We start from the raw sequence: 144,179 nt of genomic DNA on the forward strand, positions 1-144,179 counted from the left end.
GTACTCTATTTATACAAAGAATAGTGATGGCTGAAACTCCAAGAAAATTTAAGATGCCAGTATTACCCAACTTCAATCGATTTGGAGACCTAGTATCTCATGTGAATAAATACGAGATACAAATGGACATCCAGAAGGTGCCAGATGACGCGCGATGCAGATTTTTTTTTTACCACCTTATCTGAACTGCTTAGGAGTGGTTTTTCAAATTCCCTCCTGCTAGCATAGTGTCTTGGGAAATGCTCGTGAAAGAGTTTTACTGGCAGTTTTATGCTGGTCGAGTACATCCGACCGAAGCCAACCAACTGGTCAAGATACACCAGAAGGAGGGAGAAACCTTGAAGGCATATGTCCAGCATTTTATGCGAGCTACTGTTGGGGCTAAGACAGTTGGTGATGAGGGTAAGATGATGGCATTTACTGCTAGAGTACGACGCCATTCATCCCTCTAGAACAGTTTAAGGAAGAATGGGGTAAAGAGTACCCAAGAATTCCTGGACCGAAAAAACCAGTACATCAAGCTCGAAGAGGCAATTGCCAAAAAAGGGAGGGCGCCCGCAGATGACCAGGGTCCGAAAGAAGATCCCACTAAAGCTACCAATGGGTCTGGGAAACCCAATGGCAACAACAAAAGTAACAGGAAAAAGGGCGAATCATGAGCCGTCAACGTCTGAGAACAAGCGCCCTAAAAGTAACAGATATAAGCCAAGGTTCACCAATTACACAGCCCTAGTCAAAAGCATAGCAGAAGTGTACCATGCTACTAGCACCACTGTTCCTTTCAAGCGACCAACTTTAATCAGGAAAGATATATCCAGGAGAGATACAACCAAGTTTTGAGATTGAATTCCTTATTAGACAAGGACACCTGAGGAGATATGTGCGAGCCCCTGGAGGTTCTCAGCAAAAGGCTCAAGGGGGCAACGAGCAAGCACCTGTATGCCAACGCTCGCCCCCTTTACAGCCAGCTCCAGTTGCTAGTGCATTGTTGACCATCTGTGGCGACCCACACCTGGCAGGTGATAGTGAGAAGGCAAGGGAACGATACGCCCGAACCTTATGACACGACCAGGATATTTAAATTTTGAACGTAGAGGAGCAAACTCCCAAAAAAATTTGAACAGAGGAAGAACTAATCACTTTCTCTGAGCTTGACGCTCAGCATGTCCGGTTTCCCCATTCAGATCCCCTGGTTGTCGACGTCCAGATCGCTAATATGATGGTTAAGCGGATGTTAGTGGATACAGGGAGCTTAGTAAACATTCTGTAAAAATCTTCGCTGGAGAGGATGAAGTTATCACTGTAGGATTTGGAGTCATGCAACCGAACCATTTATGGTTTTTCTAGCAAAGGGCTCACGCCAACCGATTCGATCAGGCTTCCAGTCACAGCAGGGATTGCACCTGCGAGCAGGACATTACTCACTATGTTTATAGTAGTTGATTGTCCTTCTGCATATAATGTTGTGATTGGAAGACCTATTCTAGTCGACCTGTGAGCCGTGACCTCGGTCTGGCACCTAGAAATGAAGTTTCCAATTGACGCAAGGGTAGCATGCGTGTTGGGAAACTAGCGAGAAATTCGAGAATGTTATAATTCCTCAATTACCAAGGCAAAAAGGGGCAGATCGGGAGAAAAAGCTGAGAAAAGGTTATTGTTGGCGAATAAACAAAAAGCCCAATCAGGTGAGCAAGTCACCAAATAGGGTGTTGCCCAAAGTGAGGATAGGGATTTAGATCCTTGCTTTGGGGATTTTGAAGAAGATGTAGGACTAGTGGAGGACCTCGACGAGGTCTAACTTGGTGAGGCAAATCCGACCAGGGTTGTGAAATTCGGTAAAAACTTAGCGACAACAACAGAGCAAAAACTGGTGGAATTTTTGATGAAGAATTAGGAGGTGTTTGTCTAGTCGCAAAAGAATATGGTTGGGATCGACCCAGCAGTTATCAGCCATGTCTTGAATATAGATAAAAAATTTCCACCAGTACAACAAAAGAAGAGGCTACTCGACAAAGATAGATCAAAGGCGTTAAAAGAGGAAGTCGATAAGCTAAAGGAGAACGAATTCATCAGGGTGGTGTTTTATCCATCTTTGGTCTCTAATCCTGTACTGGTTCCCAAGCCAAATTGCAAGTGGAGGACGTGCCTGGATTTCACAGACCTCAATAAAGCCTACCCAAAATATTGTTTCCCACTCCCAAGGATCGACCAGCTGGTCGATGCCACCTGAGGGCATGATATCTTATCATTCATGGATGCATACTCTGGGTACAATCAGATCAGTATGCACCCACCTGATGAGGATCACACTAGCTTCTAAATCAATACAAGGCTTTACTGTTACAAAGTAATGCCTTTCGCTTTGAAAAACCCTAGTGCAACTTACCAGCGACTAGTCAGTCACATGTTCAAAGAGATGATCGGTGTTAACATTGAAGTATATGTTGATGACATGCTAGTTAAGTCAAAGAACGCAGAAGAACACATCGGGGACCTGCAAGAGTGCTTCAACATCTTGAACAAATATCAAATGAAGTTGAATCCCCTTAAGTGTTCCTTCGGGGTTGGATCGGGAAAATTTTTGGGGTCCATTGTGAACTCGCGTGGTATCGAAGCTAATCCCGAAAAGATCAAGGCCCTGATCAAGATGAAGTCACCTGCCAAAATTAAATATGTTCAAAGCCTAACCAGGAGGATTGTCGCTTTGAGTCGATTCATTTCCAAATCAACGGACAAATGCGGGCTTGCTTTCTAGGCTCTAAAGTCTCATATGTCGCAACCACTGATTTTGCCCAAGCCGGTCGAGAAGGAAATGTTGTTCATCTATTTTGCAGTCAGCAAGTATGTTGCTAGCGCTGTCCTAATCAGAGAGGATGAACATGTTCAAAAGTTGTGTATTATATAAGCAAGAGGCTAGTAGGAGCAGAGTTGCGATATCCGCCCATTGAGAAATTAGCCTATTGCTTAATTTTGGCCTCCAAAAAGCTATGACCATACTTCCAATCTTACCCCATCATAGTACTCACCGACCAGCCACTAGGCCAAGTCCTGCAGAAACTAGAAGCCGCCAATCGATTGTTGAAATGGGTAGTTGAACTTGGACAGATCGATATTTCTTACTCACCATGAGCAGCAATGAAGGGACAGGCTCTAGCAGACTTTGTCGCAGAACTTACTGGGCTCCAGGATACTAAGTCGATAGAAGAGCCTGAATTCCAAAACCAAACTCCTTCCTAGAAGTTGTTCGTAGATGGCTCTTCCAACAAGCACAATGCTGGAGCAGGTTTGATCTTAGTCACTGTTGACTGTGTTTTTAGCCAACGACGTGAGAACGTCAATAACGACAAGCCTTCAAGAGAATGTAAACGACAATTAACAGTTTAATCAATGAAAGTAAATAACACAAGAGATTTTATAGTGGTTCAGCCCCGATCCATCGGTAATAGCCTAATCCACTTAGAGATTTTATTACTTTATTCACACTCAAGATTAGATGAACCAGTGTCAACTGAGTTTCTTCAGTGTAAATATTCAAGAATACAAAAAGGGTTCTCTCGAAAATGCACTTTCTCTCTCTAGAACTCAGACCAATTATCAAATTGCCAAAAAGTCCTTTTACGATCCCATCAACCCTTTATTTATAGGCTTGGGATTCTCAAATGATATCCCCTTCAAATAGGGATATTTTATTATTCATATTATATTTAAATTACAAGAAATATTTAAAATACAATAGATTCCTCAATTGAGTGAGGAATGAGAGATTCCCGTGGTGCCTAGACCGATTCTTACTGAAGTAGTTTCCGGGAATTTGACGTAGTCTAGTTTGTTTGTTGATGATTATCGTCTTCTGACCAAGGTCCGAGCCACATGCATTGGCTCCCCTCGGACATGGTCCGAGCCAACCTCTTTGAGCATTCCTGGGACTAGGGTCCGATCCAAGTCATTTGGCTCCTCGGACTAGGGTGTGATCAGACCTATTTTTTCCTTCTCCTCGGACTAGGGTCCGAGGCAATCACCCTTGCCTCTCCTCGGACTTGGTCCGAGCCAACGATCTTGGCAGCTCACCTCAGACATGTCCGAGCCAAACATTTGGGAGGCTTTCCTCGGACATGGTCCGAGCCATTTACCTAAGGCTCTCCTCGGACATGGTCCGAGCCAACCACCTAGGAGGCTCCCCTCGGACATGGTCCGAGCCAAGCACTTAGTTCCTTCAACTAAGGTCTGATCGGACCTTTTGTGGCCTCTCCTTGGCCAAGGTCTAAGTCCATCTCTTGCCATAAATGGGACCTCTCCTCGGACTTGGTCCGAGCCAACCACCTAGGAAGCCCACCTCGGACATGGTCCGAGCCAATCACCTAAGAGGTTGTCCTCAGACATGGTCCGAGCCAAGCATCTAGGGGCTCCTCAAACTAAGGTCTGATCGAACCTGCTGCGACTTTCCCTCGAGCCAAAGTCCATACCCATCTCTTAAGCTCCTTGGACTTGGGTTTGGACCAAACACTTGGGCTCCTCGGACTAGGGTCCGAGCCAAGCACACCTTAGCCCAAGTATTCTCCTCGAGTGTATTTGGTTTGACTATGGCATCTCTCAAGCAGTCCAAATTCTTCACTGATGCATTGGGCTACTGCTAAGCCAGATCACCCAACTAATCCATGCCACGTGTCAATTTTACTGCCACATCATCCTTTTCAAATTTTGGGATAACAGGTGGTAAAGCGCAGCCACACTCGTGCTGCAACTCCTTCAGAAGAACCTTCCTGGTTCATTGCTGAAGCTTCAAAGCTTAATCCTGTGTTGTTCCACAAACACATCGAGGCTTTGGGTTTGAGCGAGGCGAATGTGATATGCCCGGGCCCTCATCAAAAAACCAATAGGCCTGGTGGAGCATACTGTGCCTGGTCGAGGCATCATGTGCACGCCGGAGCGACACTTCCGTTACACACCTATTTCCGGTCTGTAGCGGATTACTTCAATGTCTCCCCATTTCAAATTGCACCGAATGGGATCCAGGCATTGTCTGCATTATACATTCTCTACTTCCTGCATGGTTGGGACGAGCCAACCCCTCACGAGGTGCACTACTTATTTGACCTTAGGACCATTCCTTCCCACAACAACACGGGCTTCTTCCACTTCTACCACAGGCAAAGGGGGACTACATACCTCAGTGGTATTTCTCACAAATCGAACCCCGGGAAGTATCACAAAGAATATTTCCTTACATCGGACATTAAGGCCAACAACTTGGCCTTTACACGTGCGGGTCCATTTGAGCGACCATTGCCTACTAAGGGGATGTTTGAGCGAGCAGAGAAGTTGGCTAGCATGAGACCAGGGGAGAAGGATGTGAAAAAATTGGTCACTGTGGACCTCCTTCAGATGGTGGGCCTGGTGCCGTGTGACCAAGATATGGCGGTGGAAAGTACCACTGGGGAGAACAACACAACTGATCAGTCCAATGCGAGCACGGAGCTAGTGACTGACCAGCTTTCTCCTGGACCTTCTCCGCTCTCTCGCAGACCTGGTGACCTTGTCATTAGGGAGCCTGAGCCTCAGCGCCGAACCACCATTCCCGCTCGGTCCGGGAAAGGAAAGGCTATCCAGGTTGAGAGAGAACTCAGCTCATCCTCGAACGACGAGGATGAGTTTGTCGATCAGATTCTCAACGTAGGTAACACATGTCTAGTGATCAAAGGAATATTTTTAATAACTTGGTGATTTTGGAGTAACAAAATTGTAGTATATACTCATGTACATTTTATTATGTTTATATTTCTAACAACTTTGTGTTTTCCTCTTTTGCAAACCCAGACATGTTCAGGCAGTGAATTGCTTCTGCTCCAAAGAGGAAAGCTGGCAATGGAAGTGGCTCCATGCCCCCGAGGAAGATTCCGAAGGTAGTGCCGCCTAGCCAAGGGAAACACCCCGAGGGGCCGACTACACTCTCGCCGCTAACTCCCTCTTCGCTTCCTCCCTTTACGAGCTTAACTCCAACCCGCCTAGCTAGCTCGAGTGAGGTCCTCCGCGCTGCTAGTGACCTAGGAAAAGGACTACCCGAGGAGATTGACCATGATGCTTCAATGCTCCAAAGCATCGAATCCTTCCCTCGGCTTAGCGTTGAAGTCGTCTTAAGAACAGGGCTTGCTCAATTGATGAAGGTAGGTATTTTTTCTTAAGACAATTTGTTATTAATATTTTTGCTTGTAATAACCTCTCGTCTTTCATGCAGTCACTTGTTACCATCAGTCATGCTCAGCTCCGGGCGGTTGATTACAAGGAGTTGATCAAGGTACTAAATGATCAACTGGTGGAGGCCCAAGCTAAAGTAGAGACTTTAACGGCTTCAGAAAAAGACTCCAAATCCAAGTAGGAGAAGGTAGAGAAAACCGTAGCTGAACGGGATGAGTCTCTTAGGAAACTTTCTGATGAGAATCAGCAGAAGGTTCAAAACAACAATTCCTTGACAGCCCAACTGGAGAAGCTGTCCCTCGAGAACAAGGAGTTAGCTCGGGATAATGAGAGACTAATAAGCGAAAAATGAAGAGTTGAAACAAGAAAAGGAGTTTGATTTAATTCGCTATGAGGAGGCTAGCTTTGACTGCTTTTATCAGGTCTGGAAGCTGAATAAACCTCTCAAGCTCGATTTTTTCACCAAGGAGGTCCAGGCAAAGGAGCTTGCTAGATGTGAAGCAAGGGCTGCTGAGGAAGCTACCAATCCTCCTGGACCTGCACCCGCCTCCTCTACCATATCATTCCGAGCAAGAGGAGCAGCTGAAGCCGAGGAGGGGGTTGATCAACCCACCAGAGAAGCAAGCTAGTGACTCCTTATCCTGCTAGAGCACATCTGCATGACTAGTTGTAACCTTACTAGTTTTTATCATAGTTTGCTTTATTTTGTATACTCTTGCTCGGATGAGTGAGCTATCTTGACACTTAGCACTTTACTTCTTTCTTTTTTGACTAACTCTAAACTTTTAAGTCTTTATTGTGAATAGTAAAGTTCCTAGATGCCTTAAATTTCACATGAGTATTTAGTTTTCTAACTTAGAAATTCTGAACATTTCATAAGTCCATACCAAATATACTTTCTCATACTCTTATTGCTCTAACTTTTTATGAGCATAAATTTTATCATTACACGAATATCTGTTTCTAACTTAAAATTTTAAAAATTCTAAGTTACTTAAGCTTTGTTAAACAAGTTAGCTTAATGGCCTTTTTAAACTTCCAAACTTACAAGTCAGCCCAAAAACAGATATATTTGCTCGTGCCCTTATTGCCTGTGTTGAAGTACAAACCAGTATACCCTATGTGCCCCCCAAGTGATTGAGGGTTAATAAATCCTTGATCACTTGCTACTTGACCGAATTTGTCCAAGTAGTTACTACTCGTGAAACACATAAAATATACGAACATATTTCAGTAGTTGACCACTACAAAAACATTATTTAAACGTTGTTCATTCATATCATGGTACCGACCAGTTGAACACTGTCCGGTATATATTTACACTTAGTTTTTAGAAGACCTGTTTTGTTTAAATCATTATGACAGTTGAACACTGCCAAGCAAGAAAGATCAACACATATGCAAAATTTGTAGCAAGATTCGACCACGCTGCGCGTGGTCTCTTTTATTACTCGTAATAATAAGTGAGAAAACGTGTCTAACAACGAGTTCCAAACAAAATAACATTGTTCAAAATAATGTGACTGGGTAGCAAATAACAAATTCACAAACAAAAAACTTAAATAACAAGTTAAGGACTTGATACAAAGCTACTACTCTGCAAGCAGTATTTATTGATAATATTTTCTCAAGTGCTCGCCATTCCAGTAGTTCCTGATCAGCTCTCCATTTAACCGAGCAAGCTTGTAGGTGCCGGGTCGCAAGACTTGCTCAATTTGATACGGTCCTTCCCTGTTTGGTCCTAGCACACCAGCTGCTGGGTCTCTTACAAAAACCTTTCTGAGGACCAAATCTCCGACCAGGAACTTTCGATCTCGCACTCTGGAATTGAAGCAGCACGCCACTTTTTGCTGATGAGCATCAACTCTGAGGTTTGCCTCCTCTCTTCTCTCCTCGAGGAAGTCCAAGGATTCTGCTAACAACTAATGATTCTCCTCTTGGTTGTACATAGTCCTTCTATGAGATGGTGGGTCTATCTCCACAGGTAACATGGCCTCATACCCATATGCCAAAGAAAATGGGATATGTCCAGTTGTCGTCCGAGCAGTAGTCCTATATGACTAAAGGACCTCTGGTAACTCTTCTGCCCAAGCACCCTTAGCTTGCTCCAGGAACTTTTTTAGAGTGTCCTTCAGTGTCTTGTTTACCACTTCAACCTGCCCATTGGCTTGAGGATGGGCTACCGAGGAGAACCTTTTGGTGATGCCATGCCGAGTGCAAAAATCGGTAAATATGTCGCTGTCAAATTGGGTGCCATTGTCAGACACTATCTTTTTAGGCAGACCATAGCGACATATTATGTTCTTAACCACAAATTCCAATACTTTCTTTGATGTGATCGTGGCTAATGGTTCGGCCTCAGTCCACTTAGTAAAATAATCTACCGCGACCACTGCAAACTGCACTCCTCCTTTTCCTTTGGGCAACTTCCCGATCAGATCAATACCCCACATTGCGAAAGGCCATGGACTTTGCATTTTCTTCAAGACATTTAGGGGCGCTCTGGGCACTTTGGAAAATCTTTGGCATTTGTCACACCTCCTCACGTATTCCATAGAGTCCTCGTTCATGGTAAGCCAGAAAAATCCTTGCCTTAAGATCTTTTTAGAAAGACTCTGCTCCTCAGCATGGTCTCCACAAAACCCTTCATGCACCTCAGCTAATAAGTTCTTTGACTGGTTGGGTGTTATGCACCTGAGTAGAGGTAGGGAATACCCTCTCCTATATAACACTCCATCCACCATGGTGTATCTAGCAACTTGCCTCATAACCTTCCTTGCTTCATTACGACCATCTGGGAGGGTCCCTTGCACAAGGTAAACAATGATGGGAGTGATCCAGGTGTCGGCTATCGTGATCGGCATGGCCTCTTGTTTATCAATGCTCGGCTCCGCCAAGTATTCTACCGGTACTATATTCAGAGTTTCGGAGTCTTTTGCACTAGCAAGCTTTGCTAGAGCATCTGCATTAGAGTTCTGCTCCCGTGGTACTAGCTTGATGGTATACTCCTCGAACTGGGCTAGCAGATCTTTGGTCTTGTTTAAGTATGCCACCATGCGTAGGCCCCTTGCCTGGTATTCCCCCAATACTTGATAGACCACCAATTGGGAATCACTATTTATTTCCACCGACCGGGCGCGTACATCTCTAGCCAGTCGCAAGCCTGCTAGGAGGGCCTCATACTCTGCCTCATTGTTAGAAGCATTAAATCTGAATCTCAGTGCACAATGAATTCGGTGCTTCTCTGGTGTGACCAATATAATTCCAGCTCCTGAATGGTGCTCATTTGACGACCCATCAACAAAAATTTGCCAAGTAGGAATTTCTTCTTTCTGCCCAGTAACACTCTCTTGCGGGTCGGGAACATCAGCGATTTCGGTACATTCAGCGATGAAATCTGCCAAAGCTTGGCCTTTAATAGCAATCCTCAGCTGGTACTTGATTTTAAATTGGCCCAGCTCAACTACCCATTTAAGTAGCCGACCAGACGACTCCGGCTTTTGTAAGACTTGGCGTAGAGGCTGGTCAGTAAGGACCTTAATGGGGTGTGCTTGGAAGTATGGCCGCAATTTTCGTGATGCAAGTACCAAGTAGTAAGCCAACTTCTCGATCATGGGATACCGGGACTCCGCTCCTATCAATCGCTTGCTAACATAATATACTGGGTGCTGCACTTTATCCTCCTCACGCACTAAGGCAGCACTAACAGCGTGCTCTGTGACTGCTAGGTACAGAAATAGATCTTCTCCATCAACTGGCTTGGAAAGAACAGGAGGTTGGGCCAAATGCTCCTTTATAGCCTGGAAAGCTTGTTCATACTTTGCGGTCCACTCAAACTTCTTGCCTCCCTTAAGCAGGTTAAAAAACGGGACGCACTTGTCCGTTGATTTCGAAACGAACCTGCTTAGAGCCGCAATCCGCCCAGTCAAGCTTTGCACATCTTTTATTCTTGTTGGAGACTTCATCTCTATGAGAGCCTTGAACTTCTCTGGGTTTTCCTCTTTTCCTCGGGAGTTAACAATAAACCCAAGGAATTTTCCAGAACCCACTCCAAATGAACACTTGAGGGGGTTTAACTTCATGTTATACTTCCTCAATATTACAAAGCACTCCTCTAAGTCTCCCACGTGCCCCTCAGCTTCCTTTGACTTCACCACCATATCGTCTACATATACCTCATGCTCTTGCCGATTAAGTCTCGAAACATACCATTCACCAAACGTTGATAGGTAGCTCCTGCATTCTTCAATCCGAAGGGCATCACTCTATAGCAGTACAGCCCTATATCTGTTCGGAAGCTGGTATGTTCTTCATCAGGAGGATGCATGCTGCTCTGGTTGTACCCCGAATACGCATCCATGAAGGACAAGGTCTCGTGACCAGAGGTTGCATCTACCAACTGGTCTATTCTCGGTAAAGGAAAACAATCCTTCGGACATGCTTTGTTCAGATCAGTAAAATCTACACAAGTCCTCCACTTTCCATTGGGTTTGGGAACCAACACTAGGTTTGAAACCCAAGCTGGGCAGTATGCCTCTCTGATAAACCCATTCTCCTTCAATCGCTCTACCTCCTCCTTAAGAGCCTTTGCTCGATCCTTGTCAAGCAATCTCCTCTTCTGCTGCACTGCTGGATATCTTTCATCCACGTTGAGCACGTGGCTGATCACAGTTGGTGAGATACCCACCGTATCCTTGTGAGACCAGGCGAAGACATCTTGATTCCTTCGCAAGAATTCTATCAGCTGTGCTCTTACCTCAGCTTTCAACTTCTTTCCAATCTTGACCCCTCTCGTCGGGTCATTCTCATCTATAGGGACCTTCTCTAACTCCTCGGACGGTCCCACATCACTCTCATAATCCCCAAAGCGAGGATCAAAATCTCTTCCCTCGCTTTGGGCAACGCCCTATTTGGTGACTTCATCACCGGATGGGGTCTTCTGCTCTTTCAAACTAGGAGTGCTCTCCTGGCCACACTCCTCTAACATCTCTTCATCGTTTACTACTACAAGACTCTGGTCTACATCCATCTCATCCACCTCCTCTCTCTCAACACATACAATCATGTTGTTCTCCTTGGCACCTTTCTTCGCCTTAGCTACTGAGGCATTATAGCACTCCCTAGCCTCCCTTTGGTCTCCTTGGACACAGCCTATGCCAGCGCTGGTCGGGAACTTCATGGATAGGTGCCAAATTAAAACTACCGCATGCTAGTTGGTGAGTAGTGGTCGACCAATAACCACATTGTAGGCGGACGGGCAGTCAACAATCAAAAACTTAGTCATTACGGTTTCATGCTTGGGGGCTTCCCCCGTCGTGACTGGTAACTTGATTGTCCCAGCTGGTGACAATCCTTCTCCAGTAAACCCATAAATGACGTGAGAGCATGGCTTCAAGTCATTGATAGATAGCTTCATTTTTTCAAAAGAGGACTTATAAATAATGTTTACGGAGCTTCCTGTATCGACCAGACATCTTTTCACCTTCATATTAGCTATTTGGACTTTCACAACAAGAGGGTCATGTGAGGATACCTCACGTGTTTAGCATCTTCCTTAGTGAAAGTGAGGGACTCACTTTCATACCTTGGGTTCTTTGGTGGTCGCTCCTCCACCGTCATAACCTCGGAGGTGGATGCCGCACCCAACTCATGACGAAGGGTGCGAGCATACCTCTCCCTCGCCTTGTTGCTATCTCCAGCAAGATGTGGTCCTCCACATATAGTATCTAATGTGAAGTCCACAGGTTCAGGTTGTAAAGGTGGGGACCGTTGCTGCTTGAACCCAGGATTATTGTTGCTCCCCTCTCCTTGGGTCTTCTCTGCTCGGTTCTTTTTTAGCTTCTCCGACCGAAGTAGAAAATCTATCTCATCTTTAAGGTGATTACACTCATTCGTGTCGTGACCATAGTCTCCATGGAAACGACAGAACTTGTTCATATCCCTCTTACTCATCTCCTTCTTGATTGGTGGGGGTTTCCTGTAAGGGACCTCCTGATGACTGGCTAGATAGATCTCCGCCCGGGTTGTTGAAAGAGTGGTGTAGTTGGTGAATCGAGGTTCATACTTCGTTGGCTTGTCGTTTGATCCCAACTTAGCCTTTTTCTCATTGCGGTGGTCAAACCCGTTATTCCCACGTTTCTTACTACCACCTTGATCATTTCCTCCATCCTTGGGGGTATCACCTAATCCACTTGGTTTGTTCAACCCATTCTCTCCCTTCTCAATAGCATCATCCAACTTCATGTACTTGTCTGCCCGGTCTAAAAACTGTTGTAAAGTTGAAATTGGATGGCGATGGATGCTGTCCCACAAAGGATTTCGATAGATAATACCGGAAGAGATCGCCACCATCTTCCCCTCATCTCCAACCGCGGTAGCTCGGTTAGCTTCTCTCATGAACCTTTGAATGTAATTCTTGAGAGACTCATCTTTACCCTGCGTAATATCCACCAAGTGGTTGGCATAAACAGGAGGGGTTCGGGCAATACTGAACTGCCTGCAGAACTCCTTCCTAAAGCTCTCCCAAGAGGTGATGGAGTCTGGTTTGAACTTCCAGTACCACTCCTGGGCAGTGTCTGACAATGTGGTGGGGAAGACTCTGCAGCGGTAGTCATCACTCACCCCAAGCAGCTCCATCTGATCTTCAAACTTGCCAACGTGTCTTACCGGGTCTGCCTTTTCTATATAAACTGGCAATACCGGTGCTTTGTATTTCTTTGGTGGTTGAGCTGCTCTAATTCGAGCATAAAAAGGGCTGCCTCTCCTGTGGTCTACCGGATCAATAGCTGGTTGTTTTGACAAACTCTGGACTGCCGCTGTCAAGGCATCAAGCTGGGCTTGGATGCCTGGGGCCACTGCTGGGGACTCACTCTCGGGACCGCCTGGTCGAGCACTCCTATCCGGCACACCATCGTCGAGTATTTCTACTCGACTGGTAGGACGGATTGGCTCCTACCCTTCAACCGGGACGGTCCTCCTTCTATCATCAATGACGTCCCTCAGGTCCTTCTGAGCAATGTTCTTTCCCAACCGGTCGAACACCGTACTCCGAGTCTTCTCGGAAGATCTGCCAGGTGGAGCATGCTCCTTGCCATTACGTTGGTTGGGATGCCATGGTGGCTTTCCTGTTTGAGCTGGTTGATCCTCTCCTCCTCGTTGGTTATTATTCTTCTCCTTCAACTGGTTGGTGTGGTGACTGTCAGCTTCATCACGCCCATGCCCATCTTTGAAGTGGGAAGTCTCTTTGCCACGAGGAGCTCTATTGTGCTCCTTCTCAGAAGGTGTTTTCTTACTGCCTGACCTATGACTCCCTGACCTGGAAGTCTCTGATCGGTGGCTCCTTGAGGGGGTCTTAGAGTTCCCCCTTTGGGTTGAGGCAGTGCGCGATCAGACTCCTTCCTCCTCATGACCAGGTGGATTACCACCACCCCTGCCTGGTCTATCAGTTTTCTTATGACCAGCTTCTGTGGTCCTTGCCTCTGGGGTGGGTGCCACTCCAGGTGCAGCCTGAGCATTGGCTCGGGTCAGTTGCGTAGCTGCCTCCAGAGCAAGTGCAGCTTCGCGATGTCTCCTGTCGGCCTCCTCCTGTTGTCGACGGATCTCCTCGCTCCTAGCGTCCATCTCCCATTTCTACTTGGCCATTTCCTCAGTAAACGCCTCCTGCCTAGCATTGAACTGAGCCAGTTCCTCCTGGAATGCGCTCATGGTCTCCTGGAGCTCTTCAACTTCTGGAGCTACATCCTCGAGCACGACTCTAGGCTCAGTCTCACGATCTTGAACGCTGGGACCCTCTGATCTAGCATGCTCCTTAGAGGTGCTTGCCCTCTTGGAGGCCGCATTAGTGTTCTTAGGCGCCATATAGCTTCAGGGACTGTCTGTCCTTCTCTTCAGGCTCTCAATGAAAGCACCAAAATGTTGACTGTGTTTTTAGCCAACGACGTGAGAACGTCAATAATGAAAAGCCTTCAAGAGAATGTAAACGACAAGAGACAGTTTAATCAATGAAAGTAAATAACCCAAGAGATTTTATAGTGGTTCAGCCTCGATCCATCGGTAATAGCCTAATCCACTTAGAGATTTTATTACTTTATTCACACTCAAGATTAGATGAACCAGTGTCAACTGAGTTTCTTCAGTGTAAATATTCAAGAATACAAAAATGATTCTCTCGAAAACGCACTTTCTCTCTCTAGAACTCAGACCAATTATCAAATTGCCAAAAAGTCCTTTTACGATCCCATCAACCCTCTATTTATAGGCTTGGGATCCTCAACTGATATCCCCTTCAGATTGGGATATTTTATTATTCATATTATATTTAAATTACAAGAAATATTTAAAATACAACAGATTCCTCAATTTGAGTGTGGAATGAGAGATTCTCGCGGTGCCTAGACCGATTCTTACTGAAGTAGTTTCTGGGAATTTGACGTAGTCTAGTTTGTTTGTTGATGATTATCGTCTTCTGACCAAGGTCTGAGCCACATGCATTGGCTCCCCTCGGACATGGTCCGAGCCAACCTCTTTGAGCATTCCTCGGACTAGGGTCCGAGCCAAGTCATTTGGCTCCTCGGACTAGGGTCCGATCGGACCTATTTTTGCCTTCTCCTCGGACTAGGGTCCGAGGCAATCACCCTTGCCTCTCCTCGGACTTGGTCCGAGCCAATGATCTTGGAAACTCACCTTGGACATGTCCGGGCAAAACATTTGGGAGGCTCTCCTCGGACATGGTCCGAACCAACCACCTAGGAGGCTCCCCTCGGACATGGTCCGAGCCAAGCACTTGGTTCCTCCAACTAAGGTCCGATCGGACCTTTTGTGGCCTCTCCTTGGCCAAGGTCTAAGTCCATCTCTTGGCATGCATGGGACCTCTCCTCGGACATGGTCCGAGCCAACCACCTAGGAAGCCCACCTCGGACATGGTCTGAGCCAATCACCTAAGAGGTTCTCCTCGGACATGGTCCGAGCCAAGCATCTAGGGGCTCCTCAAACTAAGGTCCGATCGGACCTGCTGCGACTTTCCCTCGAGCCAAAGTCCAAACCCATCTTTTAAGCTCCTTGGACTTGGGTTTGGACCAAACACTTGGGCTCCTCGAACTAGGGTCCGAGCCAAGCACACCTTAGCCCAAGTATTCTCCTCGGGTGTATTTGGTTTGACTATGGCATCTCTCAAGCAGTCCAAATTCTTCACTGATGCATTGGGCTACTGCTAAGCCAGATCACCCAACTAATCCATGCCACATGTCAATTTTACTACCACACCATCCTTTTCAAATTTTGGGATAACAGTCACGCCTGAAGGACATCGATTCCACTGTCCAATTAGATTCGACTTCACAGCGTCCAATAACGAAGCCGAATACGAAGCTCTGCTCATAGGATTAAGATTAGCCAAGGACATGTATATAAAGTCACTTGATATCTACAGTGACTCCCAATTAGTGGTTAATCAATTTATTGGAGAATATCAAGCCTAAGTCTTAAGATCGTTGCTTATTTGAACAAAGCAAAGGACTTATTGGCCCAGTTCAAAAAATATACTCTCTAGCAAGTACCTCATGACCAGAACTTAAACAATGATGCTTTGGCCAAGTTAGCAAGCGCAAAGGATGCTGACACCTTGAATATAGTACCTGTTGAACATTTGTCCACACCGAGTATTCAAGCAAAAGAGTCTTCCCTGGTAATCCAAGCGACAGACAAGTGGATGAAGCCCTTCATTGAATACTTAGAACATGGAGTGTTGCCGATGGACAGAAACAAAGTAAGAACCCTCCAGAGACAATCGACTCGATTCATTCTGGTCAATGGAGTTTTGTACAGGAGACGATACTCAATGCCACTTCTAAGGAGTATTTCAAAGGAAAAGGCCAAGGAATTAATGCGAGAAGTCCATGAAGGTTTCTGTGAAGATCATGTTGGGGGCAGAGTTTATCAAAAAAGATCCTAAGGCAAGGATACTTCTAGCCAACGATGAATGAAGACTCTGTGGATTTTTTTCGGAAGTGTGACAAGTGCCAAAGGTTCTCCAAGATACAGTGAGCAGCCCCTAATGAGCTAAAACAGATGCAAAGCATGTGGACATTCACAGTATGGAGGATAGATTTGATTGGGTCTTTACTTACGGGAAAAGGCAACGTCAAGCATGATGTAGTTGTTGTTGACTAATTCATAAAGTGGGCCGAAGTTGAGCCACTTGCAACAATAACGACCAAGAAGGTGCTAGATTTTGTGGTCAAAAATATCGTGTGTCGCTATCGGTTGCCAAGAAAGATTGTCTCAGATAGTGTCACACAATTTGACATCGATCTATTCGCAGATTTTTGCAAAAGGCATGGGATTATCAAGAGTTTGTCTTCAGTAGATCATCTATAGGAAAACGGATAGGTTGAAGCTGTCAACAAGACACTGAAGGATACCCTGAAGAAAAGGCTTGAAGAAGCGAAGGGGGCATGGCCAAAATAGTTACCTGAAGTCCTTTGGTCATATAGAACGTCCCATCAAACAGCAAGGGGCATACTCCATTTTCTTTGGCCTATGGATATGAAGCCATGTTTCCTATTAAATTAGATCCACCATCGCATAGAAGGCTGGCATACGATCAAAGTATTAATAATCAATCATTGATGGAATCTTTGGATTTGGTCAATGAAAGGCGCAAGCAATCTCAACTTCGAGTAGCAGCTTACCAGCAAAAGGTCGCTCAGCATTTCAACTATAAAGTACGCGAAAGAAAATTTAACGTGGGAGATTTGGTACTTATAAGAGTTTTTCTTAACACCTGCGATCAAGTTGCTGGAGTACTTGGACCTAACTGGGAAGGTCTGTATTAAATTGAAGTCCTCCAACCAGGCACCTATAAACTTGCTCACTTAAATGGAGATCTCATTCCTCGCTATTGGAATGGAGAACACCTGCGCAAGTATTATCAATAGAACAGTTCTTTTTAAAGAATAGGCTTGTATTAATTTCACTTTTTACAAGTTTATGAACAAAGGTTAGTCAGCCATATGACTAGTCGCTTATAAGTGTAAGATCAATTTTTTGATCACTCGTACAGACATGATTGTCCATTTATTATGAGAAATAAAAAGAACTGTGCGCAGCTAGTTATTCTTGCCAATTATTGTATTTATTACAAGTATTTTCTCATTACGTGTGTTGTTTTGCTATATATTTATTTTTTATAAGTCTCTATTACGAGCAGTAATGCGCGAGCAAGTCTTGGTCATGGCAATTGACCAAGGACCTTAAGCTCCTCAATCACTTGGGGGCATATAAGGTACTAAGCAAGCAAAGCATATCAACAGGCCTATGTAAACACACGAGCAAAATAAGGGAAAGCATACTACGGTACTTAGAGTATTTTTCAATAATTTGTTTAAATTTTGTTAAATCAAAACAAAGTGTTATCCTAAGTTCGGTTATGCGAACAAATGTTATAATAAATTCCAAATATTATAATATCAAAGTAAAATGTTTTGCACCACGAGCATTTGATGCTCGGATGTAATTGCTAATTAAATTAAAAAGCTGCCCTACGCAGCAAAATATTGTCTTGACATCACGAATCATGGTTCGTGTGTTTTAGTTACAAATTAAAATAAAATTATGAAGCAGTAGGAGCTGCTTGAGGATTTTGCTAAGGTTTCTGGTCGACTGTGGTATCAGCACCCTCGTCGATTCCTTCAATACCTGTGGCCAAAGAAATCTCAGGGGATCCCTGAGCTGTCTCCTCTTCCTCCAGGCGAGCAACGCACTTAGCCAGCTCAACCTGCTTTATATGTTCTGGAAAATAATCATAGTTTGCCTCAGGATTTCTTTTCCAAAACATATAAAAGCAGTTGAATACGGGTTCCTTGAACCTCTCCAAGTCACTAGCATTGGTCTCTTCGAGCAATTTGACTCGCTCTTCCAGTTCAGCAGATTCTTTCCTGCTGATAGCCAGTTTGTCTTGGAGTTTGGAGGCCTCTTTGAAATGAATCACCGAAGCCTCCCTGTACTTCTCTTTGGACTCAGTGATTTTGGCAAAGGATTCCTTATGTTGCTTCAGCTCCTCACCCAGTTTGACAATTTTCTCCTCAGCTGCTCTTAGCTCCTCGCCCAGTTGGGTGTGTCTATCCTCGGTCGCCTTGAGCTGCTCGGCAAGTCTTCCCTCAACAGCCTTAATTTCTTCAACATGCTTGCCAGACGTCTCCTCCGAGCGCTCCAACCGGTACTCAGGGTCAAAACTCACTGCGATCAGAGAAAAAAGCAAAGTTGTTGGTATAAATAAAAAGGGCGAGATAGACAACTAAGGCACATCAAAAAATAGCAACTTACATTGAGTATTTCATTCAGTGAGTGACTAATAATCTACTCGACCTTCATGGAGGAGACATTACTGAAGGCTTTCTGACTGCACTAATATCTTGATAGCTTCTTCAGTTTGTCATTGGCTGAGTTGTAGGCTGAGTTTTTCCTGACTGGTCAGGAGGCGTTGGGTTGACAGGAGCTGGAGGAGTCAGTTCGACAGGAGCTGTGGGAGTCGGATCGACGGGAGCTGGAGGAAGAGTAGTTTCCTTGGAAGGTACAGGTGCAGGAGGGTTCTCAGTCCGTGCCCTTTTCTTGGAAGGTTCGCTGCTACTTTCCCCAGGGTGCCGCCTGCTTTCTTTCTTCGTGCTCGCAGAAGTCTTGGCTTTGGGTTTGCTAGACAAATCGAACGCCTCTCCAGAAGTCATGACTACAGGATAGAAATAAACGATCAGACAATATAAATTAAGTTTCCTAAAAAAGCAAGGAAATAAGAGCAAGAAAAATTCTAAGTAGTATACCCGAGCAACTATTACTAGTTGATACAATATTTATGGTACTACTACTACACTTACTCTCTGCTTCGAAGAAGTCTGAATTTAAACTACTAATCGCATATTTAAAGTTTTCGTCCCCGTTGAATAAATGACAGGGAAAGGGCAAACTATCTAAGAGTGAGAAGTTAGTGTCGTTCTCATCAGAAGACTCGAGTATGGGTTTGGTGTATTCTGGAAGTTTCTACTTGCCCATCCCGGGTTGGGCCGGAACAGCAGCAGCCCGTGGGATGTTGGAAGGTTCCCTGATGGTCACTACTGTTGCCCGCCTTCTGAGAGGTTGTGACACATCCTGGTGCTGCTGAATGATCTCTCCTCTAGTAGCACTTCCTGCTGTAGACTCCCTCACATCCTAGTGAGGTGCCAGAAGGCCAACCAGCCTTAAGTTGCTCTCAGTGACCAGCTCTTTGACGCTCTTCTCCATGTTCATTATTCTGGCCAAGGCCCTTATCTCCATCTCTGGAGTAAGGTCTGGTCAGTACCATGGACCAAAAATACACCAAAGTTCTAAAGATGGTATAGAGAAGCTAAAAGAAAATAAGCGACCAATGAGTAAAATATTTACCTCCTCAGGTGAAGGCCAAGTTATCGGCGACCAGGTCCGTTGTAAGAAAGTACTCCTGGATGTACTTTCCTACATTGGATTTGTAGGTTATGTTGCTCAGGAAGGTACGAGAGGACTCTTGGTGGTAGAAGTGAAAGAACCTCGTGTAGTTGTGGTTGGGGTTAGACTTGAGATCGAACAAGTAGTTGATCTCATGTGGCGTACATACAGGCCATTTCTTATGGTTATATAGGATATAGAGCACAGATAATACTCTATATCTGTTGGGAGTGATTTGGAAGGGGGCGACCTCAAAATAATTGGCCACCCCTTGGAAGAAATCGTGTAGAGGCAAGATTGCCCTGGCCTCGATATGGTACCTCGACCAGGTGCTGAAGGCCCCCCTAGGCACATTTGCCCTCTATTCGGGTGAAGGTCTGATAAGGGTTATCCCAGGAAGACCGTACTTCTTGAGATAGTTAGCTACCATCCTAGCAGATACGATTCTAGGAGGCGCAATGTACCATTCGACCTCTGGCCTAAGGCCGTCACGAGGTCGGGCTTTAGTTTGGATTTCAGGTGGTACAGTATTTACCAGTCATATCAACATTAGAAATTTACCATTCATATCACAAAATATCACCATACATAACATTCTTATCCATATAGTGCAATCTTACCAAACATAGAAAATCAACCAAAATTTCTATCTAACTTCCATACATCAGGTCCAAGCAAAGCAAAAATGACAACTTCACAACGAGCTTATACCATAACCAAATAACATTCTTTAGCATCACATAAAACTCTATTTTGCCCACTCATATAACTCATGTGTGCAAGGGTCATGCACACATGGTGAAAACTACTCACAACATTCAAACTAGGCACAATTTCACATAAAGTCATCAAAAGAATAATTCAAACTATACTTATTTTACATGCATGGTTTTTCTATAAAAATCATATGGTTGCATATAAGGCATATTTTTTAACGAAAAAGTGCATTTGCATGCGACATGCATACGTGGAAACGTTGTTAAAAAGCGGCGTTAAAAACGATAATTCCTACACGCTTATTTCTATCGTTTTGAAAATAATGAATTAGTAGCATGCTTTGACCACCATTATTTATCTTCTTAAAATAATTAAGTTGATTAAACCTCTTAAGACAATATTTTATTTCATAAAATAATTTATTTAACCCTTTAAAAATATAATAATTCCATTAGTTACTTTTAAATTCCATAAAATAAATAAGGACTAAAAGAAAAAGTGTAAAAATATTTATAATTTAACATGTTTTTCTTAAAATAACATTATAATCCAATTAACAAATTTACAAACTTAATGTGAGAAAAAGTACAATTTTTAGATGTGGAAGAATACATTTTCACTTGTATTATTTTTAAGACTTAATTTTAAATAGAATTAATTCATAAGTGATAATTTAATAACTATTTTAAAAATATTTTAATAAACATTCAGCCGCTATTTGATCAACTTAAAAATTCACAAGTAAATTAAATTCACCATTTTTCTTAATTAAAACAAAGAAAAATCATAACTATTATAGTGAACACTCATAGTTATATTAAAAATACTACTTTTAATATTTTCATAGTTTAGGGCATTAATTTATTTCAACATACACATCAAATTCATTTTATTTAAAAATACAACTTCACATTTTTACTAAAATTCTAGCAACCAAATATATCCTTAAAACCACCATTTTTATTTTTAAAAACTCATATTTTCTCAAAAATATAACAAAAAAACTGTATGTAATTATTTGCACAAAAATATCATTTCAAGGCACTTTAAAATCCCCCATTAACTTCTTAAATCACCAAAGCACTTGCAAGATATACTTTAACATTCAAAAACATTTTTCTCATCATTTTGACACCTTTCATACACAAAAAAAATCAGCAAATACAATAATCATGAAATTCATTCTTTTCATCATATTTCACAAAATTCATACATATTAATTAAACAATATTCCAACACATACCCTAGCATGTTTCTACACCCTTTTTAATTATTTTCATGTTGCCATTAGCATACAATAATTCATCAACCACCTTGAAACATATTCACAAATCATAAACCATTAATTATATTTAATCTTTGTCTTGAATATAACTATTGTCACATTACCATTATGCAAGTATTCCAAAGAAACAAATCCAACATATATTCATTTAAAATCTTACAACAACCTATCATGTTTCTAAGATTTAAATTGATATAAAACATAAAACAAAAAAAAAACCATCATGCTTTGAATATCACCCTTAGGCCGAAATCCCCATAGCCCAAAATAATCAAATCATTTCATGTTATATTTTAAAAGAAAAGATTCATCATATTGTTTTTAAAGATCACAATTTAAAACCTTTGCATATTTTCACATAGAGTCTTTAAGCCAAAACATACCCATCATCAAATCATATAAGATCTTTAAACAACATATCATAAACCCCACATATCAACAATCAACTCCATGCACATACTATGAATATACATCTAATAATTACAACCATAAGAACTCAAACAACAAGAATACTCATGCCACGCCTAGGTCAATTCCCACATGCATCATCATATTTAAAATATAACCATCAATCCATGAATCCAAGAAACATCATAACATTAGGGTTAGAGATCCATTACATCTCTTGATTGTAAAATCAAGAACACCCAAAGTGACCAAAACTCAAACTATATCACCCCGTTGTTCAAGCCTAGGATTTTCGAAAACCAACATGAGGAGAAGGAGAGATTCAACAACAACACAACAAAACTATAGTAAAAAATACTTGAATCAATAGAAGAGAATTAAACAAGCATAAACATAAAAGGCATACCCTAGAATTGGTTCTCTCTTCTCCTTCTTCTTCCTTTCTTTCTTCTTCTCCTTCTCTCTCTAGCTCACGTCCCTTTCTCTCTCTCTTCTTCTCTCTAGCTTTCGGCAGCCAAGAGCATAATGGCTCTCTTCTATTTTCCTTCCCTCTTTATTTTAATTTGCTCATAATACCCCAATAAAAATAATTGGTAAGTTCCCCTTATTATTTATTCTAATTAAGCCTAAAAATCAATTATAATAAAAAGACTTAACTAAAAGAGAATGTCAACAATTCCCCTACCCAAAATAGCTTTAGTCATCTTAATTTTAATTTATTTGATAGAGAAAATAAATGGAATAAAGCCCTCTTCCTTTCCCACTCTATGCCGCCCACCACTCTCCATTTCCTTCTCTTTTTTTATTTCTATTTTTGTAATTAATTTAATAAATAATCTAATAAAAGGAAACTACAAAGTGTGTAGAACATTCTACACATGTGCAGCATGCAACCATGCACATGCACACACTCAATAACTAGGGTGCATCACTACCTACCATGCACCTTAGTGCATTTAACCAAAACTCTAATAATCAAATTTTTAAAAATAAAATAAATAAATAATATTTAACAATTAAATTCACAAAATTCTACAAAACAATTCTAACAAATAAATTTAAACAAACAAATAATTAAATAATATAACTCACAACACTTAACAATTAAATAAAAATAAAACACAAAATTTAATAACTAAAAAAAAATTTTGGTGCACTACAATATACCCTCCTTAAAAGGAATTTCGTCCTGAAATTCTTTCTTACCAAATAATTCAGGGTATCTTTCTTTCATGTCTTCCTCAAGCTCCCATGTTGCTTCACGTTCCGTACTATTCTTCCACAGGACCTTAACTAGTGGAATCCTTTTGGATCTCAGTTTCTTGATTCCCTTTTCAATAACGCGCTCAGGCTGTTCATAATAACTCAAGTCCTGCTTCAGCTGTAATGACTCGTAACTCAAAACACGAGAGGGGTCTAACACGTACTTACGCAACATCGAGATGTGAAAGACGTTATGCGTTTTGGCTAATGCTGGGGGTAGTACCAAACGGTAAGCAACTTGCCCGACTCTATCCAAAATCTCAAATGGACCAATATATCTAAGGCTTAACTTCCATTTCTTTCCACATTTGTCAAAGTATGATGGAGATGGGGATTTGTCTGATCATCTAGGGATGTTCAACACCATAATGATGGCTCACAACGCCGGACCCAAGCTTAGGTGCCTTATATTCCCCTCGACTCTGATTGGGTCAGCCAGGCAATTGTTCAAACAATACAAGAGGCATTCAATCAGCTCGTTGAAGAGTTTTTCCACTGATTTTAAGAGAACATTCAGGGCTTCCTAGGCAGCTCAGATTAAGGCGGACTCTTTGGCTAATGTAAAGCAGCAGCCCGGTGAACCGTTAAAAGCATATCTAAGTAGGTTTGCCAATGTCGTTGAACGAGCTAGAGATGCTGATGAAAGCTCCAATCTCATGGCAATGAGGATGGGAATTCTTGTTGGAGGCGACCTGTGGCAAGAGCTACAAAGGAAATGAGTTAATATTGTGGACGAGTTCTTGAAACGAGCTCAAAGGTTGGTTAACCTGGAAGAGGCGCGAGCTTCTGTCGCAGGAACCAACCAAGTCCTTGTCCAGCCCATTGGAGCGATAATGGATGTTGCAGCTACAGCTCAAAATGTTACCCAAAATAACCAAGGGGAAATAATAAGAGGAAGGGAAATGGTGAGGGCACCAGAGTGGAACAAAGAAAAACAAGCCCGTGGAGAAATTTATACCGGTCTACACAACATATACCAATCTCACTGATACTAGAGAGCACATCTTCTTAGGTAATTCTACTCGCCTTCCATGGAAGAAGCCAGAACCGCTAAAAAACCAAAGAGTGAAGAGAGATCCTTCCAAGTTTTGTCGATTCCATAATGATATCGGTCATAATACTGATGAATGTAGACAGTTGAAGGATGAGATCGAGACCCTCATCAGGGCGGGACCTTTGGCCCAATATGCTCGGAATCGATCGACTCCTAGTCAGCCCGCTGGACAAAATCCTCCGTCAGCTCCTGAGGCTCCAATGATTAAAGCCGGAGTCCAAGCAAATCAGGACACCCCTCCTCCGATAATAGGAGGAGATATAGCAACCATTTCAGGAGGACCTCATTTGGCAAGCACAAGCAGAGGGGCCCAGAAGAGGTACATCAACGAACTGAAGTCCCATAACGGAGTGGAGTTCATCCTGGAACAACAGTTATCAAAGCAGCAACGATTGGAAAAACAACCAATCATTTTTTCGGAGGAAGATGCCAGCGATGTCCAGTTCCCACATAACGATCCTTTAGTCATAATTGTTCATTTCGCCAACCAGAGAGTTCGGAGGACACTAGTAGACAATGGGAGTTCTGTGAATCTACTTTTTAGGTCAACCTTAGAAAAAATGGGATTGTCTGTAACTGAGCTGAAGGCAACCTCGATGATTCTATATGGGTTTTCTAGTGAAGGGTCGACTGCCATCGGAATGATTGAATTAGTGGTAACATTGGGAGAAGGTCCACGAACTATCCCCAAGCTGCTTGAGTTCGTGGTTATAGATTGTCCAGTCGCGTACAATGTGATTTTGGGCCGACCTGCATTGATGGCTTTTGAAGCCATAACCTCTATCTGCCACCTAGCAATCAAATTCCCCTCATCGACAGGAATATGCACCATCAGAGGCGATCAGCTCACTGCTAGGGAATGCTATAACATTTCTATGAAGGGAAAATCACAACCCAGGCAACAAGCAATGGCCATAAGTGACAAAGGTGAGGAGTTCTAAGAAGTGGAAGTTGATTGTGGGACGGAAGAACCTCAAGAAACAAAGGATAGTGACGTCACTCCAAGTGATGATATTAACCCACGAATGGGCGAGGACAGATCAGAGCTCCAAGTTATTGAGGAGCTCGAGGAAATAAACATAGATCCCAAAGACGCTTCAAGATTCATTAAGATTGGGAAAAATCTTAGTGATGAAAGGAAAAAAAAAAGGCTGGTTAAGTTTTTACAAGGGAATCTAGATGTTTTCGCCTGGTCGCATGAAGACATGGTGGGAATAAGCCCAAGTGTGATCATGCACACTCTAAACTTGGACAAAAGTGTGCCTACAAAATCCCAAAAACAGAGATGTTTGGGAACAGTCCGAGCTGAAGCATTAGAAGAAGAAGTAGCTCGGCTATTAAAGTGTGGGTTTATTCATGAAGCAAAATACCTGATCTAGGTCGCGAATCCTGTTCTGGTCCCAAAGCCAAACGAAAAGTGGAGGACCTGCATCGATTTCTCTGACCTGAACAAAGCTTCTCCTAAAGATTGATTTCCACTGCCGAGGATTGATCAGTTGGTAGATGCCACCGCAGGACACGAGCTCATATCCTTCATGGATGCATATTCTGGATATAACCAGATCGTGATGAAGCCTGTAGAACAAAAGCATACTAGCTCCAATTATTGTATATTGTTATAAAGTTATGCTCTTTGGGCTGAAGAATGCCGGATCTACCTACCAACGGTTAGTCAACAAAATGTTTATTGGTTAGATCGAGAAAAAATATGGAAGTGTATGTCGACGATATGCTAGTCAAATCCAAGACTGCCGATAACAATGTATCTGATCTAAATGAATGCTTTGAGATCTTAAGGAGGTATAATATGAGGCTGAATCCCCAGAAATGTACTTTCGGAGTGGCATCGGGAAAATTTCTTGGATTCATAGTCAATATAGGGGGGATAGAGGCAAACCCAGATAAAATCATATCATTGTTGGAAATGCCTTCACCTAGCTCACGTAATGAAGTTTAGAGTCTGACTGTAAAGGTGGCAGCCCTAAACCATTTTATTTCAAAATCCACTAACAAGTGCTTGCCGCTCTTCAACTTGCTCAGAGGAAACAAGAATTTTGAATGGACTGAGGAGTGCGAGCAGGAATTCCTTGACCAAAACACGCACTTGGTCGAGCCCCCAGTATTGTCTAAGCCTATGTCTGGAGAACCTCTGTTCCTTTATTTGGTTGTGACCGAAAATGCAGTCAATGTTGTGTTAGTTCGAGAAGAAGACCGTGCTCAAAAATCGGTGTATTATATAAGCAAGAGACTTCTCGGAGCTGAATCACGATATCCACTGATAGAAAAGATGGCGTTCTGCCTGATATTGGCTTCCAGGAAGCTCCGACCATATTTCCAATCCCATTCAATCCACGTCATGACCGACCAACCTTTAAGACAGGTATTGCAAAAACTTGAAACGTCGGGATGTCTTTTAAAATGGGAGGTTGAACTCATCCAGTTTGACATACTGTACATACCACGGACCTCAATCAAAAGCCAGACCCTTGCTGATTTTTTGGTTGAATGCACCGGATTTCAAGAGGATTTTTTGAAGGAACCGGTGCAGGAATTGTGGAAAATATTCGTAGATGGGTCATCGAACGAGAACAGATCCAGAGCTGGGATCATATTAATCTCTCCAGAAAGGCATCGATTCCATACAACTCTGAGATTCAGATTCGAAGCATCTAACAACAAAGCCGAATATGAAGCCTTGCTAGCTAGACTTAAAGTGGCGAAGGAGCTCAAAGCGAAGGCCGTACAGTGTTATAACAATTCCCAGCTCGTGGTCAATCAGGTGTTGGGGGAGTATAAAGCTAGTGGTACCAAGATGGCGGCTTAACTGGCTAAGGTGAAGGGGGAGCAATCAAAATTTTAGTACAATATTGTTGAATAGATACCTCGTGAGCAGAACTCTAATGCTGACGCTTTGGCAAGACTTGCCACCACCAAGGAAGCTGAGACTTTGAATGTAATGCCAGTGGAGTTTTTGGAGAGTCCGAGCAAAATTGTAAAAAATGGTAGAGGTCGAGATGATTGACACAAGGTCGACCTGGATGACCCCCATAGTGGAATACCTTACGACAAGAAGGCTACCTAAGGAAAGAAAGGACGCAAGAAAAATACTCTATCAAGCTCCAAGGTATGTGATAGGGGATGGTACATTATACCGATGTGGCCATTCATTGCCTCTCCTACGGTGTGTTCTTCCTGAGGAGGCTAAAACCATTCTGCAAGAAGTACATGAAGGCTTTTGTGGAGATCACGCTGGGGGGGGGGAGCAAAACCGAGCATTGAAAATACTAAGGCAGGGCTATTTTTGGTCCACTTTAATGAAAGACTACATCTCCCATGTTCATAAATGCGACAAATGCCAGCGCTTCGCCGCAGTAGCCCGAGCTACTCCAGTTGAGCTAACTATGATCTCATCCCCGTGGCCGTTTGCAATGCGGGGAATCGACTTGATAGGGTCCGTACCAATGGGCAAGGGAGGAGTTCGTTATGCAGTGGTGGAAATCGACTACTTCACAAAATGGGTAGAAGTTGAGCCTTTGGCAACCATCACATCGAAGAAAGTCCTGGACTTTGTGGTAAAAAACATTGTATGCTAGTTTAGGCATCCTAAAAGGATCGTGTCAGACAATGGGACCCAATTCGACAGTGATATTTTCACCAACTTCTGTGAAAAGTATGACGTTATTAAGAGTTTTTCCTCGGTAGCATATCCACAGGCCAATGGATAGGTTGAGGTTGTGAATAAGACCCTAAAGGCGAGCCTTAAGCAGAGGTTAGATGAGGCCAAATGAGTCTGGCTTGAGTAGCTCCCACAAGTACTTTGGGCATACAGAACTTCCCATAGGACCTCCACAGGGCACACTCATTTCTCCTTAACTTTTGGAAGCGAGGCCATCCTTCCAGTCGAAACTAGGGTGGCTACTCACAGGCAAAAGATGTTTAGCCAAGAATGGAATGATGAATTACTTAGCGCATCACTTGACCTGACTGATGAGAAACGAGAGGATTCGCAGTTATAGCTCGCCCATTATCAACAAAATATCACTCATAACTTTAATTCTAAGGTCAAGAGACGTAGTTTTTGATTGGGCGACCTGGTTCTCCAAAGGGTCTTTTCGCAAACATGGATCCCCAAGACGACATTTTAGGCCCGAACTGGGAAGGACCATATCAGATCATGGAAGTTTTGCGTGAAGGAACTTTCAAGTTAGCCCAGCTTAGTGGAGAAACAGTCCCACAGACCTGGAACGTCATGCATCTAAAAAAGTATTATCAGTAGTACAATCGTCCATGTAAGGTTTAATTATAAAAGCCATTTAATTAAATAACAAGGGATTATTGTGTAATTTTTCTTGTTAAAGTGGTTTTAAATAATTTATCTTCATAAGGTTGTATTAGCTCGTGTATTGATGGTTGTAAAAGCAACCAAGAAAGTCTCTACATTCTGGTTACTTGGGGGCATATAACCCGAGGTGGATCAGAATAAGATCGCTGGATGAGTATAAATAATTTAAAATCATGGATACAACCAGGTACAAAACTATCCTAGATACAACCAGTTCAAAAACATAGAAGCTTGGAAAATTGATTATTCGAAGTGTTTCTAAGAGATCGAGATGTCAAAAAACCTAGCGTACTAAGTTTAAATCACTTAAAACCCTGGATACAACCAGGTCCAAAACTTTAAAAGTTGGAAAATTTGTTTAAATCAAGGGCTTTTAAAGCTCGAGTTATCAATAAACCTAACACAAACTAAGTTTAAAATATTTAAAATCCTGGATATAACCGAGTCCAAGGTCTGATTCTTTACAGATATGATATAAATCAACACAAAGTTTGGAAATAACTGAACTCAAAATATCTATCCCGATCTAAAAACGGATTCCTAAAATCTCGAATGTACAAGTCTAAGAAGTCATAAACATGAGAGATAATCAAGGAAAGATAAATAGATTAAATGATAGATATATAAATTGAAATTAAATTTTTCCTGATGACAAAAACCTCGAACTGAGCCCAAGGGCAATTTTCTACAAACAAACAAAAAAAACAATAAATACTATCATTGAGCCCCTCCAGGATGCTCTGTGGACGTGACCTCCTCGCCTGCTGCAGAAGCATCCCCCATTTCTGGCGGCTCTTGCAAGATCCGGGCCTTGAATTTTTCAAGGTATGGATCCCACAACGCGGGAGCCATGAAAGAAAAGTTGCCATCCTGGTTAAAAGCCAAACAATGGTACAACATATCTTCCATGGAAGACAGTGAGGCCGCCTTCTCTTCTTTAACTGCATCCTCGACCTGGAGTTGTTTAAGAAGTCATAGCTGTTTTGCTTTGGCTTTAGTAACCTCGACCTAGAGCTGGGCAATTTGGGTTTGGAGAGCAGCCAAGGAAATCTTTGCAGCCTGCTCGCTTTCCTGAGATGAGGCGAGGGCAAACTTGGCATCATACTCGCTCTTTTGAGCAACTGCAAAGGCAGCTTCGGCAGCCTGCTCACCTTCTTGAGCATCGGTCAAGGCGGTCTTGGCGGCATTGATCTCGTCCTGGAGCTCATCGTTTCAGGCCCTAGCCCAGGCTATGCTGCGGTCTTGAGCCAAGGCAGACTGCAAAATAACAAGGCAAGTTAGATGTTTCCTTTGAAAAAATAAAGAGAAAAATGTCACCAATGAATGATAACTTACTATGAGGGTCATCCCCAAGGCTGACTCCAGGACGTTCTTTGGGCTCTACTCCTCGATCATCCTCAAGTCCCTCGAGCTGGCTTTGTAAGCATGCCCCACCATGTGGCTCGTCATCTCGTAGAGGATTCCCCGAAAGGCTTCAAGAATCTTCTCCCGATCCTGGGGATCAACTGGTATGCGGACAGTAGCAGCTAAGGTAGGAGGAGCTGGGGAATCAGCTTGTATTACATGATCCCGACAAGGGGCGAACCGAGGTGGAGGTAGAGAAGGAGGAATCCTCTTCTGGGTAATGGAAGACACCAGAGCTATCGAGCTCATGCCTTTCCCCTTAGTAGGGGATTTTGAGACATTCCCCTTGCCAGAGGAGCCTTCTTTGTAAATCTGGGCCTCTTCACGACAGGGCCTGAGCCGGATTTCCCGCCCTGGAAAGCCGTACGGAGGTCAAGAGTTCTGGGTTGTTCCATCTCATCGCCTGAATAGAACAAAAAAGGGATTAGTTCACAAGTAAAGTCAAAAACATACATAAAGAAAATAAATAAAGATCCTACCCTCTGGCTAGGGGAGGAGTCTATTATCACGACCTCCAGCCTCGGGATTACTGGAGGAGAAGGAGAATCTAAGTCTAATATTTCTTGGACCCTAGGAGGTTCAGGCTCAGGTTCTTCTTCGGGGCTGGACTCATCTACATACTGCCTAAATCTAGGGGCAAAGGCACCCTAGAGAAGAGAAGGCCAGCTCCTACGATTGGTCCCATACTCCTCAAAGATGGTGGACCTAAGATTTAAGGTGTTATCTACAACAACGATGCCCTTGGGGTAACTGTTGTCATGACGCAACACTAAGTGGTCCACACACTGGAGCAAGGTGGCATTACATTCTGGATTGTTAGGGTGACGGTGGATGAGCTGATTGGGGTTAAATCTAACTAACCTAAATCGATAACATCCCTATCTAATGCCCTATGGGGGTATGGGTTACCTTGGCCGAAGGGGCCGGCTGCTGCCCCTTACGCAGCTCATTCTATATTGGGTTCCTGATCTGCTTGGGGAACCCGCCTCTTCCGCATAAGAGGAACCCCGTCCTCTTCCTGCTCCTCGCCTTCGGTGGCCAGTGAGTCCTCTTCGTCAGAGGGCGGAAGCTCGTGGATTACCGGGAGAGTAGTCCGGATCCTTCTTAAGTCCAACATCTGGCCTTGGCTAATCAAATTGCATGCCATCATCGTGACATCATTCACAAGCTGGCGGTAATCCTTCTTGCTGGGTGGGAGTCCAGACAAAGTTTTATATTGACCCCTGAGGGTCACTGACTTCCCCGTCCTCGTAAATATGGCTACACAAAAAAATAAACTCAGTTAGCACATGCGCAAGGAAAATGTCTTGAAAAGAGTAAAATCTTACGAGCTGAGATCAAAAACTAAAAAAAACTTACAAGGACGGTTGAAGTACCGGTGCTCGCAGTTTCGAAATTCGTTCGACATAAAAAACTGGTCTTTGTAGTCATTTGGGTGGCTTGGGAGATCGATGACCGGTAGAGTTTGGGAACCTGGTGAGGTAGTAGAACTCGTCACCTCGACCCTTTTATTCCGAGCTAGCTTTGAGGCAGAAAAAATACAGTATATCTGCCGAAGTGGGGACCTCCCACTCTTGCTTCAAAAATAAGTATTTCAGCCCCGCCAAAAGCCTATAAGAATTTTGGGGGAGCTGAAAAGGTTCCAACTTCACATAATTTAGGAAGTCGGCAAAATATTGATTCAGGGGAAGGAAGGCCCCTGCCTTCAAATGTTCATCAGTCCAGGCCGCGAAGTCATCCTGGAGAGGGGAACAGCTCTGTTCCCCTTCGAAAGGTGGTTGGTCAATAAGGAATCCTGTCCCGGCCTCGATGTTGTGGCTCAGCATGATTTTTTTTACCCTTCCTTGGGTCATAATCTTGGAAGCGATTGTCTCCGCTTTGAAGAAAGCGTTGGGGTCAACCACAACTTCCCTCTCCACCACTGGGCCGAAGTGAGGAATGGGAGATTCTGAGGCGATCTCTTTCCCTTTGTTTGTTTGTTGAGAGGACGAGCTGGGAGCGTTCTTCTTGGGTGCGTTCTTCTTGGGATCCATCAGATTGTCTAACAAATAGAACGACCTAATTAGTAGATGACCTATGAGGATTTAAAGGTTACGACACGGAATTACGGAGGGGGAATGTTTTATTTTTGATACACGATTTGAATTAGCCTCAGCTGCGTCGCGTGATGCCACACGCTACACACCTCATTTTCTCAACAGACCCCTAATATTTAGGGATCCGTGTGTCAGAAAATCAGGCCACTACTCTCCTTGGGAGGCAGTTTAGTACAAAACCACCCAAGAAGCATGACCCCTAAGCAACCTGGTTTGGACCCTAAAAAATTTTCATCTTCTATATCCCGAATGGGTATTTTCTAAATTCGCCATAAATTACCCAGATATACCGAGAAATTACCCAGTTTTATGAATATCATATTTCTAGAGATATTTTAAGACTTACTCAGTAAACCTAAGTTGAAGACTATGTGCCAAAAACATTTGGAGAACAACCTAACAAGGATTGCGGTGAAGTGCGAATGGGCATAAAAAAAAAAGGAGTTTCTTTGAAATCAACAGATAAGATACTTACAGTGTATTCTTCAACAGAAAGGAAGAAAGCTTTGCAAGGAAAAGTTCTTGGAAGACCTCTGAATAACTGGGTAGACCCCCAGACAGCTAAACGCAATGAATAGTTTCTAGGTTTTCTGAGAAAGAAGAGGGATAGAAAATGAAGAAGAAAAAGTGGAAGAATTTCAAATGAAAGGTTGTGGAACTTGAAAATTGCTTACCCTATTTATACATAAACGACATAAATTAACTTGGGCCATCCAATTTGGTTAGTACAAGATCCAAGGGCTATGGTTAAAAAGACAAAACAGTGGCAAAAACGTGACAAGACAATTATTGTAGTCCTCGAAACCCGAACAAATGTCAATGGTAGTATCCCACGTGTCTAGTACTTGAGTAGTGGGCAGACATGGTTTAATGAAGCAGAAGTCTAAAAGTCCCTACAGTGTAGGTCAGAAGGTGACGTCATGAACCACAAGCAGGGACTTAGGGGGCAAATGTGTACCCTAATTTCAGCACGAGTCTTTCACTCAGCTCGGGTACAATTGGCAAATAAATATATGGAAGAAATAACCAAGAAATCCTTTTATTATCCATGTGGACGGATCAGTTTTCATGATGGTTATACGAGCTAGGGATGCATAGGTTGTGAGGCGTGAGCTTATGATATTCATACAGCACGACCTCTATAGTACAAGCTAAGAGACATATCCAGTTCGTGGTAACTCGAATATATGGTGTCTCAACGGATCCCCAAAGACCCGAATATTTTATACGATCATTTATGGCCAGCCTGTAATATTCAATGTCCCATATATTAGGAGACCATTTATTTTGTGATCAGATCATATCTTAGTATAAATGAGAATATTTTGTATTAAATGTAATAACACTACTACAAAAAAGACTTTTTAGGACTCGCGGGGCGCGAGACCTCTATTTGAGAGCCTTAAAAAACTGGGGTTTTTTAGGACTCGCATTGCGAGTCCTAAAAACAATGCGAGTCCTAAAAAGTTTTATTTTTTATTTTTAAAAAATTAATTTGTGGGTTTTGAATCCGGCGGCGGGGCTCCAGCGACGGTGGCGCCGCCACCATTAAAAGGTGGTGGTTCGGAAAACAAACTATTGGGTTATAAAGCCCAAGAAGCAAGGAGTATGGTGGTGGTGGTGGTTTAGCTCGTGGTGGCTCAAGGTGGTCGGAATATGCTCGGAAAGTTTGGGAAAAACCCATGAACGACCGAACTTCAAGTGCTCCATTGAGGGCCTTAGGCCGCGCGTGAGGTCGCCATCTCCGGGGGTCAGGAGTTTCGGGGGACGGCGCTTCCATTGGTCCGGCGCGTGGCGGTGACCGGAGGTGGGACGGCAGCGTTCGGTGGTGGCACTTCGGGAGAGAGGGAGAGAGAGAAGGAACTTTGGGAGAGAGAGAGAGTGAAAATGTGGGCTGTGTGATTTTTTTGTTTTTTTTTAATATATAATAATAAAACTTTTGTTAAAAAAAATTGGAGGGAATTCGAAATTTTTCAAAATTCAAAATTTTATGATACACATAAGTTTTTAGGACTCGTGAAAGTTTAGGAGGTGTTTGTTTAAAAAAAAAACTCAAACTTTTAGGACACACATAGTTTTTAGGACTTGCGGAAAACAAATTTTTTAAGGACTCGCAACGCGAGTCCTAAAAGGTCCAGGAGACTTTTTTAGGACTCGCATTTATGTGAGTGTCCTAAAAAGGTGTTTTTGTAGTAGTGTAAATATCTAAATTTGTGATTGACTCACGCGGTTACCCAAACCTGTCCATGGAATTTCTCTATAAATACTGGGAATATTGGACAGAAAAATGGACGATTATTCTGTAATATTGAAACTCTGCCAAAATAGAGAGAGAGAAACAGTAATAATATAGACTCGTGGACTATGTGGATTTTAACCATTGAACTACATAAAAAGATCTGTCTTTGAGAGTTCATTTCTTATTTTGGTTTATTATCAAGCACTAATCAACCTTGTTATTTTCTTAATTCACTGTTGGCGAAAAACCGCGTCAACAATTATCATCCGATAAAGAAATACCAACAATTCTCTATAAAGATAATGATCCATGTACTGCTCAACTAAAAGGATAATACCTTAAAGAGATATATTTAAATACATTTCACCACAATTCTCCTTCACACATGATCTTCAAAAGGGTGGTGATTTGACGTTCATCAAATTCGATCAAGCGACAATCTTGCAGACTTATTTACAAAGTCATTACCAACATCAACGTTCAAGAAGATGGTACATAAGATCATAATGCGTTGATTAAAGAATCTTCAAGAGCGTCGAAATGAGGAGAAGTAAATAAACACTGCACTCTTTTCCTCTTGGCTGAGTTTTTGTCCTACTGAGTTTTTCTAGCAAGGTTTTTAATGAGACAGTTTTCATAGACATCTAAGGGGGAGTGTTATAAAATATTATATATATGTATATATATGTCCATAATAATGAAGAATCACTATATCAACATTAATTATTGATTGTATTTAGAGTAGTAACTCGATTTCCTTAGGACTTATTTATTTATATAAATAGGGGTCATTCCCCAATTGAAATAAAACATACAAAAGTTTAACTCTCTCTTTTCATCTCTCTATTTCTCTGTCAATTTTTTTTTTATACTTTACATTTCAGTATTATTAATAGTTTTATAACATAATATATATTAATAAAAAAACAAAAAATTAAATATAATGAAACTAAAACATGTTACAAAACTGTAATTGAAAAAAAAAATTCGGTAGGCATTGCATTAAAAAATTTGACACAAAAACTTTAGCATATGTATGCCAGTTTGACAATAAAAATGCATTAATTGTAGGTAACAATTTAACATTAATTATGAATAAAATAATATTATGTTTACAAACTTTAAAATCTCTATTGATAGCTTTTTACTCTAATATGGGTATATTACATTTATTAAAATATATATTTAGCAAATTTTGACTGTTAGGTAACAATTTAGTCAAATTGGGGTAATTAAATACAATCATTACACTAAAAATTTTGACAAAAAAATAGCATATATAAGCCAAGTTTGACACAAATGCAGTAAAATGGAGGATTTTTTTTTATACAAAATTATAGCATTGACATATGGATTTACCACTCTATTGCAATTTTTTCATAACATTTTTATGATATTCGAAATTTATAAAATATAAATATATATTTGTAATACTTTCAATGGTTACTCATGAATGGTTACCATAAATTACTAAACAAGTTTTTGATGAGCAGTGATTATAATGATGATGAAAATAAATAAATAAAATATATAAAATCAATAATTTCAAATTTTGTAGATTAATTAGACAATAAACATTAATTAGAAAGATAATGTTCACATTAATTATTCTTACTAATTTCAAAATTATTATTTTTCTCATGGAATGGATAAAAGGAATGAATCAATAATGAAGAAGGAATGGAGAATAAATATTAAATAAGATTTTTTTTATTTTTTAATTAATAAATATGTGACCGCCATACCATCAAGTAGCCCTTCCAAAAGTTTAAAAAAATCCAAATTTATTTTTAGAAATGTTAATTAACAATTATAAATATGGATCATTGATCTTAATCCAATGGTTAATATTAAAGTAATCATCCATCGGCAGTAACCATTAAAATGACCACATATATATTTTTCTTTTATAAAAAAATAGACATATTTCAAATTTTATATTTATGTTTGATGTTTGTTAGTAAATAATGTGTTGCATGATTGTAAAGTAACAACTTTTTTTATTATTATTATTAACTTTTTTACAACTATATTCTACCATATCAAATATATATCCTGTATTGAATAAATCTTCTTCCTATTTAGATTGACTTTTCACATAAATATAGTTTATTTATCCTTTATACACATTCTAAATCCACAAGAAAATTTGTCTTTGATCAATGACTAGTTACAAAAATTATGTGCAAAATGAAGAAAAAGATATTGAAAATGCATTGTCTGAACATGAAGTAGAAATTGATGTGGAGGGAATGCATGTCGAAGGTACTAAATATGATGATGTTCATGTACATGAAGAATGGGTCCAACCTGAAGTTGCACATTGGAGAAGCTTACTTCAATTTTTGAGGATAGACAAAGAACCAGAAGATATAGAAGAGTCGGATTTCAATTGATAAGAGATTATAAGTATGGAACAAGCTGAATCTTTCTATTTTCTATATTCTAAGCTAATAGGATATAGTGTGAGAAAAAAAAATAAGTAGGGAAACCAAAGGTGTTGTAGTCATTATAAGTTAGGTGTGTTTGAATGAAGGTTTTAGATGACAAAAATATATTAATCTAAAAGATAAGTGTTGTGACCATCGTTATGTAACAAGAACGGGTTGTTAAGCAAAGTTTAGAATTAATTTGAAACTAAAAATGGTCCTAGACCAAATTTCTTCTACAAGTATGATGTGGACAATGAAAATTGATTGACAAATTTATTCTAGTCCAACTCTTCTTGCAAAGTGGATTACCAATTATTTGGTGATTGTTTGGCTTTTGATTCTACTTACAAAACTAATAGGTTCGTTGTTTATTGAGGACTATATTTCATTAATTTTTTTATTAAAAAAATATTTATTTTATTTTCTTTACAGGTATGGCAGGCCATTAGTAAACTACGTGGATCAAATAACCATGACACACTACTTGTGAACGAGACTTCAGAAACATATGGCTTATTTGGCATTGTTTTAGTTTTTTGTTTTTAAAGTTGTGTTCTAAAAAATGAGAATAGAAAACAATTTTTCTAGTTTTCAAAAAAATAAAAGGTGTTTGGTTAATGTTTTCTAAAAGCCATTTTTTTTGTTTTATTTTTTTTAAATCTTAAATAAAAAATTAACAAATATATTTACAAAGAGAAAAATCTTTTAAAAGTTTGTAATAAATAATGAGATAAAAAAATTTGAAAGAAAAAATGATGAAAAATAAGGAGTGGGAAAGTAAGGAGAGAAAATTTGAATAAATAGAAATTGAGAAGAGAGAAATTGATCCAAGAAAAAATGAGAGAAAATGTGATGAGAAATAAAGTGAGTAGAGAAAAAGTGATGAGAGAGAAAATGACGAGAGAGAAAAAATGATGAGATAGAAAATAAGGATATATTAAGTGATGAGAGAGAAAGTGAGGATATAGTAAGTGATGAAAGAGAAAATGATGACATAATAAGTGATGCAAGAAAAAATAAGGAGATAGAAAATGATGAAAGAGAAAATGAAAAGATAGAAAGTAAGTAAGAAGAGAGAAAATAGTGAGAGAGAAAGTGGATAGAGAAAGGGTAAGGAGATAGAAAGTGATAAGAGTGAGAGAGAAAGTGAAGAGAGATAAACTAATAAGAGAGAAAATAAAGTAACAATAAATGATGTTAGATAATAATAATTAAAAAAGTGATGTGAGAAAAAAATGACAAAAAAAATTTGATAATAACAGAAAAAAAAAAATTTGTTAACAAAATTTTCTGTTTTTTATAACTCTGTTTTTAAAAATTATTTTATGAAAACAACGTCAAACACCCCAATTTTTTTTCAAAAAACTATTTTTTAGTTAATGAGTCAAGCACCCTCATTTTGAAATTTTTTGGCAGTGTATGGATGGTAAGATGCATTCAACTGTGTTGACTGATAATTGTAAGTTCATGGAAAATGCACTCGAAATTGTCATGCCCGATGTTGTCCACCGTATGGGCTCATGGCATATATTGAAGAACAAAATGCATCATATACACACTGGGATCCATTGTTTTTAATTGATTAATATATTCGAAATTAATGTGTGCTCTTATAAAATAAATATTGCTTGTGAAAATTGAAAAAAAAAAATTAGGGCTATTTAAATATTCTTAAGGATGCAGAATTTTAATTACAAAATTTAAATTTAAACTGTTCAACTACTCCAAACTTTTAATCATGTTGTACTTTAGAAAATTTAATTAAAATAAGGTGTTTTAACTTCCTTCATACAACTTGATTCAAAATTATAATTTAAAATAATAAATATAGTACTATTTCAATAAAAAAAATAATAAGTGCAAAACATGTAATCTCAGACTTTTTGCATTAATTCTCTTCCAATTTCGTTGTAGTTTGAACTTGCAAGTCACGTAGTTATGTAACACCTCTCTTCATTAGAGTTTAAACAAAACAAAAAAAAACAAGGTCGAGTGTACTCTTTTAAAAACATAATAAAAAATCATCTTACAAAGAGGACTAGCCATGAAAGACCTTGAATCAAGCTTATAACCATGAATCATAAACAATATGACGAAGACTCCACGATCGTATAAATTTATTTGTTTAGAGACATCAGTCGCACGAATACAATACAGAAGGTAGCAAAATTGAAATTACAAGGAGATTTTTTTTATTTGATTCTCCAAGCTCAAATCTAGATTGCGTAACTGCATTAGGAATCAATTTTTAGAATAAATAAAATTGAATTTTTTCCCAAATCAACCAATAAAATCTTACAATCGTATAAGAGACTTTTCATGAGCAAGTGAGTCTCAAACTTCTACTTTTTTTTCTTTTATAATTACCTGAGCAAGCATGTAGTGTTTTATGATGAAAATGAGAATATATTCATATCTACAATTATAATTAAAGTTAGAAATTTCATAATAATTAATAATAAATAAAAAAAGTAGGTTCTACATATAACATTATACTTAATTGCAATGGTCAAGGGAGCTCATAAATATTTCGTAGTAATGCATTCTCTTCCAACTTTGATATAATGATAAATGTGAGTCGGGCAATAAGTTTTTCTATTATACAAAAAAAAAAAAAAAATTCTCCAAACATGAATTGTAACTTAACAAAAATAACAATTAAAAAGACTCACCATTATTCTCACGGGAAAATACCAAATTTTACACTCTTTCTCATTCTTCAACCTCTCATCTTCAGTCAACAATGAAGATATCATAGTAATAATCTATATTTGCAAATAAAAAAAAATCACATTCATATTGTTAGTGTAAAAAAATAAAAATAAAAAGACATATTACCTCTGCCTCTAATTCAATTTTAGGTACAATGTAATGAAAGTCGCACCACAATAAACTATAATAGCCTTATATTTAAAAAAAACATATGTAGGACATAAAAATAATAGTTTAAACAATTACAAAAAAATATATAAACATAAAGATAGAAAACTTACAATTGATTGGAGTTTGAGAAAACAAACTCTAATACCACTCTATCTTTTAGTCTGAAAGTATTGTCGAGTTTAAAATGTTCAAACATCACAATTTGATCTAGACTAATAACTTGCTTTTCAAGAGATAGTGATGGTGAAGATTCTTTTTTATTTCTTCATTTGTTAATTTTATTTTTTTCTCATATCTGCCTTTGCATATTTTCTTGTTTCATAAATGCATTTTCAGAGACTCTAATTCATTTCTCATCTCTTTGAACTCGCAATCGATTCATTTCCTCCATTCGATGTCAGATTCCATCAAGAATTTCTATTAGAAAGAAGAAGAAGAAGATTATCACTTATAAAAAAAAAATTATAAATATGTTAGAAATTTTTTTAACAAATAAAACATTTCCAATTATATAAGAAAAAAAAAAGAAACAATAAAAAATGATTGAATATCTTATGTGAAACACTTTGAAATTGAAGCTTCTTCACCTAGACACTTTGAAAAAAAATTGGACATTTTTTGCTGAATAAGTTTTTGACGAGGAATTACTATAAAGATGATGAAAATAAATAAAAAATATAAATAAAATCAATAATTTTGAATTTTCTAGTATAGTGTCAATTAATTTCGAAATCTTGATATATATTTATATATAAAATAATAAAAAAAAATGGCACTAAATGGGCAAGTTATAAAGATAATAAAAAATAATAAAAAAATTAGTGTACAACAGTAACCATAAGCTTAAATACGTTATACCTCCAAAAGCATTAAATTTTTTAACAGAATAATTGAAAGAACAAGAATATTTGCATGGAAACTAACATTGTATCTTATATTGCTAGTCAATATATAATTCATAAAAGAATGAATTTACTAAGAAAATTTTCTTGTATTGATGCTCAACTGTTGCTTTTACTAATTAATAAAGCACAAATATATACAATACATAAAAAAACATATGATTGACTAGTACATAAATCGTTGGCAAGTGTCATTCATTTGTGAGCTGTCAAGGCCTCTTTTTCTAACATATAGCAATAAAGAGACATTGAATAGAAGAAGAAAAGTCTCAATGAATATGATTATAAAAAATAAAATTAAGTAGTGAGATCACCAAGAATTACATACACCATTGAATCAATTTAATCATATATATATTTATTAAGAACGTACAAAGTAGAAAAATATATGCGTATTATAACATAAAATCCACACTAGTGTGATACACTATCACATCATAGAATAAATTGATGAATTGGCTTGGCATTTGAAAACATATAGGCATATTATATATTAAAAAAATTGTGCAGAAACATAAATCTTACAAAGCTCGTGATAATTATCATATTAATGTTTATAAAATATATATCTTTTTTATGGAAATGGTTCTCAAACTCACGCACTTTAATATACAGTAAAATAATTAATTACTACAGAAATCATCTATTGTATTTCTGGCCTAGAGCGTGAAACGATGGTTACCATTAATAGTACCAAAGATCTTATAAATATACAACTTAATTAGAGGAGCAAAATCACTAATCAAAAAGCCAAACTCCAGGTCTACTAGCAGGATTAAAAAAACTAAGGCAAAACAAAATGTCACTTCACAAACAAGAAAAATAAAATTGGCTACATATTTTAACTGAAGTCACTCACTATGTGATGCCATTTTAAAACTATCTCCAAGCCATTCAAAAATTGCTATAACATGTTCAATATGAATCTTATCAAGCGTACAGAGATATGGACTACCAAATCACACGCAACAAGCCAAAAAGAAATAGTTCATTATGGAATACTCTGTCTGCTATTTATATAAATATATATATATATATATACAAGTATTGTATAAATTAGTTCATTATGGAATACTCTGTCTGCTATTTATATAAATATATATATATATACAAGTATTGTATAAATTATGCACGCAAGTATTACTAATCGTAATAAGTAATAAAACAATAAATAAAGTATTGTTCTCACGAGAACTGTTACTAATTACCAAAAATTAATCTTTGATTCTAATTGATTGACAATTAATAAATTCTAAATTTATAAAATTAAAATACAAAAACAATAAAATAGAACAATAGAGAACTTAATACTAAATACTAATTCAATAGATTAAGAATTAGGGTTATTAATTTCATTAACTATTCACATCTTCTTCTCTAATGTGAATTTAATAATTTCTATCTTTATTGTAATAGCGGATTACAATTGTAAATTATATTCTTACTAGGACTTATAATAATCTACAGTAACTAATCTCCTACATCTCTGTGGTAAACTAAAATATTACATGCATTAAACACGTAATCCCTAAGCTACACAAATCATACGGGTACTCTTGTCCCATATAAATCTATGATTATTTGACTATAGCATATTTATCCCTCCCTTCTTAGATCTCAGGTTATAATCATGCAATTAATGACCAATTAATCACAAGCATTAAACACAAGATAAATAATTTATAACATTGATAGGAAATTTATAAAAAATTCATTAGATAATCATAAGGTTTCAAGAGAATCCATTAACACCCTAAATAAGAAATTAGCTCATGCTAAACATAGTAAAATCCATTAAACTAAATATAAATATCTGATAACTCTACAAAATAGAGTTATTATTAAGTTTTTAAGTAATTTTGAATTTATTAGTCTTATTTTGATTTTTATATATTTTGATGTGTTTTTATAGTTATTTTGTTGTAAAATGTTATAGTTAATTAATTGAATTATTGTTGTTTAATTTGAGGTAAAAAAAAAATGTTGTATTATTGAAATTAAATGTTAAATATAAATTAAGTTATAATTAATATTTTCAAAGAATTAAATTGATTTATTTTATAGTGAAAAATATTATATTATGATTTATTTTATGTTTATTTTGTAGGGAATTCATTGTATTTTTGGGCTTTGAAAATAAAAGAAAAGAAAATATTTAAAGCTAAAAGAAAAAATGGCATTTTTAAAATGCCATACCAAGCCCATGCCCAGGCCCATATGCCAGGCCCAATCCGCCCATCCACCTGCCAGCATCAATGAAGCTTCAACATCCCACTTTGCTGCCTCCCAACCGAATCACTCCATCATCTCTCCAGCAAGGCACCAAGCTCACCATTTGGCCATCACTTGCTGCCTCAACTCATTTGGGCCCAAGCCCAGCAGCCCAAAAGCCAGCCCACACCAGTGCACAAAGCTGCCACTTCTCCTTCACGTTCAGCCTTCAGCTCCCTCAAGTCTTCCAAATCAGCCTAGCCACTTTGCCATGCATGCCATTTTTTTCTTGAGCCCATAATTTGTACTCTTGTCCCTTATATTCAAAAATGCCAATTTTTTCCCCACTTTCTACATATTTTACCCCAAAACATAATTATTATATCCTATAATTTACCCATATTTTCCATATTATAATTAATTAAATTAATTTAATCAATTCAATTATTTTAAATTGATTATTTTAATTCCCATTTTTTGGCTATAAATAAGGGATTTGGGGTGTCCATTTTAGAGAGGGGAGGTTACTATACCATAATTTCTACACATTCAAAACCTCTCAATTCTCTTCATCTTTTTCTTCTTTTTGGTTACTTTCTATGTATTTTTAGAGGAAAAATTTGGGGGTTTCTCCTCCAAATTTTCCTATTTATGTTTGTAATTTTTAGTTTGTATTTGCTATTCTAGTTATGTGTTTCTAATCTTTTTAAGATTATTAAGGTGATGATGAAACAATATGTAACTAGATAGTATTTATTTTGTATGTTGATTTCCCAATTTGTGCAACAAAGTTTATGGAATTTTCTTCTTCAAATATCTTCTTTCATCTTAAATATCATGTATTTTGGATTGTTAGCACATATTTAAACGTTGTTCTTCATTAGTGCAAATACATAATATTCTTTGTGTAAGATGTGTCATTAAATTGTTCACATCCATGCTTAGAACAAAAATATTATGTTTTGCCTTATAAATAATGTTCATTGATTTATTTGTTATTTCATTAGATTGATTTACACTAAATGCTTTGAAATTATAATTTTGAAAAGTGAAGAAAAATCCTATCTTTTTATAAGTAATTTGTGCTTAAAATTATACATCTATTTGGAAAATGATAGTTTGATTTATTTTAACTATCACTAAAACTTGGGAATCAATATACTTATAAATATTATTGAACTTATATTTTGTGGATTCTAATCCTTAATAACCTTATTTTACTATCTTGATTTTTATTATTAATTTATATTTATATATTGTTTTTGATATCTTTATTATTATCTTTTAGTTTATTTTCTTGTCACAAATTCTCATCAATCTTTGGGGCTAGGTTAGAATTTATTAATTTTGATTTAAAATAGTTTCATTTTCGATTTTAGACAACTCCTTTGGGTTCGACATCCTTGCTTACACGATCACTATTCTATATGAACGATTCGTGCGCTTGCGATTTATAAATATTTAAACATACCCGTTTTGGGTCCATCAACATCACTACACGAGAAAGTAAAAGTAAAAGGTGAAAAAAAATGATAAAATTAGTTGATCTCCGAGTTTTTGCCTACTCAGTGTGTTCCTTGAGTCTCCTCCTTAGGGCTTTTCTTTTCTTCAGAAATCGTCATAATGATGCATAAATAGTAGCTGGGTTTATACATTTTTAGACCCTGTGTTTTGTCTCATTACCTGTTTGGACCCTATGTTTTGATAAATTATTTTTTGGACCCTATGTTTTGTAAAATGGTTAAAATGGAACCCTAAACCCGATTTTGGGCAATGTTTTCTCAACTAAAATCACAAATAATTTACCAAACTAACAATCCAGAACAAAAATAAAATCATTCTGCTTAAAAACTGTGTTGTTATATTCAATTTTTTCTTTATCAAAATTGAGTTTAGGGTTCTATTTTAACCATTTTACAAAACATAGGGTCCAAAAAGTAATTTTTCAAAACACAGGGTCCAAACAGGTAATGGGACAAAACACAGGGTCCAAAAATGTATAAACCCATAGTAGTTTGTGCTTTGAACGTGAAATTCTACTTTTTCCCTTGCTTAAAATACCCTAATCTGCATGTTGACCGCTCAAGCGTCGCAGCCCTATAATGAACCGTCGTGGCCTGTGTCCAAAAACCGAAGTCCGCCTCATCTCTGACTCAACAAGCGCCGCGACTCTAATATGCCTGTGTCGCGGCCCAAATTCTCCAACCAACAGCTCCACGACTCTCAAAGGTAGCGTTGCGGCCATCAATTTCTCAAGATTCGTCCTCGCAGCGTCGCGGCTCAAATGCCTTTTTTTTCACCAAATCGCATCTTTTTGAAGCCAAACGCGGTCATTTATCAATTGTTTTCCATAAATTCTGAAATATTATCAAACATAGGCAACAAAACGTCATACTGCATAAACATAACTAAATAAGCTCAAAAATTCCATAAAATAACCATTTAAAATACTATAAATCCTACTCTATCAAACTCCCCCAAACTTAACTTTTACTCGTCATTGAGTAAAACCTATTGACACTTTCTAAAACAAACTAATCACAAACATGAATCAAGTTATAACCTAACAAGCCTCCACCTCATGAAAATCATGCAATACAAGCTCAGAATTTTCAACTACATTTCATCCAGAATTTCAGTAAAATCAATTCAATAATCAACTTTCACAATGCCTTATACATGTCAAATCTTCCAAATCATTCCATCAAAACCAAGTATTTCATATGCTTGCATAATTCATCAAGCTCCCCTAATATGATAACACATGCTCAAGAATCAAAATGACTTTTTAAGCTTATAACGAAAGGCTTAAGCTCAGGTAGGTGAATAAAAAGTCATTTAGGCTCATCTATACCATAAACATACAACTCAAACAAACCAATCTTCTTCAACTTGAAACTCACAAACGATCCCCAAATTTCCCAAAATTGCATACTTTGAGAGAATTCATACTGCTGAAAATAATCTTTTTGCTTTTTTCTTTTTTCTAATGATACTACACTCTCCCAAACTTATTTCTTTGTATATTTTCAATTTGGAGTGTAGTTTATTTTCAATATACTTTTTTGTTTTTTTCTCTCTGTCAATTTTCCTTCTATTAATGACACAAATTTCCAAATATAAGCTTCATGATCCTCCAATCACTTTTCATATGCTCATGGTTTACATCAAAGGGAAAGTTAAATAACAAAGTTTCAATTGGGGTCAAAATAAGTGGCAAACAACAACAAAAAAATCACATTAAGCTCAAAATTTGGGTAACTAGAGATTTAATATATTAAAGTTGGCTTGAAAGGCTCAATCGTTCCAAAGAATTGCCTAAGTCATCTTCCTGAGCATGCGTCATTCCAATTTCATCTCAATCAACAAACTATGCAAGTTCAAGAATATTTTCAAATTTTGATCCACAAATCCACACACCCACTTAACATTCATATATTAATGGATTGTAAGAAATTTATTAATTAAGGCTTTCATGACAATTAAAACTCAGGTCAAAACTAATCACTAAATTAATTTCACCAAGCACACGAATTCACATAGTTTTTTTTTCAAATCACTCACATCACAGGGTTATAAGTTTCATCAGCTTGAAAAAAACTTGATTCATAATTATAAACACTAAATACAACTAAAACAAAACAAATAAAACTAAAAATAACACTAAACCAAGTAATCCCTCCCTGTTGACCCACGATTTGGCCAACTGACACGGAGTCAAAATATGGATGATATGAACAAATATAAAGAAAATAATATAATGACGAAAGTAAAGAAAACACAGCAATTTATAGTGGTTCGATCAGAAGTGTGATCAGAGAACTCGGGTTCAATGAGTTTCAGCACTTCACTTAAAGCAATACAAGTGTTTTGGGAGAGATTCTATCTCTCTCTATCGTTTTCTTTCGTTCAAAAGAAAAAAGGGTTCCCCTTCCCTTGAGGTATATCTTGCTATTTATAGGCTCAAGGAGGGTTACAGATTATTGTTGCAGATATTACACCCTAAATGGCGGGATATCCAAAAGATTGTATGAGATAAATTCAGGATTTACAAAGATCTTCCCACAAATGTCGTTCTGCTAGCGGAACCACCGACCAGACTGGTCGCGGCATAGATAGGCTTGTCATGCTTCTGGTGTGTCTCCTGGTCGATACTCTAGCAGATGCTTCCAGGTGTCAGCCACGTATCAAGAATTTATTTGCCACGTCACAAATGCTAATTTACCTGATAACATTTGCCCCCCAAAGTTTATTTACTACGAACAGTGAATAAACTTTGAACGTATGACTCTTCGGTAACCCCTCCTGACGTGTTAGGACCCTTCGTGCATTCTTGAAAAAAGCAAACTACTCCTGTCTAATCATGGCTTTTTAGTTCCCCAGAAACACTTTTGACGACCATCGCGTTTCCCCATACTTCGAAAAGGGAAAATTAATGATCACGCCTTTTGAATATTAGAGGCAAACTTATATAAGATCACCAGAGCCATTTCTTTCCTTTTCACGCACGCCACTACTCTGCCGAAAATCCTAAAAACCAGAGCTTTACCTTCTCCGGCGAACGTTCTCCTGTGCTTTCAAGACTCAAACGGTGTGCTCCTTGACTCCCGAATCTCTCACTTCCATCTCCACGATCATTTTCCTTGGTAAGTTTTTTGAAACTCCATGCTTCTAATTTCTCATGGTGCATGCTTTTAAATGGTGTACTGTTTGAGTCTCTCGGTTTTTAGTTTGTGAACGCTTGCAGATAGGATATTTTTGTAGGCAGAGTAGGCTTATAAGTAAGTTTAAGACCCAGGATCAGTGCTTTTTAGGACGTAAAATCGAAGTTGCATTTCGATTTTTAAGCCAGTTGAAAATAATTTTTTCCCGCCCTAAGGGGAGTTGGAAAAGCTTTTCAGGAAAACCTTTCACTTTCACCCTTTGATCCGTTTCTTAAACTGTTCGCACAGAAAGACTTAGTTTCTTGTTAGAATGTTGTTATATAAAGGCTTAGCTTTTATATTCGACCAGTGTTATTCTGAAGCCTTCTAGACTCCTCTGACCTCGCCTCCCCATTCTTCTGTTTGCAGATTTTAATGCCAGATTTGTGGGGAGGTGAGAGACCCATCGACGACGACCTCCTCGCTCAACTGCTCGAGGGAGAAGAACAACCAGCTGACCGCGTCTACCAGATACCTTTCTCACGAGCTTCTTTCAGACCGCACCCTTCTCCTCCAATGGCCCGTTCAAAATCTTCTGGCAAGAAAAGGCCCGAGTCTGAAAGTAACCCTTCTTCTCCTGCCCAGCCTGATTCGCAGGCGGGGGCTCCCTCGACCAGTGGTCGAGAGAATCTTGTTCCTGACCCTAATATCCAAACTAGGGCTCGTCCTCGTCATCGGAATCCGCCTGATGTCGAGTGGTATACTCCCCCAGCCAGTTCGATGACCCCTCGGATGGTCGCCAACTGCTTCAGAAAATACCCCCTAACGGGGGTAACTATTACACGCCCTACTGCGGACCAGAGGGCTAACCGTCCAGGAGGAGCGAACAGCGCCTGGTCCCGGTATCATATTGAAGCGGGGGCTTATCTCCCTCTTCATCCTTTCTTTCTGGGGGTGGCCAATTATTTCGGCGTCGCTCCCTTTCAAATAACTCCTAACGGATATAGGATGTTGGCTGCACTCTATGTCCTGTACAAACTGAACAAATGGCCAAAACCTTCACCCCAAGAGGTTAACTACCTCTTTGACCTCAAGTCCAACCCTCAACACAACGGGACGGGCTTTTTTCACTTCTGTCACCAGGAAACCGGCCGGACGTTTTTGAGTGGCACCACCCATATATCGAACGTGGGGCATTACAACAAGGAGTATTTCTTTACTCCGGATATAGCCAGTAACAACTTGGCCTTCGCGAGAGGAGATATAAATTTGTCTATGTCTTGGTCGATATTTTATCACAGAGTATTTCCTTTCATCATTTCTCAAACTTGATCTGCTTTTCAGGCCCTTGGTTACGTCCGACCCCAACACCAGACATGGTGTTGAGGTCTAACACCCTGGCCAGGACGTCTGCTGCAGCCAAATGTATCAAAACTCTGACACTAGAAAAGAACTTGAGGTCTTCTGGCCTTCTGGCTCCTCGCCATGAAAATAGAGGGTCCGTAGCGGACGAACCTACTGCCGAGGGGGTTCCCAAGCAGCAACCTCCTGTGCCCTCTCCTAGGAGGAGGCCCACAGGAGTTACGATCAGGGAACCCACGGGCAGTCCTTCTGCAGAAAGGCCTTCTGCTCCCCAAGGCAAGGGGAAAGGAAAGGCCACAGATACTGTCGTTAACTTGGAGGAGTCCTCTAATGACAATGGTAATGTTATTTCACTTTTAAATGATCTGCCAATCCCTTGTCATATGTTTGACGGGGATGGTAACTTTACATATGCTCCCAATCTAGGGCCAAACTTCTTCGTGCCAGAAAATGAGTATATGATTAATAGAGTCAATAGTATAGCGACCAGTAGTTGTAGCTCGGGTATTCACTTTATTATCTTCTTTCTGTTGTATTACTTACCTTCACCTTTCTCTTCCCTTACTAACCTCTTGTGTTTATTTTCATGCAGATATGTCGACTCCCAATATTTTTGATATGTACCAGGCCGAAGAGGAAGAGGAAGTCCTTCAACTTCAACGGAGGTCAAAGAAGCGGACTGGTGAAACCAGTCAAGGTCCTTCAGCTAAGAAGAATCGACCAGAAGACCTTCCTCAGGGTACACCAACTGGGCAAAGTCCTGCGCCAACTGGGCGAACTCCCACTCCTCCTCCAGCTCCTTCTGAACAGCAAAACACTCCTGCTCGGTCCAACCCTCCACCTGCGCCTGCTAGGGAGAAGCTTTCTCGCGAAGAAGCCCATGGGGCCAGGCTCGTGAGCCGTACCATCCGATCCGCTAAGGATCGAATTGAACGCATAGGCAAAGGTGAGCGTGTTGGGACTGCCATGATCCAAGCTGAAGAGCTACCAATCGACCATATCCTAAACAGGGCTCTGAACGAGATCTCCAGCGTAAGTATCTTTTTATTCCTCGAGTCTTTGTTTTTTCAGACCTCGTGATAAGTCTTGACTTATTTTTCTTTCGTTTACAGGCCTTACTTTCTGCCATTACTGCTCGTACCCGAGCCCAGGCCTATTTTGAGCAGATTGAGGCTAAAGTTCTCGAGAAACATCAGGTGAAGGCGGCCGAGGAGCTTTCGGCTACTGAGGCCAAACATGTTAAGGAGTTGGAGATGGTGGTCCGAGAGAGGGATGCAGCGGTAACCAAACTATCCGCGGTTGAAGCTGTAAAAGATGCAGCGGTTAAGCTGAGGGAAGAGTACCGGTCGTACAACAAAACTCATCTCCGCGAAATCAAGCATCTGGAGGGGGTAGTCAAGTCTAAGGACGAGACTATCGCCACTCTCGAGGGCAAGGTGCAGCAGCTGGAGCTTGACAACTCCAAGAATCTGGAAAAGTACAAAAGGACGACACTCCGATGTTTCTATAACTTCTGGAAACACAATCAGGGTGCTGACTTTAGTTACCTTTCAGAGGAAGTTAGAGCTGCGGAGTTGGCCCGGTGTGCTGTTCAACTAGCTGAAGAGGAGGCAAGAGCTGCGACTCCTGCAACCCCAAGCGTCGTTGGTTTGGAGGAAGAAACCACCGAGGAAGTGACTGACCAGGTTGTTGCCCAGGACCCTCCTGCCCCCCATGCTTCTTAATTTATTATTAACTATTTTCTTTCTTTTTGAACACGCGACCCACGGGTCGTGATGTAAAGACAATAGTTTCTTTTTAATTTTGCTGCACGGGCAGTACATCTTTTTGTTTGAACAGTTACATCCAAGCAGCAATGCTTGCGGTGTAAAAGCTTAACTCTTGGTGCTATAATATTTTTACTTATTATAACGTTTGTCCGTATGACCGAACTTAGCATAGTGCTTTGGCATGATTTAACAAAACATATATTTTGAAAAATACTCTAAGTACTTGTAGCATGCTTTCACTTATTTTGTTCATGTGTTTACATACCTTGAGAGTATGCTTTGCTATCGATGTGCCTTATATGCCCCCCAAGTGATCGAGGAGCTTTAGATCCTTGGTCACTTGCCTTGACCATGGCCTGTCCGAACATTCCTGTTCGTGCGGAAAAATGATACTTGTAATACAGCAAAACAACACACGTAATGAACAAATACTTGCAAATGTAAATTCACAAAGGTTGGCAAGAACGACTGGCTGAGCACAGTCCCTTATAATTTCGTATTAAAAATGGACTAATCATGTCTTTACGAGCGATTCTGAAATAGAATCTTACATATACGAGCAGTTAGCCACACAACGTGGCTAACCCTCTTTGCAAAACTTGTAAAAGAAAATTTAAACAAGCCAGTCCTTTAAGAAGGGCTGTTCATTGATAATACTTGCGCAGGTGTTCTCCATTCCAATATCGTGGAACGAGATCTCCGTTTAAGCGCGCGAGTTTATAGGTGCCTGGGTGAAGGACTTCTTCAATTTGGTAAGGCCCTTCCCAGTTAGGTCCGAGCACTCCAGCTGTGGGGTCGCGGGTATTCAAGAAAACTCGTCGTAACACCAAGTCTCCGACGTTGAATCTTCTTTCTTTAACTTTGGAGTTAAAGTACCGGGCGACTTTTTGCTGATAAGCAGCAACTTGGAGTTGAGATTTTTCTCGTATCTCGTCAATTGAGTCTAAGGACTCCAGCATTAGCTGGCTGTTTTGGTCTTGATCGTACGTTAAACGCCGATGTGAGGGGGGATCTATCTCGACGGGTAACATGGCCTCATACCCATAAGCTAAGGAAAATGGGGTACGTCCTGTGGCTGTTCGATGAGATGTTCTATACGACCAGAGGACTTCAGGCAGTTGTTCTAGCCATGCTCCTTTAGCTTCTTCAAGTCTTTTCTTCAGGGTTTCCTTGAGGGTTTTGTTTACAGCTTCGACTTGCCCATTCTCTTGGGGGTGTGCGACTGAAGAAAAGCTCTTAATTACCCCATGCCTTTCGCAGAAATCGGTGAACAGGTCGCTGTCAAATTGGGTCCCGTTGTCTGATACTATCTTTCTGGGCAAACCATAGCGGCACACAATGTTCTTGATGACAAAGTCGAGAACTTTCTTGGTCGTAATGGTTGCGAGTGGCTCAGCTTCGACCCATTTTGTGAAGTAATCGACTGCCACAACTGCGTACTTTACTCCTCCTTTTCCTGTTGGCAGTGATCCAATTAAGTCTATTCCCCATATTGCGAAAGGCCACGGGCTCTGCATCTGCTTTAGTTCGTTTGGAGCTGCTCGTGGGATTTTGGAGAACCTTTGACATTTATCACATCTTCGTACGTACTCCATTGAATCCTCATTCATTGTTGGCCAGAAATAGCCCTGTCGGAGAACTTTTTTCGCCAAACTCTGCCCCCCAGCGTGATCTCCGCAGAAGCCTTCATGCACCTCTTTCATGAGTTCCTTGGCTTTTTCTGATGTAATGCACCTGAGCAGTGGCATTGAATATCCTCTTCGGTACATAACACCGTCGAGCAGTATGTACCTAGCAGCTTGCCTTTGCAGAGTTCTAGCTTTGTTTCTATCTGCTGGCAATGTCTCATTTGTCAGGTACTCCAGGTAAGGCGCCATCCATGTATCTTCTATACGAATTTCCATGCTGGCTTCGGCCGCATCAATGCTTGGTTCACTCAATCTCTCTACTGGGACTATGTTCAAGGCGTCAGCATCTTTAGCACTTGCGAGTTTGGCCAAGGCGTCTGCATTCGAATTCTGGTCTCGCGGAATCTGCTGGAGGGTGTACTTTGTAAACTGCGCTAGCAAATCTTTTGTTTTGTTGAGGTAAGCCATCATTTTTAATCCCCGCGCTTGATATTCTCCCAGGACTTGATTCACGACCAGCTGAGAGTCGCTGTAAACATCGAGCGCTTTTATATTCATATCCCTGGCCATTCTCAGTCCAGCGAGGAGTGCTTCGTATTCCGCTTCATTGTTTGACGGTGCGAAGTCAAACCTGATTGCGCAGTGAAATCGATGCCCTTCGGGCGTTATCAATATCACTCCCGCTCCAGCGTGAGATTCATTAGATGATCCATCCGTGAATAGCTTCCACGAAGGAGTCTTGTCTTGAGGCATGGGCGCTTCAGGCTGTTCGCACAACTCGTTGTTGGGGAGTTCGGTGAACTCCGCAATAAAATCGGCCAAGACTTGCCCTTTTATTGCTGCTCGTGGGGAATAAGTTACGTCGAACTGTCCTAATTCGACCGCCCATTTTAACAGTCGACCAGCCGCCTCCGGTTTTTGGAGGACTTGCCGAAGGGGCTGGTCGGTCAGAACTGTGATAGGATGAGCTTGGAAGTACGGACGCAACTTTCTGGAGGCTAGAATTAGGCAATATGCTAATCTTTCGATCGGAGGATATTTTAATTCCGCACCGATGAGCCTTTTGCTGACGTAATAAACAGCTTTCTGTACGCCTTCTTCCTCCCGTATTAGTACCGCACTAGCAGCAACTTCGGTAATCGCCAGATAAATATACAAAGTCTCTCCTTCGATTGGTTTTGATAGGATGGGAGGTTGCAACATATGAGTCTTTAAGGTCTGGAATGCTTGCTCGCAATCTTCCGTCCATTCAAACTTCTTATTTCCCCTGAGTAGATTGAAGAATGGAACGCACTTGTCAGTTGATTTTGAGATGAATCTACTCAGGGCAGCGATCCTTCCGGTCAGGCTTTGTACATCCTTGATTTTCTTCGGCGACTTCATGTCGATCAGGGCTTTTATCTTGTCGGGGTTGGCCTCGATTCCTCTTGAATTTACTATGAACCCCAAAAACTTCCCCGATCTGACTCCAAAGGAACATTTGAGGGGTTTTAATTTCATTTGATACTTGTTCAGCACGTCAAAGCATTTCTGCAAATCCCTCACATGTCCTTCTGCCCTTTTGGACTTTACGAGCATGTCATCCACATATACCTCCATGCTTATCCCAATTAGCTCTTTGAACATGTGGTTGACCAGTCGTTGGTAAGTCGCACCTGCGTTTTTCAGTCCGAAGGGCATGACTCTGTAACAATACAAGCCCGTATCGGTCCGAAAGCTGGTGTGATCCTCGTCAGGGGGGTGCATGCTGATTTGGTTGTAACCTGAATATGCATCCATGAACGAGAGGATCTCATGTCCTGCAGTTGCATCGACTAGCTGGTCGATCCTCGGGAGTGGGAAGCAGTCTTTTGGGCAGGCCTTATTGAGGTCTGTAAAATCCACACAGGTCCGCCACTTGCCGTTTGGCTTGGGGACCAGCACCGGATTTGAGACCCATGACGGATAAAACGCTACCCTGATGAACCCATTTTCTTTAAGTCTTTCGACTTCTTCTTTTAAGGCTTTTGATCTATCTTTATCGAGCAGCCTTCTTTTCTGTTGCACCGGTGGAAAGGCTTTGTTTATGTTCAGGACATGGCTGATTACTGCAGGGTCTATTCCAACCATGTCTTTATGCGACCAGGCGAAAACTTCTTGGTTCTCTTGCAAGAATCTTACCAGTGCCTGCTTTGTGGTAGGTTCTAAATTCTTCCCAACCCTCACGACTCTGGTTGGGTCTTTTTCATCGAGTTGGACCTCTTCCAGGTCCTCGATGGGTCCTATATTTTCTTCAAAATCCCCAAAGCAAGGATCCAAATCTATATCCTCACTTTGGGCAACACCCTATTTGGTGACTTTACCACCTGATTGGGTTTGACCGTCTTCTGTCATCTGCAATCGTTCTGGGGTAGCGCTCCTCAACGCTCCACTTTTTGCCTTTGTGATTGAGGCGTTGTAGCATTCTCTGGCCTCCCTTTGGTTTCCTAAAACGCATCCTACCCCTGCGTCTGTTGGGAACTTCATGGCTAGATGCCACATGGAGATGATGGCCCTCAGCTCAACCAGTATGGGTCTTCCAATAACGGCATTATATGCTGAAGGACAATCGACCACTACAAGAGTGGCGAGTAGTGTCCTTGAGGCAGGCGCTGTACCCGTTGTTACTGGGAGTTTGATCATCCCGGCTGGTGCGAGTCCTTCTCCAGAGAAGTCGTATATGGTTTGATTGCAGGGCTCCAAGTCCTTTACGGACAATTTCATGTGTTCCAGTGTTGATTTATACAGGATGTTCACTGAACTTCCTGTATCGACCAGTATTCTTTTTACCATCATATTGGCCATCTGGATATCCACGACCAGCGGATCGAAATGTGGGAACCGGACGTGCTGGGCATCGTCCTCAGAGAAGGTTATCCCGTACTCCTCTAAGCGAGCCTTTTTCGGCGCGCGGTCCTCCACAGTCATCATCTCAATGTCCTGGTCGTGGCGTAGAGTTCGAGCATATCGTTCTCTGGCCTTTCCGCTATTTCCCGCGAGGTGCGGGCCTCCACAGATGGTTAAGAGCGTTCCGGCTACGGGGGCAGTCTGTAATGGTGGCGAGCGCTGGCGTGCAGACATCTGCTCGTTGCCACCTGGAGCTTCTCGTTGGGAAGTTCCCGAGGCCCGTACGTACCTTCTCAAGTGTCCTTGTCTTATAAGGAACTCGATTTCTTCTTTTAACTGGTTGCATTCATTAGTGTCATGTCCGTAGTCGTTATGGTAACGACAGAACTTGGTGGTGTCTCTTTTCGAAATGTTTTTTCGAATGGGCCCAGGTTTCTTGTAAGGCACACTAGAGCTCGTGGCCTGGTAAACCTCTCCTCGAGACTCGATGAGGGCAGTGTAGTTAGTGAACCTAGGTTCATAACGATTACCCTTGGCACGTTTATTGTCGGAGGTGGAGGGCTCGTTATATGGCCATTTCCCGCCATTTTTGCCATTACCGTTGCCGTTTTTATGGCCTTTGTCGTTGCCATTAGGTTTGGACCCATTGGCGGCTTTGGAAGGTTCGGCGGCCTTTTTACCCTTGTTCGAGGGTTTCCCATTGTCAGCAATGGCTTCCTCGAGCTTTATGTAACGATCGGCTCGATCCAAGAACTCTTGGGTTGTTTTAACTCCGTCCTTACGAAGACTTTTCCACAGGGGCGAACGGCGCCTCACTCCCGCGGTTATAGCCATCATTTTTCCTTCGTCTCCGACTGTCTTTGCTCCGGCTGCCGCTTGCATAAAATGTTGGATGTAATCCTTTAGTGATTCCCCATCCTGCTGGCGGATCTCGACCAGTTGGTTTGCTTCAGTCGGGTGGACACAACCTGCGTAGAACTATCCGTAGAACTCCCTTACGAACATTTCCCAGGAAACTATGCTTGCCGGTGGGAACTTAAAGAACCATTCCTGCGCGGCTTCAGAAAGTGTTGCAGGAAAGATCCTGCATCGAGCGTCTTCGGACACTTTCTGAATGTCCATCTAGATTTCAAACCTATTCACATGCGAGACGGGATCCCCGTATCCATCAAAGTTTGGGAGAGTGGGCATTTTGAACTTGCTGGGAGTCTCTGCGTTGGCTATTCTTTGGATAAATGGAGTGCCTTTTCTTCTATCGTGGTCGATGTAAGAGGTCCTTCCTCTGACGAGCTGTTGCACAGCCTGATTTAGTGCGTCTATCTGGGCTTGCAACGCAGTAGGAATAGCTACGGTCTCTGCTGCTGGGGGAATGTTCTCACCATGCTTCTCCCGACGATCATTGAGTATGTCTCTTAGATCTTCCTCTCTTCTCCGTTGCTCGCTACCTCCGAGCCGGTTGAAGACATTATTTTGCTTGGGTTGCCCCCCAGCATCTTGTCTATTTGGTTGGTCATCTTGAGGTATTTGGCTCCTGCTTTTACCTCTATTTTCATTCCTCCCATCAGCATTGCCCTTGCCTGAGTCAGCCTCGTTGTAGCCGTGGCCATCTTTGAACTTTGATTGGCTGTGATAAGATTGGTTGTTTCCTCTATTCCTGTCTCTGGCAGAAACACCTCAAGCGTTAGAGGGTGGCCTGCGCTGGTCGCGATGTCCCCTTGCATTATCATGCTGTGGGGGTCCACGGACCGCAGAGCCTAACTCCGAGTCCCTCCTGTTACCAGGAGGGTAGTGACCTCTGTTCGCTTGGGGTGGCCCATCATTCTCGCGGCGTCTAGGACTACGAGGCCGTCGCTCGGCCCTATTCTGCCTTTGCTGCGGGGGATTCCCTCGAGCAGCTTGGGATGGTGGATTTGCCTCGGGGTCCAGTGGGACGTCGTCCTGGGGCATTTGAGGCTGCTCGGGCCTTTGCGGACTTGAAGGATGGATCGGTGGGCTAGGATTGGGACCCTTCTGAGGTGGCCCATCCTCAGGTTGGTTAGGCTGCGAGACAGGTGCGGCCTGATTTCTTGTCAACAGCAGGGTTGCCTCGAGGGCTTCCATGGCCTCAGTTTGGCGGCGATCTACCTCTGCTTGTCTCTCGCTCAACTCCGCCCGCTGACGGTCAAGTTCCTGCTGCTGCCTTGCCATGGCTTCTGCGGCAGTCTCTTGATTGGCCCTCAGACTAGCCAATTCTTCTTGCAACGCGCCCAGGGTGCTCTTCAGCGTCGCATCGTCCATATCCTCCTCTTAAAAATCTAGTTGCGGCTCATCTTCTGCCATGCTTGCGGGTGGAGGAGGAGGTGGTGGATTCGATGGTGCAGTGGCGACAGTTTGGCCAGCTTTCCTTCCTGCTTTCGCCATCGGTTTTCTTAATCAGCAATGAATTGTCCTCTCAATGAAAGCACCAGAATGTTGACCCACGATTTGGCCAACTGATATGGAGTCAAAATATGGATGATATGAACAAATATAAAGAAAATAATATAATTACGAAAGTAAAGAAAACACAGCAATTTATAGTGGTTCGGCCCCAGGATCTGGTAATGACCTACGTCCACTTAGAATTATATTGATATGAAATCAGAAGTGTGATCAGAGAACTCGGGTTCAATGAGTTTCAGCACTTCACTTAAAGCAATACAAGTGTTTTGGGAGAGATTCTCTCTCTCTCTATCGTTTTCTTTCGTTCAAAAGAAAAAAGGGTTCCCCTTCCCTTGAGGTATATCTTGCTATTTATAGGCTCAAGGAGGGTTACAGATTATTGTTGCAGATATTACACCCTAAATGGCGGGATATTCAAAAGATTGTATGAGATAAATTCGGGATTTACAAAGATCTTCCCACAAATGTCGTTCTGCTAGCGGAACCACTGACCAGACTGGTCGCGGCATAGATAGGCTTGTCATGCTTCTGGTGTGTCTCCTGGTCGATACTCTAGCAGATGCTTCCAGGTGTCAGCCACGTATCAAGAATTTATTTGCCACGTCACAAATGCTAATTTACCTGATAACACTCCCCTAAACTTAAATAACACATTGCCCCAAATGTGGTAAAAAGATAAAAGGAAAAGAAAACATACCCAACCACCACATCGATATGGTAGAGGAGGCGGTGGCTGCTGGTAAGGATGAAACTCCAAAGGATACTAAAAATAAGGTTGCGGAGCTTCATTTAGATTCCAACGATTGACCAAGGCATTCAGTTGATCGACATGTGTATGCTCATATGCATTCCTAGACATCAAATATTGTTGCATATGGTTATTCTGCTAAATAATATAATTCAACTGAACATGTGTATATTGGACATGAGGGTTAATTGGTCCACCAATTGCCAACATTGGATCCTTATCCATTGCAGCCGCTACATTTTCCTCTGCATCCTCTAGTTGAACAACCTTGGCACGCCGACGATGACGCGGTCTTTGTTCTTCGGGGTCAGGAACTGCTATAGGTGCAAAATAACCATAAACAACACTCCTAGTAATAATACCTTGCATCCGTCCTTTAACATCAGTCTGATGCACTGGAACCCCATAAGTTTCACACAGGTCCATGATAAAGGATCCAAGCCCCAATCCACCAGTTGTCGTGAGCTAACAAATAAACCCAATACTATTTCTAAGTTGTTTTCCCACATCAATTTTCATCCCCTTCATGATTGCATAAACTATAAGCAATTTTTCCATAGCATTATCAAAAAAATTTGAGGAAGGAATCAACCGAGCACTCACAAAATATAAGAACACACGCATTATTCGGTTGAGCTGACACCTATACATGTGTTTTGGCTCATCATGAGTATAAGTAACCCTAGCCACAGGAAAACCAATGAACTCTACTAATTTCAATGCGTAAGAATGCATTATACTCACCTTGCTCGTCCGGGTAAGACTGAAGCTCATAAAAAATTGTTAAATGTCCCAGCACTAACCACTACCCTTTCCCCCCTCACAAAACATGTATTATATTCTTGCTCAGGTCAATTTGCATAAAAATCATACACTAGATAGACGTTTGGTTTAGGAATGCTCTCAACATTTACCAATGACTACCAACCTCTATCTTGAAGTATAACCTGAATAGGCTCATAGGTCGGGTCATTAAAAGGAAAATTCTAGTAATCCATTCCTCGCTGAAGAACCAAACTCCGCTTCCTTAATCGCCCATGTCTATCTTGAGCTTCTTTACTTACAAACCTAGACCTATCAAAAGAAGCTGCCCCCCTTGAAGATGACACACCATGACTAGATCTCATAGGTCCCATTACACTTCTTAACACTTAAATTCTACACACAAAAAAAAAATTGGACAATACCACCCCTTGTTTTTTTCACTTGCCCAAATCAACAAAAACACCACAAATCTCACAAATAATCTTCCCAAAAAAACAATCATTCAATATCCAACTAGACAATAGAGCCTCTTAACCACACAATACATAATAATACACTGCAAAAACACCAAAATATCAAGGGATTAAGAGAGAAACATTTACCCACAATGAAACATGATGAAAGATACTCTCAATTCCTCAAGCTTCCCAAAGATTGCAAAATCTCCCCCGAAATTTGAATTTAGGGTTTATGAATGGAAAAAATGAGGTTTAAAGGTAATTTAGGCTAAAGTAATGGTGGAAAAGTGATTGAATAAAGTTTATAGGAGGATTATTAGAGGTTTTATGGAGAGATTGGAAGGTTTGGCCTAAAAAAATGGTGAATTGGAGGTAGGGAGTTCGAATTGTGAAGAGAGAAAGTTAGGAAGTGAAGGGAAAACTCTAAAAAAATGGGTTAAAGCAATCTCGAGGAAGCACTACGGCGAATAAGGTGTAGCATCATGGCCTGTGTCAATTTCTGGGTTCAATTTTGGGGATGCGCACTGCGACTCAATGTTGGAGCACCTGTGCACTCATGAAATTCCCAGCTCTCTGTCTGTGCAAGCATCGCAGCTCAAATACGGGAGCGTCGCAACTCAAATAGGTTCCTGCATAAAACTTCAATTTTTAATATTTTATAGTTTTCACGATTTTCATGATTCATATTTACAATCTAAAGTTTAAAGGTCCAAAATTCTAAAGAAAAAAACTAAATCAACATAAAATTTTAACACTAAACAAAAACAAAAAAAATACTTGTCCATTTAAAATAAAAGAACAAAATACTAAAAAGAACTTGGGATGCCTCCCAAATAGCGTTGTCATTAACGTCATTTAGCCAGACACTTGCTTCTTCTTCACAAAGGTTGTAGTTGGATGATGGTCTTCATTGTATCAATAGGACCACCCAAATATGGCTTTACTCTCTGCCCGTTCACCTTAAACGTCTCTTGATTCTTTCCTTGCAACTCCACTACCCCATAAGGAAATACTTTAACCAATAATAGAAAGGTGAGTATTTCTAAAAGAAGAAGATGAAAAAGAAATGATTCTAAACCATTGAGAAGAAACTTACCGACAAGAAACCTCAAGATCAATGAACTTAAATGCCTAACCAAGAATGGAAAATATTGAGTTAGGATTTGAGTAGAGAAAAACTATAAAACTAATGAAACATACATAAATGAACTAGGAATAGGAATACCCTTGAATGCACTATAACCAAACTACACCTCGATATCGAAAAACACATTATTAACCTTACTTCCCAAGCGTTTAATAAGCTTAAGATGAAAAAGCTTATAACCCCAACCCAAGTGTTTAACACTCTAAAGTAAACCTAGCATCTTGAAGACTTTGAACTCAGCATGAAGAATGAAAGAAATGGATGGGTACTAAGTCCTATTTATAGAGTTCAAGAATGAAAAGATCTTCTTTTAGCTTGAATAAAATAATGAATATTCAATTGAAAAACATTTGAATATTTGTTCAGCAGAGGCTTGAGACTCGGTCAAAAAGGTTCAGAGGCTTGCTAAGAGGTTGAGTGTTGAATTGAGCTCGGTTTCAAAAATGTTTGAAAAACTTCCCCTAGGGCTGATATATCGCCCATGGTAGGCGATATATCGCCTGGGCTTGTATTCCTAAGGCTCGTCGAAACATTCTTATAAAGCTACGTGTTTTTCATATTCCCCGAGTGGTGATACATCGGCTCCTAAGCTACGATATATCTGCATACGTGGAAATATTATACACGTAATTGCACTTTTCAGCCTAATTTGAATTGGGTAAACAGCCTTAACTGAGTTCTAATACAATTATAAAGCTGTTGGCAAATTCTGAGGTTTTCAAATATTTCTCTAATAAAACTTATTCATCAAAAATGTGTAATTCCTTAATTAACATGCACATGACAAGTGTCATGATCTTACTAGTTCTATCTAAACCTTATACTATAATGAATATCATCTTTATAACCATCTATATTAATCAAACCTTAGGTTATAATCAATATTCTTAAACTATAGGTTAGACTTATAAAATCTATAAGTGTTGCTACGAGTGTTCAACTACATGTCGACTTGAACCAAAATCCACAGTCACAAACATACTACAACTACTACTACTATCTAACTAGCTAAGTAAAGTTCGTGGACTCTACAATGTAGCTTCTTTAACACCTCTAAAACTTCGCAAAGTGTTTATCTAAATTCTTCTTACGGAGTAGCTGTGGATACTGAATCTTTATGTGATGCCCAATGCTCACTGGTGGTAACACTTCTTTCTCTACTAAGCCTTTAGTTACCTTCTCTTCACTAGAATTATTCCCTGCTATGCCTTGTTCCTTTTTCTCCTGAATCATCTCCTCATCTCCTCTGACTAATTTCTCTTGGGCTCCTCGTAATGTGTTCTACTTCTCAAGGTGATGGCTTGTTACTATTCTTTAAGATTCACATCAGTAGTGCTAGACAAATTTCCTTGAGCACTATTTTTCATCAAAGTGGCCAACTTTCCTATTTGAGTCTCCAAACTCCTTATCGATGCCCTTGTCTCTTTTATGAATTGGTTCAGTGCATCAGGTTGTGTTTCAAGTTGATTCATGGGCATTGGCTGTTGTGGTGGTCTATTTGTGGTTGATAAAAGCCCGGTGGAGATTGTTTATAAGATTGTTGAGTGGGTTGATTATTTGTCCAAGAAAAATTTGGGTAGTTCTTCCAACCTTGGTTGTATGACATGGAAAAATGGTTATTGTTTTGTCTTTGGTAATTTCCTATAGCTTGCACTTCTTCCATGTGCATGCTTTCATATCTAGGACAGAGCACTGATTTAATGGATGGCTACTACCACTTGCCTCGCATAAATTGTGTACTTGCAGGCTTGGGATGGAAGATTGGTCAGTTGTAATTATTTAGTTAAAGCTGCCACTTGTGCTATAAGCATGTAAATAGAATCCAATTCAATCATACCAGTCATCTTCTTTGGTTGTCTCCTTTCAATTGGCCACTGGTAGTTATTCATTGCCATCTCCTCTAGCAATTTATACGCTTCATTAGCACTTTTGCTCATGAACTCACCTCCTATTGAAGCATCTATTATGGTACAAGTAGTACCACTCAACTTTGCATCTTTTGGAGGAGGGAAAAACTTTGCTAAGAACTTCTAGGCTAACTCCTCCCATGTTGCTATAGAATTAGCTTGCAGCAAAATCAGCCAACTCTTCACTCGGTCTCGTAGAAAAAATGGGAATAATCTAAGTCTAATTGCATCGTCACTCACCTCATTCATCTTAAACATTGCACATAGCTCCAGGAAATTGGCTATTTGCAAATTAGGATCTTCCGTAGGCAACCCCCTAAACTGAACAGTAGATTGCACCATTTGTAATATTGCTGACTTGATCTCAAAATCATTCGCAACAATAGTGGGGTGTGTAATGCACGAATGCACTCCTTTGACAATAGGAAGTGCATAGTCTCTAAGCGTCCTTGGTCCTCCTTCCACTGGGACCTCTACAATATTTGGAATATTATTAACAGTTGCAGCATTGTTTGCTGCATTTCCTTGATTCTCAGCCATGGAAAAATCCAGCCTTCTCTTTATCATTCAGTTTTGTCTGCAAGTTCTTTCAATTTCAAGATCTACCAATATTAATTCATTTTGTCTACTTCGTTGCATATACCAATCATTCTTGAAAATAAAATACAGACACAAACCGAATGAGTACTAAAATAAAAACCAATTTAGAATAAAAATCAACTATATTTATATTAATAATACAGTCCCCAAAAATGGCACCAAAAACTTATTGTAGAAATTATGTATGCAAGTATACGCAATCGTAACAAGTTATAAAATAGTAAGTAAAGTATCGTTCCCACGAGGGCTATTACTAATTACCAAAAATTAATCTTTGATTCTAATTGATTGACAATTAATAAATTCTAAATTTATAAAATTAAAATACAAAAACAATAAAATAGAACAATAGAGAACTAAATACTAAAACTTAATTCAATGGATTAAGAATTAGGCTTATTAACTTCATGAACTATCCACCTACACTTCTCTAATGTGAATTTAAGAATTCTTATCTCTATTGTGATATCGGATTACAATTGTAAATTATATTCTTACTAGGACTTATAATTCTCTACAATAAGCAATCTCCTACATCTCTATGATAAACTAACATATTGCAGACATTAAATATGCAATTGCTAAGCTACACAAATTATATTGGTAGTCTCGTAAAATATAAATCTATGATTATTTGACTATAGCATATTTATCCTTCCCTTCTCAGATCTTAGGTTAAAATAACCCTTTAAAATACTATTAAAACTACTTTATCAATAAGGCAGTACCACAAGACCTCACAGCCCAGACCCAGCCCCAAACTTCTTTGTCTCACAGCCAAGAGCCCACCACCAATACCAACTGTCGTAGCAGCCCCTCACCACCACCACCGTGATCCACCCAAACATAACTAAACATAGAGCCCAAAGATCAGTAAAAAAATCATATTCAAAGAACAAATCAACAGGTAATATCTCAAATGTATATATATATATATATATATGAAAAAGTTTCATGATCATAACATTAAGACCCCCCGACCTTAGATCACAGCCCAGACCCCAAGCCTCGTGACCCCCTGACCTCGGACCCCAGGCCCCGTTACGCCTGATCTCAGACCTTAGAGGCCTCGTGAACCTCTAACCTCACATCCCAAATCCTCAACCTTCTGAAACATAGAGAGAGAAAGATACTCACCTCGACTCCCGAGGCCCTAAAGCTTATCCTAAGCCCTCACTGTTCGTCTCGAGCCCCAACCATTCGTCCAGACCCCTACGTTTGTCTTAAGTCGCTTCATTCAAATGGAGCAACCTTCATTAGTCAATTTAAGAGTGTCTGTGTGTGTGTGTGTGCATGTGTGTGTGTGTGTGTGTGTGTGAGAGAGAGAGAGAGAGAGAAAGCTGCCTGGTTGGTGATAGGGTGAGAGAGAGTGTGAATGTGAGTATGATAGAAGATGTTAGTGTTTTGATCTTAATGGGCCTTATTTTAACTAAAAGAAATTTAGTATTACAAATTATGAATTACTATTTTGACAATTTTTATTTTAATATTAATTAACTTTTTTCCTAAATAATTATTATTAGTTTTAAAAGAAATAAAAAAAATTAACACCATAACATCATAATAAGTATCATTAATGAATTTTTATTTAAAAAAACTTTTTTTTATCAAATATATAATAACTAATTGAATTAATAATTAATATTACAAATTATTAAAAAAATTAGACAATTATTTGAATAATTTATTTGAAAAAAAAAACTCATTTTTTTAACTAATATCTATTCTATGTTCCAAATTATTAATTTAGAAATTTTTTTATGAATATATTAATATAATATATTAAATTATATTAAAAATATATAAAATTTTTCGTACTTGATTAAATAAAATTGTATTGAATGAGATAACAGTTTTCACAGAAATGTCATCTCTTGTTAAAAGTAGACATGCTACGATAGTTCTTGTGTAAGTTTTAATTTGCATAACACGACAATTCAAGAGCTGCTATTGTCACATGTCTATTTTTTACACGAGACCACAGTTCTAAGAAAATTGTTGTCTCTCATGTGTTGCTAAGTATAGTTTTGTACTAGTGTCAAGAATGAAGAAGGAATGGAGAAAGAACCTTGAAATGAATCTTAAATAAGATATTTTTTATTCTTTGATTTAATAAATATGTGATCATCATGTCATCAGGTAGCCCTTCCAAATGTTTGAAAAGTCAAAATTTACTTTTAGATATATTAATTTACAACTATAAATATAGATCATTAATCTTAACCCAATGGTTAATATTAAAGTAATCATTAATGGGTAGTAACCATTAAGTCTATATATATATATATACTAGGTATAAGCAACCTCCAAATGCACTTTTGCTTAGTTTTATTTAGAAAACATATTAATTTATTTTTATTATGTTTCTTTCGTTGTCATATAAATTTTAAATAAATAAATAATTGTGTATGTTATAAAAGAATGATATAAACATATTAAAAAATTTAAACCAAATTAGATACACACTTTTTATATATAAAGATATGGTGCATTCTAGTTTTAAAATAAAATATATTTTTTCTAATTTTCTTTTAGAAAAAATATCCACGAATTTCAATATAATAAAATATTAAAAAAATTTAAATTAAAGCTATTAATTTAAAAAGTTTCTTTAATCAAATTTTCATTCTTTAATTTTAAAAATTTTAATGCTAGCAAAAAATTATATATAAATATAAATAAAGAAAAAAAAATCAAAATTAAGCACATAAATATTTTTCAGTTATAGTTTTGAAAACATAATTGATAGAGTAATTTAAATAATTTAATATAAAATTTTAAAATATGGGATGAGAAATTATTATGACTTAAGTTGACTGCCTTTTTCGCTATCAATCTTAATGAGAGAGATTAAAGAAATACATTATAAGAACACAAGGATTTTTACGTGATTCAGGTTATAAAAGAACCCTAGTCCACGAGTCTCTGGTATTAAGAGGATGGTAAACTTGTGATGGCAAGCTCTAATGGTGTATTCTCAAGCAACGCATAGATTGCTCTGAGTACAAGATGTTTTCTCTCTGAAAAAACGAACCCTTTACAATGAGACTCCCATCTATATTTATAGAGGTTGTAGTCATTAATGCTAATCATAAATAATTAATACACATTATTCCCATTAGTGGGAGATTAATACCAATTCAATGCATTGGGTTGCAGTGAATAGAGACCATGGTCCAAACGAGGTTTGCGGGGCCCACTACCGAAAAACTCCTACTTTATAGGGAACAGACCCCAGGTACTGTCAAGGCATGCTGTAAGTACCTCCATGTCAGGCAGCGTAGTGGGTGTGCGAATTGTCGAGTCGTACACTCGACAACACTGGTGACGGATCACCCATAAAGGTTGTCAAATGATCCTCTGACTATAAAAACTAGCATTTACTGGCAGTAATATGCCCAGGGGATGTCTACGAACGTCTGAGCCAGTCGTTGGGGGTTGCCACGTGTCGGAGGTGAAAATACAGACAACATTGCCCCCAAGTCTCTACTTTTCCTCGGACAGTGGAGACTTCAAGCTAAGGAAAATTTTGAAAAGTCCTCGGACAAGAAAAGTTTGGACCTCTGCTGATGTCATCATGAAATGCCAAACCACATGTCAACACCCCATTTTCTGGCCCATCAATCCGTGCATTTAATTCAAGGTCAAATCGATATCCCAAACGTCCACTCTTCACTCAAGGCGTCTTTTACCAAAGAAAACAATGATTGCAATTTGCGCCTTTTGAACCCTGACCGTCAAATCACCTTCATGAACCTACTAGGGCAAGCCATCTGGCGACTATAGGGAAGTTTCTTCCCTAATATGTGTTACTAGGTATAAAAACCCAGAAAAAACCTTCAGTCTTACATTATAACCATTCAAAAATCAAAAAACTATCCTAGCACACTTTCGTCTCCCTCATCTACCTCTCATCTTCAACCCCTCCCCGGAGTTTTGGACGACTGGTGTGAATTGTCCTACTTCTGGGCAGACAGCAGGCAGTACTTCAAAGTTAGGACTCGCCTCAACACCTACCTCCGCATTATTTTGGGTAAGTACTTTTTATTCACTTTTCTGTTTTTGGTGTGTTCTTGGCGTTTTTTTGATACATGCTTAGGAGTGGCAGTAGTATGGAATGTTGGAGTCTATTTCTTGTTTTCACGAGTTGTTTTAGGCACATTATGATATTAGGATTATTCAAAATGACCTTTAAGGGTCTTTCTACCAACTTTGCGCTTCTGTGCCTGTGACCGGAATCTGGTAATTTTTCCAAATTCTGGTAGGTTCATCTTCTCCAGCTTGTCCTTAGGCATCGGGGGTACCTCGCATTTCAAAAACTCTCACTTCCTTCCCGAGCAGTATCCCTAGAGTCATTCATGTTTTGGCCATCTTTCCTTCGCACAGAATACTAACTGCTTGGCTTTTTGTCTCATATGTCCGAGGAACTCCATCAACTACACGAACACGGGTTTCACCTCTTTGACTAGGAGATCTCTGATATGGATGCCTCCAAAAGCAATGTGAGGACGGGGGCCCAAGACTCAACTGAGGAGCTAGTCATTCATCCCAACCTTCAAGTGGTGGTGAGACCCAAAACTCCTGAAGACTGGGGGCTCACCATGGAAAAGGTAAATGGGGCCCCTACTCCACACCCTACACAGAAGTGCGAGGATGATGCATTCGAGGCGGACGATTACCGCACCCTGATTTGACATCCCGATGCTCTCAAGGTCTTTTATAAATACTCACATTCTTATTGTTGGTTTTAGGAGCGTTCCAAATCTCGTCCTTATTCTCATAAATCTCGCTATTGGTAAGGAAAATAGGATAGAATTTTATATGTTTATATGTTATGTTATGTTATGTTATGTTATGTTATGCAATGTTATATTATGTATGTTGATAGACCTTGGGCATATGACTTGTATAGCTAACAAGCCCCAATAATTTATGGGCATATGACTTGCTTAGCTAGCAAGCCCCACAAATCTATTAGGCATATGACTTGTTTAGTTAACGAGCCCCAAGTAGTATAATGGCCATTGTAGTAGTATATGACATATGTTATAGTATATGTTTATGATAAAGTTTATGTGTATATTTTATGTTTTTAGTAGATTTTCCTTGCTGGGCATTAGGCTCATTCCTTTATTTTTATGTATGCAGGAAAAATAGTTATGGCGGCGGAAGGATTTATGGCAGCTTGGGGTTGTGTATTGAGGAAGAATGGATTCGGTGGACTGCGTGAACGATTCGAGGACGACGTTGTTTTTAGTCTTTTTAATTATGTTTTCTATGTATTTTTCGCACTTGGTTTTGTAACAAATTTTAATTAAGTTAAAGTTATTTTTATTTTTAAAACAATGGGATTTCATACCCTGAATTAATGCATTCAACATTTACTTAGAGTTTTTAATCAAGTTTTTGAATGTTTCTTATGTATATTTATTTGAAAGTAGTGTCTATGTATAGTAGTTTTTATGGTCCAAAGTCTTAGAATTAGTTGGGTCATTACAGTTGGTATCAAAGCAACGGTTCATTCGCATGAAGTTCTCCTTGATACACACGCTCAAGCTCCGAATCTAACCGCCATGTAAGTGTTTATGATTATAGTTATTATGTTTATATGTATAGCTAACGATTTTAGCCTTTATGTTTTTAGTTCAGAATGAATGGAGCATTAACTTATGAGGATACCCGAGCCATTAAGGCCTTAAAAAGAATTAGAGAACCAAGAAACACAGTAGGAGTTCTAGAAAGAATCACTTGGAGACTACTTTTGTTTCACAGGGAGATAGGTCACCTCCAAGAATCTAAGCAAATCATGATGAGATCAACAGAGCAATATGTTTTAGTAAGACTTTTTAAAGATTATCCTACTGTGATTGCAACTTTAGAAGATATATGGGAGACGATAGATGATGAAGATGAATTACCGGTAGCTATGAGATATTATTTTCTCATACTTAGGTTTACTTGTAAAATGGAATTTAAAATTTACAAAGGGGAAAAACATAGAATTTTTACGAATCTTCCTCGAGGGAATTTTGAGGCTCAAGATAATGATGACTATGAAGAAATAGGCGATGATATGTTAGATGAAGGATCAGATGTAGAAGATCCCGATTTTTAATAGATTAGTTTCCTTGTTTATTTTATTTATTTGCATTTGTGATTGTGATTGTAAATAGTAAAAAACCTTTTTTCCAAATTAATATCAATGTTATTTTGATGACATGTATGAGTTTGATTTTATTTTGCAATCATAATAAATAATAAATTTAATGAATAATGCCTAAGTTCGATGAGGGTGGATACAAATCAATGAACCGGGTTCTCTATATTGAGAGTTAGGGGGCCATAGTTGATAAACGAGTTTTAGGCTCGTTTATGGTTCTAGTTTTTAGGTTATTTTTCTTTTGTTAGGATTGTTTTATTTCGGATTTATGCTCGTTTGTTCTTGTTTCAAGGTTATTGACGTTAAGTGTTGCAAATATTGAAAAGGAGCGAAAATGGAATGAAATCGAGACGGATTTGTGACTTTTGGGTGTTTCTGTAAGTAGCGCTACAGCGCTACCTTGGGAGCGCCGTAGCGCTAGGAAGAATTCTTGAAGAGGTTCGGCACTGACTTAAGCGCTACAGCGCTACAACATCAGCGCTACAGCGCTTGGAAGCAGTTTTCAGGAAGATAGTTCCTGACTTTAGCGCTATAGCGCTACCAAAAGAGCGCTACAGCGCTGGTGCCCAGTTTTTCCCCTCCGTATCGTTTCTGAGTTTAGCGCTACAGCACTACAATGGTAGCGCTATAGCACTGGTTTCGCAAATTCTGGCATAATTGATTATTTTTTATGGGCAATTCAGTCTTTTCCAAAGGGAACTTTCAGTAGGGTTTTTGGGAATCATATAGGCGACTGAGAGAGGCTGAAAAGCAGACGACGACGGCTGGAGTAAGAACACCATATTGGAGGATTCGTCCCTGAGTTTTCTTTATCTTTTTCTGTCAATTTTCATGTTTGTAATTGAACTATCATATGGCTAGAATGAATATCATAGGCTAAATTTTCTTTTAGGGCTTTTATGTGAATCTTTTGGAAACCCTTGTTATGGTTTAATGCAAAATTGATATTCTTCTTCATCTCTTTCAATTCCTTGCAATCTATGTTAATTGTGCGATTATTGATAGATCACCTCTAATTGCTATTTTATGAATCAAATTGAAATCTTAAAAGTGAAATTTGATATGCTTTGATTGTTTGGATGCAAATTTAATTTAGAACGAAAGTATCTAGATTATTTGTTTATTTTCTGAGTTGCGTGGCTAATGCCCTCTACATGATTCAATTTACCATAGAAATATAGGAAGTTGTCATTTAGATTGAATTTCATAAGTCTTGACCAGATTATGAATTGTTGTTGCAACTTATTTTTGAATAGGGAGAAGGGGATATAGATGTTTGCATTAGGAAATAACAGGGTGGAAAAATAGAGAATCATAATTGTCCTAATTGTATTTTCTTTGTTAATTTGTTTAATTCTTCATTGTGCTTCGTTAGTAGTTTTCTTAGTTTAAAATTTCTAAAAATTGTTTAATCAAATAGAATTAAAAGATTAATTGATTGGTAATTGATAAATCAGTCCTTGAGGACGATACTTAGTTTTTACCATTTTATTACAAACTGCGACTGTGTGCACTTGCATAGCATAAATATCGCAACAATAGTAGTGGGAACGATTTTACTGATCCCAGCCCTCCCTCAATATGGTTAACTTTGGAACAACAATGAGTTTCGAGCCTGAGAATTTAGTCATATAGATTAGAAACAAACTTAGATAATAATAAAGATGGCTTATTTTTCTAAGTGTAGAAACCCACTCTAATGATAAAGAAGGCTTATATAATTTTCATAAGAAATCATAATTAATAGGTCTGAGTTATGTTTGTTTAGATGAAGTTTTTGCCTTAGAGCCTATTAGGGTAAAAGTTCTAACATGTTTTTCTCAACTGTTAGAACTCTGCTGAAGATGTCGCTCCGAAGGTCTACTCGCAACAATGATAATGTCTCCAACGCTGCTCCTGAGAGCAATGAAGCCCCTCCTAACCAAGATCTTAGATTTCCTAACCAAGAATAAAGAATAGAGTTAGGATGTTGAGTAGAAAACTATAAGAATTTTAAGGAAAGCAATACAGAAATGGACTAGAGTTTTGGAATACCTTGAAGACTTATATGACCGATCTAAACCTCAAACCAAAATGTTCTATAATCCTTACTTCTCAAGTGTTTGATAAGCTTATAATCCTCAACCCAAGTGTTTACACTCTCAATAATAACCTAGCAACTTGCAGCCTCTAAACTTAGCTTGATGAATGAATAAATGGCTGGGTACTAGGTCCTATTTATAGAGTTTAAGGATTAAAAGATCTTCATTTAACTTGAATAAAAATAATGGCTTTTTAAATGAAAAATATTTGAATTATCGTTCAGCAGAGGCTGAAGACTCGTTCAGAAAGATGCTGGACTTATCAAGAGGTTAAAGATTTAAAATGAGAACGTTTTCAAAAACTTTCGAAATGCACTGAAGGGGCCGATATATCACCCCCTGTAGGCGATATATCGCCTGGGCCAGCATGCCCGAGGCTCGTCGAGGTGCTCGTGCGAAGTTACGTGTTTTTCGTATCCCCGTACTACGATATATCGCCCCCTATAGCTGCGATATATCGGCATACGCTGAATATTTAAACACGAAATTACACAATTTTAGCTTAATTTGAATTGAATAAACAGCCTTGACTAAGTCTTCTAACGTTTTCAAAGCTGCTGACAGACCCTAGGATATTCAAATATTACTCTTAATAAACTTATTCCTCAAAAATACGTAAATATGATTAAACATACGCATGACAAGTGTTACTTTCTTATTGGGTCTATCTAAACCTTATAATATAATGAATATTACCATCAATATTAGTCATATTAATCAAACCTTAGGTTAAAATTAATATTCTTAAACTATAGGTTAAACTTAGAAAATCTACAAGTGTTACTATGAGTGTCCAAATAAATCCTGGTCTGAACCAAAATCGACAGTCATAAAAATACTATTACTATTACTATTATACCACTATCTAACTAGCTAAGTAAAGTTCTTGGACTCTACAACGAAAGAGAAGCTCTTGATGACACCATGCCATTGACAAAAGTCCATGAACACTTCACTGTCAAACTGTAGTCCGTTGTTGGAGACTATCTTCCTTGGAAGCCCATACCGGCAAACAATATTTTTTATGACAAAATCCAAAGCTTTTTTAGAGGTGATTGTGACGAGCGGCTCAGCCTCAGCCCACTTCGTGAAATAGTCGACGGCCACTATGGCATATTTCACCCCTCATATCCCTATAGGCAGGGACCCTATAAAGTCGATGCCCCATATAGCAAAAGGCCATGGGCTGGTCATCTGAGTAAGCTCATTTGAAGGAGCTCATGGGATGTTGGCAAAGCGTTGGCATTTGTCACATTTCTTGATGTAATCCATCACGTCTCCATTCATGGTGGGCCAGAAATACGCTTGTCTTAAGATCTTTTTGGAAAGGTTCTGCCCCTAGCGTGATATCCGTAGAAACATTCGTGTACCTCCTGCAGTATTAAACTGGCTTCTTGCTTGGACACGCACCGAAGCAAGGGTAAAGAATAGCCTCGTCTATAAAGCCTACTATCCATGATTATGTATCTCGATACCTGGTACAGCAACTTCCAGGCTGCCTTCTTATCTTGGGGAAGCTCCCCGGAGACGAGGTATTTTACTATTGGCTCCATCCACCCATCTTGGGGTTGTACAGATTTCACCTCGTTTGGAGCCGAGAAACTCGGAGACTCCAAATAGTCAATGGGGACCAAATTGATTAATTCAACATCTTTGGTCGTGGCCAGCTTAGCCAAGGCATTCACATTGGAATTCTACTCCCGTAGCACTTGCCGAATAGTGAAACTACGGAAGTTGTGCAGGATTCTTGAGCCTTTGCCAAGTATGCTGCCATCATTGTCCCTCGAGCCTGGTACTCTCTGAGAACTTGATTCACTATGAGTTGGAAGTCGCTAAATATCTCAAGTCCTTCGGCCTTGAGCTCCAGTGCCACGCGGAGCCCAGCGATTAAGGCTTCGTATTCTGCATCGTTTTTAGCGGCGCTAAATCCAAAGCAGAGAGCACTATGCACCCTATGCCCCTCGGGGGAAACCAAAATAAGTCCCACCCCGGCACCATTCTCATTTGAAGACTCATCCATGAATAGCTTCCATGCTGGTCCAACCGCTAGGGTGCACTCAGCTCTCTCCTGATTCCTGATGCACTCGGTGATGAAATCGGCGAGTGCTTGACCTTTTATGGAAGTCCTCAGGTGGTAGGTGATGTCAAATTGACTTAACTCCACTGACCACTTCAAGAGCCTTCCCGACAACTCAGGCTTCTAAAGGACTTGTCTAAGTGGGTGGTTTGTGGGACTTTAATCGGATGTGCCTGGAAGTAGGGTCTTAGCTTCCGAGAGGCAACCATTAATCAAAAGGTTAACTTCTCCAACAACATGTATCTAGACTCTGCCCCAAGGAGTCTTTTGCTGACCTAATAGACAGGGTGTTGAACACGGCTTTCTTCCCTTACCAACGCTGCACTGGTGGCGTCTTCTGAAATAGCCATGTACAGAAGGAGAAGTTCTCTGTCCACTGGCTTGGTTAGGATCAGAGGGTTTTCCATGTGTGCCTTGAGCTGTTGGAATGCTTGTTCGCACTCTTCTGTCCATTCAAACCTCTGACTCCCTCAGATAACATTGAAGAAAGGGATGCACTAGTCTGTTGCCTTGGAGACAAAACGGCTCAAAGTTGTGAACCTTCCTGTCAGGCTTTGAACATCTTTATGTTTTCGGGGAGAGGGCATTTCGATTAGAGCCTTAATATTTTCGAGGTTCGCCTTAATCCCCTGAGCGCTTACGATGAAGCCTAGGAACTTGTCAAAGGCTATCCCCAAGGTGCACTTTTGGGGGTTGAGCTTCATCCCGAACTGGCCGAGCACCGTGAAGACCTCAGCCAGATCACCTACATGATCGGGAGCAGTTCGAGACTTGACCAACATATCATCCACATAGACCTCCATGTTCTGCCCCAACCGGTTTTTGAACATCTTGTTAACCAGCCTTTGGTAGGTGGCGCCAGCATTCTTCAACCTGAAAGGCATCACGATGTAACAATAGACACATTTTTCATTCGAAAGCTAGTGTGTTCCTGATCGGAGACGTGCATGGATATTTGGTTATATCCTTAGTATGCGCCCATGTACGACAACAACTCATAATCGAAGGTGGCATCGACCATATGGTTTATCTTAGGGAGCGGAAAACAGTCCTTCGGACAGGCCTTGATGAGGTCTGAAAAATTGATGCATGTCCTTCAAGTGCCATTCGGCTTTGGCACGAGGACAGGATTGGATAGCCACCTGGGGTATTGGGTTTCTCGGATGAACCCTTTGGAGAGGAGCTTGTCCACTTTGGCCTTGAGGGCCTCTTTCCGAGTTTGGACAAACGTTCGCTGCTTCTGCTGGACGGGAGCAAAGCTAGAGTCGACATTCAAGGCATGGCATATGATATTAGGATCAATTGCAGTCATGTTGGCATGTGACCACACGAATACGTCTTGGTTTTCTCAGAGGAAACCCACCAATGCCTCACGGACTTCTGTTTTCAAGCTTCCCCTGATTTTTACTTTCTTGTGGGGGTGGAGGTATCAAAAACTACCTCCTCCATTGGTTCAATGGACCTCTCCTCTTGAACCCTAACTCGTCGGGCCCCGACTCTTGCACAGATTGTACCTCTGAGGCCTCGAACTTCTCGGGACCTTCCTCCCTTACCATCAATACGAGAGCCTTGAGGAAGACATTGTAGCACTGTCTCACCTCTTTCATGCACAGATGATGGATGGAGGTGACGGTCCCAAACTCCACCAATGTTGGTCGCTCTAAAATGGCGTTGTATGCCGAAGGACAGTCCACCACTACGAATGTGCAGTATTTGAAGGCTTGGCGAGGTACCTGTCCAAGTGTCACAGGGAGCTTTATCTGCCCCATCGGGATGAGGGCTTCTCCCGAGAATCCATAGAGCATCGACGCACATGGGGACAAGTCTCTCGTAGTCAACCCTATCTTCTTGAAGGTTGACTTAAATAGGATATTCACCGAACTCATGTTGTCTACTAGGATCCGCGCAACCATTTTATTGGAAATTTGGCTCTCAATCGCCAACGGGTCATGATGGGGGAAATGCACTCTCCGAGCATCATCTTCAGAGAATGTTATGATTTGGTCAGTCATTCGCGGCATTTGGGCAGGTAGCTGAGCCAGAGTCATTACTTCATCATCGAGGTTCAAAGCTCGCGCATATCTGTTCTGCGAGCTTCGTGATGTCCCCCCCCCCCCCCAAGTGAGGTCCTCCTGAGATGGTTCCTACCCGCCCATTCACTGGAGGAGGTCCTTGGGCCACTGGATGTTGGGGAACTACAGAAGCCACCACTGGGACCTGTGGTGTGGCAGGCGGAACCACCGGTCCTACCACAAGAGGTTGTGCTTGATGTGTTCCACCCTTGGCATATTGATAGAGGTGACCCAGCTTGATGAGATTCTCTATCTCATCCTTGAGTTGATGGCACTCATTGGTGTGGTGCCCTATGTCATTGTGGAAACGAAAAAATTTGTTAGGGTCCCGCCTATCCCTGTCTCTTCGGATGGGTTGCAGCTTCCTGTAATGAACGTGTTGTGACGTAGCCATGAAGATATTCTCTCGGGAGTCTACCAAGTAAGAGTATTCAAAGTACTGCGAGACGTACTTCTCGCCTGATGTGACTCCCTTCTCGGGTTGTGTGGTCCCACTCCCTCTGTGTTTGCGGCCTTTACCCTTCTCTCCGTGCCTTGTGCCATTGGGAGCTCTACTGGATTCAGCCGGCTGGGATGAAGTGACAACTCCTACACTAAATGCAGGCTGAAAATCACTTTATCCAGTGGGCGCTTCCTCGAACCCTACTGGAACCATACCAAATCCCGGAGTAGACATTGCATTGTAAGAGGAAGGGGTGGCGCTCTGGCTGGTTTGGACTCCCCGCGAGCCTTGTTGGATGGGAACATACAAGGCCACGAGGCCAGGTGCATCCGATGCAGGGAAAAGGGCAGACGCTCTGAATGCCCTGATCTAGGCGTCCTCCCAACTGATGTATTCTTGTGCTCGATGAATAAAGTCGTTGAGACGTCAGCATCTCCTTCATTGGAGATCATCCCAAAGTGGGGATCCCACGCGTATGCCATCATGTAACGCCATCAACTGTTGGACATTATCGACCTTCTTGGTTCTCGCCGCTTGTTCTTTGAAGCGTTTAATGTACGCTTTGAGGGTCTCAAAAGGTCCTTGCTTGATGTTGGCCAAGGCGTTGACCTCCAAGCTTACCTTCCAAACTCCTATGAACTGTCTTCGGAAGGCGGACAATAACTGGTGCCATAACTTAATGGACCCTGGTCAGAGTTTCTTAAACCATTCATCTGCTAGCCCTGTTAGGGTGAGTGGGAACACGTGACACTTAGCATCGTCGAAGACACGATGCACTGACATTAACCTGTTGAACTTGGAAAGGTGGTCCGTGGGATCCTAACCACCATCATAGGATGGTATGGATGGCATTTTAAATCATGGAAGTAGCAGGGCCTCAACAATGTGAGCAGCACATGGCTCTACCTCTTCATCTTTTTAGTCAGACTCGTGACCTTGCCGCCTAGCCATCCTGAGCATCTTCCGCTTCAGGCTTTCTAACTCCATACAGAGCGGGTTGCGATCTCGGTTGATGCTCTGAGCCGGGTTATCTCTTCTCCGAGCGTTGAGATTATCTCGGAGATCTGACATGCCTCTTCCAACAGGCTCACGTACTCCTGCCTTATTGCACCTCAGAGCATTGAGGTTGTCTCGCAGGTCGGCCTGCCCTCGAAACGCACTATTATCTTCTACGTGAGCCACTTTGGTCTCTCCATCAGACTCATTTTTGTTTACCGAGATACTGATACCACATTCTCGATTTTGTGGGGCATTCCTCGAGCAGATTCCTAGACCGTTACTCCTGTGGGACTAGTTAGGTCCTGAAGGGACACCAGCCCTAAGCCTCGCGCAGTCCGTATGGGCGCGTCGGGGCAGAACGCCCTGAGCTCCACGGGCGTTGAATGCCTGGCGGTGTCCTCGAACCCTTGTTTGATTACCTTTACCTGCTTGTTGTGGAACCTGGTGGCCTTCGGGCTCTTGATGGGCCCTCTTATGCTTCGAAGCAGGATTATCATCAACTTTTTCTTTAGCACAGTCCTGCGGTGGCATTGAGGCTCCAACTCCTGCTGGGTGCCCGGTGGGCACCCCAGCTGGCGGATCTCGCGCCTCTACAATCGGGTGCTCAAAAGGCACACCGACTGCATTGGCAGGTGGCACTTCGACGGGGTGTGCAGGTGGCATGCCCGTTGGGTGCTCAGTTGGCATGTTTCCATTTGGGTCCACTCGCAACCCTTGGGCTGCAAGAGTGGCCTTCATGGCAAGTACCATCTCCTCAAGGGCACCGATGTTACCTTCTTGAGCATCAATTTTTGTTGTTGGGTAGCCACCTGCTCACGAAGCACCACCACCTCCGGCATCTCTTTCGCCTCCATGGCCTGAGGATATTCGTCCTCATAATACCCTTGGTCGGTATCATTATCTTCTCGTCATATTTGGCGTACTCATCGTAGTCCTCCATCATCTCAGGTACATCCTGAGGTGGTTGCCTATTGGTTTCTCCTCCTTCAACTCCAGTAAGAGGAAGCACCTCTTCTGTAACGTTTCTTCGTGTAGTCACCATGGTCATGAATGTTTCAAATGCTTTCTTCAAGCTCTCAATGAAAGCACCAAAATGTTGACTGTCGTTTTCACTATCAACCTTAATGAGAGAGATTAAAGAAATAAACTATAAGAACACAAGGATTTTTACGTGGTTCAGGTTATAAAAGAACCCTAGTCCACGAGTCTCTGATATTAAGAGGATGGTAAGCTTGTGATGGCAAACTTTAATGGTGTATTCTCAAGCAGCACATAGATTGCTCTGAGTACAAGATGTTTTCTCTCTGAAAAATTGGACCCTTTACAATGAGACTCCCAACTCTATTTATAGAAGTTGGAGTCATTAATGCTAATCATAAATAATTAATACACATTCTTCCCATTTGTGGGGGATTAATACCAATTCAATGCATTGGGCTACAGTTAATAGAGACCATGGCCCAAACGAGGTTTGCGGGGCCCACTGTCGAAAAGCACCTAATTTATAGGGAATATGCCCCAGGTACTGTCAGGGCGTGCTGTAAGTACCTCCATGTCAGGCAGCGTAGTGGGTGTGCGAATTGTCGAGTTGTACACTCGACAACACTGGTGACAGATCGCCCATAAAGGTTGTCAGAAGATCATCTGGCTCTAAAAACCCGCATTTACTGACAAGTTGCGCCTTATCTTAGGTCCGAGAACCAGAACCTCGGACCTGGGAGACGACTAGGAGGCGAGAGCCCCTGCATCTTAATTGCTCGAGCTGGAGAAACTCTAACTCCGAGGGTGAATATCGGGGAGTAATCTACTAAGGCACCCCCGACCCATTGTCAAAGATAAAGTCTCATTAAGAGGACCCATGCTTCGACTAGAGGCCTCAAGTAGTAATATGCCACGAGGATGTCTACGAACGTTCAGGCCAGTCGCTAGGGGTTGCCACATGTCGGAGGTGAAAATACAAACAACAACTTATTTATTGGTTATTATTTTATTTTTCAATTTATTTACTTTATTTAGATGACTTTATTACTTTTTAATTTTTGAAAATATATTTACTTTATTTAAATAACTTTAAAACTAACAAAAAATAATTAAAAAAATATTAAATCTAACGAAAAATAACTTCCGTTAAACTTACGTTTATAATATATAAAGATATATATTTATATATATAACCCTATGCATAATTCCTAAATGTAATTGTAGTGTAAAAAAGTAGAATAATGATCTGAACACACCAAATAGTTGGTGTTTAATACAGTAATTATAAATATGATTTCTGACCTGTATCACGAGATGGAGAAGCATTAGCCAAAGCTTCCAAACATACTGGGTGTCTCTGTATAAGCAGAGCTGGGTCCACTGCCAAAACAACCCAGAAAATTAAGGGTTTGACTTGGTAGGTCAATTAGGAGCTTTGCTGCCTTATTTTATGTTATTTTTTAAAATAATAATAATAAGTAAATTCTTTGGAATGCAGAAAAAGATTCCCACAAAATTACCAAATAAACAATATTCAAAGCTATTTTGACCTATCATTAGTATTTAATAGTAGATTGCCTAATAAATAATACGATGATCTTTCCAAGAAGTGTTTCACTTGTAGCAAAATACCTAATAATAAGGGAATTTTTTTAATGTTTCTCGTAAAACTATTCCAATGTCTACTTCAAATTATTTTCCTGCCCCTAGAAACATAACATAACACAAAAAAATACTTCTCAATTTCAAATCACCCTATCGTCTCACAAATCATTAGACTAACATTCTAATTTCACAAAGAGTCATACATACAGATTTCAAAACTCAAATAATCTCACAAATGTTCTTCTTTGGCAAATTTTCACAAAACTGAGGAAGTTCATCAAGTAATTAAGAATAAAATGTAATATTGTTATTTTTAATTTATGGATGTACTATTTGTATTCATTTTTCAAGTTGTTATGTACTAAAAAATATTAAAAAAATAAGTTTGTGTTGAAATAACAAAATTTTGTCTTAAATATGATATTTAGGATTCTTTTCATTCGGACCATGGCCAATATTTTTTAAAGAAAAATTCTCTTACTAGTTTTAAACTATGTTTGAGTCTTAACTAGATCCGAAGAAAAATATACCTTAAATTACAAATTTTAAATGAAAGTTCGCCGTCATAGCACAAATTTATTATTCTAATGATTTTTTTCAGAACACACTAGTTTGAAAAATAAATACAATCTATGTTATAACATACTCATAAACTATAAATAACAATATTACTTCTCAATTACAATAAGAATAACACAGTAAATTTATACACTAAATTTTTCAAAATTTCACACATTTGTTATAGCTATAATTATCGTTAAGTTTATCATTAATTAGTAAAATGATGCATAACAGCTATGCCATTGCATTTAATCTCACTTTTAGAGATTTGCTAGTTATTGACATGTATGTTATTAATTTGTTATTACTTCATAGAATAATCACTAAATTTGTTATAAATTGGCATATTTCTCCTCAAAATACAATGTAATGAGCCAAACCTTTTATTTATTGCAACTGACAATTTGGGACGGAACACTAATTTCTATAAATTCAATAAATTAATTTGAAAAAAAGAAATCAAATGCAAAATCGCCTGTAAATTATTTTAGGGTGCGGTAGTCGTCTTGATTTTAGTTACCGGGTATTTATATTTCTTCGGCTAAAGCTTTGTGTTCTTGTTCTTAGAATTAAAAATGGCCTCCTTCAGTGAATTTTAATTTCGGAGACTCAATAACATATATATATATATATAGTAACTTATTCTAAAGGCCTCTTTCTTTCTAATATTGATTTTGATATTTCTAAGGTTTTGGTTTATGTTAATTTTTGTTTTTTATATAGTCATGTATGATGTAATTGAGATCGATTTAACATGTCTTTTTCTTTTTTTAAAATGGAAATTTGATAAATCATGCTTATATTAGCTTAATAATTAAAATTTGAACCAAAATTAACCACCATATGATATCAATGCTCATCTTTCATTTAATACCAAAAATACCCCTCTTATAAAATATTTCCTCTCTATTCTCCCTCTTCCTCTCTACCTCTCTTCACCATACCTCTCTTCACCATACATTCTCTCTCACTCTCTTTTCACCATATGTTTTACACACAAGATTTTTATACTAAAATCTTGCAAGAAAGATACACATTCGGACATTGTAGATTGTTTGAGGAGAAACACCAAGCTTTGTGTTATTTTTGCTCATAGTGAAGAGATTAAATGGGTAAGTGATTTTCTTTGATTCTTGTTGTTGTTGGTTGCTTTTATGATTCATAATGCTGTTTAGATGTTGGATATGTAGTTTGTTGGTATTTTTTGCTGTTTTTTTGGGTGAAAATCGTGTTATGTGAAAATTTGCGTTTTTTTTTGTTCCCTGAGTTTTTTCTAAATGCCCGATAGAGCCCGATACAGGCACGATAGTTGTTGAGTTTCAAGGTTAGGGATGAAGGTCTGATGGCCACTCGATGCTTGCCCGATATGTTTGGTTACCCGATGGTCATTAAGGTACGATGGTTACCCGATGGTTGCCCGATTATTATTTTAAATCTATACACCCTTTTAAGTACGATAATGGATCGATAGTAGTCCGATATATGCCCGATTGTTATTATTAAGTTACTGCGGACCTAATAGTACGATGGTACACGATGTTACCCGATACTTTCCCGATATTAGTGTTTTAAGTGATCAAAAACATAAATAAAACTTTGCCCGATACCGCCCGATATGGGCCGATACTAGTACGATGCCAAAACATTTGAACTAAATTTCGACATTTTGTTGCCATTTACTGATTTTTTTTTTCTTTGTACATGATAGGGTCAACTTTGTTCGCGTACTTGATGTATAATGGTGTTTGGGAGCGTGAAGGTAGAGATTGGGTTTTTAATGGAGCCGGAAATTTAACGTTCGAGTTGGAGAAGGACATAACTTACTCACAACTTGTTGAACTTTTGTACTCAGAGCTGGAGGTTGACAAAGTGCAGTATGACCTGAAATTAGAAGTGAATTATAAGTATATGAAAGGGTTAATGTATCGGCCTGAACTTATAAGGAATGACAAGGGTGTAAGCTTATATTTGTCAATGCTTTTGAAGAAGCCAGATGAATTTGTTCCCCTTTTTGTGACTTTGGTGGAGAAGAATATCATTGTTGATCGTAATCCTCCACCAAGTACTGTTAAGGATACTCGTAGTGAGGTTGGGACTTATGTTCCAGAAACAAATCCGGATGTGCTGGTAGCCACTGCTGTACCTGAATCAAACCCTTTCATACCGACAGTTGATCATGTAGCACAGATGCCATTTCATGATGATTTTCCTGATTGTCCTGACCCTGAAAATGATTTTGAGGGCAATGACGATTTTCTTGATTATCCTGAACCTGATGCTGATTTTGATTGCAATGAAGATGTAAGAGACAACCAAGAAACAGAGGTCCGTTCTCAAGCTTTGAGCCTGAGTCCACTGTCATACCAAATACCGAGGCAAACAACATGTAGAAGTAGACCCCGTAGAGAAGATCGCCAAACACCTGGTACTAGTAGTAGTCGTCCAGACGGAACAAATGATGCTAGAGAATTTAGTGATCCACTCTCTTCTTCGACATATTATAGTAAATTCAAAGCTCAGATGTTTACAAGAGAAGACATTGAGGATAATAGTCACTATATATCTATGGGTGGCACATTGGGCGGGGAGATTCATTTAGGAAAGTTTTTCAGAGACAAGGAACATTTAAAGAAGGTTGCTGGCTTGTTTGCAATGAAGAAGGGATTCGACTTTATAGTTAAGAAGTCTGGTACTGATGTTTGGTACATTACATGCAAGGATCCTGATTGTGGGTGGAGGTTAAGAGGGAAGAAGAAGCAACTTTCTAATATGTTCGAGGTGACAGCATTTGAAAATGAACACACATGTTCCCTCGATGTTCGAAAAAAAGATAACCGTCAAGCATCACCTTTGGTAGTTGCCGAACTGATCAAGGACAAATTCCCAGTTAACGGTTTAGATTATTTAGCCTCCAAAATAAGAGAAGATATGAAGAATTCTTTCGGGATCGAAATGAGTTATGAGAAGGCTTGGAGATGCAGAGAGAAAGCACTCCACATAGTTAGGGGTACGCCTGAAGCTTCATATTCGAAGTTACCTGGGTACTTGCACATGCTGCAGTTGAACAATCCCGATTCCATTACTGATTTCAAGGTAGACGAGGGCCGCTTCAAGTATTGCTTTTTTTCTCTGGGTGCTTGTAGGCGGGGATTCAAGTTTTGTCGACCTGTTATATGTATTGATGGGTCCTTCTTGAAAACTAGGTATGGTGGCCAAATGTTGTGTGCCGTGGCATTGGATTCAGACAGCCACATATTTCCGATTGCTTTCGCAATAGTTGACAGTGAGAACCACGACTCTTGGACCTATTTCATGAGGAAGTTGAAACAAGCGATTGGTGATGTTGAGAACTTAGCATTTGTATCGGATAGGCATCAAAGCATTGTTCATGCTTTGGAACTTGTCTTCCCTGATGCACCCCATGGCGCATGCTACCACCACATTATTATGAACGTGGCTAGCAAATTCAAGACTGATTGCTTCACGGATCATATTTACAGTTGTGCATACTCGTATAAGAAGATAGATTTTGAAAGAGAATTTGAGAAGATAAAAGCAATGGATGTTCGAGTTGCACTATATCTTGAGGGCATTGGATTTGAAAGATGGGTTCGTGCGTACTTTCCAGGGGACCGTTACAATGTAATGACAAGTAATTGGGCTGAAAGTTTCAACAGCAAAACTAAGGACGCAAGAGCCTTCCCGATCACTGCTTTTGTTGAATTCATCAGGTTTACTATTCAAACATGGTTTGCTACTCGAAAGGAAAACGCTGAAAAGTGTAGCACGACTCTATCACCAGTTATGGAGGGGGACTTGTCATGTCAATTTGAGAAATCTCGGTTCTTAAGCGTCGACAGAGCTGGACCTTATACATTTAATGTCCACCCAGGAGGAACAGTTCAGAGCGGTGGTATAGTTGATTTGGAGGCACGAACATGCAGTTGCGGCCTATTCCAAATCATGAAGATTCCTTGTCCACATGCATGTGCTGCTGCTCAAGAACGAAATATTAGCATGTACGCATTGTGCTCTCAATATTACACAAGAGAGAGTTGGAAGAGCACATATGAGGGGACAATTATGCCAGTTGGTGATGAGGATGATTGGGAATTGCCTGAAGACATTAAGAACATCCAAGTTGGAGTACCGATTGAGAAGAAACATGTAGGCCGACCGAAGAAGCAAAAGGTCGGACGAATTAGGAAAAATCGATATCCTTCTAATGGAGACAAGGTTGTGATACAACGATGTTGTAGCAAGTGTGGTGGTAAAGGGCACAACAAAGCGTCTTCCAAGTACCGAGGTTAAATTGTTTTGTTTGTATTCTAGTTGACCTATTATGTTTTATTTCTGCTTGAACTAGTAATATTTGTTATGTGCTGGATTTTTCCGGTTTTTTTCTGTTTTTTTCTCCATTATGAAACTCTTAAATATGTAATAATCCAGTGTTGGTTCGATAGTGCACGATGCCGGTACGACAATGCACGATATTGTTTGTTGTATGATTATTTAAATGTATCTTACAATATGGTACGATGTTGCTCGATGTAGTACGATAGTTAATGTACGACATTAGGGTACGATAATGTAAGATATTGGTCCGATAATGGTACGATGGTATGGTTTCAGTACAGTTTCGTGAAATTTGTGAGGCATGTGAGGGTACGATAGAGTACGATAGTGATCGAAGATAGTACGATGCAAAGATTAAGCACATTAAAATGTAGTAATTACAAAAAGAGCAATCAAAAAAATTATACAATTCAAAAAAATTAAGACCGTTCAACATAAGTTTTGGTAGAATAAGTCTACACACCACCTTTGCCTAAAAAGTTTCATATTATTGTCAGTTACATTATCAAATGGTAGTTGTAGAAGCTTATGTTCAATATGCTCAATTACGTAACATCCGCAATCGCCACTGCATTAGAAAATAAACAATAATTTAATAAATTTTGTAATTAAGAAATAATAATTAATATGTGATATTTAATAAAGTTTACCTGGATTTTGTTTGCGGTACGAATTCACGTGGAGTGAGTTTCCAATCGAAGGGTCTGACCTGGCTCTCTGATGCTGTCAACTGAGGCGCGAGTATAACGTCATGGTTCTCAAATAAACCGGACTCTCGCAAGACCGACGGGAAAATGGTACACCAGTCAACCATCAAGCTGATCAAATCGTTTTCGGAAATTGATCCAATACTGGAGTCAAAGATGTTGAGCATCCACCCATTCAGGTCTGCCTCTACAGCTACCCAATGCAATTGGTCTTTCAAGAAGAGGGCAAAATAAATGAACTCCTTGTTCTGCCAACTCGATAAGAACTGGACTGCATCACCCCTAACCAGGTCCAATATACTGTCATCCCAACTAAATCTAGAGTAGTCAGAACCTGGAAAAGCGTCCCACTGAGCCTTCAATGATTCGGGAAAAATTGTAGGCATAACAACACATTTCTAAGGGTACACGTTAGGATAAAATTCTAGACGCCTCCTCATGAGATGGAATGCTGCATCTAAATGCTACATTAAAGGAAAATTAAGTCAGCAACCACATTATCGTACCAAAATAAATAAACAAAAAACTATCAGACATGAATATAGTAACTATCGTACCCCAATCGTACCATAATCGTACCACCATCGTACCTATATCGTCCCACTACAAATTCTAAAATTACGATGGTAATAGTAACTACTTAACAAATTATATCGTACCCCTATCGTGCTAATGTCGTACCACAATCGTACCATTGACATATAAACAGTTTATAATTTGACACTTATAATTATCGTACTACCATCGTACACCAATCGTACCTACATCGTACCACTACATATAGAAACATTTAAATAAATTTTCAACATTATTTAATTATGAAGTTATAGAAAACTTACAGAGTCAGAAAGCCATGTCCTCGGAGTATGCAGTTTCAGGAACCAAGCAGCATCGTGTGTCCCTGAGAAGCATTCCCTCGGATATTTATTCCCAATGGTGCCAAGCAACCACTTGTGAAAGGTCATAAGTAATTTACCATCAACAACCCTCAATGGATCCACATTCACTGCTGTCTTCGATTTCTTATTCCTTTTCCTCATTGCAATGTACTCATCGAACCACCTAGGCCTCTTTCTTTCTCTCCTCTTCTCCGGTGCTGGTGGAGCTATGTTTAAGAATTGTACTTCAGAATCTTCAGTATCTCCGATTATAGTAATTTTCATATCCTCTGGTGTGCGAAAAATGTGATCATCTACATCATCAGGTCTGTAATCGTTAGGGAGAATGTCTTCATCTACAGGAGACTGAGGGCCTTCTTCAGTGGACTGAGGGTGTGGATCTGGAGCTGGCCTACTAAGATCTTCCATCATTGTCATCAGCTTCTGCAATTGACCCAAGATCTCGGACTTACCTTTAATAAGGGCACTTTGTTGCCCTTCAACCTTTTCCAACCTAGCCAAAATCATAGAGTAGCCTGGTTGCTCAGCTTGGGAGGAGGTGCTGGCATGAGGTGTTGATGGGGGAACCTCAGGTGCCTCAGGTTGAGCTGGTGGAACCTCCTTAAAAATATTTGCTGCTTCTGCTTGCTCAGCTAACTTTTCAGCAAGCTTTTCAGCCTGGCTCTGTAAGGCTTCCTGTGTAGGTTGTCCATCGGGACCCACCTCTAGTTCCTCTAACCCCATGTCCACATACAATGGGGCTTCATTGTCTGTAAGGGTCCTCACATACTGTTCTTCAGCAAGTCGGGCACACAGGTAGGGGTATACTGTCAACTGCCACAAAAAACAATGCATATTTAGATTGGAAAGCAAAACAATATAAAAAATAAGTAATTGTCATCGGTGAAAAATGGTACACTATCGTACCCCAATCGTACCATATCGTACCCATATCATGCAATTATCGTACCCATATCGTACCCATAACATAACAATATCGTACCCGTAAGTGAGAATTACTTGCTAACTATCGTACCATCATCGTACAACATCGTACCAATATCGTACCTCTACAACAACATTAATAAAGAATGCATATCGTACCCCCAACGGACCATCATCGTACCAAATCGTACCCCTTAGCCAGTTTTCAAACAGTTGACAAAAAACCACAAAATAACCCCATAATCGTACTCAAATCGTACCCTATCGTATTCCTATCGTGAAGTACCCATAAAATTGCATATCTAGAAAAAAATATAGAACATTTAAAAGTAAAGTAAAAGCTCACCTTTTTGGCAAACAACTTAATAAGTTGCTCTTTGTGTATCTCTACTTTCTCCTTGCTCTTCCAGTTGATCATTCTTGGAATGCCTTGGCCCAATCTCACAGCATAATCCTGACCCAACTCAATGATGGACTCAAAAGCCCAATACTGCAATGCTGCAGCATACCCATAAATAGAGTACTTGGCCTCCTTCTGAGTCTTTCCTTTCTCAATCTTCTTTTGTAAATGCTTCTTCATTTCAACAAAGTCTTTTTGACAAGTCTGTAACAACTTCTGGTATGATATCTTCCCCCACGGGTACTGGAAAAAGAAGTCAACGTCGTCTACCATCTTCAGCATGTCAGTCCAAACCATCAACTTCTCCTCTCGACCTTTCAAAACACCCTCAACTAATAAGCACAAACCCATCTTGTACACATCATCAACTATTTGACAACTCTCAAAAGTTCTGCGCAGTTGCCCTATGCTCACTGGGGAATGACCATTGAAGTACTCAAGAATCAACCGTTCCGAAGTGCTCTTCGCTTTAATCTCAGCTTCAGACAGTCCGGCCTCAAAATTTAAACCAGTAACTAAAGCGAACTCCAATTGGCTAAATCTACATCTTTTTTTCCCAATATAAAACTGGACTTCGTCAGTCTTCTCCCCTCTGAATTTGTGCAACAACAGCTGATGGACTAAGGCACCAGAAAAATTTAATGGTTCCGCCATGAAGAACTGTTTGAAAGGGGATTCCTTCACCCTATCCAATAAACCACACTATATAAATTTTGCTTTAATCTTTGGAAAGTACCAACTGCCGCGCCAAGTGATACGTCCAGTAAAATGTTCCTCTACTGGAACTATCAGTTGTGGAGGTCTTAAGTTCTACATAAAACAAATAAATACCCAATTAAATAGAATAACAAAAAAAAATATCAAATTTTATATTCTGCAATAGACTATCGAGCAACTATCGGACACTATCGCACCATATCGGACACCAATGAAAAACTGGAACTATAACATTATCGTTCACAATCGTACCTCACATCGTACACCATCGAATTATAACAACACAACCATTTGTTCCCACTATCGGGCACACATCGTACCCAACATCGTACCCTATCGTACCTCCATCTTCAACCTCAAGTTATCAGAAAACACAAACCTATCATACCAACATCGAACCACTATCGTACCCCTATCGTACACTCATCTTCAACCTGAAGTTATGAGAAACACAAATACTATCGTACCCCTATCGACCCACTATTGTACCCTATCGTACCTCTAAAAAAACCCAGAATTTTTTTTCAAAATTTTACGGTTTATCAGATTTCACACAGTCAAATTCAACAATACATACTATGACATTTTCCAATGGAAAAGAAATTGAAAAAAACACATACCCTAGACATTTTTGCGTAATGGGGTGTCGGTTTTTCTTCTCCGGTGAGGCTTGGTTTTTCTTCGTCTCCGGTGGGGGTTGGGGCTTGGTTTTTCTTCGTCTCCGGTGGGGGTTTTTCCGATCGTCGGGTGAGGGAGAGAGAAGCGTCGGGTGAGGGTGGGTGAGGGAGAGAGAGGCGTCGAGTGAGAGTAGTTATGTTGCTCGATGGTTTTGTGGGAGTGAAGAGTTTTGGGAGGGAACGGGAAATGGGCAGGGGAAAAGCCGAAATGTACGGTTTTTATTTAAGTTTTTTTATCACTATCGTGTACCATCTTGTACCATCGTGTACCATCGTACTATCGGGCAAGCATCGGGCACTTATCGGGTACCATCGTGTACAATCGTACTAATAGGTCTGCATTAACTTTATAACAACTATCGGGCATATATCGGACTACTATCGATCCATTATCGTACTTAAAAAGGGTGTATGATTGAAAATAATAATCGGGCAACCATCGGGTAGACATCGAACCTTAATGACCATCGGGTAACCAAACATATCGGGCAAGCATCGGGTGGCCATCGGACCTCATCCCTAACCTTGAAACTCAACAACTATCGTTCTTGCATCGGGCCTCTATCGGACACTATCGGGCATTTAGAAAAAAACTCAAGGAACCCAAAAAAACGCAGATTTTCACAGACTACGATTTTCACCCAAAAAACAGCAAAAAATACCAACAAACTACAGATCCAACATCTAAACAGCATTCTAAATCATAAAAGCAACCAACAACAACAAGAATCAAAGAAAATCACTTACCCATGTGTATATTTCTTGCAAGATTTTAGAGAGGAAAGGTATGAGATTTTGTTATGAGAGGGGTATTTTTGGTATTAAATGAAAGATGAGTATTTGTATCATATGGTGGTTAACTTTGGTTCAAATTTTAATTATTAAGCCAATGTAAGCATGATTTATCAAATTTCCCTTTTAAAAAGGAAAAGAAATATATATACCTTGCAAATTGTTTAAGATAGCAAAAAAGGAGAAAAAAAACCTTATATTACAATATTGACGCCAGTTGCCAGTACTATAACACATATCAGAATCTTTATTTTTTTCTTTAAACAAAGGAGGTGAACATGTAAAATCTATACAATCCGTTCTCAGATCTTAGCCAATAAATTTCCTTCTTTTTAGAGAAAAGTAATATGTACAATATATACAACACATTCTAAAGTAGTTTAGTGTTTTTTTTTCCTAAACCAAATATGCTTAATTATCCTTTTTTTTAACAAGTGATACCTGATTCTGCTTACTCAGAAGGATGAAGACCCAACACTGTTGAGCACATGTTAACAACAATAATGGACAGTGACAGACCAAAAGCTAGCTACAACACTGCTCAAAATTTAGAGAGAGAGAGAGAGAGAGAGAGACTTTTGGCTTTGGTCTCCGCCCATACAGCCAAGACAAACCAAGGATACGCATTACAATCAGTATTTACTCATTATTAGTTGGACCACATGTCCACACCAATTATAAGAACCCTCAAAAGACCTCCTTACGTAGTCAGTCACTTTATTCAATTATTCTCTCTCTCTCTCTCTCTCTCTCTCTCTCTCTCTACCATACTAATTGTCATTTTTTTTACCTTAGAGTATGGTCTAAGTTTCTGTATTTTAGTACATACAACTACATTCTACAAACCCAAAAATGAAAAGGAGTTTGTTGTGTATTTGATCAAGTTATCAAAATGTTAAAGAACTGCTTTGCCATAAGAAAAAGCAATAAAAAGTTTTCAACAGGGATGGAAAAAGAAAGAAAACCCCAAAACCCAGATGCACCACAACCAAGGAAAAGCCTCAGACAGCTCAATTTATTCTCCACCAACCACTGCCTCCTTCTCACTCTAAATGCCTCAAAAAGCCTAAATTCCGAGTAAACATATTAAAGAAAGTGTCTCACACGTGAGAATAGCTTTTTGGCAGGCCATGCCCCATTGCCCCCAGCCACTTCTTTTATAAACAAACATTTAGTTTGTCAAGGGATATATAATTAAACATGCTGAAACCAAACAATAATAAACTATAGCAATGTCTAATTCTACATCTGTCGAGCAGAAACCCCACATTTATTTTAACCTACTTGCATATAGAAAACGACAAGGAAAACATACTGGGCTATGTGGCAGTGGCACTAGCATTATATAAACAAGCAGAGTTTTCATCAAAGAAAGAAACAAGAAATGATTGTATAATTTTCACTCCACTATTTTGCTATGGCAAGGCCCAAGGAAAGGTTGTTACTTTGACTTAATTATTTTTAATAATAAAAAAAAAAAAATACCCCTTTTTTGCATTGTGAACTGCGAGTCAAATATCTGCCTTTTTTGAAATGAGAGTCAAAACCAAATAACATAGGTAGGCAAAGGAATCCTATGAAAATGCGAATTGTTGAGTTTGCCATGCAACAATATCTAATTCTAAAAGGGCACAGCTAGAATATATTGCTGTTGGACATTGTTTTTTTATTTTTATTTTTATTTTTATTTTTAAATTTTATTTTCAGAAATAAGAATAGAAAACAAATTTTGTAATTTAAAAAAAAATATTTAGTTAATGTTTACCAAAAATAATTTTTTAGATTTATTTGTAAAATAGAAACTTAAATAAAAGATTAAAAAATACATGTACAAAGAAAAAAATCTTTTAAAAATTTAAAATAAATAATGAGATAAAATAATATGAAAGCAAAAATGATGAAAAATAATTTGAGAAATTTTGAGGAAAAAAAATTGAGAAGAGAGAAATTGATACAAAAAAATTGAGATTGATGAGAGAGAAAATTGTGAGATAAAGAAAGTCAGCTTACAAGAAGTGATGAAAGAGAAAATAATAAATAAGAAAATAATGATATCAAAAGTGATGAGAGAAAGTTTTATTAGAGAAAGTAAAGAAAGATAAATTAATATGAAAAAATAATCTGAAAGAAAAAATGATGAAAAATAATTAGAGAAATTTTGAAAAAAAAATATTGAGAAGAGATAAATTGATGCAAAAAAAATTAAGAGATTGATGAGAGAATTGTGAGATAGAAAAAGTGAGCATACATGAAGTGAAGAAAGAGAATAATAAATGATAGAGAAAATAAAGATATCAAAAGTGACGAGATAGGAAGTGACATTAAAAAAAAGTAAGAAAGATAAATTAATGAAAAAAAATAATTTGAGATAATAATAATTATAAATATTATGTTAAAAAAAATTGATAAAAACAAAATTTGAGAATTGAAATAGTTCTCCAAACACCCGTATTTTAGGATTTAAAAACAAAATACAATTTTTTTTTTAGTTAAGGAGCCGCCGTGTTTTTGCAAAACACATCTCCCGAGATTATGTGATTTCCATGGGGTAAAAAGGAAATGAGTAAAAAGATAACATCTTTTAACGTTAGCTACAGAAAAGTACAATCCCTATTGAAAAACTAAACCCAAAAATCCAACCCCTATTCTCAACACTCAGGAGTTGGTCCACCAGGACCACAGTGTCCAGGCATTAAACTACCTGTAATCCCCACCTTTGCAAGCAAAGATTTTCTCTATTCATTTCACTAGCAAAATTTACAAAAAGATCATTACACGTAATGCGCCGCACCCAAAAAAATTTGCCTCATTTGAAATTCAAACAAAGACTGAAACCTAATTGTACAGAATAAACAAAGTGCCTAAAATGGTGTGAATCCATTACTTGATCATATGTTTGGAGAGATTCTCTACGTGCTGCCAACTGTGGTCGTATGGCACGGCGCTTTGGACTGGATTATAACCCTAGCTCCTGAAGCAAGCCTGTTGGAGAAAATTAACAAAACTGTCAATCCATGTGGATAAATAAATTTGGGAGTATTTGATAATATCTGAAGCAAATAATGTACAAAATGAGGAGTCAATACTTAACTTTCTTCAATCTTAATCATCTTCTCCTCCTCCCTAAAAGAATCTAGTCTTTTCGACTCCCTTTTGGCTGAAGGTTCTGTAATTCTTTTACTAGCACCATTGGATGCGCTTGGAGAAATGATCTTCGAGCCATCAATACCATCAGAAGAGTTTCTTGGTCTATCGGAAGCTGGGGATCTCATAGATTCACATCGTGGTTGCTTTGTTAGTGAAGCCTTGATCGATCTTGGGATGCATTTTGAACGCCCTGAGGTAGACTCTTCATTATCCTCATTTGATTCTAATTGCTTACATGTCCTGCAAGGTTGTGTTATCTAGCAAGCATGAAAACTTGGAAACTTAAAATTGAAGAGCCAAATAACCAAGAAACAGGTAAATCTTCTACACTCAAAACAATTCTTCTGATGTAAGTTAACAGGAGCTACATCACTTCTAGTCTATAATTTGACCGAAGAAGTTTATTTTGACCTTTGACTAGCTTTGTGCCATTATCTTCATTAAACAAGGCTCAGCGAGCATTCCCGCAAAAACCGGAACCAAGCTGCACTAAACAGCATCTCCTCGATAGTCATTACTAAATTAAGTGTTTTTTTTGCTTACACACTAAAACACAATGATTATTAAGTAGTTGAATCAACTAAAAAGCTTCACTACTTGGACTTACAAATTAACCAAACTACTTCCATCATAAATAATTTATATTTGCAGCATAAGAGACTTGAGATACATAAAAAGCATCTAACAGAGTGTAAAATTGAAAGAATCAAGGGACAAAAGTAACCTGTCCGCATTATATGACGATGAACGCTTCAGAGTTGTATGACCATCTTCTTTGAGCAATTTCGTCTCTATCAAGCTCCCACTGAAATATTCTTTATCTTCCATTCTTAAACCCATAAACTTTGGATTCTCTGACAGGCAATCAAGCTCCCCCATCATAATCGAACTAGAGAAAAAGGGAGAGAACTTTGAATGAGAAAACCTTGGTTTGTACGAAGGAATGAGGCCAAGACCATGATCTTTAACTGAAATTGAGCCACACGATATGAGTTGCATCAAAACACTTGAAGCCTTGATCCTTGCATTGTTTGGCATCCGAATGTCTTCCTCTTCAAGAATTCTGAAACTATTCATCTTACTAGCATCAGCTCTAATCAAAGATTCTAAGGTTTCAGTCTTCCCACCAGAGGATGAGGCACTAGAGGTGGATGGAGGAGGTGAAACTGAATCACTGCAAATTTCCATGTTATCTTTTCCCCTCAGAATCTGATTTTGATAACTCTCACTACAGTCAGGCTCTAATGAGCCATCATCAGTTGAAACACCTCTAGTACAAGTTTCACGCACTTTTGATCTACCCACATTTTCCTCTGTCTGTGTTGAAGCATCGGCTGAACCATCAGTCTTGTAAATTTTGTACTCAGTCAAGCTCAGTGAATTCGACCATGTGGAAGAAATCTTCCCAGCTCTTGACTCTGGAGAAACAGCTGAAGAGCCAGGACTTTTAACTGGAGGGGAGAGTTCCTCCTCTTGAGAATGCTTGGTTTCCTTCCCATTTAGACTGGATGAAGATGAAGAATCGTCTTGGCTTCTACAAGATGTAGGTCCTGGTAATTGTTTCAAATTTAAGCTCTGCATTTTCACATTCACAACGGGGCTGAACCGATCTAAAAAATAAAAAAAGTTTCCGCTCTCAGTTTGATTCGTCATAGTCATAGAATTCTATTGTGTTGTTATGCATTTCAATATAAGAATCGAAATGTTTCTACTCGAATTATATTTTCTGGGCAACCAGAAAATGATGAAAAGAAAAGTAAACTACCTGAATTAGAATCTTCAAAGAGCTCTGAGCCTTTGAGAACGTACTCGTTGCCATGGGCAGGGTGAATTAGATCGTCTTCACTGAGATCATGCCAAACAAATCCATTCTTATAGCTTCTGCAATGAATTACAGCGAAAAACAAAATCTATGAGGACGGACCCAAAAGACCAAGTATTGCAAATTCTCGTAGAAAGGACTGAAAGAATTTGACCTTTTCGAAGACCATGAATACATGTTAGACATTCCTCTGCCTCTCAAAACATTAAGCCTCTCAATCATATCTGCGAACAACTCATAAATTTTATAAATATAAATAATCGAAATGAAAGAGATGGTTCTGGTTCTGGTTCTGGTTCTGGTACTGTAATTACCTCTAAGATAAAGCCCGTCCGGAGACGAAATAGGAACCTCCATGAAATGAGGATGCTCAAGCTGACGATTTCTGCAGAGGTAGTAAACCACAGGGACTTTCCGATTCTGATGGTACTTTGGAGACTTCTCCGTCCACACTTTCGCTCTCTCCGGACTCACTTGCCGGTACTTCTTCATCCTCGCGTCCATTCTTTCACCACCAACAACCAAGAAAAACCCTAACCAAGCTCCGTCCAATCGTCCCCAAACAAAAAACGCACAACTTCGCAAGAACTATTCAACCACTCTCAAAAGAAAAAAAAGATTTTTCCCATTCCTCTTCCTGATATGGAACCGGTATATACTCGTAACTAAGCTATTCGTGATCTCCAAATCAGTTACAAAGTTTCAGAAATTACACCATTTCTTGAATCAAAGCCGAACCAAATCTGTACAAGTTAAAATGGAACAGTGATCAAATGAGTTCTTACATATGTATGTGTATATATATAAATAATTTGGTATAACAGTACACGTAAAGATACAAGAGTTCAGAGAGAGAGAGAGAGAGTAAACCTGAGAAGTAGTAGAAGAAGACGAAGAAGAAGACGAAGAAGGGAGATATATGTGCATAGTAATAAGAGGGAATGGGGATGAAGAAAGAGACGCCCGCATTTAATGCTTGCTGAGGGAGGTAACTGTATCTGTATATGATTCGGTAGAGAAGGACAACCACACTGCACTGCGCTATGGGAGCTTCAAAACCCACAGATAATGTCTACTCTCTCTCTCTCTCTCTCTCTCTCATCTATCTTTTATCAGTTTTTTTCTTTGGAGAAAAAAAGGGTTTGTTTTAATTATTTAATGTTTGTGCCGATATTACCCTTCTGTGCCGTAAGGATTGGGGGCAGTGGTTGATTTGTACATGGGATGTAGTTGGGTCTTGTTGGGCAGATAATATGATAAAACTAAGAATAATAGTGTTAATAACGTTAAATATGGTTTGTTATTTGTTAATTATCAAATCATTTGATAAGAGAAGGAATCATTCCTACCACCTTATTCTTCTAATAAGGTTTTAATTTTATTTATATATTTTTGGTTGAAGTCTTTCTTTTATTTTGAGGTCAGAGAATTATTTCATGTGAAATTTCAATATGATACATTTAATACACATCTCTTACTTAAATAAAAGATACTAAAAATTAAAATATAGAATAAGTGGCTCTCACTTGAATAACTGAAGAATAAGACTACAAACTTATAAGTAACTCTCCGTCAACATAATAGGGATATCCTCAAGCCAAGTACAATTTATAGAGTTTTTATTTTTAAACAAAAATTACCCGAAGTATGTGCCACTAAATTGGAGTTTCTACTAGAGTGGAAAAATAATAGTGTAATTATCATTTTGACATGTGTTTTTTGTAAAAGTTAACAATTGGATCCTTGTTAAATAATAATTTAAATTTTATATTTTGCAAAATTGAACAAAATAATTCATTGAGTCTAATTTTGGTCAAATATTTTTTTAATAGGACCAAAATATCCCTAATTTTATTAAGTTAAGAATTAATTAAATAATTAAAACATATTGTAAAAAAATTAAATTGATTTTAAAATAAAAAATATCAATAACAACTATTTTAAATGATAAAAAATTAACATAAATAATCATATTTTACTAAATACAAAACTAAATATGTTATTCGATTTTTCTTCGCGATTTCTTCATCTTCTTCTTCTTCTTCAGCAATACATAAATCTGAGCTCGTCCACTAGCAGAGGAGATCTAGAGATCACGAAGCATTAACAATGGAGGACCGACCACGGATCTGGGCCAGGGATGTAAATGGGGCGGGTCTGCCCCGCCCCGCCCCGCCCTGATTAGTTTCTTGGAGCGGGGCGGGTCGCCCCGCCCCATTTGCCCCATTTAACTTTTTTTTTTTTTTTAAGAAACATTAAATTATAATTTTAGAATTTTCCCTACGCCTAAATATTATTGTTTATTGTAATATTTATATTTTACACTTGGTATCAACTACACCATCAAATATTATATTTTGTTTTTTTATTTTAACATTTACAAAATAAATACAAGAATAAGGATGAATTATATAAAACATATTTTTCAATATTTATAATTCTTTCTAGTCTATATAGAATTAAAAATATTCTAAACCACATATAAAATGTCAATTTTACGTATAAGTAGCATGAGAGAATTAAATTAGAGTATAAAAAAAAAAAAATTGAGGTGGGGCGGCCCCGCCCCGTTTAAATTCCTAGCGGGTCGGGGCTGCCCCGCCCCGTTTAAATTCATAGCGGGGCGGGGCGGGGCGGCGCCCCGCCCCGAATTCCGCCCCGTTTTTACCGGGGCAAAGATGCCCCGTCGGGTCGGGGCCCCGCCCCGCCCCGCCGCCCCATTTTTCCATCCTTAATCTGGGCTTGCAGATCTAGAGCATCAACCACGGATCTGGGCTTGTAGATATGGAGCGTCAACCTTGGAGCACCGACAAAGCTCGGGAGAGCATCGACCACAAAGCTGCATGAGGGGCTAACGGCGGTGGGTCTCGTGTCTGCAAGGACCGACCAACGACCATGGAAGGGAGATGAAGGCTATGTTTTTCATGACTTTTTGGAAAGTAGTGGAAGGGTCTGACGAGATCAAGTGATCAACTTTGAGAACTCAAATTCCAATATGTTAAAAAACAAAAAGCTAAACCTATATTTGATTAGATATTGTATTTTTTTATTGTTAGATTATTTGAGTGATCTGTTTAATATTAATATAAGTTTTGATTGAACTTTTCTAGTCGGTGTTCTTGTTCTTGATTTGATTTTAGTTTTGTGTAAGCTCAATATGTTTCACCAAAATTATCTTCTGATTTAAGGATTATTTGGGGATTGAATTGGTCTTTGATTTGTTGGATTTGAAATTCTTGGTTGAATTCTAGTTGATTGAATATGGAGATGTCAAATTTGAGGAAGAAGAAGAAGAAGAAGAGGGGAGGATGAGTTGTAGTGGTTTAGGTTAGATTTGAAGTTTTCAATTTTGTTTTAATTTTTGCTCTTGATGATTTTAATTAGATTTAGGGTTTCTAAATGAAATTGTTTTTTTTAAGTTTCAATTTGATTAACGTTGTAATTTTATGATTTAAAACTATGTTTTAAGTTTGTATTTAGCTTTAATTTTGAGTTTCGTTGATTATAATGATTTTATATGTTTTAATTAGTTAAAATAAATATTTTTTATTATTTTTAAATCATATATCATTTTTTTTAAGTATTAAATTAATAAATATTTTATTTCAAATTATTAAAAAAATCTAATTTATAAAAGTAAGGGTATTTTGGTCATATTAAAAATTTTTGACAAAAATTGGACTCAATGTATTATTTTATTCCATTTTGGAAAACATAGAATTCAAATTGTCATTTAACAAAATAAAGAGTCTGATCGATAACTTTTACAAAACACAGGATCCAAAATGGTATTTACACAAAATAATACATGAACGATTTAGACAATTTAATAACATCAACAACCAAACTCTATTATAAGAAACCCATAAGCAAGTTGTGTTACGAAGTAAGTTGAACGCTCCTTAAATTTAGGTCCTCAACCAACTCTAACTTGCTTTTAATGGGCAAATTCTCGACTACCTCAATAGAGATAATAATATGGAAGAAAACAACTTTTGAAGCTATAATTCTCTCTTCTTCTTTTTTTCAACTTTGTTCATAACTCAATGTTTTGGTTTTGGATTAGCTTCCACTATGCATTGGTAGGATTGATGAAGAGTTGGATAAATGCAGGGGAAAAAATAGTACAATAGATTGAGAAGATTGTAGCTCTCTTATATGTTGTAGTAGTAATAACTTCATTTTAGTGTTATTTTAGAATATGTTTTTGTGATAATATTGAGTCTATATGTGTGTTTTGTGCAAGATTACGCTTTTTTTTTTTTGTCTTTGTTATAGGTTGGTGCGGTGAATCACGAGAAAATATAAAAAGAAGTGAAAATTATGGAAAAACAATGATCTTAGCGGTTGTTGGACTCAAAATGATGCTAAAGACGATTAAAAGTTAGTTTTTGATGAAGAGAAGAGTTGAAAGAAGAAATTTGGGAAAAAATGGAATTAGAGTTGCGACTTGGGCTTACCAGTCGCGACTCAAGGCAAGTAAAAAATGCATGGATTATGGAGGCAATTAGTGTCGCGACTTAGGCTTACAAGTCGTGACTCAAGGCAAAGTCAGAGGCTACGCAAAGGAAAAAAATAGACACGAGCCGCGACCCAGAGAAGGCCAAGTCATGACCCGCATATGAAAAACACAGCTCTTGTTATTTTTATTTTTTTTACTATTAATTCGTATTTAGGGCTTAATTACGTTATTAGGTCAGTTTTTAATTACGTTGTTATAGACTAATTTTGATTCTTAGGCTAGTTATTCTACATTTTTATATGTTTCTTTCTTCTTTAAGTTTGTCAATCTTATGTTTTTGAATTATTATTTTGTGATTTAGTCATGTCTGATATGAACTAAACAATTTTATCTAGGGTTTAATGTAGTCACTTGGATTTCTATCTAATTTAATTATAATGTTCTATTGATTTTTCTTCTCTGTGATATGAACTAAACAATGTGTGTTTAATGCTAGTAAATGTCTGATCAATATTTGCTGTATTTATGATTTTGATTTAAGATTCGAAAGATAAGAATTGGATATGCTATCATTATATAGACATAGGTTGCATATTGGACGAAAGTACCTATATGACTTGTGTAGTAAGTAGGTTTCCATGCTTAATGTCTTCTATATGTTTAAGTTTATCACAGAGATGTAGAAAACTTGCATATAGGTTGAGATCTTATATCTTGAAAAAGAATATGAATCGAATTATGTTAACCTACTATTAGAATAGGAAAAAAGAAATTTAAAATTGATTAATAAAATTGGTAGAATGAAAAATTGATGAAATTAACACCCTATATCTTTTTAATAGTGATTTAAATCTATTAATTAGTGATTCTTGTTCTTAGTTTTTTTTAATTTTAAAATTAAATTCATTCTTCTAAACTTTGGTTGCCAAATAAAAATTAAAAGAATAATTAGTGATAATTGGAAAATAGTCGTTGTGGTGATTGATCCTCTTTAAGATCAACTGTTTTAACTACCTCACTGACCAAAAACAATTAGTTGGTTAAATCTGTTACCGTTTCTTGCTTCAGCTATAGTCTATAAATAGCTTTAGCTTTTTTGTTTAAAGACTTATAATCAATTCAAGAGTAAGAGAGAGACAGAGATTAGGAGAGCTTGTTAGAGAGAGTTTTTCAGTTCTTTGAGATTAAGGGCTGAGGGTGCACTCGGGGTTTGGTTGAAGAACTGAGATTGTTCTTCTGTTCTGAGTGCTATGAGCTTGAGAGATTTTGTCAGTTGTGTTATGTACAAGTTCAGATTCTTATTATTGGATTCGAGTTGATGAAGCTCAGCTGGAGTATGGCCAGGGATCATATTGATCTCTAGGACCGGAACCAGGATAACTTCTGTGTTGTTCTTTCATTGTTCCTCTGTTTATATATTCTTGCTTAATTGATTTCGTTTCTGATCCTAACCAAATATTTGATTTGTTTGACCATCAATTATTTAGATCAGTCTGTTTGTTAGATAGATTTCTAACAGTGGTATCAGAGATAGGTTCGTGATCGGCAAGAAGGCACCAAGATCATTCAAGATTGATCTGTTCTTTTAAAGATGGTCACATCAGCAAGGTTCGAACTTGAGAAGTTCGATGGAACAGGAGATTTTGGTCTATGGAGGGAAAGCTTGAAAGGAATTCTTGTTCATCAGAAAGTTGCCAAAGCACTCAAACCAAAGGATGAACTTTTTGAGAAATTGAAGAAAGAAGAGATTGAGGATATGGAAGAGTTGGCCTATTATACCATTATCATGTACCTGTCCAACACAGTGAGAAGAAAGGTTCAAAGCTTGAAGACAGCCAGGGAGTTGTGGGATAAACTCGAGGAAATCTATATGAAGCCCTCTTTAACTAACAAAATAAATCTGTTAGAATCATTATATGGCTTTAAAATGATTTCAAATATGTCTTTAGATGATAATCTTGATGCTTTTAATCAAATTATAATTGGTTTGGATAACCTGAAATACACTGTAGATGAAGAAAGTCAAGCTGTCATTTTGCTTCGATCTCTACCAACTGCTTACCAAGAACTGAAGGCGGTGATTAAGTATGGAAGGGACACACTTACCCTCAGTGATGTTCTTGGAGCACTTAAATCAAAAGAACATGAATTAAACAAGGAGAAGGACAAAGTGAAAGATGAAGCTTTCATGGCCAAAGGAAGTGATCATGCCAGAGGAAGAGATCAGACCAGAAGAGATCCATTCAGAGGACATTACAGATCTCATTCAAGATCAAAATCCAGGGGAAAACATCACAAAGATAGAAAGTGTTATTTCTGTGGCAAAGTTGGGCACATCAGAAGGTTCTGCACCGAGTTTAAAAACAAACTCAAGGAAGACAGGGAAAAGAAGCAAGACTCTGTGTCCATTGCTGAAGATACAGATCAATGTTCTTCTGATGGCGACTTATATACGGTTTCTGATCAAAGAATCACTAAAGAGTGGATTCTTGATTCCGGTTGCACATTTCATATGTGTCCAACACTTGAAAACTTTGTTGATTACCAAAAGGTTAATTATGGCACTGTACTAATGGGTAATGACAATTCTTGCAGGGTTATTAGCATAGGAAAAGTGGCAATCAAGCACTTTGATGGTACAGTTCGCATACTGAATAATGTCAGACATATCCCAGAGTTAAGAAGAAATCTTGTGTCACTTGGTTTCTTAGAAAATGAAGGCTTTAGCTATAAATCAATAAATGGCTTGATGAAAATCTCAAAGGGGTCTCTCACTGTGATGAAGGGTGAGAAGAAAAATGGATTGTACATTCTTCAAGGTGAAACAGTTATATCTTCTGAAGCAGACACAGTGAAACACCAAGAATCAGAAATGGAGATTTGGCATAAGAGAATGGGGAACATGAGTGAACAAGGGATTAAGGAATTAAACAAGCAAGGCTTATTGGGAAGTTTCAAATCAAGCTCTTTACCATTCTGTGAAGCATGTGTACTGAGGAAGCATCACAGATTAAAATTCACTGCTGCAACACATGATTCAAAGAGACCTTTGGAATATTTACATGCTGACTTGTGGGGGTCTCATAAGATTGGAACTCATTCAGGTAAACATTATTTTTTGTCTATAGTTGATGACTTTAGTAGATATGTTTGGGTGTATTTGCTTAATACAAAAGATGAGTGTTTGCTGAAATTTAAAGAATGGAAAACTGAGGTGGAAAATCAATATGATCGAAAACTGAAAATTTTGAGAACTGATAATGGCCTTGAATTTGTTAACACTGAGTTCAATTTGTTGTGTTCTGAATTTGGCATTGTTAGACATAGAACTGTTAAGCACACACCTCAACAAAATGGTGTTGCCGAGAGAATGAATAGAACTTTGCTTAATAAAGTTAGGTGCTTGTTGATTAGTTCTGGTTTAGGAAAGAATTTTTGGGGGGAAGCTTTGATTACTGCATGTTATTTGATAAATAGAAGTCATAGTAGGGTCTTAAAATTGAAAACACCTTATGAAATGCTAGTTGGTAAAGCACCAAGTCTCAGGCACTTAAGAATATTTGGCTGCACTACCTATGCTCATCAAAAAGAAGATAAACTTGATCCTAGAGCCATGAAATGTATTTTTCTGGGTTATCCTACTGGTGTGAAAGGTTATAGACTATGTACTATTGAAAATGGAAGACCTAAGATTGTTATCTCTAGAGATGTAGTTTTCAATGAACATGAGTTTATGCACTTGAAAGCCGAGAAGGGTATGTTTTCTGATTTTGCAGGAAACAACAAAGGCAGAAAAGACCTGACTGAATTTGAAACAGAGTTTGGAACTTCAACAACAAATGACCAAGCTCCTGCTCACACTGACGAAACTGATGCTGAAGAACCAGTTCAAGGACCTGAAACTGAGGTGGAACAACAAGAAATGGTTCAGTCAGATCAAACTGAGTTGGAAGAATACCAATTGGCTCGAGACAGAACTAGAAGAGAAATAAGGCCACCAAAAAGATCTGCTGAAGCTGATCTAATAGCCTATGCTCTAGCTACTATCCAACCTGAAGAAATACCAGAACCAACCACCTATGAGGAAGTTGTGGAAAGCAAGTCAGGGAAGAAATGGTTAGCTGCTATGGAAGAAGAAATGGACTCCTTGAAGAAGAACAAGACATGGATAATAGTACCAAGGCCTCATGGACAGAAAGTGGTATCATGCAGATGGATTTTCAGAATAAAAGAAGGCATGACAGAAAAGGAACCACCTAGATACAAGGCCAGACTGGTAGCAAAAGGGTTCACATAGGTTGAGGGAATAGATTACACTGATATATTCTCTCCTGTGGTGAAATACAAAACCATTAGGATGATGCTTGTTGTTGCTACACATCAGAGCCTTGAAGTTGAGCAATTAGATGTTCAAACTGCTTTCTTGAACGGTTTCCTTGAGGAAGAAATCTACATGGAGCAACCACCTGGTTTTCAGGTGGAAAATAACAAAACAGAAATGGTATGCTTGCTCAAGAGATCTTTATATGGATTGAAGCAATCTCCAAGACAATGGAACAAGAGGTTCAACTTATTTGCTCAAGGGATTGGTTTTGTAAGGTCGAAATTTGATTCTTGCTTATACTATAAGGATTTGGAAACAACAAGTACTATTTTCTTGTTATTGTATGTTGATGACATGATGATCATCAGTAGAGACAAGACAAAGATCAAATTTATCAAAGATAAACTCAAGTTTGAGTTTGAAATGAAGGACCTTGGACCAGTGAGGAAAATTCTAGGCATAGAGGTTCTAAGAAACAAGAATGAAGGGAAATTGATTCTCAATCAAAGCAGCTACATTGCTAAGGTGATAAAAAGGTTCAACTTGGATACTTCTAAGGCTACTGTAGTACCATTAGCTGGACACTTTAAGCTGTCCAATGAACAATGTCCTAAAACTGAAATTGAGAGGAAGGAAATGGAGAAGGTTCCCTATGTTGTAGCTGTTGGATGCCTGATGTACATCATGGTAAGCACAAGACCAGATATTGCACACTCTTTAAGTGTTCTGAGCAGATACATGTCAAATCCTGGTCCCGAGCACTGGAAAGCTTTAAAATGGCTGATAAGATATCTGAAGGGAACGTCCAAGTATGGCTTGATATATGAAAGGGACCCTGGAAAAGTTTCCCTGAATGGTTATGTAGATGCTGACTATGCCTCTAACAGGGACAACAGAAGGTCTACTACAGCTTATGTTTTTGTCCTAAACAAGAGTTGCATAAGCTAGAAATCAGAACAGCAACAAGTGGTAGCTTTGTCTACAACATAATCCAAATTTATGGCCACAACTGAAGCTTTTAAAGAAGCAATTTGGATTCAAGGAATTCTCCAAGAGTTGAAACTATTGAAGGAAAAAGGAACAATCTACTCGGACAGCCAATCATCAATTCATTTGTGTAAAAAATCCTGTTTACCATGAGAAGAGTAAACATATTGACATCAGGCTATACTGGATAAGAGAGAAGATTGAAGGCAAAATACTCGAACTGGAGAAAGTTCACACTAGTGAGAACCCTGCAGACATGGGAACTAAGGTTCTAACTCTGAGCAAGTTGAAACATTGTCTCAACCTGCTGAACAATAGAGATTGCTGAAATTTTTTTGAGCTCATCATCATCTTCAAAGATCAATCTTAGGTAAAACTCTTAATCTTTAAAGGATCAAGGTGGAATTTGTGGTGATTGATCCTCTTTAAGATCAACTGTTTTAACTACCTCACTGACCAAAAACAATTAGTTGGTTAAATCTGTTACCGTTTCTAACTTCAGCTATAGTTTATAAATAACTTTAGCTTTTTTTGTTTAAAGACTTCTAATCAATTCAAGAGTAAGAGAGAGACAGAGATTAGGAAAGCTTGTTAGAGAGAGTTTTTCAGTTCTTTGAGATTAAGGGCTGAGGGTGTACTCGGGGTTTGGTTGAAGAACTGAGATTGTTCTTCTGTTCTGAGTGCTGTGAGCTTGAGAGATTCTGTCAGTTGTGTTCTGTACAAGTTCAGATTCTTATTATTGGATTCGAGTTGATGAAGCTCAGCTGGAGTATGGCCAGGGATCATATTGATCTCTAGGACCGGAACCAGGATAACTTCTGTGTTGTTCTTTCATTGTTCCTCTGTTTATATATTCTTGCTTAATTGATTTCGTTTCTGATCCTAACCAAATATTTGATTTGTTTGACCATCAATTATTTAGATCAGTCTGTTTGTTAGATAGATTTCTAACAGTCTTTGTGGGGCGATACTCTATTTATCATCTATATTACTTGAATCGATTGCGTGCACTTGCGTATATATATTTTCGCGATCAAGTAGAAAGGATGAATACAAAGTATTAATGCAAAATTATTAAGTTCTTTATTGAAAAATATATATATTTAAACCTTTTTAAATGATCTTTTTATATGACTTTTTTTTTGTCTTTTTTCCATCCTCTCGTTTTTTAAGGATTGAGAAGGAGGCCTAATCCTTCTATCTATCTTTTCCATCCTACTTTCTTCATTCTTTCGTAAATACCTCGTGCCAAACATAGTGCAAGAGTTACCTTTTGAACTTGTTATACATTCAAGTCTAATGCATGACAAATAATTTTTTTAAATTTCTAAAAATTAAGAGTGATCTTGATTGATGTTATTGTATTATTATACATTATGTATAGTAACTTTAATACATAACAACATTTTATTATATCATAAAATTATATGTTAGTGCTAGATTTCATTCTCAATGCTATGAAAGTGCAAAATGTAAAATCAACATTATACTAGTTGTTATAAAGCTTGAGCTTTAAAATTAACCATCGAATGAGGTATGAGCCCAAAAGCTAGCATTCGCTTCTCTATATGGAAATTGTAATAAATGTGGGGTGTACGAAGATGATGCTTTGGTTGTTTTCTCTAGGTGAGATGGATTAAGCATTCAAATAAATAATGTAAAAGATGAGCTTTCTTTTATAGGCAAACGAAGGTGGCTCTTAATAGATGGATTATGGGAGACTTCTTAGGCAAAGTCCTACTCATAGATGGAAGGCTATCTATAAGCTTGCATATAGGTAAACCTTAGGGGGACACAAAGGAGTTATCACACATTATCAAGGTGATAAGAGCACTGCCTTATTGTGATTTTATTGGAACTAGATTGTGTGTAGTGCACTTTCCCAAGTCGCCTCTGTTGACCCAAGATTTGGCCAACTGACACGGAGTCAGAATATGCTTGATATGAATTAAAGAGATGAGAAGAACGTAATGACAAAAGCAAATAAGACACAGTATTTTATAGTGGTTCGGCCCCAGGATTTGGTAATGACCTACGACCACTTAGAATGATATTGATATAAAAAACCAGAAGAGTGATCAAAGAACTAGGGTTCAATGAGTTTCACCGCTTTCTGAAGAACAATACAATATTCCTAGGATAATTACTATAATCTCTCACGATTCAAGAGCAAAAAGTTCCTCTCCCTTGAGCTATCTCTTGCTATTTATAGGCTCAAGGGGGATTACAAAAGATTGTTACAGATATTCTTCCCTGAATCCTCAGATACTCAGGAGATTATGTGAGATAAATTCGGGATTCATAAAGATCTTCCCATTAATGTCGCCTGGTACACGGAACTATCGACCAGACTGGTTGCAGGTAAGAAAGGCTTGCACTGCTTCAAATGTGCCCTCTGGTCGATACTCTAGCAGAACGTTTCCAGGTGTCAGCCACGTGTCCAGGGATCACTTGCCACATCACCAATGCTAATTTTACGGATAACAACCTCTATTAAAGAATGTTGTACGTATTTTCTCCAAGAGAGTAATTAAGCTTCATGGAAGATGATGAAGCCCTTATGAACTCGCCTAGAGCTCCTCGGGAGGAAAGACTCTCCCCGTGTTGACCGTGCACCGCCTCCAGAGAAGTATGTCCTTGAGGAGGACTACGTCTTGAGGACTACAGTTAAGACGTCTTGTCCTTTCCAATCAAGTCCTACAGGCCTGCGAGAACCGTCCTTCGAGCCTGGAGTAGAGTGTCAGGTGTCAAGCGCAGTGACCCTGGACCACACTGTTACCCAAGTCCTGGTGCTAAGTCCGTACAAGTGACAAGCAAGATGTCTCCTGACACCGTCTGACATGGGAAAATTTATAGATACCCCTGATAATGTCTGTGACGTGCTACCTCAAAAAGTTGTGGGTTGTAACCTCATAAATGGGCCCACTGGGATACGTCTGGGCCCACTAGCTCCTTATTTAAGGGAATGTATATTTGTTATTCATTAATACCCCATGAAGGGAGAATGTTTGTAATAAATCACCATTAAGGGAATTAGTTTCCCTCAGCCATATATAAATAGGGCTAGGGCACACATTGTAAATGATCTCCACTTTTGTAATCAAAGCATTGCTAAAACGCTGCATGAACTCCATAGAAGCTTGAGACCCCAAGCTTCTCAAATTCTAATACAAGTGACTCGTGCACTAGGGTTAATTAATAACCTGAACGACATAAAAATATGTGTTATCTATTGCAGTTCTTTAAGCCTCTGTTTAACTAGTTGATAGATAAAAAAAAAAAAGGCAGTCAATATTTTGGTGTTTTCATTGAGAGCTTGAAGAAAGTTTTGAAGATACAGCCATGGTGACTACCAGATGCAATGTTATTGAAGAAATCCCTCCTCCCATCGTCGCTGGGGAGGAGAACCAGGTCGACCACCTCTACTAGCTAATCCGAAGGTTGCCCATGATGACGACTACAACAAAAATGATGAGTATGACGGCGAGGACGGAGACGACTACCACAAAAGTGAGTACTCCCAATCGTTTTACATGGAGGAGCCACTAGAAGTGGTGGCCCTCAAGGGTCAAATTGCCTTCCAACAACACATGAGGTGGTTAATGCCATGAAGGCTACTTTGATGGCTAAAAGGCTGCAAGTGGACCCTCATGGCGAAGTACCACCTATGCAGCCAGCTAGCGTGCCCCTTGCACACCCAACTGGAGTGCCACCTGCTTAATCAGCGGGTGTGCTCCCCAACCACCCAGTTGATATGGTGCAAAATCCGCCAGTTGGCATGCCACCTGTGCACCCAGCTATAGCACCCCTCGCGCCTCAGGCTCATGGGAAAGAGAAGGCTATGCCCTCCCAAAAAGAGAAAGATGACTCGTCGGGCCTCTAAGCCCATTCACATCCCGAGAAAGGGCCAATGAACATGAGTTTCATGGGGTTCGAGGACACTGGCAGACCGTCAGCGTCCGTAGAGCCCAGGACCTTCCGCCCACGCGCGCTGCGATAGACTGTGCCAGGCCCAGAGGAGGTGTTCCACCCATGCCTCGACAACCCAAGAGAAACCCCGGACAAGGGGCCAACACAAGAAATGTCTTCGCTAACTAAGGAACAAAATTAATGTCTCGGTTAACAATGAATATGTTGATTCCAAGGGGGAAACCAAAGCAGGATTCCCCGAGGACGGTTGTCGCCGCAATGCATAGCCCGACCTACAAGATGACTTGAATGCTCTCATGAATAGAGTAGGTCCCAAGGACCTCCCCGGCAGTCAGCCACAACTAGGGGTGGCAATTTGGGTCACGACACGATGACACGACACGACACGATTAAGGTAAACACGAACACGACACGTTTAATAATCGTGTCGTGTTTGTGTTTGAGTTTTTGACACGTTTAAAAATCGTGTCGTGTTCGTGTTTACCTTAATCGTGTCGTGTCATAATCGTGTCGACCCATTTAATAATCGTGTCAGACACGATAACACGAATACTTTACATAGGTTTTCTGATTTTTTTTCGTATAATTATGATTAATCGTGTCATAATCGTGTTATCGTGTTCGTGTCGTGTTGACCCGTTTAATAATCGTGTCGTGTTCGTGTTCATATTTTTGACACGTTTAATAATCGTGTCGTGTTCGTGTTGACCTTAATCGTGTCGTGTCATAATCGTGTCGACACGAATCTGACACGTTTACACGAATTGCCACCCCTAGCCACAACCAGACCTCCGAGACAATCTCAATGTTAGAAGGAGAGAAGTTGTGCCTGACCAGAGGGCATACCCGTCACAAAGTGCCAACCAAGACCACAACCCTCTCCGCGCGGAGTTCGAGAGTTTAAAGAAAATAATGTTGAATATAGCCAGGAGACAGGGTCACGACTTTGACTCGGAGGATGAAGATGGGGAGCCATATACTGTAATGCCCCAACTCCAGGGACCGTTACGATGTTCCTTGTAAACAGTGCTAAACTCGCTAATCGAGTAATTTGGCCAAAAACGTGTAACTAAGTATGATTAGCAGTTTAGGGATTAAACATTTTGGTTAAGATGTAACGTTTCACTAGAGCGTTTAATATATACATTGGAATCCCGAAAATAAAGTTTCAGAGTCTATTACAGAAAATATTTACAACAAGCCGTTCTAAGCGGCAAAACAGGGTTTAACCCTAGTTCCACTTTAAACCTCGGCCGTGGCGGACGAGTAGCTGCATATGTACACGTCATCACCTAAGCTCTCCAACTCAAGGATGGTCCAGCTTCCTCTTGCCTTTACCTGCACCACATAGCACCCGTGAGCCGAAGCCCAGCAAGAAAACACAGTAAAGCATGATATAATATCAACAATAACCATAATAGCCATTCAGGACCAACGGTCCAAAACTGATAGGTGACAATAGCCAAAAGTCACAGAAGTGGGTACAACTCCCTCTAGCCATGTGACGATAGGGTCACCAGGGCTTAATTGATAAGTGGTTCTTTCATAAGTTCAATCAGGATAGGTGCATGGTAATTGGTCACCAACATAACCATCCTCCCGACTCTAGAGTCGTAACTAAGGACAGCGTCCCCCAGCCATGTGACAAACAGTCACTGGGGTCATATACCTTGGCTTTGAACATCTGGTCTTAGACCAGGCAAGCGCTTATAAGTTCTTCGACTTTAGGGTCGGTCCAGCATTAATGCCATAGAGCCATTCAATGCATGTTCATCGATTTTAGGGTCGGTCCCTGACTAGTCAGTGCCATACACAAGTAAGTCATACCACCAAACATATATCACATGTTCAACATTCATAAACACGGTATTCAGCATGCTCACTAATCAGGTACTAGTACAATTAGGACCATGCACAACCACAGAGGCTCAAGCTCTGAACAATATCATACCCAGTATACAAAGCATGACCTAATCACATGTTTCTCATGCATCATATGTATAATATTCAACAATCCAACATGCACCAATAACAGCCATGCATGTCACGTTTAATAATCAACCAACATGCATCAAGAATAGCCATGCATGTCATACTTAATAATCAACCGACATGCATCAAGAATAGCCATGCATGTCATACTTAATAATCAACCATCATGTATCAAGAATAGCCATGCATGTCATACATATACACAGGGTGCAGTTTTCTTACCTCAGGTTCGAGCTAGAATGATTTAAAGAACGACCCTTGAGAACGATCAACTTTTAGTCCTTTAGTGGTCACCTAGTCATAACCAAATATAAGATACCATTAATAAAAATGATCAACATAAGTTCCGAAACCAATATCTAGCCTCCAGGACATCAATCCCCACTTAACCGGGTACTAGGTTCAACCCCGAGGCCTAAGGCTTGAATCCCCAAGCTAAAAACACCATTCTGGTCAAAAAGGTCACTAAGGGCTGCGGCCCGCCCTAGTTGCGCCGTGGCGCGCCCCCCAGACAGAGGCAACCCCCTATGCCAGACACCTTGAGTCGCGGCGCACCACAGCCATGCCGCGACTCAATACCCAGTTTTGCCAAAAACTCAGCACGCACCAGCTCGCCTCCCCTGTGTTTTCCCTTGGAACCAAGCCCTTCAAACTTGTCCCAAACCTCAACCTAACACCCAATTCAACCACCAAACATCCTCTACAACTCACCCTCATCAAAACCCAAAGTAAACATCACCCAAACTTCTATTAATTCAAACTTTCTACAAGAGATTCACAAGCTGAAAACTAAAGCTCAAAACAGAGCACACCATAAAATACATGACTGGAACTCACCTCAAACTCAATTTTGAATCCCTTTTAATGGCTGAGACAAGTTCCCTAGCTTCCCCCTTTGATCTCCTAGCTTAACTCCTCAAGATGGCTCTCAAAATTTGAAAGAAAGATGAGGAAGAAATCTTGTACGGGAGAGAAAGGAAGAGATGAGGATGGGCTCTGTTTTTGATATAACTCCACAGCTTTCTAAACCTCATAGGCTGATACAAATCCTTAAGGTCAAAAGACCATAATGCCCCTAGGCCAAATAAATCCCTCTATAGGCTTCCGAGGGTAAAACCGTCCTTTCCCGCCTATCTCGTTAATTATAATTAACGCTCTCCAATTCCTGCTATTCTCAATATTCTCAAATACCAATAAATCATATCCCATTACCCTTTTATTCCCGGTAATGCTCTAATCATCAAAATGACCCCGGGACTCACCCCGAGCCCCGAACTTAAACCCGTTATGACTAGACCGAACACTTACATCTCATGATCGTCTCATGCCGAATAGCTCGCACCAGTCCACCTTATAATGTGGCTATATTAATTAATCACAACCATACACCCAAAATACACAATTATGCCCACAGTGGCCAAATTACCAAAATACCCTTATAATAATAAATACTCCCATATGCATGCATTCACCATCATATAATAATATAATTCACGTAAACATGCATATAATCATTAAATACCATAATAAATCAATTATGACCCTCCTGACCTTCTAATCAAGGTTCTAAACCTTATTAGGAAATTTGGGGCATTACATATACTCCACACTTTGTGGAAGCCTCATTACCTCGAGGCTTCAAGATGCTAGACATCACTCCCTACAATGGAGTTACAAACCTCTCCAACCATCCATCCAAGTTCAACATATAGATGTCGGTGCACCGCGTCTCTGAGGACGCAAGATGCAATGTCTTCCTGTTAACCTTGATAGGACCTGCAGACGAGTGGTTCAAGAAGCACCAACCAAGATCAATCCACTCCTGGCACCAACTCTCCGCGACCTTCCGAAGATAGTACATAGCTGCTCGGAAAGTGAATTTCGAGGTCGTTGCTTTAGCCAACATTAAGCAAGGACCTCTCAAGACCCTTAAGGCGTACATCAAATGCTTTAAGGAGGAAGCAACCAGGACCAAGAGGGTCGATGATGGCCAACAGTTGATGGCCTTGCAAGCGAGCATCCGACCAAGTTATCCATTATGGAACGACCTACAAAGTCGAGGATGCCACAAGCTCGACGTCTTCATACGTAAGGCCCAAGAATATATTCACTAGGAAGATGCCTAGATTGGAGCATTCAGAGGACCAATTTCCATCCCGACTCCAACAGTCCCAGCTGCCATAGGTTTGGGGCCACAGTTCTCACTACACACTCCAACACAAATGAGTGTTATGAGCACCCCTCAATACAATCCATTTGTTCCCCAAGCTTGGTTTTAGTGCCTCTCCTTCTGGGTATGGAGCAACTCTCACTGAATACAGTGCTTTTCAACCTACTTTCAGTGCAGGAACAGTGGCTCCAGCCCAGTCAGCTGCACCTAGCGAGGGCCCCAACGGGAGCAAGCGTGGGGGAAAAGGCAAGGGCAAGAAGCCTAAGAGAACTGGCGCTCCAGAGAAGAGGTACACTCCTCAGTATTTTGAGTACACCGACTTGGTGGATTCTTAGGAAAACATCTTTGTAATGCCCTACTAATCCAGGACCGTTACACCATGTGTTTAAAATAATGCTTAAATCATTAAGCGAGTCATTTGAACTCAAAAGTGTAATTAAGACTATTCAAAGATTAGGTGTTAAAAAATTTCGGTAAAAAAGGTATAAACTTTTTCCATTATAACTTAAAATGTTTACAGGGGATCTAAGCAAGAGTTTTTAAATTAAAGTAATTACACTCAAAATTACAAAAGTAGCTGACTTAAGCGGCAAAATTAGATTGGTAACCTAAGTCCCTCACATTACTTGACTGTTGTGGTCGAGCTGGCTGGATATATATGCGCCACCCCAAAGCTCTCGAACGCATGGCTGGTTTAGCTACTCCTTGCTCTTACATGCACCACGTAGCCCTCGTGAGCCAACGCCCAACAAGAAAATCCAAATTAGCAGCACAGATAATCAACATGATATAAATCATTAATAATGTGCTTAACAGTTATATCCAACGCACATGCAGGCATTCAATTCATTTACGTGACCATAGAGCCACATGAGTGCATACCGTACTATTTTCTTTCAAAGCGGCTATACATTCGTATGAGAGCATATCACCATCCTTTCTTTCAAGCTGCTATAGAGTTGTACAAGTGCATATCGCACTCCTTTCTTTCAAGCGGGTATAGGGTCGTACGAGCGCATATCACACTACCAGATACAAACAGATACACAGTTCACACATAACACAACTATTTACATATGTATTTTCATGTTTAAACAAACTTTCCAAAGCGTAATTATACCCAAACTTTCAATAACTGGGGCTCAAGACCTATTCTCAACACAGGTTTTGTTTTCTAACCTTGGGTCTTGTGCTGCTGACATAATGACCTCGAGTGCAATCCCTTTCTCAAGCCCAGCGGAATCCTAGTCACAACGTAAATGAAGCACTCATTCGAGATTAAACTCAGATCCCGAGTACCAACCTAACCTTTATACCCTTTGAACTACCAACCCAATTAACGGGGTATTAAAAAGTCCCTCGATCCTGTAATGCCCTGGATAGCTAAGACCGCTACACTGTGTACTCATAAAGGTGCAAGACTTGCTAATAAAGTCATTAATTTAAAAATGTGTCACTAAACATGTATGAGCTAGGGTTAAAAAGGTTTTGGTCTCAAAAGTTTCACCTTATATAATTAAACAGTTATATATATGGGATCCCAAAAGAAACAGAGTTCAAAAGTTGGATTACAGACTCCCCAAAATACAGACAACTGTCAGCCATACTAAGGCAAAATGAACATTTCTGGATCTTGCGTCCCTACCTAAACCTCAACTGTGGCAGCTGAGCAGCTTGTCATGTACATTCCGCTCGCAGAGCTTTCCAAATCAGGGCTGATCAAGTTTTCCCTTGCCTTTACCTGCACCATGTAGCACCCGTGAGCCAAGGCCCAGCAAGAAAACATAATAGGCAATGCAACCAATAGCAACAGATAGTTAATTCATCAAGCATGACCAAACACTTGTTATTCCACATTAATCACTTATCACATATTCATAATCAACAATGGAATTAATCGTTCTAACAGTCAAATCACATAATAACTAGGTCACATAATAATCAGGGCCGACAACTTAGGCCACACCCTCTGTTTACCCCACTGACTTCGGCCCGCTTAAACCGAGCTCAGTGCATATTAAGCTGTCCTCGACTACCAGTGGCCAAGCCGCGCCCTGTGCGCTAGTGTAACCCTTGGCACTCTTAGGCTGTTGGTTCACTGATTAATTTACATGGCATAATACCACCCTTTCAAGCATACACATTAGGGAACCCTTAGTCCCATTACAGATATACAACCAGGTGCAGTTTTCTTACCTTTAGTCTCTGCGTTCACTGATTATGAGCGACCCTCCTCGAGCATGATCCATTCCCGAGCCCTAGCCTTAACACCTAGTCACAACCAAGATATTGGGTTCCATTAATATTCAGATATAGGTTTTCGGGTACAAAACTAACTTCCGGGAAACCGAATTCCACCAAGATTCCCGAGCACTCTAGGCTAGATTCCCGTGCTTTAAAACCCTAAATGTTCAAGTACACTCCTAAGGGCTACAGCCCTTGACGCTTAGCCATGGCTCTGCCCTAAAATAGAACCAAGGCCACCCCTGAAAGAAGACACGCACCGCGGCCCTTCCTTTAGGCGTCGGGGCACTTACCCCTGGTCGAGTCTCCCTGGCTCCTATGCATCCTAGGGCCGCAACACTTTAGAACAGAGTCGCGGCCCTTCTCTTCGTGCCCAAAAATTCCACCATTTTCAACCTCTAAACCTTACCCAAAATCATCCCAAAGCTTCCTAATTCAAAACCAATTAATCCCAACACTAGAATGACTCTAACAACTTAATTCAACTGAAAACCTAACTTAAAACTCATTGAAATCCTACTTTCAATTTCTGAAACTCAAGAACTTCAAAACACCCAACCAGCCATGCAAAACTCGAATTTAAACCTCTCATTCACAAATTGAAGCTTACCTCTTCTACTGAACCACTTCTCTAAGCAAAATCCAAGTTAATTCCCAAGCTTCCAGCTTCAATTCAACCTTAAACATCAAAATCACAATTATCTCACTACTCAGAAAAACTCAGAGTTTCTAACCTCAAAAACATAATTTAATTCTCACCTTGGCCTTGATTAAATTTTCCTTGGATAATCCTTGAGCTAAGCTTCTAAATCCCCACTGAAATCCTCTGAAATCCCAGCTCAAACCCTCCAAATTTTCTCTGTTTTTGTTGTGTTTTTCCTAGTTTCCTTGAAATAGAAGAGAGAGAGAAAAAGAGTCGGTCTAATCTTCTTTTCCACTAGCTTCTGTTTAACTAAGTCTATCCTTTATCCCGTTAAGTCAATCCCGAGGCTTGGGGTGCCGGAAACGTCCCCCGACGGTAAAACGATAAAATTCCCCAATATTCCCGCCTAGACCTCCTCACCTCAAATATATCTCCATATATTTATTTTCATAACCTGATAGTCTAAATAACTACTCGATATCTAAAATACCCCTGACTTATCCAAAGTCAACTGTTAAACCCCGTTGTGACTCTTCCCGCTACCTAGCCCTAGGATCGCCTCGAGTCGTGCTCTGCAAACCTACCCACATAATAATGTGGTTCTCACAAATACCATATATATACCATATTAACATCAATATAATCATACAAGCATTCTAATCATACAATTATGCATTTAAATCAATAAAATCATTCAAATTACATTTAACCCAATTATGCCCTCCCAGCACACTAATCAAAGCCCTTAAGCCTCATTAGCGAATGTAGGGTCGTTACAGAGCCCCTAAGTGGACCCCCAAGACAAACCCTCAGAACCCCAAGCCTTATTCCCAAAATTCAGAAAATTGTGCTTTCTTGGTACTTGGCGCGGTCATGCCCACATAAATTTTGGAGTTTTTAGGCACCGATGCGGTCCTGCCACAACCTAGCGCGGCCGCGGTATTGTGCCAGAAACCCAATATTCAAAGTGTTCTTGCCCAAATCGTAACCCACAATTTTCCCAACAATACCAGACCCCAAAATTTGATTTCAAGACATTTTCTTAGTAGGTTTTGACACCAAACCAACCAAAAATAAGTACTACAACTTCAAACACCAACATAGCATTATAAAAACATAAGAAAAATACAAGGATGCAAAAATTCACAGCTTAGAGCTCTTGAACCCAAGCTCCCACTTAAATCCTATCACACCTCAAAACTTAAATCCTAGTAGTAACCAAGCATGAACAACATTTATAAACTTGCTTCTATACCTACTTTTCCCACTTAAACAATCCAAAATAAGCAAAATCTAAAATTGCTACCAAATTCCCAAACTTTCCCCCAAGAACACCAAAGAAGAGGAAACAAGAAATTTACCTTTGAATTCAAAATTCTAGAAGCTAAGTGATGATCTTGGCAGCATATCCTCTTCTCCACACTTGATACAAACACATATATGGCCCATCTCCGAGCATTGCGCCTTACGACACCCTCTTTAGATCCCTTGTTCTTTGTTCTCTTAACAATAAAGGATTTCTCTATCACCCGAGCATACACAGTAATTTCCAATACTAATGCAACTCTCCATTGTTATCTATCATAAGATTCAACTCCCAAACACATCTTCCTTTTCTTGTGACGTCTGTTGGCCCTATACCACATGTAATCCTTGTCAATCTATTAAGTTTCCAGGCATTTCCAGTCGTAGCACTAATGCCCTAATCTGACTAGTGAACTTATCCACCTTCACAGTATGACTGCGCCAATATAATACTTTCTGTTTAATATTAACCGAAATCCTTCCCGACTCATTATAGTGATATTCTTAATCTGGGTTATAACCTCCCAACATATCCAAGCATCATCTCGTGGCATAAGCTTAGCATAGTCCACCCTATCCTTATTCATCAACCTTATAAAATCCAGGAGAGAACTATAAATGCTTATCTGCTACTCAATCCTGCTCTAAATGGATTTAAGCCTCCCTTAAAACTGAAGGGTATCACTTTAGGAACTCACAATGGTTCCAACTAATTCCCTTACTTCATGCTGCACCGCCAAACCTATCAGTGTAGAAATCACATGTTGAGCAACATTCTCTAATAGAATATATTGCCTCAACCATTCAGTATATCCTCATGTCTCTGTAATTCAGTTGTAGACTAGCTAACGCTTGCTCCCATTCCACGAGGAGTCATCTAAGGTTGCACAATAACCTATTTTGCCTTCACGCTCTTGCCGCAAAGTTTTATTAATCGTCTCGGAAGCACTGTCTCAGATACTTCTACAATCAACGCTTCTGATTGATTAGACAATCATAACCTCCTCTAGACCATCCCACGATCTAACCCAAATAAACACAACATTCACATGCAACTGTTCCCTTTCACATTCATATATAGCAGTCCGGGGCCAGCCCCTATCAAAATATCTCAAGCACCCTGCTTTAGCATGTAGATAAGGCACATCATCCAGTTATGCAATTAAACACATATTCAAAACATTAAATACCAAACCGTGAGTCAAGCTTGTCTTTAGCAGCGAGCGTACAAGTTTAGTCAATCTTCAGGAACCATAAGCCTTGGCCTCTTTGATACCAAGTTGTAACGCCTTACTAATCCAGGATTTCTACACCATGTATTTAAAATTGTGCTTAACTTGTTAAGAGAGTCATTTGGACTCAAGAGTGTAATTAAGACTATTCAAAGATTAAGTGTTAAAAATTTCGGTAAAAAGCGTATAAACTTTTTCCATTATAACTTAAAATGTTTACAGGGGATCCCAAAAAGAGTTTTTAAATGAAAAGTAATTACACTCAAAGTTACAATAGTTGTTTTCCTAAGCGAAAAAATTAGATTGGTAACCTAAGTCCCTTTTACTAGAGGACGAAATGACATGTTTTTAAATTAGATTGCTGGATTTAATACATAGTGATTTATGTGAATTAAATGACATGTTGACTAGAGGAGGAAATAGATACTTCATGACTTGTATAGATGATTGTTTTAGGTATACTTATGTGTATTCGCTTAAGAGTAAGGATGGGGCATTTAATGCCTTTAAAATCTATAAAGTTGAAGTATAAAATCTATTGTAAAGAAAAATAAAGACTCTTAGAAGTGATAGAGGTGGTGAATACATTTAAAATGTATTTTGTGAACAACATGGCATTATACATGAATGCACTACACCATACACTCCAAAACAAAATGGAATAGCTGAAAGAAAGAATAGGATTTATCTTGAGATGATTAACTCTCTGCATTTACATGTTAAATTGTGTTATAATGTGTGGGGTGAAGCTTTGCATGTTGCGTGTCATATATTGAATCAAATTCCTTTGGAAAAGAACAATGTATCTACATATGAGTTATAGAGAGGAAAGAAGCCTAACCTAGGCTATATTGAAGTGTGGGGGTGCCTTGCTTATTGCAAGAGCACGGAGCCTAAAAAGGACCAAGTTGGGTCCAAGGGGCGTAAAGTGTGCATTTGTTGGCTATACCTCAAATAGCAAGGCCTATTGGGTATTAGAAGGTGAGTTTAATGTGATAATAGAATCAAGAAAAGTGGAGTTCTTTGACAATATGTTATATTGTGATAAGAACCCTTCAAAAACCCACATGTGCTGGAGAATCTCTTAAAGAGAAAGATCCAAAGGTTGATGAGCAACCTATATTACCTAAGAGAAGCAAAAGGCTTAAAGAGTTGGGGTCAATTGAGAAATGCTCTCAAGTAGATATACTCTACGGTAGACTTAAAGAAGTCACATGGAAATTTCCTATGATTCTTCAAGTTAAGGATTGTTGACGGTGAAAACTCATCAACGAAATTAGGTCAGAAAACTCACAGGTAAGTGTGGAGATATTTAGATAAGAACTTAGATTAAACTTAAGGAAAGATAAACACAAATCAACAATGGAGTAAGACTTTGTATATTGCTTAATAGCCTAAGTGTACAATAAATTTTCCAACCCCTTATTCTTAGGGGTCAAGGTCTATTTATAGATGGGCTCTAATGGCCCCTTATACATGGTGGTCCCTCGGGACAAAATAGTACATGAGTACACTGTCAGGGTAGTAGCACAGGTGGTAGTGGTGTTGGAAGAGTGGTGGTCTGCTCTAGTACATGTCAAGGGTTTGCAAAAGTACTCCTGCCTTGGTACCATATTATGTCTCCACTACTTGTCGGGTACAGACCTCATAAGCATGATGAGGGAGTCCTTACCATGTACCATTATTATACTGCCACTACCTGTCTGGCGTGGACACCGTATCTATACTCTAACTCTTCTTGGTCTATAGGTTCATTCCGTATCTCTTCTGACTTCATGTCGAATCGTTGTGAGGCCCTTTCTGACCTTCCTCGAATGCATGTTCAAGAGGCCCTTGACTCTACATCTCATGAGACTCACAGGGAAAGTGGTGACCTGTTGGTGGCACTTACCTCAGGAAGAGAGATAAGGCATCTTCAATGAGGCATGTTGCATGTGCGGTGAGGCATGATGCCAACGTATGAGATTAGGATTTCACTTTGCGAGACCATCGCTTTGCAGCCTTCATACGCGAGGCCCTTGGTGCGAGGCCATGGAGCGCTTGGGGCGAGACGCTAGGTATGAGGCCGTGATGCATGGCCCTTGGTGCAGGGTGCTTGGACATTGAGGTGAGGTGCGCCACTCTTGGTGTGAGATACTTGTCCTCGCCATGCGAGGCTATGCGAGGTGTGCCTCACTTGGCGCGAGACCCTTGGTGCGAGGGCATGGGGCGCTTGGGGTGAGACGCTTGGCGCGAGGCCGTGATGCATGGCCCTTGGCGTGAGGCGCTTGGACATTGAGGTGAGGTGCGCCTCTCTAGGCGCGAGACACTTGGCCTTGCTATGCGAGGTGTGCCTCACTTGGCGCGAGACCCATGCCGTGAGACTCATGATGTGAGGCCATGGGGCGCTTGGGGGCGAGACGCTTGGCGTGAGGCCGTGATGCACGACCCTTGGCGTGGGGTGCTTGGACATCGAGGGGAGGTGCACCTCACTTGGCACGAGACACTTGGCCTCGCTATGCGAGGGGTGCCTCACTTGGCGCGAGACCCATGACGTGAGGCCCTTGGTGCGAGGCCATGGGGCGCTTGGGGCGAGATGCTTGGCACGAGGTCATGATGCACGACCCTTGGCGCGGGATGCTTGGACATCTAGGAGAGGTGCGCCTCACTTGGCGCGAGACCCATGACGTCAGACCCTTGGTGCGAGGCCATGGGGCGCTTGGGGCGAGACGCTTGGCGTGAGGCCGTGATGCATGGCCCTTGGCATGGGGTGCTTGGACATTGAGGCGAGGTGCGCCTCACTTGGCGCGAGACACTTGGCCTCGCTATGCGGGGCTCTCCGTGTGCTGCGACGTTGCGAGACCTAGACCCTTGCGCGACCTTCATGTGCGCGCCATCCTCAGCACTTGACATTGTGATGGGTGCACGAGTGCACTTGGCTGGCTACCTATATGAAGCCTCATGGTGTGAGGCACTCCGATGTCGCGAGGGGTGAGCAAGACATAGCCCAGCTGGGTCTCACATAATGTGGTCTTCACCCTCAAATGCTAGTCTTCCTCAATGCAAGGGATGTAACTCGTAGAAGACTTTATACGTGTTGGCATAACACAGGCCTCCTTCTTGGGTGTCTTGCACTTTTAGCAATTTTTTTCTCAGCGGATTTTTGGCATCCACAAGGATGATCCCAAAACCTACCGAGAAGCAATGTCTTCAAGAGACTATGTATTTTGAAGGAGGCAATAAATGATGAGATGGATTCAATTATGCAAAACTACACATGGGAATTAGTAGACCTTTCACAAGGTTCAAAACCAATTGGGTGCAAGTGGGTATTTCAAAGAAAATACCACACCGATGGCACATACAATTTTTCAAAGCTAGATGAGTAGCTAAAGGGTTAAATAAAAGGAAGGAATCAATTATTTTGACACGTATGCACCGATTGCTAGGACAACCACAATAAGAGTTCTATTTTCCTTACCATCAAAATATATCCTTTATGTTCTTCAAATGGATGTCAAAATGACATTCCTAAATGGAGATCTCGATGATGAGATTTATATGGAACAATCGGAGGGTTTCGTTCTAAGGTGAAATGAACATAAAGTGTGTAGGCTTGTTAAATCATTATATGGTTTGAAACAAGCACCGAAACAATGGCATGAGAAGTTTGACAAAGTTATTGTTTTGGATGGGTGTAGACAATAATGGACAAGTGCTTATACTTTAAGACTTGTGATGGCTATGTCATCTTGGTGTGTCTATATATTGATGATTGTTGATTGTTGATTTTGAGTAATGAGATGAGATGCATAATCGAAACGAAGAGGTTTCTATCTTCCACTTTCTAGATGAAGGACCTTTGAGAGGTCAATACATTCTTTGGTATAAAAGTGAGAAGAAATTGTAGGGGTTATGCCTTAAGTCAAGCTCACTTTGTTGAGAAAGTGCTTGAAAAGTTTAGTAATCTAACAATCAAAGAGGGGAATACACCATTTGAACCAAGCATAAAGCTTGAAAAGAACAATGAAAGAGAGGTTAGTAACTAAGTGGGTTTGCTAGCAATCTAAGTATGGAACATTGATACGCGGTTGAAAGAGTTTTAGGGTACCTTAAAAGGACCAAGCAGCTAGGCCTCTAATATTCAAAGTTCCTGAAGATACTTGAAGGATATTCCAATGCGAGTTGGATATCAAGTGTAGGAGATAATCTCTCCACAAGTGGTTGGATTTTTATGCTCAAAAGAGGAGCGATTTCGCAGAGCCCAAAGAAACAAACATATATTCCACTCAACCATAGAGAATGTGTTTATAGCTCTAGCAGAAAATGGCAAAGAGGCCAAGTGGCTTAGGGATTTCATGAGGAATATCCCAATGGTGATAAACAAGCCACATTAGCTAGAGCTTATAATGGCATGAGAAGTCTAGACATATAAGTCTAAGACATGAGTATGTGAGACAATTGATTCAAGGAGTAATCATATTGATCTCATATATAGAAACAAGTGAGAACATAGCAGATCCATTTACAAGACCTCTTGCGAAGAGGTTAGAAAGTTCCACTTCAAAAAGGATGGGACTACAACTCCTTGAAGAATATATTCATCAATGATGGCAACCCAACTCCAAACTTTTGAACATCAAGGGCAAGATTTCAATGGGTAAGAATAAGTTATTGGGTGAATAGTTTCAACACTAACAAAGTCATGAGTTCCATCCAAGGATGGTTAGTGTTGGTTGCTACCAAGTGAGGGTTAAACCTAGGGATTTTAATGAAGTTCAGTTGTGTGAAACAAACATCTCTAAAGGTAGCAAAGATGATGTAACAACTTCCCCTATGTGAACTTAGAGGTGGTGCTGCCTCTTATGGGAGTTGGAGTTTCTCCTCAGAAAGTTCATGAAATGAATGAGCACATGGCCATATGAGTGCTAAGTGAGAAAAGTGGGAAATGAATGGTCGAGTGGAGGTGTATGAGGTGTTATCATTTTTCTCATTAAGGAGTACTTGGTTCAATCTTTAAGACACCAATGACTTCGATAAGACTTTGTAATACTTTCACTAAGGTAAAGTTCAAATCGTAAGATACTTTATTTTATGCACCAAAATAGTTAAGCTAAGAAGAGATGATTATATTTAACAAAGTAGGGTAATGTTGAGATTGGTTAAATATAATGGTTAAGATGTTTACACATTGAGGTGCAAAACACTTAACTAATGGTTTTCACTTAAGGAGAAGTGAAAACATGAGATTGTGTAGAAGGCATCTAAAAGTGATTTTTATGGGTCTAAAGTGATACAATAAGGTATCCAAACATTCCCAAAAAGTTAGGGAGCATTTGGAGGTGTTTTGAGACAAGTCTTTGTAACGACTCAAATTACCTAATAAGGCTTAGGGCCTTGATTAGGGGGCCTAGATGGAAATTTATGAGATTTATGTGTATATGTGATATATATGTGTATGAATATATGAATACGTGATTTATATTATAATATGACTAGATATGCATGTTTAAGTGTATTAAATATGCATGTGGGCTTGTTTCTTATCAGAAGGGAAATTTCCGTAATTTGGCCCGTTATGGGTATATTTGGAATATATGTGCATACATGTGATATATGTGTGAGACCACATTATTATGTGGATATATTTGGGTTACTTGGCACGAGGCGATCCTAGGAGGAAATTAGCGGGGAAGTCACAACAGGATCCAATACCAACTCAGGGTGAGTCAAGGGGTGTTTTAGGTATCTAGTCCATTACCGGGTTATCGGGTAACGGGAATGAATATTAGAGGATATATTTGGTATTAGAGAGATTAGGAGGGAATTCTGGGAGTTTTGACCATTTTTCCCTCAGGACGTTTTTGGGTTACTTAGAGCCTAAGTAAATCTCACAAACACAAAAAAAAAACTCTTAGCAAGCACTCACCCTCATGTTACATTCTCTCTTGTTGCTTGAGGAAATTCTCTGAATTGTGAGGAGGAAAGGCTGAATCAAGGGGAAACGAGGCAAGTTTAGGCTCGGAATTTCTTGGGGAAAAGCTTAGCATCACTTAGGGCAGCCAATGTAACAATTTCTAGCTTTAATTCCCTAAATTTTCTCTGGTTTTAGCTAAGTTTCGGAGTTTAGAAACTCAATTCTGAATTTTGAGATTTGAGGAGGTTTTTGGCCTAGCTTTTGCATGGGTTTTGATGATATTGGACTGCTGAATTGTTTGGGAACTTTGTTTTTCAGATTGGGCTATGTTTTGATAGGTTTATGGAGGGATTTGGATTGAGAAAAATGAAGGAAAAACAGAGTTTGCAGGTCGAGTCACGACCCTGTTCTTGGGGCGCTGCTAGGGTGCGCTGTGGTACTGGTGCAGGTAGGGTAGAGGCTCGGGCCTTTAACTTGAGTGGGCCACAACTCAAATGTTTGGGGGCTGCAATGCTTAAGGGATTTTGGGCCTTGGGGAGGTTTTGAGTGTGGGAACTTAAACCTAAGGGATTGGATCGATCCTACTACATGGTTTAGTAGGATTCAATGTCCCTGAGGCTAGGACTCAGTCCTGAAGCCTTTATTTACTCATTTTTGATAGAATTCTATTCTTGGTTGTTACTAGGTTATCATTAGGGGCTCAAAACCAAGATCATGCAAGAGGGTCGTTCTTAATACACTTTGCACTCAGACCTAAGGTAAGAAAACTGCACTTGGTTTACGTTTAGGGCACGACTCGATTATAGTGCAAAATTATGCTTCTTCCTTGGCGTGGTACAGAAGCTGTAAAGGTAGACGACCTTGGTTGGAGAAGGCTCTGTCCAATTCCTTCTCTAGTATAGGATATTCAGGTCCGCAAGATCCCGATGTCCATTTGAGGACAGCTAAAAGGGAGCAATCCCCACATACTTCAAAAAGTTGACGAAGTACTGGTGTAATGGTAGGGCAGCTCTGGCCATCAGGAGTGATTTGATCCATGCTCCGGGCCCATGCACATTGCAGTGTGCTCTCTCCGACTCTCAGCAAAGGCGCACCAGGAACTCCTTCCTGGTCCCATAATGTCTTATTATGTGCTCTAGGGCCATGGGATGCTTTAACTTGCTGGGGAGCTGCTCTGCCCCATACCCTGTGGCTTCATACCATTGGGTAGGGTGAGGAATGGGAGCCACATTCACTTCCTCCTCCACCATGCCCCTTTGGGCAAGCCTCTCCATAGCCGAAGCAGCCTCTCTTACCAACAACTCTCGTGATGGTGCTCGGGCCTCCTCCCGTCTTTCCTCCTGCTGCCTGCCTCATTCTCGGGCCATGGTAAAAAATCCATGAAAAAACTCGTAAAAGCCTTGTTGGTGTAGCTCTTAGAGCTCCCCAGACATCTGAAAACAATAACCAATTAGTTAGCACCTTGAGAAAAAAGAAATGGGCTCAAACTCGAGAACCCCTGAGACAACTGCTCGGGGAGTGGAGGAGAAGAGAAATTTCTAAGGAAAATGAGAGTCGTTGAAACCATAAACTGACCCCCGGAGAACACCATCAGAAAATCAAGAACTTCACTGGAATATGGGAATTTTCCAGGATCCCGTAAGATGCCCAGAATGAAATTTTTTTTCCAAAGGGCCCAAACGGTCCATTTTGGCTAGTTTTAACACTAGCCTAAACCTAGATTGACACTAAAAGAGGCCAAAATCACCTCTTAATCCTAAAGTCCAAAGAGCCTAAGCCTAAACCCACTAAGAATCAAGAACACTCTCAAACTAAGAAGGGATAACAGAAACTTACTCGAGATAAACTGCCTATAAGTGTTGTAGCGGGTGTGAACACGAAAGTACTTTGTGCGATTGACCCATAAGTAGTTCGATTCCATCCAACCTTCCAGGATCACAAGCGGAAAACTTCTAGTGCAATGAAGGTGTTCTTGGTGAATGAGAGGTATTTTCGGTTCTAGAATGGAATAGAATTTCAAATGGTAGCGTAAAAGGAATGAGAGGAAAAATCTCATGATTTATACTCGAGAACTTGGAGGAGAAGCAATTCCCCCTCAACCGTTGATCACCTAGGGAATAAGAACTCAAGTGTGATCCAACGGTCACGAGTACCAAGGTACAAATCATGATCATAACATGGGAAAAGGACGCCTCGAGTATAGGGCGAAAGGACGTCTCAGGTACGGATTAGACATCTTGGGCTTGGAAAAGACTCATCATTAAATGGCATCAATTGATGGGCCCAAAAATAGGGAGTTGACACATGGCATCACCTTTTTATAGGTGTCAGGCCTTGAAGAGCCTAAACGTCTCCCCCCAAATACGTCCCTTAAAATTACTCCTCTCAATCTAAGTCTCCATTGTCCGAGGACGAGTCAAGACTTTGGGGAAAATGTTGTACGTGTTTTCTCCAAGAGACACGTGGTAGTCATTAAGGAGTAATTAAGCTTCACAGAAGATAATGAAGCCCTTGTGAGCTCTCTTAGAATTCCTTGAGAAGAAAGCCTCTCCCTGTGTTGATCGCGCACTGCCTTCGAAGAAGTATGTCCTCGAGGAAACCTACGTCTCGAGGACTATAGTTAGGATGTCCTCCATGCCCTCTCCATTCAAGTCCTCCAGGCATGCGAGAACCATCATCCGGGCTTGGAGTAAAGTGTCAGGTGTTAAGCGCGGTGACTCTGGACCACAAGCAGTTGTCTGACATTTCATTGTTATCCAAGTCATGGTGTTGATTCCGTACAAGCGACAAGCAGGAAATCTCTCGATGCTTCCTGACATGGGAAAACGTGCAGCTACTCCCTAACACCGTTACAGACATGCTACCCCAAAAAGTTGGGGGTTGTAACCTCGTAAATGGGCCCACTAGCTCCTTATTTAAGGGAATGTATAATTATTACTCATTAATACCCCATTAAGGGAGAATGTTTGTAATAAATCCCCATTAAGGGAAATAATTATCCCCAGCCATCTATAAATAGGGATAAGGCACACATTGTAAATGATCCCCATTTTTGTAGTCAGAGCATTGCTAAAATGTTGTCTGAACTCCATAGGTGCTTGAGACCCCAGCTCTCCTAATCCTAATACAAGTGACTTGTGGACTAGGGTTAATTAATAACTTAAACCATGTAAAAATTTGTGTTATCTACTGCATTTCTTTAAGCCTCTATTTAATTAGTTGATAGCGAAAAAGGAAGTCAACAAAGATATTTCTTATATTGGTCCATAGTATGCTCCTTCCCCCTAAACCTAATCTTTGACATATGTGTCTACAAGTGGCAAGCCCATGGTTGAAGAGGTTTTCCTAAGAATGATGATGTGTTGAGTCCTTTGGACTGGCCAATGTGTTTACCCCAAGGATATAGACCCAATCGTTTGGAGATTTGTGCATTTCATAGAAGTTGTACAGAGATCGGTATGGGCTTGCCCTTAAACTATATGTTGGTTTTATATTTCATTCTTAGTACTATATGAGAGCATAAGGTGAAATATGGGACATCGGTCATTACTATGCTTAAGATTTAACTCAACCTTTACGTAAGATACGAGCCTGAAGACCAACATTCACTTCTCTAAAAGAGTGTTTGTAATAAATGAAGTGGGTTGGGAGGTATACTAGAAAAATACCTTGGTTGCTATCTTTAGGTGAGATGGATTAAAGAGAATTTGATGAAAAATGCCTCTATAAGTGTAGAGAGAATCTAATACTTAAGGATTAGCTTAGGTAATTTATGAAGGAAATACTTTCTTTTATAGGCAAACAAGGGTTACTCCTAGACGCTAGATCATGTGAGACTTCTAAAGGAAAGCCTTAGTTGTGGATTTAACCGTATGTAGAGTGCCACTGGTAAGCTTACAAGGGAGCTATTGTTCCTTAACAAAGTGATATGGGATGTTGTCCCATGGCAATTTAATTTAAATGGGATTGTGTGCAACATGTTTTCTTAAGCATCGTGAACAAAAGTTTTGGTATTGAAAGAACACTGATGACTGCCTTTTTCGCTATCAACTTAATCTAAGAACTTGACAAAACTATAAGAAAATAACACAGAGATTTTATGTGGTTCAGGCTATAAAAGAGCCCTAGTCCACGAGTCATTGGTATTAGTGAGTTTGAAGCTTGTTTGAGCAAGCTTTAATGGAGTCTCAGGCAACATATATATTGCTATGAGTTTACAATGCTTTTACTAGCCAAAGCTTTGAACTCTTTACAAGGAGATACCCCAACCCTATTTATAGAGGCATGGGTCATTAATGCCGTTAGCGAACAATTAATACAACATTCCCCATTATTTGAGGAGTAAACTACTGATTAATTACATAGGGATGCACTAACAAAGACCATGGGCCTAGTTGGATCGCTCATGGATCATTTGTAGAAAGCTACCTACTAACTTTATAGGGGAACAAGTATCTAACCATGTTAGGATATGACATACGTTTGCCCATGTCAGGTAGTGTCGTGGGAAATGCAGATTGTTGAGGGTACGAAATCGACACCTCTAATTGAGGCTCACCAAAAGTTGTTAGATGATCTCGTGGGCCACAGTTGCGGTGACTGCACCTGGCAGCTACTCCAGGTCCGAGGACAAGTATCCTAAACCTGGGAGATTGGCAAATGAAGAGAGGACTATTTGTATGGTCCTTTGGGAGTGACCACACTGGGATACATCCACTCCATGGAGATGGGTCACGAGACGTGGCCTCGCTTTGAGGATAGACCTCAGGGCGTGGCTTCACTTGGAGACATCCGTTTCTGGTCAGATCATAGTATGAAACCTTACTAGCACTCGAGGAGCTCAATTACTCCTCTCTAATGAATTCCACGTGTCCTCTGGTTAAAACATGAACAACATTCTCCCCCCCCCAAGTCTTCACTTGTCTTCGAACAGTGGAGACTTATACTGAGAGGAGTAATTCGAAAGGTCTTCAAGAGGAGATGCTTGGGCTTTTCATGGCGTCCCTCTTGGAAAAGGAAGTGCCACATGTCGACTCCCTATTGTTGGGCACAACAATCTGTGACATTAATAAGGAGTCCATTCCACTACCCAAAATGTCTAATACGTACTCTAGGTGTCCTTTTGCTCAAGACCTGAGGTGTTTTTTTCCCATGCTAATGATCTTGGCCCATGCCTCTTGAGTTCTAACCGTTGGATTGTTCTTGAGTGCCTATGTTGTAGGTAATCAACAGTCAAGGTGGAGTTGCTTCCACCCTAAGCTATTCCAGTATAAAACTTCGAGAACCACCTATCAGAAATAACTTTTAGCATTCAAAATTCAAAACCTCTAAACCTTCAAAACCTTTATTCCCCTTCACTTCCTTATTTCGCAGTTTTTCCCATTTTTTGAGTTCCCAACGCCCTGGACAGCTGGCAAGAATTGTCATACTTCTGGTTAGGCGAAAAATAGCTTTTCAAAGTCTGGACTCACTTCAACACTTACAAGCGTTTCATTTCAAGTAAGTTTTACTTCAGTCTCCTATTTGGCTTTGAGCACATTTTAGAATTCTATTGAGGGTTTTAGGTGCATGCCTAGGATTTTGATTTTTTTTGCACTTCAGATGTCATTTTGACCTCTTTTAGACCCTTTTTGGCACATTTTGACGTTAACAATGGTCAAAATGGCCCCCTAGACTCTGTATACGACTTTTCGCATTTCTAGAGATCCGACCAGAATCTAGAAATTTCCCAGATTCCGGTGATGTTCATAATTTTTGGTGGTGCTCTCCGATGGCCATCTTTTGGCCCTGAAGACACCCCAGTCCCTTTAAAAATCTGCCTTCTCATCTTCCCTAGCAGTAGTCTTAGGGGTTTTCATAATTGGCCTATTTTCTTCGAATCATGATGCTAACTGCTTAGTTTTTTGTTTCAGATGTTCGAGGAGCTTCAACAACTACACCAGCAGTCATTCTACACGTTCGACTCTGAGATACTGGAGATGGCCTGAGAGGCAGGAAGACTTCTCGATAAGATAAAACATGCGGAGATTGGTCATGCTCTCGTGGTAAGGGAAGATAACCCCCAGAGGCGAAGAGGCCTCTTCGACACAAACTCTTCGAGGAAGAGGCAAACTTAGGCCCTCTGCTATCGGACAAAACATATACCGCTGCTGTGGGTTTCGAGGTGGAGGTAACTCAAAGCAAGCTCTGACACCGAGGAGCGCTAGATAGGATTGTAACCCACCATGGGGTGGACACCACTGCAATGTGGGTGCTCCTGTCTCAGGATGACGAGAAAGTGTATTGACAATGAGAACTCGTCAACGATGTTATGTCAGAAAACTCAAAGCTTAGTAAGAGAATAACTAAGAAAGAACTAAGAATGGATTTGGGAAAAATAAGTGTGAAACAACAATGGAAAAAGAACTCATATATTTCTTAATAACCTGAGTATACAATAAATTTTCCGACCTCTTTGTTTGAGGGGTGAGGATCTATTTATAGTGGAGCTCTAATGACTCTTGATACATTGTGGTCTTGGGGGACCATATAGTACATGGGTACATTGTCAGTGTGCTGGCACAAGTAGTAGTGGTCTAGAAGGTTTTGGTGTCAGCTTTGGTAAATGGCCAGAGGAATGCAGGTGGTAGTGGTGTTGTCCTTAGTCTTTGTACTATCTTATACCTCCACTACTTGTTTGAGACAGATGTTGGAGTCACTCCTCTGTCATCTTTAGGGTCGTACTTCGCGTACGTGTATACGTACCTTATACCCGATGGTTGTTCTCATATTTTCAAGATATACCTTCGCTCTAAGCTTTCTTACATTCTACTAACTATTGGAGAACATGCGGGTTCTTCATTAAGGTAGAATGGGTTTCCTTTATGCAACCTCCACCTTGAGGCCTCGCGGCATAGGGTTTGGGCAAACCGTGCACAACCCTCCCTCGTATTTCATGTGCACCTCGGCATATTGGCATACAGTGTCTCACATAGCAAGGCGCATCTCATCACGCATGCCTTTGACATGTATTAGGCCTCGCATAGCGAGGCCTTCCCCGTCAATGATGTGCACCTCGGTACCTCGGTATCTCGACATCTAGGCATGTAGCACCTCGCATAATGAGACACCTCTCATCACACGGGCCTTATGCCTTTGACATGTATTACAAGGTTGGAGGTCTTTTTCCCAGGGGGTTCGTGAGGCAAGTAAGGCACATGGCCTTGCCTACATCTAGCGTAATTTGGTTGCAAGCCTGTGAGACACGCTTAGTGCATAGGCTAGCAAGCGTCTCACCTAGCGAAGGCAAGGTTGCGTGAGGTGCCCTTAGTGAACGTCTTACCTCGTGCGCATAGGAGGCCTAGCGAGGCCCTTGTTCATGCGGCATGTGGGTGCGGGGACGTACTTTACGTCTAGGCATGTTGGGCCTCGCATAACGAGACCCTTATGCCTTCAGGACCTCGGTGTGCGCGGAGGAGTTCAAGTGAGGCTCTTAGCTCCTCGGTAGCACATATGCGGGTGCCTTGCATCTCGGTGCAAGGTCCATAAGCTTCCTTGGTGCGCACTCGCGCGACCCTTCAATGTACCCCCAAGTCTCACATAGCGAGACCCATGATGCTACCATGATCTTGCAAGGTGCCTATGAGTGAGGCGATTCCGCGAAGCGACCTGGGGTGAGGTGTCTGTATGCACGAGGGTGCATGAGAGCGTTCACGGCGTCGGGGCCTAGAGCGCATCTCATCTCAAGCTGGTGCAGCTTTGCCATTGAACGAGTACTATGTTGGCTTTTTGAAGTTCCTCAGCATAGCTCCATTCCAGCTATCCCTGAATGGATATCGAGTGTTGGATGGGTTGTACGATCTGTACAAGAGGCAAAACTGGTTCGTCTCTTCTCTAGTTGAGATACTATACATCTACAGCTTCCAACCATGTGCGAAGAAGGATGAGCGGGATGGGTACTATACGCTGATGAAGCATATGCATCTGGGGATGAAGTGCAAGGCCCCGTGTGGCAACGAGAACCACACTAGGGATTACAAGGACTACTTCTTCTAGGCAAGGGGCTTCCCCATGCGGAACAACCTGACTCTTCTCCTAGACTTCGCCAAGGTTGGTAAGTGTCACTTTTCGAGTCATTCAAATTATTAGTCCACCGCCTGTAGTTGCTCCTTAGTCTCAACCGTTCTTTTCAGCTCCCTTCTACCGCACACCTTTCATTGACGCCTACAACGAAAGGTTTAAGAAAATGAATGCACTACTCTGAAAAAGAGATGCATCTCGACTCCCTCGTCACAGAGACCCATCTTCAACAGTATGGCCTACTTCGAGAGGATCAAAGGATAAGCCTCGTGGCCCTTACCAGCTTTCGTAAGTCGAAGAAGTCACTTAATGAGGTGAGGCGCCATACGCAGTATATCACGGGGAAGGCCCAATATGAGTACAAACAGCATCTCCGCGAGGAGCATATAGAGAGCTTACTCACGATCCAAGCCACCATGTAGGAGAAAGAAGACGAGGAGCTTGAAGCCAAGCTCATTCATGCCTCAAATAATCCTCTGTGCCTCAAGATAAATCCCCAATGTTGTTAACTATGCTTGTCATGTAGGGGAGGGAACTAGTCCCGACCAATCCTTAATCTCGCCATCACTCCTTGAGTGTGGACAAGTTTCAGAGCATCCTTGGACTGATGAGGAGTGCCAGGACTACCAAGACCTTATCGATGTTTTTCTCTGCTATCCGAAGAGGAGGAAACACCCCCAATGGCTTGTGCCTCTGGATGAGGTGATGTCCATGCACGTGATATGGTTTTCTCAATACGACACAAACACAACACATGAGATGGGCCAACTCATTCGTGAGTTTTCCCAATCCGTTCTTCACTCGTAGGAGCCTTATCGTGGTGGGGCTCCCGAGGAGATTTCTTTTGTGCCTTGCATGCATGCTTGTTTTTATAGATAGCTTCCTTTATTTTCCTCTAAAGACTAAACTTATCTATTTATTTGTGAAGAAAGCATGGGCTTGTCCAACTTGGTCAGGCAAAAGCACTAGAGGGTGCGGGGCCCTCTCAAATAGACACTGCGGAGGAGTCGGCCATGCCTTTGGCTTCGTCGGTCGGTCCTCCACCTTCTATGACTTCTACAGTCCTAGAAGCTACTTCGTTGGCCACTCCTCTGAGGGAAAAGGTTAACGAAGAGGTCATTGACCTTGAGGTCTCCCCTCCTCAAGATGAGGGGTCATCTCGGAAGGGAAAAGAAGTCCCTTCTAGGGTGTCTGACTATCCTTCGGTTAGATCACCTCGCCTACTGTTCTTTCCCAAGAACTTCGAGGGAGAAGACTTAGAATAGCATAGATGGGTAGTTAAGTACTTCAATGGCCATCTTGATGAAGGCAATGAGGATTTCAAAGTTCTCGCGGAAGACTTGTGGAAAGACAGACTGCAAGGTCCGGTTGCTCTTCCTAGCCGCGAGGAGCTGGAGCCTTTCCTCGTGGGGAGAGTTGGAGAAAGGATGACCCCTTCACTGTAGAGCTGCTTTAGGGATTGGCGAGGTCCCTGTAGGACATGCGCTTCCGCATCTTTGCTTGTTGTGGCAGTGACAACGAGATCTCGATGAAAGTTGCTAGTTGCCAAATCTCCTTGAGGGTATGGCCCAAAAATCTTTAACTCCCCTTTTTATTTGTCTCAATTCTTCATCGAGTTAACAAGTACTATTTTGGTGCAGAATGCAGCCTTCAACCAATGACTCAGGGACATCGTGATCATGAGGTCCTTTGAGCAGAGTGAGCTTCGGGAAGAGATGGCACAACTCAAGGAGACTAAGGTCCCATTGGGAGAGCACTCTCTGCTACATAAGGACTTGGAGAATCTCAAGGACCGTGCCTTAGAGTTGGAGACTCGGCTGGCCACGGAGCAGTCAAAGCTGTCATCTCTCAAGGACACTTTCGCGAAGCTGCTAGAAGATGTTGTGGGTCAAACCCGGTCCATGGAGGATGCTGCTATGACCAAAGAAGATGTTGCGAACGCTGTTTCTCACGCTGAGACCCTTGCTCGGGAGAATGAGAGCCTTTGACTTCGAGCAGAGGAGCTAGAGAGGAACCTCGATGTAATGGCAGATGACACCCTGTTTGTGGCATGGTAGAGTAATAGAAACATGGATATGTCATTCACGAAGGAGTCCAACATACGGATGATGATCGAGTAGTGTCTTCAGGCCGAGGAGGCCAAGGCAGCCCAAAAAAGGAAGCGGCAGCATCTAGTCTTGCTCCCGAAGTGGATCCTTTCATCGAGGTGGTGGCAGAAGTTCCTCCATGCGAGGGCCCGAAGTGATTTTTCTTTGTTTTGACTAAGTAGGCCTGCGTTCCTTTTTTTGTTTGTTGGGGGTATAAACAACTTAATGCTCAAGCCCTCGAGCTCAATTGTAAATACCTTTTAACTTCTATGCAACTTGCACTACTTTTCTTGCCATTATTTCTTTTTATTAACATGCTAACACTTAATAATTATGCAATTTAGTTTTATTAATTTGGTTGGGTTTTCACGTACCTCAACGTAACATAACGCCACGAGTGTCTGAAACCTCAACCCGTCCACCTTTGTGGGCCTCAAGTTTTAGGAACTTAGGTATTGCGCTCAAATCTTAGTGACTCGAGTCTATCGATTTCTCTTAGTGCTTGGATAGTCTTAGGCACTTAGTGTTGTTCCCAAGGCTCGGAGTCCTCAGGATTAACTTTTAATGCGATTTCAAGTAGGAACAATTAACCCGGTCCTACGTCCCCGAGTCCCAATAACTCGGGGCATAGGCTATCCATTGTACTTAAAGTTTAAAGATCTTCCTTTTAGTGTTTAGACGCTTTGGGAGTTTAGTGTTGTCTCCAGGACTGCAATCCTCTGGATTAACTTTAACGCCTTGTCTAGTGGGACACTTGCTGGTCCTACACTCTTGAGTCTCAACAACTCGGGCCTTAGGAGGTCTTATTGCACTATAGGGTTCTAAATTTCTTATCTTAGTCCTGATGCTTTGGGAATTTAGTGTTGCTTCCTAGGATCTCTATCATCAAGAGTAACTTTAACGCCATCCGATAACCTCGAGTGCCAATCACTCATGCTCTGGGAGGTCAAATGTGCTGAGATAATCGCGACCCAGAGCGCACTATCCCCAAGATGCTATCCTAGGCTTTCCGCCCTGCCCCCTAAGTATAGTTACTCAGACCTTTGCCATGTGGAAGTCGATAACTTGTTGTCTGTAGGCTCTAAGTCCCCAGAGCATGCAACTGAGTCTCACATCTTTAGGCCAGGCCTTGCGATGTTAGATTTCTGTTCACACTAGCACTCACATTACTTGGATTTCTCATCGTCGGGTGATTTTTTTGGGGTTGTGCCCAAGTACAAGTGACTCGAGACTCTGTTCACATCTCAAGGAATGGGACATGGTCTTCATTCCTCAGGCGCGGGTTGTCCTCGGGATAATACCTTAGGTACAACCTTGCGTTACTTGGATTTTTCTAACGCTGGGAATTTCCCAGGTCTTAGCTTAGGGGTCCCATGACACTTAGGTTGCTTCGCTCATCTACTAGCTTAGCTTCCCATGTCATTAACTCCTAGTGCTAGGATTAACTTTACGGTGCTTGAGTTTAGGAAACTCGTTACTTCGGACCCGAGAACATATGACTCAAGCTTCCATTCGCATCTCGAGATTTAAGAACTTGGTAATAGCTCCTCGGGCTCAATGTCCTCGGGAGATAACCCAAAGTTCATTCTCGTGCTACTAGGATCTTTAAGTCATGGATTTTCCCAGACTTTGCCTAGTTCCCTAGATTTTTCTATTCTTTGGGTATTGACACTAGGCTTACTCCGCTCATGACAAGCTTAGTTTCCTAGGTCATCCAACGCAGACACTATACTCTGCGAGGCTTCCCTAACTCCATGCCCCCAAGAGATCGAAGACTAGTCTGCGTTCACTTATCTAGGGCAACAAGCAGGTGCTATACGAGTATTACAAATAGAATAAAAAAGGAAACTAAAATATAAGTAGATTCTTTTAAATTTCCTACCGAGTTTCGTCTACAAGGTTTCCATTACTTGTGCCTGAAGGCTACAAAATGATTATAGATTTTTTTAAAAAAAAAACACAATGCTCACATCACTGGTAATTTTGACGAAGATTCTCAGCATTCTAGGGGTACCAACTCCCCACTCAATCAGGCCAGCTTGTAAGTCCCTGGACATACAACACTCTCGACTTAGTACGGACCTTCCCAGCTAAGGCCCAACACTCCAGCACTAGGATGTTGGGTGGCTAAGAAAACTCTTCGCAACACCAATTCTCCGACCCCAAATTTTCTATTCTTCACTTTGGAGTTAAAATATCTAGCTACTTTCTGTTGGTAGGACGCTACTCAAAGCTGAGAATCCACGAGGTCCAGAGACTCTCGGAGTAAAGTGAGATTTGTGGTTGGATCATACGTATCTCTCTGGTGCATGGAGATTTTTTCCTCAACTAGGAGTATGACCTTGTACCCGTAGGCCATGGAGAATGGAGAGTGGGCGGTGGAGGTCCTGGCAGTGGTACGGTAACTCCACAATGCCTTAGGCAGCTCCTCGGGCAAAGCGCCTTTCATCTATTCCAGCCTTTTCTTCAAGGTGGCCTTAAGCATCTTGTTGACTGCTTCCACCTATCCATTTTCCTGTGGGTGAGCTACGAAGGAGACGCTCTTCACCACCCCATGCATTCGACAGAAATTCATGAACAACTCACTGTTGAATCCTAGGCCATTATCAAAGACTATCTTCCTCGTGAGCCCGTAGTGGCAAACCATATTCTTGATGACAAAGTCCAGTGCCTTCTTGGAGGTGATGGTAGCAAGGGGTTCTGACTCGACCCACTTTGTGAAGTAGTCGGCCGCCACAATTGCATATCTCACTCCTCCTTTCCTTGTGGGCAAGGTCCCAATAAGGCCAATTCCCCATACTGTGAAGGGCCATGGAATCGTCATCTAGGTGAGCTCACTCAGAGGAGCTTAGTGTAACGCCCTGGCTACCCCAGAACAGTTACGGAGAACGGTGAACCGAAAATTTGACCCGCTACCCGAGTCCTTTGGTTAAAAACGTGATCTAAGTGTTATTATCAGGTTATGGTGGAAAACCAGTAAAAAGGAAAGGGTGCATTTCATTAAGTAAGCAAACTGCTCATGAGCCTTTTAAAATGTTTACAGGTAGTTCGTATTACAAAAGAGTCGCTACAGTTTCAAATTTACAAATTCCGCCGGCCTAAGCGGCAAAAATAGGGTAAACCCCTAGTCCCTCTGAGAACTCCTTGACCGTGGCGGTCAAGCGGTCCTGTATGTACATCACAACGCCCAAGCTCTCCACTCAAGGCTGGCCAAGCTTTTCCTTTCCTTTACCTGCACCATATAGCACCCATGAGCCAAGGCCCAGCAAGAAAACATAATAAAACATGATATAATATCAACAACGATCATAGTAACCATTCAGGACTATCAGTCCAACGAATAGGTGACAACAGCCAAAAGTCACAGTAATGAGCATCGCTCCCTCTAGCCATGTGACAATAGGGTCACCAGGGCTTAATCGATAAGTGTTTCGTTCATAAGTTTGTTCAGGACAGGTGCATGGTGATTGGTCACCAACATAACGTTCCTCACGACCCTAGAGTCGAAACTATGGACAACGTCCCTTAGCCACGTGACAAACGGTCACCGGGGTCATATACCTTGGCTATAGCCATCTGGTCGTAGACCAGGCAAGCGCTTATAAGTTCTTCGACCTTAGGGTCGGTCCCGCATTAGTGCCATAGAGCCATTCAATGCGTGAACATCGACTTTAGAGTCGGTCCCTGACTAGACAGTGTCTTAAACAGGTAATCAGTATTCATTAGCATTTAATATGCAATCCACGTTCACATATATCAACCAACATGCCTCAATATCAAACCATGCATGTCGTATACCTGTACAGGGTGCAACTGTATCCATACACTGTTTTCTTACCTCAAGTTCGAGCGAGAAGTATGATAAAGATGACCCCTGAGAACGATCGATCTTTTAGTTCCTTAGCGGTTACCTAATCACAACCAATTATAACCTCCATTAATGAGAATCCACAATAATAGGGTCTTATCCTAAACTCCACCCTCGGGACCCCGAAACATGCCCACACGGTGAGTAGATTCGATCCCGGGCCTTAAGGATTGAAACCCCAAGTCAAAAACCCTTAAAAACACTCAAAATGGGGTTTGGAAGGAACAGGGTTGCGCTACAGCGCTCAACCCCCAGTGCCACAGCGCTCTACACAGAACCTCCCAAAGGCCAAAAATTCTCCTGAGGAGCGCTATAGCGCCCTAGGGTGGGCGCTGTAGCGCTACCTCCAGCCCAAAACATCCCTGAACCGACCTTCTTCATCTCCTTGGTTTCTAACTCGATCTCCAAGCTTCCAAAGCCTATTCTTGATGCCAAATGAACCCAAAAACCATCCCAACACACCCCAAACATCACAAGCATGGGAACCCTAGCCAAAACTCCCAACAAAAACCATGAATTCACCCTAAACATTTCAGCTGCAAAACAAAACCAAAACAGAGCAAACCAGAGAAACTATGGTTAGAAACTTACCCAAAGCTTGGCTTATGATGGCCTTCAATAGTGGAACACACTCCCAAACTTCCAAGGCTTGCTTCCCAAGCTAGAATCCTCAAATTTGGCTCAAAAACCACAAAGAACAGTGAGAAAAAGGAGGTACGGGAGAACTCTAAAACATACTCTGTTTTCCTTCACTATTTTCTTCAGCCAAGAGTGTTATATCTATCCTAGGGGTGAAATGCCCATTTTACCCCTAGGTCAATTAATGGTTTCTAAAGACTCCCAAGGGCATTTTGGTACTTTCCTCCTAACTCGTTAATCATAATTAACGCTCTCCAATTCCCGCTATTCTCAAAAATCTCAAATACCAATAATTCACATCTCGTTACCCTTTATCTCCCGGCAACGCTCTAATCATCAAAATCACCCCGAGACTCAAACTAAGTCCCGACACTTAAACCTGCTATGATTAAACCGCTAATCAATAACCTACGATCATCTCATGTCGAACAGCTCGAACAAACCCACATCATAATGTGGTCTCAACATATATCACCGACATGCATACAATTAACATTATATTATAATATAATTCTCATAAACATGCATAAACACATTAAATGGCTTAATTAAACAATTATGGCCCTCTCGGCCTACAAATCCAGCCGTTAAACCACATTAAGGAATCTGGGGAATTACACTTAGGGTATGTTGGCGAAGCATTGGCACTTGTCACTCTTCCTGTTGTAATCCATTGCATCACCATTCATAGCGGGCCAAAAGTATCCTTGTCTCAAGATTTTCTTGGCGAGGCTCTGCCCCCCAACATGGTCCCCGCAAAAGGCTTCATGTACTTCCTGAAGTATAAGACTGGCTTCTTGCATGGACACATATCAGAGTATGGGCAACGAATATCCTTGCCTGTACAGCTTACTGTCCATGATGACGTACTGAGGCACCTGGTAAAGTAACTTCCAAGCTGCTTTCTTGTCATGCGGTAAGTCCTCGGATACAAGATACTCCACAATGGGCTCCATCCAGCCATCTTGGGGTTGGATCGCCTCTACCTCCTTGGTGGCTGAGATGCTCAGAGCGACCAAGTAGTAAATAGGGACTACGTTGATTAACTTAGAGTCCTTGGTGGTAGCAAGCTTATACAGGGCATCAACATTAGAATTATGTTCCCGTGGTACTTGTTGTATGGTAAATTTCTTGAAGTTGTGCAACATTTCTTGAGCTTTTGCCATATAAGCAGCCATCATTGTCCCTTGGGCCTGGTACTCCCCGAGCACCTGATTGACTACAAACTATGAGTCACTGAAGATCTCGAGGCCCTCATCCTTGAGCTCCAGGGCTACCCGAAGCCCAGCAATAAGTGCTTCATACTTAGCCTTGTTGTTGGAAGCATCAAACCCAAACCTCAGGGCACTGTGGACCCTGTTTCCTTCGGGGGACACCAAGATCAGACCCACCCAGGGCTCCGTTCTCATTGAAAGACTCGTCTACGTATAGCTTCCATATAGGCCTAACCACTGGGGCGTCCCTAGCTCTCTCGTGATTTCCCGTGCACTCGGTGATGAAATCATCCAGTGCATGCCCCTTGATGGAAGTCCTCTGGTGATAGGTGATGTCGAACTAACTCAATTTAACCACTCATTTAAGGAGTCTCTTGGATGACTCCAACTTCTGAAGGACATGCCATAAGAGATGGTTAGTGGGAACCTTTATGGGATGCACCTAGAAATAGGGTCGTAATTTCTGAGAGGTCACCATTAGACAAAAGGTTAACTTGTCCATAAGTGGGTATCTGGACTCCGCCTCGAGGAATCTCTTACTTGTATAGTATACGAGATGCTAGACCCAGCCTTCCTCACGCACTAAGGCAGCACTGGTGGCACAATCTGACACAACCATATAGAGGAGGAGGGGTTCTCCATCAACAGGCTTCAAGAGGATCGGTGGGTTGGCCATGTGCGCCTTTAACTGCTGGAATGCCTGCTCACACTCCTCCAACCATTTGAACCTCTGTCCCCCTCGGAGTATGTTGAAGAATGGTATGCACTTATCAGTTGCCTTGGAGACAAAGCGACTCGGGGCTATTATCCTCCCTGTGAGGCTCTGCACATCCTTATGCTTGCGAGGGGATGGCATATTGACCAAAGCTTTGATTTTCTCGGGGCTTGCCTCTATTCCCCGGGCGCTAACAATGAAACCCAAGAACCTCCTGGAGGAAACTCCAAAAGGGCATTTTTGGGGGTTCAACTTCATCCCGAACCTGCGAAGGACCGAAAATACTTCTGCCAAGTCTTTCACGTGGTCGAGGGTCATCCCTAGATTTGACAAGCATGTCATCCATGTAAACCTCCATGTTCCTACCCAAATGGTTCTTGAGCATCCTATTTACCAATCTATGATAAGTGGCCACTGTGTTCTTGAGCTCGAAAGGCATTACTCTGTAGCAGTACGCCCTTTTGTCAGTCCGAAAGTTGGTGTGCTCTTGGTTCGCAACATGCATGGAAATCTTATTGTACCCTGAGTACGCGTCCATAAAGGACAAGAGTTCGTATCCAGAGGTGGCGTCAACCATCTGATCTATCTTCGAAAAAAGAAAACAATCCTTTGGGCATGCCTTATTAAGGTCGGAGAAATCTATACAGGTCCTCCAAGTGCCATTTGGCTTGGGAACTAGGACCGAATTAGATACCCATTTCAGATTCTAAGCCTCTTGGATGAACCCGTTCGCGAGAAGCTTATCCACCTCGGCCTTCAAAGCCAGTGCTCAAGTTGGGTCAATGGTCCTATGCTTTTTTTGAATTAGAGCTACGTTGGGATCGATGTCAAGGAGTGGCATATGATATTCGGGTCAGTGCCCATCATGTCAGAGTGAGACCAAGAAAAAACATCTTGGTTGTCTCGGAGAAAGCTCACCAGCACTTCTCGGACCTCTGCCTTGAGGTTCTACCCAACCTTGGTCTTCTTATCGAGGAAGCAAGTGTCAAGAGTTACCTCCTTGGCCTCCTCCATGGGCTCAATAACCCTCTCTTCTTGAACTCAAGGGTCCAAATCATCGAAATCCTCTACTTGAAAAACCTGTACCTCCACCTCCTCGGGGAGAGGCCGATCAGAGGCTACCTCCTCGATAACCATTATTGGTTGCTTGAGGGATATGTTGTAGCATTGCCTGGCATGCCTGGCCTCCTTCTAGTCTCCTCGGACTATGAAAATTCTCGTATCTATGTGAAACTTCATGCACAAATGGAAAATTGAAGTGACCGCCCCAAATTCTACCAAGGCTGGTTGTCCCAAGATGACGTTATATGCTGATAAGTAGTCCAAGACGATGAAGGTGCAGTACTTAAAGGCCACAGGAGGCACTTCTCCAAGTGTCACAAGCAGCATGATTTTTCCCATTAGAATGAGCCCTTCCCCTAAGAACCCGTATAAAGTTAAGGTGCATGGGGACAGGCCGCTCATGGTTAGCCTAATCTTCTCGTAGGCTGATTTAAAAAAGATGTTCACCGAACTCTCGTTGTCCACCAACATCCAAGCCACCATCATATTTTAAATCTGGCTCTCAACCACCAAAGGATTGTGGTGGGGAAAGTGGACCCTTAGAGCATCATCCTCGGAGAATGTGATGACTTGGTCAATCATCCTAGGCATCTATGCTTGCAACTGAGCTAACGCTAGCACTTCATAATCGTGATTCACAGCTCGCACATATCTATTCTACGAACCTCGAGAGGTGCCCCCAAACTGAGGTCCTCCAAAGATAGTTCCGACTCTCCCAGTCATTGGGGGAGGCTCGTGGACTATTTTTTGTTGTGGGGCTACATGTATTGTTCCCGGAGCCAGGGAGTTGCTTGCTGTGGAAGTGCTCCCGCGGCCGGGGCCTAAACCGAACGTGCTATGCTCCGAGCATATTGGGCAAATTCCCTAGCTTGATGAGGTTCTCAATCTCATTCTTGAGATTTTGGCACTCGTTGGTGTGGTACCCCACATCATTATGAAATCAAAAAATTTGTTGGGATCTCTCCTCTTCCTGTCCCTCCGGATGGGTTGTGGTTTCTGGTAGTGGACGTGCTGCTCCGCGGCTAAGAAGATGTTCTCCCGAGACTCCACCAGGTTCGTGTACTCAGAGTACTACGAGACATACTTATCCTCGGGGGATGCTCCTTGTCTTGTCAACGCTACCCCGGTTCCCTTGGGTTTTCTGCCCTTACCTTTGCTTTCAGGCTTACTTCCGCTTGGGTTCTTGCATGGTGCAATTGACTGGGTTGGAGCCATAATTCAAGCACTGAGCAAATGTTGTAAAACATTGTATCTAGTGGACGCGGCTCCATATCTTGTCGAAACGACATTGAAGCCAGCAGGAGGGATGGCACTAAAGCCGATTGACAGGACAACCTGGTTGAACTGCGGAGAACCCACCACACTCTGCTGGACGAGAGTGTAAGGGGGGTACTGGGTCCTCAGAGCCACTGGGCTCGGAGCTAATGGAGCAGGGTAAGTGACAGGTTCGCCAAATGCCCCAATCTGGCCATCCTCCCAGTTTTTGTACTCTTGTGCTCGACGAATGAAGTCGTTGAGCCTGTGGCATCCCCTCCGTTGGAGGTCATCCCACAAAGGAGATCCTGCTTGCAAGGCCGACAACTGCTGGTCATCGTCGACCCTCTTGGTCCTTGCGGCTTCCTCCTTCAAGCGCTTGATGTAGGCCTTGAGGGTCTCGAGGGGTCCTTGCATTATGTTGGCCAAGGCGTTCACCTCAAAGCTCACCTTTCTAGCCGCTATGAACTATCTTTGGAATGAGGAGGAAAGAAGGTGCCACGAGTGAATGGACCTTGGTTTGTGCTTCTTGAACCATTTGTCCGTCGGACCCGTCAAGGTCAACAGGAACACGTGGCACTTTGTGTCCTCAGAGATACGATGCATCGATATCAATCAATTGAACTTGGACAGATGGTTTCTGGGATCCGTGCTAACATCATAAGACGTGATGGTAAGCATCTTGAAGCCTCGTGGCAACGGGGCTTCCACTATATGGGGAGCACACGACTCCCCATCCTCATCCTCTGAGTCGTAGTCCTGGCCTTGTCTTCGAGCCATCCTGAGCATAATCTTTTTAAGCTCTCCAATTTTGCATGGAGAGGGTCACAGTCTTGATTGGCACTTTGTGTCGAGTGTTCTCTCTTCTGAGCATTAAGATCTTCTTGGAGATCTGGCTGACCTTTCTTCCCGGGGTTGCTTTCGGAGGCTGCTATGCCCCTATAAGCATTTAAGCCATCTCGTAGGTTTGGTTGACTTTGGTGGCAACCACCATCCTCGGGATATCCTACCTTGGTCTCCCCATCTAACTCAATGATTTCTTTATTAACCGAGATGTTGAAGCCTTGCTCTCAGTTAATGGAGATGTTCCTATGGTTGGTCCCTAGGCTAAAGGCTCTGCGAGATTGGCGAGGTGCTGTGAGGAAACCTCCTCCTGGCCTAGTGCGACCTAGCTCGGCGCGCCCAGGAAGAACACCTTTGGCAGTACGGGTGTTGGCGGCCTGGCGATGTCCTCAGGAACCTTGCCCATTCTTCTTGCTTGCTAGCCTTATTATGTTCAAGGACTCGAGGAACCTTCTTTTACCTCGGAGCAGGGTTGCCATCGACTTTGACCTTGCCACACTCTTGTGGTGCATATGGGGCGCTAGCTCCAGCTAAGTGCGTAGGTGGCACACCAGCTGTCGGATCTTCCGCCATGACAATTGGGTGCTCGGGAGGCTCACCTGCTGCGTTAACAGGTGGAACTCTAGCTGGGTGCACGGGTGGCAC

The 144,179-nt window shown here is 40.5% G+C and overlaps 2 protein-coding genes and 1 long non-coding RNA gene across 5 annotated transcripts; all 3 read right to left on the reverse strand.

The window, feature by feature from the left end:
- Positions 1-44,278: 44,278 nt before the first annotated feature.
- On the reverse strand, positions 44,279-64,563 carry LOC133788631 (uncharacterized). Of its 3 annotated transcripts, none has more exons than XR_009873295.1 (4): positions 64,328-64,563; positions 63,919-64,040; positions 59,685-60,165; positions 44,279-45,234 (listed from the first exon to the last, which is right to left on the reverse strand). It is a non-coding gene; the product is annotated as an uncharacterized LOC133788631 (long non-coding RNA). The 3 variants fall into 3 exon arrangements; XR_009873297.1 differs by having other exon boundaries at positions 59,681-60,165; XR_009873296.1 differs by lacking the exon at positions 63,919-64,040.
- Positions 64,564-84,908: 20,345 nt separating this feature from the next.
- On the reverse strand, positions 84,909-86,911 carry LOC133789912 (uncharacterized). Its single transcript, XM_062227579.1, has 3 exons — positions 86,071-86,911; positions 85,175-85,695; positions 84,909-85,092 (listed from the first exon to the last, which is right to left on the reverse strand). The coding sequence occupies exons 1-2, from the start codon at positions 86,851-86,853 to the stop codon at positions 85,630-85,632; spliced, it is 849 nt and encodes a 282-aa protein (XP_062083563.1). The 5' UTR covers positions 86,854-86,911; the 3' UTR covers positions 84,909-85,092; positions 85,175-85,629.
- A 5,289-nt stretch (positions 86,912-92,200) lies between these two features.
- On the reverse strand, positions 92,201-95,706 carry LOC133788632 (protein SOSEKI 3). Its single transcript, XM_062226189.1, has 7 exons — positions 95,480-95,706; positions 94,924-95,352; positions 94,764-94,833; positions 94,553-94,668; positions 93,512-94,397; positions 92,731-93,027; positions 92,201-92,622 (listed from the first exon to the last, which is right to left on the reverse strand). The coding sequence occupies exons 2-7, from the start codon at positions 95,111-95,113 to the stop codon at positions 92,550-92,552; spliced, it is 1,632 nt and encodes a 543-aa protein (XP_062082173.1). The 5' UTR covers positions 95,114-95,352; positions 95,480-95,706; the 3' UTR covers positions 92,201-92,549.
- Positions 95,707-144,179: the final 48,473 nt, after the last annotated feature.

The sequence above is a fragment of the Humulus lupulus genome, chromosome 7 (assembly GCF_963169125.1).
Source record: "Humulus lupulus chromosome 7, drHumLupu1.1, whole genome shotgun sequence".
NCBI lineage: Eukaryota > Viridiplantae > Streptophyta > Magnoliopsida > Rosales > Cannabaceae > Humulus > Humulus lupulus.

What these genes read in the sequence shown, in the direction of transcription:
- LOC133789912 (XM_062227579.1), bottom strand. Translation starts at nt 86,853, where the DNA reads ATGGGGTTAGAGGAACTAGAGGTGGGTCCCGATGGACAACCTACACAG. An exon ending in GGACATGGCTTTCTGACTCT is followed by an intron (nt 85,696 to 86,070) that starts GTAAGTTTTCTA and finishes CCTTTAATGTAG; the next exon opens with CATTTAGATGCAGCATTCCA.
- LOC133788632 (XM_062226189.1), bottom strand. Translation starts at nt 95,113, where the DNA reads ATGGACGCGAGGATGAAGAAGTACCGGCAAGTGAGTCCGGAGAGAGCG. An exon ending in GGACGGGCTTTATCTTAGAG is followed by an intron (nt 94,834 to 94,923) that starts GTAATTACAGTA and finishes AGTTGTTCGCAG; the next exon opens with ATATGATTGAGAGGCTTAAT. An exon ending in ATGATTAAGATTGAAGAAAG is followed by an intron (nt 92,623 to 92,730) that starts TTAAGTATTGAC and finishes TTTCTCCAACAG; the next exon opens with GCTTGCTTCAGGAGCTAGGG.